The sequence below is a fragment of the Falco biarmicus genome, chromosome 10, assembly GCF_023638135.1.
Source record: "Falco biarmicus isolate bFalBia1 chromosome 10, bFalBia1.pri, whole genome shotgun sequence".
Lineage (NCBI taxonomy): Eukaryota > Metazoa > Chordata > Aves > Falconiformes > Falconidae > Falco > Falco biarmicus.
This window is the reverse complement of record NC_079297.1, coordinates 37,826,487-37,970,665: the sequence shown is the minus strand read 5'-3', so window position 1 is coordinate 37,970,665 and position 144,179 is coordinate 37,826,487. Positions and strand designations below refer to the sequence as shown.

Here is a 144,179-nt window from a genome sequence, read left to right as displayed (position 1 = left end):
CACCGGCGAAGGTGCCGGAGAAAGGATTTCTGTTGGTAGTTCTTACACTGCCCTGGAAGCCAGATGAAAGGAACCACAGAAGCTGTACTACATGATTTCTGGGCTGAGATGGGAACAGCTGACTTTTGGACTCGGACGGAGACAAACTGTTCCAAGGCACTACCTATGCACGACTCCACCGCGGAAGGTGCCAGAGAAAGGATTTCTGTTGGTAGTTCTCATACTGTCCTGGTAGCCAGATGAAAGACACCACAAAAGTAGGGCTACCTGCTTTCTGGGCTGAGATGGGGAACCGCTGAATTTTGGACTTCTGCCGGAGACAAACTGTTCCAAGGCACACCCCATGCACAATTCCAACGGGGAAGGTGCCAGGAAGGAATTCTGCTTGTAGTTCTCATACTGCCGCGGTAGCCAGATGAAAGGCACCACAAAAGTTGTGCTACCTGCTTTCTGGGCTGAGATGGGGAACCGCTGAATTTTGGACTCGGCTGGAGACAAACTGTTCCAAGGCACAACTCCATTCTGGAATGTGCCAGAAAGGAGTTCTGTTGGTAGTTCTCACGAAGCCCCCGTAGCCAGATGAAAGGCACCACAAAAGTTGTCCTACCTGCTTTCTGGACTGAGATGGGGAACCTCTGAATTTTGGACTCGGCTGGTGACAAACTGTTCCAAGGCACACCCCATGCACTTACTCCACCGGGGAAGGTGCCAGGAAAGGATTCTATCGATAGTTTTCCAATTCCCTTGATAGCCAGATGAAAGGCACCACAAAAGTTGTGCTACCTGCTTTCTGGACTGAGATGGGGAACCGCTGACTTTTGGACTCAGCTGGAGGCAAACTGTTCCAAGGCACTACCCATGCACAACTCCACCGGCGAAGGTGCCGGAGAAAGGATTTCTGATGGCAGTTCACATCCTGCCAGGATAGACAGATGAAAGGAACCACAGAAGTTGTTCTACCTGCTTTCTGGGCTGAGATGGGGAACAGCTGTATTTTGGACTTGGCTGGAGACAAACTGTTCCAAGGCACACCCCATGCACAACTCCACCGGAGAAGGTGCCAGAAAGGAGTTCTGTTGGTTGTTCTCACACTGCCCCAACAGCCAGATGAAAGGCAGCACAAAAATTGTGCTACATGCTTTCTGGGCTGAGATGGGAACAGCTGACTTTTGGACTCAGGCGGAGACAAACTGTTCCAAGGCACTACCTATGCACGACTCCACCGCGGAAGGTGCCAGAAAGGAGTTCTGTTAGTTGTTCTCATACTGTCCTGGTAGCCAGATGAAAGACACCACAAAAGTAGGGCTACCTGCTTTCTGGGCTGAGATGGGGAACCGCTGACTTTTGGACTCAGCTGGTGACAAAATGTTCCAAACACACCCCATGCACAACTCCACTGGCGAAGGTGCCAGGAAGGAGTTCTGATGGTAGTTCTCTAAGTACCCCCGGTAGCCAAATGAAAGACACCACAAAAGTAGTGTTATGAAGTAAGAAATTTATGTAGTAAGAAAGTTAACCAAAAAAAGGTTAGTTTTATGTTAGGATTAGTGTACGGTTTTGGTTTAGGTTTAAGGTGAGGGTTAGGGTTAGGTTTAGGGTTGCGTACATGCCATGCACAGGTGAGGTTTAGAGTTCTGGTTAGGATTAGGCCACTTAGGGTTAGGTTTAGGGTTATGGTTAAAGATAGGGTTAGGTGTTAGTTTTGGGGTTGGGTTACTGCTATGATTAGGGTTAGGGATAGGGTTATGGTTAAGGTTAGGCCTCTTCGGGTGAAGGCCTTTAGGCTTAGGCCTCTTAGGGTTAGTTCTCTTAGGATTAGGGTGAGGGTTTTGTTAAAGTTAGACCTTTAGCGTTAGGTCTCTTAGGGTTGGGGTTAGGATTAGGGTTAGGGTTAAGGTTATGGTTAGGTTTAGGGTTAGAGTTAGGGTTAATGTAAGGCCTCTTAGGGTTAGGCCTCTTAGAGTAAGGGTTAGGATTAGGTTTAGAGTTAGGGGTTAGGTTTACGGTTAGGGTTAGGGTCTCTTAGGGTTAGTGTTCCCGAATAACTAATCCACTACTATAACCAAAGATGAGGTAAGTCGTAACAAGGTAAGTGTACCGGAAGGTGTACTTAGTATACCAGGGCGTAGCTATAGGACTAAAGCACTCAGCTTACACCTGAAAGATTTCCGTCACCAACCAGATCGCCCTGAGCCTCCTCTAGCCCAACCACAACACCCAAAAAATTAATTAAAAATTCACCCCTCCATCACTAAACTAAAACATTTTTTACCTTAGTATAGGCGATAGAAAAGGCCCACTGGGGCAATAGAGCTTTGTATCGCAAGGGATAGGTGAAATAAAAGTGAAACCTCAAGCAATAAACAGCAAAGATGCACCCTTTTACCTTCTGCATCATGGTTTAGCAAGAACAACCAAGCAAAGCAAACTTAAGCTTGCCCCCCCGAAACCCATGAGAGCTACTTACAAGCAGCTGCCCCCGAGCGAACCCGTCTCTGTTGCAAAAGAGTGGGATGACTTGCCAGTAGAGGTGAAAAGCCAACCGAGCTGGGTGATAGCTGGTTACCTGTGAAGCGAATCTAAGTTCACCCTTAGCCTCTCCCCTAGGGACTCCCAACAGCCCAAACTGAAGTGAGCTAAGAGCCATTTAAAGGGGGTACAGCTCCTTTAAGAAAGAATACAGCCTTCACTAGTGGGTAACTCAAAAACTTTTTCAAAATTGTAGGCCTTCAAGCAGCCACCAACAAAGAATGCGTCAAAGCTCCATGTAAAAAAATCCAAAAACACGACTCCCTTCAAAACTAGCAGGTCAATCTATCAACAATAGAAGAGCTAATGCTAAAATAAGTAACTAGGTAATCTACTACCTCTCAAGCGCAAACTTAATACCAAATACCATTAACAGAAAAATTAATGTCCCAACTACAACAAGATCAAGCATTCTAGCACGCTGTTAACCCAACCCAGGTGCGCCCACTAGAAAGATTAAAATCTGTAAAAGGAACTCAGCAAACACAAGGCCCGACTGTTTACCAAAAACATAGCCTCCAGCCTGACAAGTATTGGAGGTGATGCCTGCCCAGCGACACTACATTCAACGGCCGCGGTATCCTAACCGTGCAAAGGTAGCGCAATCAATTGTCCCATAAATCGAGACCTGTATGAATGGCTAAACAAGGTCTTAACTGTCTCTTACAGATAATCAGCGAAATTGATCTTCCTGTGCAAAAGCAGGAATAAAACCATAAGACGAGAAGACCCCGTGGAACTTAAAAATCAATGGCCACCACGCACCAAACCTAAACCTATCAGGCACACTACGCCCACAACACTGGCCTATAATTTTTCGGTTGGGGCAACCTTGGAGTAAAACACACCCTCCAAAAATAAGACCACCTATCTTAACCAAGAACCACCCATCAACGTGCAAACAGCAACCAGACCCAATACAGTTGAACAATGGACCAAGCTATCCCAGGGATAACAGCACAATCTCTCCCAAGAGCCCCCATTGACGGAGAGGTTTACGACCTCGATGTTGGATCAGGACATCCCAATGGTGCAGCCGCTATTAAGGGTTCATTTGTTCAACGATTAACAGTCCTACGTGATCTGAGTTCAGACCGGAGTAATCCAGGTCGGTTTCTATCTATCACAAACCCTTCCCAGTACGAAAGGACCAGAAAGGTGGGGCCAATACTTCCAGGCATGCCCCCTCTCCCCAAGCAATGACCTCAACTAAATTGCTCAAGGGACTACCTACCTCAAACCCCTAAAAAAGGGCCGCTAGTGTAGCAAAGCCTGGCAAATGCAAAAGGCTTAAGCCCTTTAACTAGAGGTTCAAATCCTCTCCCTAGCTCCCCACAACTCAACCATGACCCAACCAACACCTCTAATACACCTTATCATGTTTTCAACCTATGCTCTTCCAGTCCTAATCACCGTAGCCTTCCTAACATTAGTAAAACGAAAAATCCTAAGCTATATACAAGCCCGAAAGGGCCAAAACATTGTCGGCCCCTTTGGACTTCTACAGCCCGTAGCAGACGGCGTAAAACTATTTACCAAAGAACCCATCCGACCATCAACCTCCTCCCCCCTGCTCTTCACCCTGACCCCAGTACTAGCCCTCCTTCTTGCAATCTCCATCTGAACTCCCCTCCCCCTGCCCTTCTCCCTCGCAGACTTGAATTTAGGCCTACTATTCCTTTTAGCCATATCAAGCTTAGCAGTATATTCAATCTTGTGATCAGGCTGAGCTTCAAACTCGAAATATGCCCTGATTGGCGCCCTCCAAGCAGTCGCACAGACCATCTCATATGAAGTGACACTGGCCATCATCCTCCTCTCCGTAATCATACTAAGCGGAAACTACACCCTAAACACCCTTGCTACCACCCAAGAGCCCTTATACCTAATCTTCTCCACCTGACCTCTCACGATAACATGATACATTTCTACCCTTGCCGAAACCAACCGCGCCCCATTCGATCTGACAGAGGGAGAATCCGAACTGGTTTCGGGCTTCAATGTAGAATACGCCGCAGGTCCATTCGCCTTATTCTTCCTAGCTGAGTAAGCAAACATTATACTAATAAACGCACTCACCACCATCCTATTCATCAACCCCAGCTCCTTAGGCCTCCCCTTAGAACTATTCCCAATAATCCACACCACAAAAACCCTCCTCCTCTCCTCTGGCTTCCTCTGAGTCCGCGCCTCGTACCCACGATTTCGTTATGACCAACTCATACACCTTCTCTGAAAAAACTTTCTACCACTAGCATTAGCCCTATGTCTCTGACACACTAGCATACCAATCTGCTACGCAGGTCTCCCCCCCCGCTTAAAAACACACCCACATAAGGAAATGTGCCTGAATGTCTAAGGGTCACTATGATAAAGTGAACACAGAGGTCTATCAACCCTCTCATTTCCTTGCAAAACCTTAGGAAGACAGCAATTGAACCTGCACAGAAGAGATCAAAGCGCTCCATACTCCCCTTATATTACTTCCTAGTAGGGTCAGCTAAACAAAAGCTATCGGGCCCATACCCCGAAAATGATGGTTTAACCCCTTCCTCTACTAAATGAGCCCCCTCACAAAACTAACATTCTCCTTAAGCCTTCTACTAGGAACAACCATCACAATTTCAAGCAACCACTGAATACTACCCTGGACTGGACTAGAAATCAACACCCTTGCCATTATCCCCTTCATTTCAAAATCACACCACCCTCGAGCTATCGAAGCTGCAATCAAATACTTTCTCGTCCAAGCAACCGCCTCCGCATTAATCCTCTTCTCAAGCACAATCAATGCACAATTCACCGGACAATGAGACATTACCCGACCAACCCACCCAACAGCCTCCCTACTACTAACTACAGCAATCGCAATAAAACTAGGCCTAGTACCCTTTCACTTCTGATTTCCAGAGGTCATACAAGGCTCACCTATAACCACTGCCCTACTCCTCTCTACATTAATAAAACTCCCCCCATCACTATTCTTTTCTTAACTGCCCCCTCACTGAACCCACTCCTACTGACAACCGTGGCCATTGCATCCGCAGCCATCGGAGGGCGAACAGGACTTAACCAAACACAAATCCGAAAAGTCCTAGCTTTCTCATCAATCGCCCACCTAGGCTGAATAACCATCATCCTCATATACAACCCCAAGCTAACATTAATAACCTTCTACCTATACTCCATAATAACCGCCTCCATTTTCTTAGCCCTCAACACAACCAACTCCTCAAAACTATCCACAATAATAACCTCCTGAACAAAAATACCATCACTAAACGCATCCTTGATGCTAGCACTACTATCCCTAGCCAGCCTACCCCCACTCACTGGCTTTTTACCAAAATGACTCATTATCCAGGAACTAACTAAGCAAGAGATATCAACCGCAGCCATAATTATTTCAATACTCTCCCTACTAGGTTTATTTTTCTACCTACGCCTTGCATATTGCTCCACAATCACACTCCCACCAAACACTACAAACTTCGTAAAACAATGATACAATAACAAATCCACAGGCACACCAATTGCTACCTTAATTTCCCTGTTAGTCCTCCTTCTCCCCCTTTCTCCCGCGATCTTGACCATTACCTAAGAAACTTAGGATACCCTGCCTACCAAACCGAAGGCCTTCAAAGCCTTAAATAAGAGTTAAATCCTCTTAGTTTCTGCCCACACCACTAAGGCCCGCAGGACACTAAACCTGCACCATCTAAATGCAACTCAGATACTGTAATTAAGCTAGGGCCTCCACGATAAGCCTAGACAGATGGGCCTCGATCCCATAAACTTCTAATTAACAGCTAGACGCTCAAACCAACAAGCTTCTGTCTACCGGACTCCGGCACACTCTCAGTGTACATCAATGAGTTTGCAACTCAACATGAACTTCACCACAGAGTCGATAAGAAGAGGAATTAAACCTCTGTAAAAAGGACTACAGCCTAACACCTAAACACTCAGCCATCTTACCCATGACCTTCATCAACCGATTACTATTTTCAACAAACCACAAAGACATTGGTACCCTATACCTACTCTTCAGAGCATGGGCAGGCATAGCCGGTACGGTACCGCCCTCAGCCTCCTTATTCGAGCAGAACTTGGCCAACCAGGAACTCTCCTAGGAGACGACCAAATCATCATCACCACCCATGCCTTCGTAATAATCTTCTTCATAGTTATACCCATTATAATTGGAGGGTTTGGAAACTGACTAGTGCCCCTTATGATTGGAGCCCCAGACGTAGCATTCCCCCGCATAAACAACATAAGTTTCTGACTACTTCCTCCGTCCTTCCTACTGCTCCTAGCATCCTCCACAGTAGAAGCTGGAGTCGGAACAGGATGAACCGTATACTCGCCCCTAGCAGGCAACCTAGCCCATGCTGGTGCCTCAGTAGACCTAGCCATCTTCTCCCTACACCTCGCAGGTGTGTCTTCCATCTTAGGGGCCATCAACTTTATCACAACAGCCATTAACATAACCCCCCCTGCCTTATCGCAATATCAAACTCCCCTATTCGTATGATCCGTACTCATCACCGCCGTACTCCTATTGCTCTCACTTCCAGTCCTGGCCGCCGGCATCACCATACCACTGACCGACCGAAACCTAAACACTACATTCTTTGACCTCGATGGAGAAGGAGACCCCATTCTCTACTAGCACCTGTTCTGATTCTTTGGCCACCCAGAAGTTTACGTCTTAATCCTTCCCAGCTTTGGAATCATCTCACACGTTGTAACGTATTACGCAGGCAAAAAAGAACCATTCGGCTACATAGGAATAGTCTGAGCTATACTATCGATTGGATTCCTCGGCTTTATAGTATGAGCCCACCACATATTCACTGTAGGAATAGACGTAGACATCCGAGCATACTTCACCTCTGCCACTATAATCATCGCCATCCCAACTGGCATTCAGGTATTCAGCTGACTGGCCACACTACACGGAGGCACCATCAAATGAGATCCACCGATACTGTGAGCCTTGAGCTTCATCTTCCTCTTCACAATTGGAGGACTAACAGGTATTGTACTAGCAAACTCCTCATTAGACATTGCCTTACACGACACATACTATGTAGTCTCCCACTTTCATTACGTCCTCTCAACAGGAGCTGTATTTGCCATCCTAGCCGGATTTACCCACTGATTCCCACTATTTACCAGATACACCCTCCACCCCACATGATCTAAAACCCACTTCGGAATTATATTCACAGGCATAAACCTAACATTCTTCCCCCAACATTTCCTAGGTCTAGCTGGCATACCACGACGTTACTCAGACTACCCCGACGCCTACACCCTATGAAACACCCTATCCTCTATTGGCTCCCTAATTTCAATAACAGCCACAATCTTACTAATATTCATCATCTGAGAGGCATTTGCAGCAAAACGAAAAGTCCTCCAAACAGAATTAACCGCTACCAACATCGAGTGAATCTACGGCTGCCCACCCCCCTATCACACCTTTGAAGAACCAACCTTCGTCCAAACCCAAGAAAGGAAGGAATCGAACCCTCACACGCTGGTTTCAAGCCAACTGCATCAAACCACTTATGCTTCTTTCTTATGGAGTGTTAGTAAACCCATTACACAGCTTTGTCAAAGCTAAATCACAGGTGAAACCCCTGAACACCCCTACCATGGCCAACCAATCCCAACTCGGATTCCAAGATGCCTCCTCACCGATCATAGAAGAACTCATAGAATTCCACGACCACGCCCTAATAGTTGCACTCGCAATCTGCAGCCTAGTTCTCTGTTTGCTGACAATTACACTAGCAGAAAAACTATCCTCCAACACCGTAGATGCACAAGAAGTAGAACTCATCTGAACAATCCTACCCGCCATCGTCCTCATCCTACTCGCCCTACCATCTCTACAAATTCTATACATAATAGACGAAATTGACGAGCCCGATTTAACTCTGAAAGCCATCGGACACCAATGTTATTGAGCCTATGAATACACAGACTTCAAAGACCTAATATTCGACTCCTACATAATCCCAACCACAGAACTCCCTCCAGGGCACTTCCGACTACTAGAAGTAGACCATCGCATTGTAATCCCAATGGAATCCCCCATCCGTATCATCATCACCGCCAACGACGTACTCCACTCATGGGCTGTCCCATCCCTGGGGGTAAAGACTGACACAATCCCAGGACGACTTAACCAAACATCCTTCATCACAACCCGACCGGGCATCTTCTACGGCCAATGCTCAGAGATCTGTGGAGCCAACCATAGCTACATACCAATCGTGGTAAAATCAACCCCCCTAGCCCATTTCGAATGCTGATCCGCACTCCTATCATCCTAATCATTGAGAAGCTATGTACCAGCACTAGCCTTTTAAGCTAGAGAAAGAGGACAACCCACCCCTCCTTAATGACATGCCCCAACTAAACCCAAATCCATGATTCCTAACCATGCTTGCCACCTGAACGATCTTCTCGCTAATCATCCAACCTAAACTCCTACCATTCACCCCCACCAACCACCCGCCAAACGAAACCAACGTCCCTGACAAATCCACCCCCTGAACCTGACCATGAACCTAAGCTTCTTTGACCAATTCTCAAGCCCCTATTTAATAGGCATACCCTTAGCCCTCCTCTCTATTCTCTTTCCCACCCTATTATTCCCCTCCCCCAACACCTGATGAATCAACAACCCCCTCACCACCCTTCAATCATGACTAATTCACCTAATCACAAAACAACTAATAATACCCCTAGACAAAAAGGGCCACAAATGAGCGCTAATCCTCACATCCCTAATAATACTACTCCTTACAATCAACCTCCTAGGCCTACTACCATACACATTCACCCCCACTACCCAACATAAACATAGCACTAGCCTCCCCACTCTGACTCGCCACCTTCCTCACAGGATTACGAAACCAACCCACAGTCTCCCTAGGACACCTACTGCCCGAAGGCACCCCCACCCCGCTTATTCCCGCCTTAATTATAATTGAAACTACAAGCCTACTTACCCGCCCACTAGCACTTGGAGTCCGACTTACAGCAAAGCTAACAGCAGGACACCTGCTTATCCAACTCATTTCCACAGCCACCGCCACCCTTCTTCCCATCATACCTGCACTCTCCGCTCTAACCATACTAGTCCTTCTACTACTCACCATTCTAGAAGCAGCAGTAGCTCAACACAATTCCTTCCTGGCACCTTCCAGAGTGGAGTTGTGCATGGGTTGTGAATTGGAACATTTTGTCTCCGGACGAGTTCAAAAATCAGCGGTTCCCCATCTCAGCCCAGAAAACAGGTAGAACAACTTTTGTTGTGCCTTTCATCTGGCTGTTGGGGCAGTGTGAGAACTACCAACAGAACTCCTTTCTGGCACCTTCCCCGGTGGAGTTGTGCATGGGGTGTGCCTTAAAATAGTTTGTCTATAGCCGAGTACAAATGTTTAGCTGTTCCCAACCTCAGCCCAAAAAGCAGGTAGAACAACTTTTGTGGTGCCTTCCATCTGGCTGTTGGGGCAGTGTGAGAACTAACAACAGAACTCCTTCCTGGCACCTGCCCCGGTGGAGTTGTGCATGGGGTGTGCCTTGGAACAGTTGGTTGCTGGCGCAGTACGAAAGTCAGCGGTTCCCCATATCAGCCCAGAAAGCAGGTAGCCCAACCTTTGTGGTGCCTTTCATCTGGTAACCGGGGCAGTGTGAGAACTACCAACAGAATTCCATCCTGTCACCTTCCCCAGTGGAGTTGTGCATGGGGTGTGCCTTGGAACAGTTTGTCTCCGGCCGCGTACAAAAGATTAAAAATTCCACCTCATTTTTCCTAGTCCCTATTTCACCAGAACCCCTTGCTGGTTCTTTAGCTTAGGGCAATCTCGCTTCCAGTGTCCACTTTCCCTACAATATGCACAGTGATCCGATCCCATAGGAGAGGGATTCACTTTTCACTTCAGCCTGACATTCCTTCTGTCTCTGCCTCGTCTCCTCTACCAGTTTAGCACGACCCAGCTCTTCTTCTCTTACCTTCTGTACACGTTCCCTGTTCCTTCTATCAACTTTTTTATATCACACTTACCTAGTAACTCGAACCTTTACCTAGTCCTATCAGATCATCCTGACAAATCTTTCATAACCAACTTTCAAACATCTAAATTTCCCATCAAAGACTCACCTTTATTCTCCTCAGACCCACTGCCTGCCCTAAAGGGGCCGTTAAGGGTCCTGTTGTGCTGCAAATGCTGCAGCAATTGGGGTGACATTGTCAGGTCCTTCTGCTCAATCCTCAGCAACAGCAACCCCCTCCTCCTCACCAGCAGAAGGATTGGAGCAGGAGATGCTCTTCCTGCTCTGCAGGTTACACAAGCCTGCCTCTGCAGCAGCACTTCTGTTTCAACTCTTTCTTACCCTGAATGCAAATCTGCTACTTGTTGCTCTAAGTCTGTGTTCTTACATATCACGCCTTCGCAGGCAAACAGCAAACACCCTGCCATGCGTCCCAGCATGATTCAGTCGCACCTTCGAGGGGGTACGGGGGTTTGTACAAACTCACCCCAATACTTCAACACTTTCTCAGGGTCTTTGATTCTTCACCCTCCCACCCCCCCCTCCGCCTCAGGTTTTACATACAAGTTTTTATCTTACATCGTGTTTCATTCTGGTTGCTCCACAGAAGGAACCACAACCTGAGATTTTTAACACAAAAATTTCAACAAGAACATCTTTCTAGTTTAGGTCTCAGGTTTTTTTCTATCCTTTTCAGGAGCCATAATCAAAGATCAGGTGATGTAATCCCGCACACTTTCTAGTGCTAGTACCATAGGATCCCGAGGGGGTACTAATCCACAGTCCTTTTGCCACTCAGGTTTGTCCCGGAGGACGAAGAACATGTCTGCATACGATACTTAGTCCCATTTTCCTTCTCTTCTCAGACACAACATTAATTGCAGGAGAGTGTTATAATCTAACATTCCTCCCTCCTGAGGCCATTTCGCATCACTCCCCAATTTATACAAAGGCCACCGCTGATTACAATATTTAACCAATTTCCTTCTATTTTCGGTACCACCCTGTCCTACGATATCGCTCCAATGTTTTAATATACAACCCAAGGGGGATTTTTCACAGGGCTTACTCCTTCCATTTCCTATTTCGCAATTTTAATTACTTTGTTTTTCTCCGGCCGCCTTGACGTGCGGAATTAGACTCTATAACTCGAAAGTTATAAAGTAGGTATGTTTATTGCGCGCAGATGCACAGGGATCGCTCCTCCACAAGCGTGCAGACCCGAAGTGAAGAACCATCTCACATTTATACAATAAAAGAAATGAATAATCAATTAACGCCTATACATGTTCGTTACCTAAACCCGCTTACTCTCGCTTCGTATGTTAATTAGCTTATCAGTCCGTTGCCTGCAATGTGGTGGTCTTGCAGGTTTGTAGGTGATTCATGTTCTTGTGACCATCCGATCTTCTCCAGCAAGGAGACTTAGCACTCCCTTCCTCTAGATAACATTGAAATGTCTCTCATCCTTTTCTCCTTTTTATAAATAGCCCCTTTGTTAGAGGAAGAAGGGTAGGTGTCTCCTCAGAGCTGTGTGCCTATGTGACCATACACCACACCCATGACCAGTCACCATACCCACATTCCTTGAGCAGACATATACAATCACGATCGATGTCCATTGTCCCCATTTCACACTATTTCTCCATATCAAGACAATAAAGGAGTTAGAAGAGGAGCCAGTGTGTCCCATTCAGTATTCTCTGTGTATCTGCATGCACCGCTTCCCCTGTTTGGTTTCTGATCTAGAGGGGAAGGACAGGGAGGGTGTAAGGACATTGCAACTCTCGAGAGAGAAGATAGGCTTTTGTGCTGGCTTCAGCCAGTTCTGAGCTCTTTGGGGCTTAAATCTCCCCAGAATGGGTGTGATGTTGAGTCCCTCTACTCCAGGGCAAATGGAGAGGAGGAGGGGCGCCTGGAGGGAGGACCACGGGCGCAGGGGACACCCTGAGCATCAGAAGTTGTTGGAACCACTGATGACTAGAGCTGTGACCAGGGGGGACCTCTCAGATTTCTCTGCATGGGGTACCCCAGTTGCTGGGACATACATTAAGCAGAGATTGTGCCGTGTGGTCGGAGGGTGACTTGGTTTGCAAAGGGGGAGCTCAGGCCAGGCCCCTGCAAGGCAGGTAGAACTGCAGATCCTCCCTGTGCTTCGTGTTCACCTTGCCTATGACAACCTGCCGCAGAAAAGCTGAGCACAGCCCTTTGCTGACACCCAGCAGCTTTTGCTCCCTCTGAAATTTTTTGGTTGATCGTCATTTCATGGAGAGCTCTATTGTCCCCCCAGCCAGGGATACTGCAGCAATAGCAAACCAGGGCTTCTAGTTACTCCCGGACGCCTGCCTTCCTCCCCCTCTGCATCTCCCCAGCTCTCACAGAGGAGGGGTTGCCAGTGGTACCTTCTTCAGGCAGGGCACATCTGCAGCTTCCCATTGAATACCCTCCTTCCCTTTGAAAGCCCTGCCTCTTTCTGGCGGGTGGGGTTTGCTCATTTCCGTGAGCGCTTTTACAGGTGGTGGTGATATGGAGAAATAGTGTGAAATGGGGGCAATGGACATCGATTGTGATTGTATGTGTCTGCTCAAGGAATATGGGTATGGTGACTAGTCATGGGTGCGGTGTCTGGTCACATAGGCACACAGCTCTGAGGAGACAACTACAGTTTTGAGGAGACGCCTGCCCCTCTTCCTCTAACAAAGGGGCTATTTAAAAGAGAATGAGAAAAGATGAGAGACATTCAAATGCTATCTAGAGGGAGGGAGTGCTAAGTCTCCTTGCTGGATAAGATTGGGTGGTCACAAGGACATGAATCACCTGAAGAAGATCGGATGGTCACAAGAACATGAATCACCTACAAACCTGCAAGACCACCACATTGCAGGCAAAGGACTGATAAGCTAATTAACATACGAAGAGGGGTTTAGGTAACGAATATGTATAGGCGTTAATTGAATATTCATTTGTTTCATTGTATAAATGTGAGATGGTTCGTCACTTCGGGTATGCACGCTTGTGGAGGAGCGATCCCCCGTGCATCTGCGCGCAATAAACATACCTACTTTATAACTTTCGAGTTATAGAGTCTAATTCCGCACGTCAGTTTGGCGAGCCAGGCAGGAGGATTTCTGCTCGGCTGAGGGACCAGCTGCGGAGCGGACGCTCCTAGGCGCGCCCCGGGAGATTTCCTTGGAGGAGCCTCCTCTTCTCAGCTGTTCACCCGGGAGCAGAAGAGAAACCCCTGGATCCACGGATAAAACGGTATGTTTAGTAACGGGGCGGCTGGTGAGACGCACGGAGACGTCCGGCGCGCAGCGTAGTCCCCAGGAGGAAAGGTACCTTGGGAGGGGGTTTGCTGACCAAGGGGTGGCCGCTAGCGATCTTAAGGGCAGACCGAGCAAACCCGAGGTTACTGCCATTCCTAAAAGCCCGGAGGCCTCGTGACGGAAAGCGGGGGGCGGGACGGAATAAGGCGGAATCTCACAGGAACAAGAGGGACCTCACAGCAAAAGTAAAAGGGAAACTTTTGAGTAGGAAAAAAAGGAAGCTAAAAACTTCCTTTAGGTTGTCTTAAGAATTGGGGAATTCCTGGAATGTAACAACTGAAATAGCGCTCTGTGTCTTGTTTGTTCTATGTGTTGTCTTGTTATATGTTCAAAACTCGGAGTTATGAAATGTATGTTGAAAAATATTAATATTCTGGTAATTCGTGGCAAATAGCTGAAAACTTAACACTCTGCTTAAGACCAGGAAAAATTGGTTTTTGTTTGTTGTTTGTTTTTTGGCAATTGTTCATTGAAATGCATACTTTGTGAACTGTTAGTGTTCCTAAAAGTTGTACATAAGTGCACGGTACCGTATAACATACTGCTTGTGTGACTGCGGGCTGCCCGGAGAGTGTGAATGGTGTGATTGAGATGCGCATTTTGATTTTCCGTGTATAGCTTAATTATTTTGACTAAGTGTGAGTGCAAGAGTGCTTGAGACAGGCGTTTGAGTGCAAAACGAGTAAGAAGCTCTATCTGCGTTTCCAACCTTGGGTGGCTAAGGCGGCCAGAGAAAAACAAAGTAATTAAAATTGCAAAATGGGAAATGGAATGAGTAAGCCCTGTGAAAAATCCCCCTTGGGTTGTATATTAAAACATTGGAGCGATATCGTAGGACAGGGTGGTACCGAAAATAGAAGGAAATTGGTTAAATATTGTAATCAGCGGTGGCCTTTGTATAAATTGGGGAGTGATGCGAAATGGCCTCAGGAGGGAGGAATGTTAGATTATAACACTCTCCTGCAATTAATGTTGTGTCTGAGAAGAGAAGGAAAATGGGACTAAGTATCGTATGCAGACATGTTCTTCGTCCTCCGGGACAAACCTGAGTGGCAAAAGGACTGTGGATTAGTACCCCCTCGGGATCCTATGGTACTAGCACTAGAAAGTGTGCGGGATTACATCACCTGATCTTTGATTATGGCTCCTGAAAAGGATAGAAAAAAACCTGAGACCTAAACTAGAAAGATGTTCTTGTTGAAATTTTTGTGTTAAAAATCTCAGGTTGTGGTTCCTTCTGTGGAGCAACCAGAATGAAACACGATGTAAGATATAAAAACTTGTACTGATGTATGTAAAACCTGAGGCGTGTGTGTGTGTGTGTGTAGAATCAAAGATCTTGTGAAAGCGTTGGGGTGAGTTTGTACAAACCCCCGTACCCCCTCGAAGGTGCGACTGCATCATGCTGGGACGCATGGCAGGGTGTTTGCTGTTTGCCTGCAAAGGCTGATATGTAAGAACACAGACTTAAAGCAACAAGTAGCAGATTTGCATTCAGGGTAAGAAAGAGTTGAAACAGAAGTGCTGCTGCAGAGGCAGGCTTGTGTAACCTGCAGAGCAGGAAGAGCATCTCCTGCTCCAATCCTTCTGCTGGTGAGGAGGAGGGGGTTGCTGTTGCTGAGGATTGAGCAGAAGGACCTGACAATGTCACCCCCAATTGCTGCAGCATTTGCAGTACAACAGGACCGGTAACGGCCCCTTTTAGGGCAGGGAATGGGTATGAGGTGGAATTTTAGTGAATACAAAACCAACTTACTTGGTGTTGAACTTCAGTGAACAGAATTTGTTACAGTTGTGGGAGCTGCTGGCCACCAGGAAAACATCCTGAAATCTTTAAAGTACAAACTAAAAAAACAAATAAGAATGCCAAATTCACTAAAATCTTTGTTGGGATGAGATTTATTAGAACATCTAGACATTTAAAGAAGGGGAAATGAAATTAAAAGTTATCAAGTAATTGAAATATTGAGCTTATCTTTAATTCAGCAGAAAAGAGGAAAACAGGACCTCCCTGAAGTAAGAGAAATTTTTAACCAGCTGTATCTGAAAATAAATTCCAGGAAAGGTGAAAAATGCTTTACCTGTTACAGTAAAATGATAAGGGGGAGGCTTGCTCAGTTCAGATATAACAATATACCTTGGTCAGCAAGGCTGTGGGGATATTGGCAGAAAAAGTGAAATAAAATACACTCTGTAGTAGATCTACTAATGTAAATCTGTCTTTTGCCATGACAGTGACTTGTTATGGGATGTGCAGATGAAACTCTGCATTGACAACGAAGTACAAGGAATGAGGTTGGTCAGGTGCCTCCTACCACAATCAAGGGCAAGACTGGGCTGGCCTCTGTGTTTGCCACCAAGAAGGATCTTGAGCTCTGCTGTTGGCTGCAAGCCAGTAGGCGTTGAGCGGTGGGAACATGTGCCATGCCAGACCTTGATGTGAGGCATGGCCCACTCTGAGGCACTGATTTGGAAACTGGAAACTGCCTGCCCGACCACGAGGCCAGACAAGTAACAGAGGAGGTAGGAAAGGAGGAATTATCCTTAATACCAGATGATAAAATCCAAACTGTAAGTACAGATCAGGAGCCAAACTATTCTAAAGAAAACTTAAAGGTAATTCAGGACATGAATGATAAAATAAAAATAAGTGGATTTATTTAAGGGATGGTTGTATAGTGGTACCATCCAATTTAATATGGACCACAGCCTTATTAATAAGACGCATTGGGGAGCTGATACTTTATATAAAAGTCTAAATCAGAAATTGATAGGGCGAAACTTGTATACTGTAATAAAACAGGTGACTCAGCAATGTGAAATGTGTTTACGCAATAATCCCAATACAGCAAATAAAATAAAACTAGGGAACATTAGTAGAGGAAATGTTCCAGGGCAACATTGGCAGATCGATTTCTCGGAACTTCCTAGAAAAGGGGGGTATCGATATTTATTGGTACTAACAGATACATTTTCAGGTTGGCCAGAAGCCTTCCCGTGCAGAACTGCTAAAGCCCGGGAAGTGACCAAAATACTACTCCAAGAGATAATACCTAGGTTTGGAGTCCCAGCGGTAACGTCCTCGGATAGAGGACCACATTTTGTGTCCAGAATAGTGCAACAGATCAGCCACCATCTAGGAATAGATTGGCAATTACATACCCCATACTGACCACAATCGAGTGGCCAGGTGGAAAAGATGAATCATCTAATCAAACAACAGATTGTCAAGTTAGGTCAAGAAACAAATCTAACTTGGCCCCAGTCTTTGCCATTAGCTCTTACACGAATTCGAACTAGACCAAGAGCAAAAGAGGGGCTTAGCCCATTTGAAATTTTATATGGACGACCCTATGGGGTACAAAAGGGGACGTCTTCACAGATTGGTGAAGAAACAATGACTTCCTATATGGTGGCACTAAACAAACAATTAATAAGAATTGAGAAGCATGTGATGGGAACATGCAGTAGGGGTCTGGTTGGACCTGTTCACGATATACGACCAGGGGACTATGTATACGTTAAGTGTTTTGCAGATAAAACCCTGGAACCACAGTGGACTGGACCTTTTCAAGTCCTACTCACCACCTACACTGCAATCAAGGTTGAGGGACAGAATTCTTGGATTCACCATACCCGGATTAAGAAAGCCCCTGCAACTTTGTGGAAAGTAACCCCAGATAAAAAAGAACTGAAACTCAAATTTACTCGGATAAATGGGAACAATGTGGGTGGTAAGTAAGTGAACCTGAGCGGCTGTAGATCCACCATATGGGAAGGGCACCACAACAAACAATATAGAACAAAAGAGTCTGGGACTGAGCCAGTGGCCAGTCTTGCCCAACTTGTTATCAGTAAGCCCCAACTCAAACAAAGATATTTTTGATCAAAACAGATTGTATATGTATATATGAGGAACGTTTAGATTCTTGTGGGTTTTTGTACCCTCTCTCTTGCCTACAACCAAGAGCCTGATAACTGGCCTTGGAATCATGCCCAGAAAAAACACACTGGAATAATGGGAAAGGTGGACTCAAAGACAAAACTAGCTATGGTGTTTTTTTCTGAAAATGAGGTGTACCAAAGGAATCAATGGGATCGGGAGGATGTACACAAAGTCGACCGATTATGGGGAAAATTAGGAGATAGGATAAAAGTAGGGTGTCAAACATATAATGAAAAGGATAACACCAAGATTTCGGGAGACACCCTGATTAATGTCAGAAAGGTAGATAAGGAATTTACCCTTCTAAATACAACCATGTGCTTTAATTCACGGGGATGTACAATTTTACCTTAACCGAGCCCACCTTTATAATATGCCTAGGAAAGGAATCCCCAAGAACAGCTCTGACTTATAAGATCAAAATAACAATCATGCTAACCGCTGTTCCTACCACCACCACAGTTACAACAACCCCATTAACGCTTGATCTTAAATTAACTAAACCAGATCCAAAAATTTATACAATTGGACCATATGTAATCAGAAATACAGGTCAGCAACAAATGTTGTTTAACCCAGAATGGTCTCTTAAAAGAATAGAGTTACAAATACAAGTCAATGTTTCTGATGTTAAGCCATCCTGTTCCCCCTTCTTACAAACCTCTTATGAGGGATGGACAACTTGGTTAAGAAAAAGGGGAAATATTTACCGAAACAGAATAGTGAGAGATGTAACTGGAATGTTGGGAACAGGACTCGGAGTATTAAATTCCATAGACTCAGAGTAATAATGAATAAACTAGCCGCCACCACAGCCGATCTATCAAAACTACAACAACCACTAAAATCTTCATTATTAGCATTAGGGGCGCACCAATGATTGATATCGAAGGTACTCCCCAGGTGGGAACAAATAAACATGGAAGATCATCAACTCATCACTAAGGCATTAGGTGGTTTACAGGACGACGTCGCCCTGGCTCTAAGTTGTATCCAAGCCCAAATGTGGATGCAATCAATAGCTGCATCCATAATAAGAGAAGGAGAGGAAGGCATATTTCCTACGGAAATTCGAAAGACGGTTTGGGACAATGCTACGGAGGTAGAAAGAAAACTCCAGTCATGGTGGAATATGGTGAACTTTACCTACGACCCCAACACACACACCATCACAGCTTTTGTGTTAACCATACATAATGCAGTAATAATTACCATACACCCCATTGTAGCCCTTGGAATTAACCATAATGGGGTGCTCCTATACCCTTTTGAACATAGAACATGGGCCAGAAAGACAGGCGACAAGTGGCAAACAGTAGATTTAGAATCTTGTATTATGCGAGAGCAGCAGGGCTTCCTCTGTGAAAGCAATACTATAATGGCTCAGGATACTTGTTTAGATACAGATCAGAAAATATGTCATTTCGAGGCCCGACCAAATGCAAACTTGAAAACAGTAATTATATATGCAGGGAAGGGATGTGCGTGTTTGAGAACTAAGTGTAACACAATAACCATAGATGGGGAGGTAAAGGAGACCGCACAGTATTCAAATTATTGTATTTGTAATTTTACTACTATCACAGGATGCGATTTTAGTTACTCAGCCCCAGTAGTGTCTCATCAATTCTTAAAATCCAACTTTACCCTATCACAGATAATAATTCCTACCCCCATAGGACTAAATATAAGCAGTATAAAAGGACTATTAAAACATGCAGATTTACAACGTATACTGGAAGAAACCAAAGAAAAGGGACATGAAACTCTTCTTATGATCCATCATGATGTAGAGGGGATCAAGAAAGTTTTAAAAAAGGTAGAACAGGATGGAAACCATAATTGGTGGGATACTCTCTTTGGCTGGTCACCTTCTGCAACAGGAATTCTTAACACTATGGTACACCCCATTGTGATCTTATTGATCAGTTTAGGAATTTCCTTAATATTAACCATTATGTTATATTTGTGGGTTTGGAGAATGTTTAAAAGGGTAACACTTATGTATGATGCTTTATATCATTCGAGAAGACTGCTTAAGTAAAAGAATTTACTTAATTTAATAGAAAAGGAGGGATTGATATGGAGAAATAGTGTGAAATGGGGACAATGGACATTGATTGTGATTGTATGTGTCTGCTCAAGGAATGTGGGTATGGTGACTAGTCATGGGTGCGGTGTCTGGTCACATAGGCACACAGCTCTGAGGAGACAACTACAGTTTTGAGGAGACGCCTGCCCCTCTTCCTCTAACACAGGGGAGACGGGGAGACGCCTGCCCTTCTTTCTCTAACAAAGGGGCTATTTAAAAGAGAATGAGAAAAGATGAGAGACATTCAAATGCTATCTAGAGGGAGGGAGTGCTAAGTCTCCTTGCTGGAGAAGATTGGATGGTCACAAGAACATGAATCACCTACAAACCTGCAAGACCACCACATTGCAGGCAAAGGACTGATAAGCTAATTAACATACGAAGAGGGGTTTAGGTAACGAATATGTATAGGCGTTAATTGAATATTCATTTGTTTCATTGTATAAATGTGAGATGGTTCGTCACTTCGGGTATGCACGCTTGTGGAGGAGCGATCCCCCGTGCATCTGCGCACAATAAACATACCTACTTTATAACTTTCGAGTTATAGAGTCTAATTCCGCACGTCAGTGGTGACATGGGAAGGAAAGGGACATACAGTGCTGGAGATGAAGAGCTGCTCGGCTTCTGTTTACACAGGGTTTGTACAGCTGAGGTGGGTACAAATCACGGGTGGCTTTGCTGGAGAACTTTGCTAGGGATCTAACTGACTGCCTGTTTGGGAGTCCCAGAGCAGCACGTTCGGTAACAGGAGATCGCTGCGCTGCCTGCCCTTGCCGTTGCTGTTGCGCATGCGGCAGTAAACACCTCCTCTGCACAAAACTGAGTCCGGGTAGAGTCCATGGAGACAGTTTTCGTAAGAATCCCAGATGCTGCAGAAAAGCAGTCTGAGGTCTTAGCTGAGCTGTACTGCTTCAGAAGGGAGATTAGCCATAGATAAGTACGTGCTTTCTTTCTCAGAGAGGGGGAGGATGGTGTGGGATAGTCCTTTGCTCAATGGTCCTGTGGGCATGTGCACTGGAGAGGAGCCATCAGAGGCCACCTCTTCTTGAGCAAGCCACCACTGTGGGAGGCACTGAGATGCTCAGCAGAGGCAGTTTAGGAGCGACAGGGGTGGCTGGTGATCTGTCCCGCTGCTTGGAGGTAATCCCCTCCATACAACCCTGAGATGCAACGTACCCAGCTAGAAGGAATCCCAGAAGAGATGGACAAAAAGATGAACACGTGCAGGTATTGCTCCCCAGCAACATGTGAAAAAATTCATCAGCCGTACATATCCTGGCATGTATCCGTTCATATGGAAGGTGAATATTTATGGTTTTTAGTGTAAGTCAAAAGTTGTTGGACAGTCTGTTTTGCCTTGGAACGAAACCATACAATTAAATTTCGTGAAGCAACCTGTGTTTCAAATCCGTGGACAAGGTGAAATGCCATCTGCATGAGAGCGTTTCTCATCAGCGCAGATCTTTGCTGTCTCTAAAGCAGTGCAGGCTGGGGCTGTGGGTGCTACTGGAGATATGCAGCCCGCCTGCACTGCAGGAAGGTCATTCTGGTCTGACTGTCAGATGGAGCTGTATGTTGTACAGTATTGTACGTGTTGTGCCAAGCTTTCTGCAGGTAAAGAAAGCAGCAGTCATGTTATTTGACAACAGCAATCACAGGTGATGCTGTGAAGAGATTCAGGGAAAATCTGTGGCACGTGATTTTGACTGCAACCAAGCTGTAGTTCTGACTTGTCTTGGTCACTTTAATTAGTAATGTGTCATTAATTTAAAAATAACCAGTGCAGTTAAAGAGCCTGGGTGTTGGTCAGAAATGCCTGGTTTCTCATGTGTAAATTCACCAAGTCAGACGCACTGATGCAAGTGCCTGGATGAATCGGTAAAACAGGGCTGGGCTAGCCAGGGCTGGCACGGGCAGCGTGGGCAGCATGTAGTGGTTTAGGCAATAGCTCTAATTCAGAGTTATGGTGGAGGTGCTGAACATGCTTGGGTTTGAAAGCACACAGTCTTCGTTAGCTTCAACGGAAACTGCAGGATTCTGCTGTGCAAATCAATGAAACTGTGAGATACAATCCACTGTTCAGGAAAGTCAGAACATGTTTGTAAGGAAGTCTCTGTTGGGAGGTAAAACCGCTGCTGAAGCAATAGCAGCGATGGAGCGTGTGTAAAAGAGCCTGGGGAGACCCGCAGCCTTCTGGAGCCAGGCAGAATATTTAGGTTTGCATAACGCCGTCCAGCTTTACCCCCAGCACTGCTGTGAAGTGTCGCACCTCATCTGAAACCAGCAGGCAGGGAAATAGGGAAGTGATTCTCCCTTCCCCGCCCTGAGGAGGAATGTGGCCTCTAGAGATGCTGAGGGACTTGGTGCTTTATGCAGTAAGATTTGCACATGTATTTTGCCAGAGATACTGAGGCTAGAAAAACGTGGCAAGCAATCATTCTATGTTCAAGACACCCATCATTATAAATTATACATATAAGCACTTTTCAGCTGCAACGCTAGGACTCCTGGAATAAAAAGGGTTTCAACACCAGCTGTTTCCCTTTGAACTGGTGGAAATTAAGTGTCAGGATTACCTGCTCCTCTGCTGTCAGACAAATGGCGTGTGAAGTGAGTTGGGAGGAGGTATGAAGATGCACAAAAACCTAGGTGAGCTGAAGACGACCAGATGTCAAGTTTACAATCTGCATTATCTGTGCTCCTGGGAGCTTGGGAGCCCAAGCCTGTGTGCCGCCTCCTCCCGGGTATGCTTCCTAGAGAGAGGATCCTTAGCCCGAGTGGGGCGGCTGTGGTTTGTCTGTGAACCTCTGGGCAAGGGTCAGGAGGGAGAGGAGAGCCTGATGGGGAAGAGCCCGTTTGTCATGTCAGAAGCAGATGGTCCCTGTGTGAGGCCACGTGACACCAGCCCCCTGGTTCCCGTGAGAGTTGCCCCCCTGAACGCAAAGTGCCAGGGCCGGGAAGGCTGGGCTGGGGCTCGGGCTGGGGCTGTGTGGGCGTTTGTGTCAGTCCGTGAGTGACCTCTCCCTGCCCCTCGCCTTCCCAGCCCGGCCTGAAACGGGTTTTGCTCGTCTGTTGCGCGCTGTAAGAACCGCTGGGTGCTGGGGGAGCGGGGAAGCAATGGCAGCTGCTCTCATGTAACCCACCCGCTGTCACCCTGGGATGTGCCATGTTGTGTCAGCGTCACTCCAGTCTGTGAGCAGCAGCTGAAATACCGACAGAGAAGGGAGAAGAAACCCAGGGTGCAACTCTTCTGGAGAGCAGCCGATAGCACTTGCGCTCTGTTTGTCTTGTTCCATGTCAGTAATACATTTATATAACTTTTCGTAGTGATTTTTTTTTCTTTTCTACAAGATCTCTTCTACAGGATCCGTATCGCAATGTCTGGAAGTAAAATTCAGTTTTCCAGCAACATCAGTGGGTCTTCTGCTCAGGCATCTATTGTCAGGGCAGCAGTTTGACTGAAATACTCTGTCTAGATCCATGTCTAGAGACACATTTGTGTCGGGCAAGGAATAAAGCTGGGGTCTTCAAGATTTCAAGCCTGTGACTTTGTTGTTTGTGATTTTCTGTGCACAACACACAGGGAAACTGAAATTGCTGGAGGAATACTGTGTGGCGCACAGTGTGTCAGAGATACAGAGGTGTATATCTACGTATGAGAGAGGTTGTGCATGTTTAAGAAATAGGAATGGCCTATTTGTGACCATATATAGCGATTTTCAGCAAATTTCCCGTATACATTAAAAAGTATAATGCCCTGGAAGAAAGGAATTCACACAGATGCATCTTAAATCTGTATTATGATAATTTTCTCTCTAGGAGTGCACTAATTTGAGGGGATGTTTTATTTTGTGTTAAGATTTTTGTCACAAGTAGGATGATTCAAGATGCACTCTAGGTGTAAATAAGTAGTATTAAGTCATGCTGGTTATAAAAATGTGTGGTTTTTCACTGCATGTGAGAACTCAGGATCTACCTTTCATATGTCATCATCAGCTGAAAAAGAAGACATGAAGGATGCCATTGAATATTGTGGGGTGTGGGTATGTAAACCCAAGTATTTTGGATTACAGCCTGATTCAGTAAGTTGTACTATACACTAAGGTAAAGAAAACTTACCAGTCAGTGAATAATGCTGAAGGGAGAGTCCTGTAGGTGAAGGCTGTATCCCAGTCTGAAGTAAAGTTGGATACAGTCGTCTTATGGTGGGGTAAAATCCTTGTCACTATGTTGGATGCTTGCTGTTACACTGATTTGTTTTCAGTTCGTTTGCTTAAATTTTGAGCGGTGTTTTTCCTCTTGTGCACTGCTGAGAAACAGTGCGGCCAAATGCGGGTTTTTTTGCCTGTGCAAAACGCACGTTCAAGTGAAGAGGGAGATTTGTCTGTAATAGGCTGATCTGTTTGATGAAACATGCCGGTCTTCCTCTTTGTAAGACAACGATCAAAGAGAACACCTTGAAATGTGGTGACCTTTCTGATGCTGCCCCAGCCTCTGCAAAATACGCTCTTGTTTGGCCACGTGAAGTGTTTGAAAAGGGTTTCTCAGAGGGTATCCTAGAGGGGAATAAGGCAGGTGTCCTGCTTGTGGCGGGCGTGTGGGGCAGGGCTGCACAGCGGGGTCTGGTGTCCTCTGGAACACCCGAAGGGACAGCGTAGCAAATGATTTCCACCCCACAGCCGGGCATCATGAGAGAGGGACGTGCCTAATTCTTAGCAGGCAAAGCGCAGGACTTAAGCCTGTTGCAAGGTGGTAGTAGTTGGCCAGTGAGCTTGGGAAGGGGGAGGGTGAGACAGGTGGTGGCTGGCTGAGGTGCTCCTTCCCTCTTGTGAGCGGAGGGGTCTTTGCCGCGGGAGAACAGGGCCTGGCTGACGAGAGGAGCGCGAGGAGCGTGACGGTCTCAGCCCGCTGGGACACCAAGGCTGCAGGCCCTGTTCAGAAGGCACCACAAGCCGAGGAGGTGTGTGGGGAGGGAGCGTGTGGGCAGGACTGTGACACGGGGCAGAAGCAGTCGGAGCTGTTGAGAAAGAGCGTGGGGACAGGGGCTTGAGGGGGCTGGGTAGGGTTAAGGCATGGTGCGGTTTTCCTGCAAGCTTGGGTTCCTGATTCCTGGGGTGAGGGCAGGAGCAGGCAGGTTTCCCTAATAAATCCTTTCCTTTGCACCTTGAAATGGAATTTATTATTTCTGAAGCTTGGGTGAAGAAATAATCCTCCCTTAGCCAGTTCTCTGTGTGGTGAACGGTAAAAAGCTTGTCATGTTCATTCCCCTTGGGTTAGCTTAGACGGCCGGGGACTGTAAAATGCCAGACAGTAGAGCGCGATGGAGGGAGGAGGGTGGGTGAGAAAAGTGTTGGCAGTTTTAATGAAAAATGGTATTAAAGCAATAAAACGTGAAAAATAAACATGCTCTGTGACAAATGCCGGCAGTTACAGAAAGCAAGCAGGCTAAAAGGTAAAAGCAGCGCTAATGCCTAGGCAAATCTAACCCAAGAAACTGTTGTTTCCGAGTCCTTCTCTTGTTAAGAAGATGGTGATGCAGTGAACCTTTAATTTAGTATCCTTGATTTTTATTATAAAAATGGCTTTCAAAATGCCTTATTTCTATTATAGGATGAGTTTGCAACATAAGTTGCATAGATTAACTGTAATGTTTTTTCTTGATAATCTTTCTGTCTGTACCTGTTTACTTAAGGATAAATATATTTTAGAAACTACCAACTTGATAGAAAAAATCAGCACATGAAAATCACACTGATAAGGCAGAAATTTTACATCAGAAAATGAGGAATTGCACAGTGCTGACAAGCAGTTCTACGTTTAAAACCTTAGGAAGAAAAATATGCAAGAATGTGGGTTGAAAATGAGAAAAGGGAATTGAAAGCAAGTTTTAAAAACGTTACAGCAGAACTAAAGCAGCTGTTTGGTGAAATTAATGAAACTGGGAAAACTACTTCCCATGTGGAAGAAATGTCAGAAGATGGCTTCAGCAATGAATTGAAGAGTTTTCATGTTGTTTCATCTCATGCAACAGAATCAAGTAACAACTTAGAAAGTAAAGGTGAATTTGGAGGTATTAAACTTATGCTAGGTGGAAAAGTACCCAAAATGGAAACTATAATCCGAGTCTTGGTGTCCTTGCTGATCAAGATAACTGAAATGCAAACACGGAAGATACCTGGAGTACGGATGAAGAAGATTGCACAAATAATATCAATGATACAAAGGTGCCTCTAGCAAATGGAGAGAGAGAACAAAAAAGCCTCCTATGGAAATGGAAGAGAATGAAAATGGAAGTAGTAGAAATGCAGTGGGAGGTTGTGAATACTTCCTGAGATACAGTTTAAAAACCAAGTCTTTTGGATGACGTTTCTAGTATTATTCTTAAAAGAAGACCAGTTTCTACACATGATGAAAATGCACTTTTTGTAACAGAGAGGGAACTTGGAAAAGACTCTGGATTTAGTGATGATTTTCCCAGGGACTGCTTTATTGACAACAAAATAGGAGAAACAGAAATGGAAAGTCTTTTTGCAAATGCTCAGCAATCATGTGCCATGCTGAAAAGGAATCTTGATGAAGAATTAAAACAATATATGGGAAGATTTAAGGGTAAGGTAGGAATGCTGCAAATAGTATTCCTGGCTTTGGAGAAAGAGAAGGTACAGCTGCCAAAAGAGGTGGTTCACCTGCTACTCTTTAATCTCACTCCGGATCAATGGTCCTGTTCACTTTAGCTATTTGTCATGAAGGGAAGATGCTTCCTACACATTAGGTTTTGTTCTAATGGAAATAGGTGACTGGTGAATAAAGAGGGCAGTGGAGAGTTGTCTTTTTCCCCATTTTTGGAAAACGGAATGCATTATTGTTCCAGTTTAACAGCAGGTGGCACTCGGTTCCAGTGCAAGTAGTTATCACTTCATTGCCATAAACAGAAATCCATATAAATATGTCGGTTCTGATTCTGAATCAAAGAATGAAAATAGCTTCTGAACAGGGTCTTGACTATTAATTCATGTGCTGTGATATCTGCATGGTGTGTCTTCATTGTCTTTCGTGAAAATTCCTCTTTCCTGTGAAACCATTTGTGTTTGTGGGTTTGGGATCTTTTTTTTCTTTCCTCCCCTTGTTCAGGGAGCAGTAGCCCAGCACAGTTCCACTTGATTTTTTTCTGGTGGTGTTACAACTAACACTGCAGTCCTCCTAACTCTGTCCATCTGTAATGCTTTCACTTTTTTGTTGTTCGTGTTTTAAGATACACTATTGTTTTCTTTCTAAGGGCTGTATTTTTGTTATGTCTTTCATAATGAGTGAATTTGAAGAACTCTCAATGACAAATAATACAATTTGTAGTGTAATTTTGTGAAAATGCTTCTCTGTGGATTAAAAAAAAGATATAATTTTATATTATTTGAGGGGTAAACCCTGAATTAATCCATCTTGGATGTGGTGTTTCTGTCTTCTAGAAATACTAAGAAATACATGAAGCTTAACTTTGTTTTTATAGGTTGAGAAGAAAAAAGCAAACAAAGATGTTCAAGAGCACAGGCGTTGGCAAAACAGGAATGTCTGGATAAATTAAATACACCACCAGGCAACCTCACTAATTGGCAAATGAAGCAAAAGATTACTCTAAGGAAGAATGACTGTTTGAAAATGGAGAATAAAAACACGATAGAAGAAAAAGACAAAAAGAGTTTTTCATCTGGGGAGAGCTCAAAATTGATTAAAATGCCAACGAAAGGGTAAGCTAAGGAAATATTCTCTTAATTCTTATTTGTAGTGCTATGTAAGTGTCTTAGGTTTTCTAATACTGTAGTAGTTGAAGTAGTTTCCCCAGTGGTGAAAGCCATAGTGAGTAGTCCACTGCTTCTCAAAAAGTGAAGAAAGTTTCTTTTTAGAAAACACGAAGCTCACGATGGAGGTTCAATTTTATTGCCTGCTCTAAAAAAAGAAAAGGGGAAAAAAAAAGAAAACAAAACCCACCCAAATTCCTGTGATTTACATGTCAATACTGAGGCAAAATGCATCTTCAAAACCAGAAAGATGCATAAGGAATGTTGAAAATAAAACTTACTGATAAAAATTGCCCTGAGAGCTGGAAGCAAGTTTGGATTTTTGTTGTATTTTGGGTTTTTTGGCAAATCTGATGCATATGAAGATTCTTGTTCTTTTGTGTGACCACACTACATGATGCGCTTTGTGTTGACAAACACTTCTTTTTTGTTTAGAGTGCTTTGAACATGCTGGCCAAGTCAACAATAAGGTCACGTGCACAAATTCTGATTAATTGCATGGGTGTGTGCACAGGCATAGAAGTATTACATGTGTTTAAAAAGGACGAGGAGAGACTTACAGAAAAGCAAAATTACTCTTTCACTGCAGGTATCTCAGGTTTTTTTGCCCTGCTCCCCGCTCCAACTTTTCTCTCGTAGCTGCGTACCCTCCTGACTTCTTGCCCACCCTGAACTTACTTGTGTGGGTTGTGGCAAAGTCAGAAAGAGCAAGTTGTTGACCCTGTTCAGCCTTAGCTAAAAATCTGGTGTGTTATCAACACTGTTTTGGGCAGAAATCTAACGCACAGCCCTGTGTGGGCTGCTGTGAAGAAAATAAACTGCATCCCAGCCAGACACAGGACACCAGAGAATCCAAAATTACAGTTCTTTGACCTGTAGGAGAAGGATTCTCAGTACTGAAGAGAGATAAACCCCTGGTATTAAACAGGGAATGCACATAACCGTATAGCTACATGTCTGTAGCTGTAAGATTTCTGTCACTTTGTGTGCAGCTGAGAGAATAGTTATTTCAACTATTTGCTTAATATCTTGTGGAAAAAATAGCCTTCCAATAGACATAATGGTAGACAATAACTGTTTCAGTCTTCAACTACACCTAACAAAGTTGTTGTACTAGATTTTAGTTTAATTCATTTCTGCAATGAAGTTTTCAAAGCAACTGTAGTGTTATTCATAATCAATGTAAGCATTTCAGTACTGAAATATATTTCTGTTTTCTAGACCTGCAGCAACAACCGGGAGTGAAAAGAACAAGGTACTGTAAAACTGGTTTCTTGATAAGCGGTTTCTATCAGCTTTTAATCACTTAGATGGGAACTGTGTTTATGTCGTTGTGATAAATAACTTAGTCCCAAAATAGGATTACAATCAAAGTTTGCAATTTATTAAGCAAATAGAGGCAAGCAAACAGCCCTGGGTGCGCTGGGAGTCTCTGCTCCACCAAGACACGCGCTGTACAAAATTTATTTTTGGTTTATATTTTCTAAACTAATACATATTCATAGCTATTTCTAAGGAAGGGTCGGTTTATGTAAATGGATCCTTGGAATAGGCGTGTACTTCGTGGCACATGCTCTTTCTGTCTCCAAGGGTCTTCTTAACCCCTGTCTGGCGGTCGGTGGATGAAGTCAGCAGTCTTCCTCGGCTCACCCTTAGGATGACCCTAGATTTTACGCATGCGCCCTGTAAACTTCTCTTACTTAACACTCTGCTGTTAGCAGCTCAGCCTGCGTATCAGGGTGTGTAACCAGATGTCCTTTTTAAGATACAGAAATTAGGTATGTAGCCAGATGTTCTTTGCAAGATACAGGAACTATAGACATTGATCACTCTGTTTTTCTTAAGCGTGTGGTTATATAAGGGTATGTAAGACAGAAGGTTACATTTCATCCTGCGGACCTAGCATTGTTCTATATCGACACGAATCAAATGAACACATTTCACCATCCCCTATCTTCTTTTTTATGGTATTGATTCATGTTTTCGTTTCCAGTCGAGTCAACACTTGTCGAATTGGTATCAATTTTGGATCTTTTTTTGTTTTTATTATCATCAGGGAATGGGTTTTGTCTTTCCCTGGTTCTGGGTGAACAGGTACCGCAGATATTTGTATCCCTTGTATAACCGAGTGTATTAATCTGGTAAAACAAGGTGTTAAACATGGAATGATTAGCAATCCTCCACATAACCCCAATACAATTATCCCAATTTTAGTAAGCCAACCACCGCCTATAAATTTTCCCCCTAATCCTTCTAGATTGATCACATTCCAAGTTTGAACTGGGACATGTGCAATTTTCTTTATTTCTTTTATCAGCTGATTTACGGCTTTTCCTTCATCATCAATCTCTAAGCAACAATTACTAAAGTTAAATTTTCCGCAGACAACTCCTTCTTGTGCTAACAAATAATCCAGAGCTAAGTGATTTTGATACAAAGCGGTTCTCATCTTGGTATTTTGTTTTGCAATTAATCCAAGTACATCTCCGTTTTTATTTACAACTATATCTACTACAGCTTGTAGCCTAATTACTCTATTAAGCATATATATTGGGGTCCTATAACCCCAGGATCCATCTTCTGTCCACCTAGTTGGATCATAATAGGCAATGATTCTTTCAGGAGGCCATTCATTATATTTCCAATTTCCATTTGTAAGCTTCATTTATGGCGCCTTTTCCTTAGCTCATCAGCTTCAGCATATACTGGGACCCCTAATCGCTCTCCCCGATCTATGGGTAACAGGAAAAAACTGGGTCTTATAGTTCCTAATACACAGGGTCCTGTCCAATTCTTTGGTAAATATGCATAGGCTAGTTTGCCACAAATCCAGTAACGTCCTTCAGGAGTTGGCCAACCGTTTGGTGTGTTTGTTCCATTGGTCCAGTTCTTAAATTGATGATTCATTTCCCGTGGGTATCCCCATTTATCCCAGCTATTCTGAGTTTCATTCCATAGGTAACCTCCTTCACACTCCAGGTTACCTACTTGTCTTCCTTTGGTTTTTTAGATTTTGCCAACAACTTCTTCCAATTATACTCGTTTGGAGTACCCATTGTTGTTTTCTATTACCCTTTTTCATTGTTTCCCATGCTTGGGGATTGCTTATGTTGCTCTCCATAGCCTCCCATGGCCATCGTTCACCTTGATTTGTTCCACCACAAACATAACAATTAGTTGTATTCAATGACTTAGCAATGTTTTCAGCAAGATTTATAAATAGATTTTTAGCAACTGTGGGAATTTCATATTTTACTCCTGTTTCTATTTCATGATAAAATGAGTTGAATAACAGTCTATGTTGCACTGACTCTTTTATCCTTTCTTTGATTTTAATATTAATAACTACACCCGGGTCTTCTCCAGGTCCATATATCTTAAGTCCAATTTTGGTTACTTTCTTCTGTTTCCAAATCTCTAAATTTATAAGGTTAAATTTACTAGATTGCAGGTACGGGTTGTACAGTTACTGTCTGTTTGTACCCTTGTGACTGAAGCTTGTAAACTTCCACGTGGATTATCATACCCCCAGCCTGCAGTATCCCAACATACACAGGACCATCCCCTTCTTCGGCATAGGTGTGCCGATTGATACCTCGCGGTTTGACTAGGTACATAATCAGGGTTTATTTGACATTGATGTCCACCGGGGCAGATGTATTTTGGTTGATTACTATAGTACCATCTCCACTCCAAACTCCCACAATTAGTGTCTGGATCATCATCTATAATACCACATGCATCAAAGATTACTGATACTGACGTGTTCAAATTGGTTATAACCCGACTTGTTCCAATTAATCTACCTACTTCCGAATTTCTCTTAATTTCCACCCAATATTGAGAAGGGAGTTCTTTTGGATCATAGCATACGGTCCTGTTACCTTTTCTGCACAGAGCATACTGGGTTTGGTTATGAAATCAGTTTCCTATTTTCTGGTCTTTACAGTCATAGACCATATGATACACCAAGGTTTGGGAACTTACCCGTCCCCTTCTAGTAGTTACTATATATGGATTGCAGTTCGTCGTAGCCTGGGTTAAGGAACTCACCCCAAGTAGGACTAGAAGAGGTCCGGTAAGGGCCATAGTGATCGATGGTCACAGCCCGAAGGGGTTGCAGCCCTTGGCAGACCTTCCAAGACGCAGCACCAGTTCCCTATCCGGTGTTGCCCTCTTCTTTAATCTTAAGGGATCGTCTCTTTTAAACAGCCAGATAAGATAATTTGTATGCTGTGTCCCAAAAATTTTGGCATATGTTGTGGATAGCTTATTATTGTCTCTTATTTCCTAAAAACACTTCTTGATTAAATCAACAACAATAAAACCTTACCCAGGGTAGGTTATGGAAGGGGGTGGTGGCTTTGTATCGAATACACCGAAACTCTAAGCTGTTATTTAGATAGTGTTCCTGTCCTCCTCCTGGGGAAGTAATATACTTAAAACATTTGGAACACTTAGCCCTTAAAAATAAACAACACTGTTTACACGACGGACAGGCACTAGTACCGGCTCCTCTCCAGGGGCTTGAGAGGGTACGACTTTTTGTCAATCCTCCTCTACATTAATACATTACTGGCTCTTAACTGTTCCCGGTTACTGCTTAATTCTACAGGAGTAATTACAACGAAATTCCCACAGCAACTTAGCTTATGCTCTTTGATGAAGGCTTCGTCAAGTTCTTCTGATGGTTAGTTTAGTTCTTCCTGGTTCAGATGTTATTTTCCAGTCCTCTACCAGACCTTTTACTCGCGAAACATGTGGCCATCCTTTCTCAGCAGTTCTTACAGCTGTTTCTGTAGTTAATAAAACAAGAAAAGGTCCTTCCCAGTGAATAGTGAATGCCGTACCACTTATCTAAAGGATGACGCACCGATGTTTAGTTAAAATCGGGAAATGTCCAAGGACCCTTATTGCCACATGACGGATGCACAGAGTGCTAAGTCCTTGGGTTGATTACCTTTAGAAGGGACATTTTGTCTTAGATTCCTGTTGTACATGCGATGTGGCGAAGATGGAGACTTTAAACATGGCCGCTAAGGAACAGAGTCTGCGCAGAGACAACTCCTCAAGGACATTGCGCAGGCACGAGATATGTAAATGGATTCTCAGAATTGTAATGAATATATAAACAATTTCTTGGGAAACTAATGAATAGGTCTGAGTAGCTTGCTTGTATAAAGGGGGGACTGAAAAGCCCACTCGGTGTGCATGACTTTGGTGGAGCGATCCCCCACGCACCCAGCGCTGCCGAATAAAGATAACCTCCGCCCGCCTGCATATTGCTGACTGATTCTTCAAATCACCAGAGGGGAGATAGGTTTTCTTCTTCCCATGTTTTTATCAACACCTCATCTCCCGCTTTCAACTGATGCATTGCAAAACCTAGAGGTGGTGTTTGAGCCATCATCCCAATTTCCCTCAGCTCTTTTAATCTCTTTCCGATGGTAATGATATATTTTTAGATACTATGATCCTCAACTACGCTGTTCCCTAGAGGCATCCCTTGAGAATAAGGCATGCCATATAACATTTCACATGGCGATAATCCAGTCTGACTGTGTGGTTTAGTTCTTACGTTTACAAGTGCCAATGGTAAACATTTCGTCCAGGGCATTTGTGTCTCGATCGTTAACTTAGCTAATTGTTGTTTTATTGTTTGATTCATTCTTTCTACTTTCCCCGAGCTTTGTGGGTGCCACGGAATGATTGACATAATAATTTTATTATCTGGGGAGTAAAGTGTGTGCCCTGATCAGAATCAACGTACTGGATTATCCCGTATCTAGGTATCAAATGCTCTAATAAAATTTTTACCACTGTTTGTGCCGTAGCTCGTGTTACAGGATAAGCTTCTACGCATTGTGTTAAATGATCTACTATTACCAACAAATATTTTATCCTTTTTATACTTTTTACCTCTGAGACTTTTTACCCGTGAGACGTTTTTTACCCGTGAGACTTTTTTTACCTGTGAGACTTTTTACCCATGAGACTTTTTTTAACTGTGAGACTTTTTTACCCATGACACTTCTTACACGTGAGACTTTTTTTACCCATGAGAATTTTTACCCTTGAGGCTTTTTACACATGAGAATTTTTACCCGTGAGACTTTTTTTATGTGTGAGACTTTTTTTACCCATGAGACTTTTTACCCGTGAGATTTGGTTTACCCGTCAGACATTTTACCCGTGACACTACTTACCTCTGAGACCTTTTTTACCTGTGAGACTTTTTTTACCTGAGACTTCTTACGCGTGAGAATTTTTCTACCAATGAGACTTTTTCTACCCGTGAGACTTTTTACCCATGAGACTTCTTTTACCCGTCAGACTTTTTTTACCCTTGAGACTTTTTTTATCCATGAGACTTTTTTTACCCGTCACACTTTTTACCCGTGAGACATTTTTAACCCATGAGAATTTTTACCTTTGAGGCTTTTTACACATGAGAATTTTTACCTGTGAGACTTTTTTTACCCGTGAGACTTTTTACCCGTGAGATTTCTTTTACCCGTCTTTTTTTTTACCCGTGACACTACTTACCTCTGAGATTTTTTTTACCTGTGAGACTTTTTTTACCTGAGACTTTTTACGCCTGAGAATTTTTCTACCCCTGAGACTTTTTTTACCCGTGAGACTTTTTTTACCGTGATAATTTTTACCCGTGAGACTTTGTACCTGTGAGATTTCTTTTACAAGTCACATTTTTTACCCGTGAGACATTTTTAACCCATGAGAATTTTTACCCTTGAGGCTTTTTACACATGAGAATTTTTACCCGTGAGACTATTTTTACCTGTGAGACTTTTTACCCATGAGACTTTTAACCATGAGATTTCTTTCACCCGTCAGATATTTTACCCGTGACACTACTTACCTCTGAGTCTTTTTTTACCTGACACTTCTTACGCGTGAGAATTTTTCTGCCCATGAGACTTTTTTTACCCGTGGGACTTTTTACCCATGAGACATTATTCCCCATGAGAATTTTTTCCCCTTGAGACTTTTTTTACCTGTGAGACTTTTTTTACTGGTGATACTACTGTCCCGTGGAACTTTTTTGACCCCTGAGACTTTTCTTACCGTGAGACTTTTTTTACCCGGGAGACTTTTTTTACCTGTGTGACTTTTTACCCATGAGAATTTTTCCACCTCTGAGAGTTTTTTTACCCTTAAGACTTTTCTAACCATGAGACTTTTTTTACACGTGAGAATTTTTAAACGTGAGATTTATTTTACCTGTGAGACATTTTTTACCTGTGAGACTTTTTTACCCATTAGAGTTTTTACCCATGAGTTTTCTTTACCCGTCAGACTTTTTTTACTCATCAGGCTTTTTTTCCCGTGAGACATTTTTTACCTATGGGACTTTCTACCTCTGAGACTTTTTACCCGTGAGATGTTTTTTACCCTTGAGACTTTTTTTACCTGTGAGACTTTTTACCCATGAGACTTTTTTACCCGTGACACTTCTTACACGTGAGACCTTTTTTACCCATGAGACTTTTTTTACCTGTGAGACTTTTTACCCATGACTTTTTTTACCCGTGAGACTTTTTTGACCTGTGAGACTTTTTACCCATGAGAATTTTTCTACCCCTGAGACTTTTTAAACGCGAGACGTTTTTTGCCCATCAGACTTTTTTTACCCGTCAGACATTTCTTACCCATGAGACGTTTTTGACCCATGAGACTTTTTTTACCCGTGAGACTTTTTTTACCGTGATAATTTTTACCCGTGAGACTTTGTACCTGTGAGATTTCTTTTACCAGTCACACTTTTTACCCATGAGACATTTTTAACCCATGAGAATTTTTACCTTTGAGGCTTTTTAAACATGAGACTTTTTAACCATGAGACTTTTTTTACCTGTGAGACTTTTTACCTCTGAGACATTTCTAACCATGAAACTTTTTTCCCATGAGACTTTTTTTACCCGTGAGACTTTTTTAGCCGTGAGACTTTTTTCCTGTGAGACGTTTTTTACCCATGAGACTTTTTTTACCCATGAGACTTATTACCCATAGGACCTTTTTTATTCATCAGATTTTTTTACTCACCAGGCTTTTTGTCTTGTCAGACTTTCTTTACCCATGAGAATTTTTACCCTTGAGGTTTTTACCCATGAGAATTTTTACCCGTGGGACTTTTTTTACGTGTGAGACTTTTTTCACCCGTGAGATTTTTCACCCTTGAGACTTTTTTTACCTGTGAGACTTTTTACCCGTGAGATTTCTTTTACCCGTCTTTTTTTTTACCTGTGACACTACTTACCTCTGAGACTTTTTTTACCTGTGAGACTTTTTTTACCTGAGACTTCTTACGCGTGAGAATTTTTCTACCCGTGAGACTTTTTTTACCCATGAAACCTTTTTCACTCGTGTGACATTTTAGCCATGAGACTTATTACCCATAAGACCTTTTTTATCCATCAGATTTTTTTACTCATCAGGCTTTTTTCCCGTGAGACATTTTTTACCTATGGGACTTTTCACCTCTGAGACTTTTTACCCGTGAGATGTTTTTTACCCATGAGACTTTCTACCCATGAGACTTTTTTTACGTGTGAGACTTTTGACCCTTGAGAATTTTTACCCATGAGACTTTTTTTACCCATGAGGCTTTTTTACCCATTAGAGTTTTTTCCCATGAGACTTCTTTACCTGTCAGACTTTTTTGACGCGTGAGACTTTTTACCCATGAGACTTATTACCCATAAGACCATTTTTATCCATCAGATTTTTTTACTCATCAGGCTTTTTTTTCTGTGAGACTTTTTTTACCCGTCACACTTTTTTTACCAGTCAGACTTTTTTTACCCGTCAGATATTTTACCCGTCAGACATTTTACCCGTCAGACTTTTTACCCGTGAGACTTTTTTTACCTGTGAGACTTTTTTCACCCGTGAGACTTTCTACCCGTGAGATTTCTTTTCCCCGTCTTTTTTTTTACCCGTGACACTACTTACCTCTGAGACTTTTTTTACCTGTGAGACTTTTTTTACCTGACACATCTTACGCGTGAGAATTTTTCTACCCCTGAGACTTTTTTTACCCGTGAGACTTTTTACCCATGAGACATTTTTCCCCATGAGACTTTTTACTCTTGAGACTTTTTAACCCATGAGGCTTTTTTTACTTGTGATACTATTGTCCCGTGAACTTTTTTGTACCCTGATACTTTTCTTACCGTGAGACTTTTTTTTACCCGAGAGGCTTTTTTTACCTCTGTGACTTTTTTACCCATGAGACTTCTTTACCCGTCAGACTTTTTTTACCCGTGAGACTTTTTACCCATGAGAATTTTTCCTGAGACTTTTTTTACCCGTCAGATTTTTTTTACATGTGCGACATTTTTACCGTGACAATTTTTACCCTTGAGACTTTTTACCCATGAGACTTTTTTTACCCATGAAACCTTTTTCACTCGTGTGATATTTTAGCCATGAGACTTATTACCCATAAGACCTTTTTTATCCATCAGATTTTTTTACTCATCAGGCTTTTTTTCCCGTGGGACATTTTTTACCTATGGGACTTTTCACCTCTGAGACTTTTTACCCGTGAGATGTTTTTTACCCGTGAGACTTTTTTTACCTGTGAGACTTTTTGCCCGTGACTTTTTTTACCCGTGAGACTTTTTTTACGCATGAGACTTTTTTTACCTCTGAGACTTTTCTACCCGTGAGACTTTTTTACCTGTTAGATTTTTTACCCATCAGACTTTTTTTACCTGTGAGACTTTTTACCCATGAGACGTTTTTGACCCATGAGACTTTTTTTACCTGTGAGACTTTTTACCCATGAGACGTTTTTGACCCATGAGACTTTTTTTACCTGTGAGACTTTTTACCCTTGCTAATCTTTCTACCCTTGAGATTTGTTTTACCTGTGAGAATTTTCTACCCATGAGACTTTTTTTGCCCATGAGACTTTTTAAACGTGAGACTTTTTTTACCCATGTGACCTTTTTACCCATGAGACTTTTTTCACCCGTGAGACTTTTCTACCCGTGAGACTTTTTTACCTGTTAGATTTTTTACCCATCAGACTTTTTTTACCTGTGAGACTTTTTACCCATGAGACGTTTTTGACCCATGAGACTTTTTTTACCTGTGAGACTTTTTGCCCTTGCGAATCTTTCTACCCGTGAGAGTTGTTTTACCCGTGAGAATTTTCTACCCATGAGACCTTTTTTACCCATGAGACTTTTCAAACGTGAGACTTTTTTTACCTGTGTGACCTTTTTACCCATGAGACTTTTCTACCCGTGAGACTTTTTTTCCCCATGACACTTTTTCCCCATCAGACTTTTTTTACCCCTCAGACTTTTTTTACACGTGAGACATTTTTACCCTTACAATTTTTACCCTTGACACTTTTTACCCCTAAGACTTTTTTTACCCATGAGACTTATTATCCATAATACTTTTTTTATCCATTTGATTTTTTTACTCGTCAGGCGTTTTTTCCCATGAGACTTTTTTTACCCGTGAGACTTTTTTAGCCGTGAGACTTTTTACATGTGAGACGTTTTTTACCCGTGTAACCTTTTTTACCCATGAGACTTATTACCCATAGGACCTTTTTTATCCGTCAGATTTTTTTACTCACCAGGCTTTTTGTCTTGTCAGACTTTCTTTACCCATGAGAATTTTTACCCTTGAGGCTTTTTACCCATGAGAATTTTATACCTGTGGGACTTTTTTTACGTGTGAGACTTTTTTACCTGTGAGACTTTTTTTACCCATGAGATTTTTCACCCTTGAGACTTTTTTTACCTGTGAGACTTTTTACCCATGCGACTTCTTTTACCCGTGAGATTTTTTTTTCCCCTTGAGATATTTTACCCATGAGAGTTTTTACCCTTGAGACTTTTTTTACCCATGAAACCTTTTTCACTCCTGTGACATTTTAGCCATGAGACTTATTACCCATAAGACCTTTTTTATCCATCAGATTTTTTTACTCGCCAGGCTTTTTTTCCCATGAGACTTTTTACCCGTCAGACTTTTTACCCGTGAGACTTTTATTACCTGTGAGACTTTTTTTACCCGTGAGACTTTTTACCCATGATACTTTTTTTACCCGTCAGACTTTTTTTACATGTGAGACTTTTTACCCATGAGAATTTTTCGTCCCGTGAGAGTTTTTTTACGCGTGAGACTTTTCACACCATGAGACTTTTTTTTACCCACGGGACTTTTTAAACTTGAGATGTTTTTTACCAGTGAGACTTTTTTTACCCGTGAGATTTTTTTTTACCAGTGAGACTTTTTACCCGTTATATTTTTTACCCATAAGATTTTTTTTAGCCATCAGACTTTTTTTACCCATGAGACTTTTTACCCATGAGACTTTTTTTACCTGTGCGATTTTTTTTATCGATCAGACCTTTTTTACAGGAGACATTTTTACCTTGACAATTTTTACCCTTGAGACTTTTTACCCGTGAGACTTTTTTTACCCATCAAACCTTTTTTACCCATGAGACTTTTTTTACCCATGAGACATTTTACCCGTAAGACCTTTTTTACCTGTGAGATTTTTTACTCGTGATCCTTTTTTTTTACCATGAGAATTTTTACTTGTGAGAATTTTTACCGTGAGACTTATTTTACCCGTGAGACTTTTTTTACCTGTGAGATATTTTACCCATAAGAGTTTTTACCCTTGTGACTTTTTTTACTCGTCAGATTTTTTTTCCTCATCAGGCTTTATTTCCTGAGACTTTTTTTACCCGTGAGACATTTTTTGCTGTGAGAATTTTTACCCGTGAGACTTTTTTTACCTGTGAGACTTTTTACACCTAGAATGTTTTTTGCCCATTATAATTTTTTTACCCAGGAGTCTTTTTTTTACAGCTGAACCTTTTTTTACCGTGACTATTTTTACCCTTGAGGCTTTTTACCCGTTAGAATTTTTACTTGTGAGACTTTTTTTACCCATCAGACTTTTTTACCCATGAGTCTTTTCTTAACCGTTAGATGTTTTTACCAGTGACACTTTTTCTACCCGTGAGACATTTTTTACAGCTAAATTTTTTTTACTGTTAGAATTTTTACCCGTGAGATTTGTTTTACCCGTTGGAATTTTCTTAGCCGTGAAACTTTTCCCGTGAGACTTATTTTACCCGTGAGACTTTTTAACCGTGAGACATTTTTTACAGTGGAGACTATTTAAACGTGAGACCTTTTTTTACCCCTGAGACTTTTTTTACCTGTGAAACATTTTACATGTGAGACTTTTTTTACCTGTGAGACTTTTTTTACCTGTGAGGTGTTTTACCCCTTTTTTTACCCGTCAGACTTTTTTACCCATGAGTCTTTTCTTAACCGTTAGATGTTTTTACTGGTGACACTTTTTCTACCCGTGAGACATTTTTTACAGCTAAAATTTTTTTACCGTGAGAATTTTTACCCATGAGACTTGTTTTACCCGTGAGACTTTTTACCCGTGAGACTTTTTTTAGCCGTAAGACTTTTAACTCGTGAGACTTTTTTTACAGTGGAGACTATTTAAACGTGAGACCTTTTTTTACCCCTGAGACTTTTTTTACCTGTGAAACATTTTACATGTGACCCTTTTTTTACCTGTGAGACTTTTTTTACCCGTGAGAATTTTTACTCCTATTTTTACCAATGAGACTTTTCTACTCGTGAGACTTTTTTTACGTATGAGACTTTTTTACCTGTGAGACTTTTTACTCGTGAGACATTTTTTTACAGCTGAGACTTCTGTTACACGTGAGAATTTTTACACATGAGAGTTTTTACACGAGACATTTTTTCATGACTACCAGGGCAGTGTGAGAACTACCAACAGAAATTCTTCATGGCACCTTCTCCAGTGGAGCTGTGCCTGGGGTGTGCCGTGTACCATTTTGGCTCCAGCCGAGTGAAAACATCAGTGGTTCCACATCTTACCCCAGAAAGCAGTTAGCACAACTTCTGTGGTGTACTTTAAATGGCTACCAGGGCAATATGAGAACTACCAACAGAAATCCTTCATGGCACCTTCTCTGGTCGAGCTGTGCATGGCATGTACCTAATCCTAACCCTAACCCTAATCCTAACCTTAACCCTAACCCTAACCTAACCCTAACCTTAACGCTAAGAGAGCCTTATCCTATAGATTTATCCCTAAGACTCAACCTTTAGACTTAACAATAAGACTTAACCTAAAGACTTAACCCTTAGTTTTAAGCCTAAAACATAACCCTAAGAATTAACCCTAAGACTTAAACATTAGACTTAACCCTAAGAGTCATCCTTACGACTTAACTCTAAGACTCAACCCTAAGACTTAACAATAAGTCTTAACCCTAAGACTTATCCTTAAGACTTAACCCTAAGACTTAAGTCTAAAACATATCCTTAAGACTTAACCGTATGATTTAATCCTAAGACTCTACCTTAAGACTTAACCCTAAGACTTAACCCTAAGACTCAACCTTAGTAATTAACCTTAAGACTTTACCTAAAGACTTAACCCTAAAACTTAACCATAAGACTTAACACTTAACCTTAACACTTAACCCTAAGACTTTACCGTAAGAATTATCCCTAAATTTAACCCTCAGACTTAACCCTAAGACTCAACCTTTAAGAATTAACCTTCAGACTTAACCATAAGACTCAACCTTAAGACTTAAGCTTAAGATTAAACCTAAAAACTTGACCTTAAGACTTAACATTGAGACTTAATCATTAGTCTTAACCTAAAGACCTATCCCAAAGACTTAACCCTAAGATTTAACCCTAAGCCATATCCCTAAGACTCAACCTTTAGACTTAACCTTAAGACTTAACCTTAAAGACTTAACCCTAAGTTTATCCCTAAGACTTAACAGTAAGACTCAACCTTAAGACTTAACCCTAAGACTGAACCTTAACACCTAACCTTAGGGCTTAACCTAAAGACTTAACCAGAAGACTTAACCCTAAGACTTAACTCTAAGACTGAACCTTAACACTTAACCTTAGAACTTAACCTAAAGACTTAACCCTAACATTTAACACTAAGCCTCAATCTTAAAACCTACCCTTAAGACTTAAACTAAGAACTTAACCGTAAGACTTAAAACTGAGACTTAACCCTAAGTCTTAACCTAAAGACCTAACCTTAATACTTAACCCTAATACTCAACTCTGAGACTTAACCTTAAGACTTAACTCTAAGACATAACCCTAAGACTTAAACTTAAGACTCAACCTTAAGACTTAACCCTGTCTTATCCCTAAGACTTAACCCTAACACTTAACCCTAAGACTCAACCGCAAGACTTAACCCTAAGACTCAACTCTAATACTTAACCCTAATACTCAACCTAAAGACTTAACCTTAAACTTAACTCTAAGACTTAACCCTAAGTTTCAAACTTACAAATTAACCTTAAGACTTAACCTAAAGACTTAATCCTAACACTTTACCCTAAGACTCAACCTTAAGATTTAACCCTAAAACTTAACCTTAAGACTTAACCTTAACAATTAACCTCAAGATTTAACTCTAAGCCTTAACCCTAAGACTTAACTCTAAGACTCAACCCTACAACTCAACCCTACGACTCAACCCTAAGCCTTAACCTTAAGACTTAAGTCTAAGACTTAACCCTAAGACTCAACCTAAAGACTTAACCTTAATACTTAACTCTAAGACTTTAACCTTAAGGCTCGAACTTAAGACATAACCTAAATAATTAACCCTAACACTTAACCTTGAGACTTTACCGTAAGTCATAACCTAAAGACCTAAACCTAAGACTTAACCCTAAAACTCAACCTTAAGACTTAACTCTAATATTTAACCCTAAGACTTAACTCTAAGACTGAAACTTAAGACTTAACCTAAAGACTTAATCCTAAATCTTAACTGTAAAATTAATCCTAAAACTTAACCTTTAAAACTTAACCTTGAGACTTAACCCTAAGTCTTAACCTAAAGACCTATCCCTAAGACTTAACCCTAAAGACTCAACCTTAAGACTTAATCCTAAGACTCTACCTTAAGACTTAACCCTAAGACTCAACCTTAAGACTTAATCTAAAGACTTAACCGTAAAATTAATCCTAAAACTTAACCTTAAGACTTAACTCTAAGTCTTAACCTAAAGACCTATCCCCAAGACTTAACCTTAAGACTTAAGCGAAAAGACTCTACCTTAAGACTTAACCCTAAGACTCAACCTTAAGACTTAACTTTAAAGACTTAACCCTGAGACTTAACCGTAAGATTCAACCTTAAAACTTAACTTTGACTTAACCCTAAGACTTAACCTTAAGACTTATCCCTAAATTTAACCCTAAGACTTAAAAGTCAACCTTAAGACTTAACTCTAAGGCTCAACCTTTAAGACTTAACCTTAAGACTTAACACTAAGACTTAACTCTAAGACTTAACCCAAAGCTTAATGCTAAGACTTAGCCCTGAGACTTAACCCGAGACTTAACCCAAGACTTAACCTTAAGACTCTAACCTTAAGACTTAACCCTAAGACTTATCGCTAAGTCTTAACCTTAGGACTTAACCTAAAGGCTTAACCCTAAGACTCAACCTTGAGACTCAACCTTAAGGCTTAACCTTGAGACTTAGCCCTGCGACTTAACCCTAAGACTTAACCCTAAGACTTATCCTTGAGACTTAACCTAGCAAGAGGGCAGAAGTGGCACTGGAATTCAGGAGGGGACATGGCCAGGCTAGCCAGCCTGAACTGGCCAAAGGGATGTTCCATGGCATGGGACATCACGCTGAGTATATATAAGCTGGGGGAAGAAGAAGGAAGTGGGGACATTCAGCATTACAGCGTTTGCCTTCCCAAGTCCCTGTTACGCGTGATGAAGCCCTGCTGTCCTGGGGATGGCTTAGCACCTGCCTGCCTATGGGAAGCAGTGAACGAATTCCTTGTTTTGCTTTACCTATTAACCTGCCTTTATCTCAACCCAGGAGTTTTCTCACTTTGCTCTTCCATTCCTCTCCCCCATCCCACTGTGGGGGGAGAAAGCAAGCGAGCAGCTGTGTGAGGCTTAGTCACTGGCAGAGGTTAAACCACAACACAATCTTATCTCCCATTTCCAGCACAGGGCTCCACACACATCTCTCTAAGATGTCTCCAAAACCACAACGGTTGAAAACCCATCCAAGAAGAGACCAGAGGATGAATGACTTCTCTTGGCTGGCCATGGAAGGAGCCCCAGTGGAAGTGCCACTGCTACACACGGATGGCAACCTTTCTGAGCATCCTCCCAGAATATCCTTCAGGCTCGTTAGGCATATACAGTCCACAGAAGAACTGCAAAAGTAAAGATTTTTTAACCCGGAAATATTTTTTGCACATTTGCAGCCACTGTATCAAGCAGTCCAGAGTCCAACGGTTGACCTTACTTTTGGGCATGTTGTTTTTTACTCCCCTTTATTTATTTGCATGTAATAGCAAGTTACATAGAATCAGGAAATGGTGTCAGCCCAAAGTTCAAATTAATTTCCCTATTAAAGGTCTTGCACAACCATTTTTACAGCAGGTCTTTAATGAAATCTTTAGTCCAGTTAGAAGGCTGAGATTACAGGTAACTTCAGCAGGTCATGAATACTTTCTAGAAAACAAGTTTTCTTTTTCACATTTCTTTACCAAAGTTGACAACAGTGATTATGCTTGTTTCAGAGAAACTACAAGATGCTTTATCCTCAAAAGGATACAAATCATATGAAAAGTTATTTTTCGCCACTTGGCACATAATTTCTCAACCTTCTTTATCACAAGCAAGCCACTTGCATCCTAAGTACTAGAAATGCAATGATCTATCTAATGTATCAGCCAATATTAAACATCTACCAACTTTATCACACATCTCCATCCAAGATTTCATAAGAAATAAACATTTTATTGCTCTTCTCAAGGTTTCCAGACAGATTAAGTCTCTCTGTGGACAACAAACTTCAAAGAAACACTGTGCAACAGCTTTAAAAGGCTGTATTTAGAGGGAGTACTCCCATCCAGACAAGTATCCAACTTCCAAAAATCTGATCTCTGTAGGATACCTCAAACCGCATGTAAGAACTGAGACATTAATATATGTTACATTTTTAAATCCTAACACTTTATACCTCAATCCACAAATTCCAAGTCACATGTTCAGCAGACCAGCATGAGAAAGGATAACAGATTTTAGATTAGATTTATCCTATTTCTATTAGTCAGGGAGCTCCAGTCCTATGGCTCTTGTGCAGAACTCTGTGGGCCAAATTAATCCCATGCTGTCATATCAATGTTTCTAAAGATTTTTGTAGTGCCCTGACTTTAATGGTTGTTTTGTACCAGCACTTTCAGCAGGATCAGACCTTCAAGGCATTAGATGCCTGAAGTCTTAAATGGTTAAAAAGTTAGCTGTTTGGGCGCAGAAGTCAGTATAGCCACTGCCCCATCAAGATCATTATCAGCAATTAAAACTGAAGCAGATATTCTCAAGATTCTTCATCTATAAACTTCCTATTTCTTTCTCATCTAAAATGAAGAGATAGGAGCAGAGTACCAAACTGTAGTGTGTTGGTTTGTGGGTTTTTTAATTATTTAACAACCTATACTGCTTGCACACCTCTCCCACTGGTCCAGTTATTGCCGTGTGATTTGATTGCTGTGCACACCAAGAGCCATGTATTTGTAACATGCAGTTCCCTGGGGCGTGCAGCCATACCCACCAGCTATCACAGAAGTCAAACAATGGAGCCAGTTTCAGCCTTGCTCCTGGCCCACCTTCTCCACTAAGGTTTTTGCCTCTCAGCTTCCTTTCAGTGCTACTAGATCTGAGCAAATGCTGCAGTTTTCCTTAAAACTACACTTTTGGGAATCGCAGGACTTTGTTAGCAAAAGCCAAACCAAACCAAACCACCTCACCCCACTAGTTCCTGGCTTATAAAAAAAGAAGCTGGACAACAGGAATTAAGGTTTTGGAAGGCAGAAAGGCAATGAGAAGTACACCAGATGGTAAATTCATGATTTTTAAGCTAGTCACATAACTCTGAGCACCTGTCTAGTTTGGGGGAGGTTGGGGAGATTTATGTATGTATTTGTGCAACTGACAGCCTTTTACCTGGCAGTATCAGAGAGGCATAGAAAAAGCCTCCTGTTAATTAACCTGCAAACAATTTACGAGACCTGCTCTTTAGATCATGCTGTTGCTCAGCCTTCAAGTCAGACGTAGGCTCTGTGTGGGGGTGAGCCTCTAGGCTGCCACATAGCACACCCTCCTCCTCCTCCTCCCTGCACAGAGCGGGCAGCTCCCAGCGAGCCAGCCAGCCCTGCAGTGACAGGGCTCCAGCAGCACTCGCAGCCACGGGCTGGCAAGACAGGTTCCTGCCTAGCGCAGACTTGAACCAAAACCGCTCGTTGCAGTGCTCAGCTTTCTCCCCTCACACACACACTACTGACTGCCGCTCTGGTGGGGCAGGGGGATGAAGCAAACATCCCTTACTGCAGTTAAAGGGCTCTGTGGAGCATCTCAGCCTTCTTGCCCTTCACTGCATTGCACAGGGGAGGGCCAAGCACAGCAAAACTATCGTAACATACAGCGCCAGCCAGTGTCTGACAGCAACAAGCAACCAGGCCATAGCAGCACACTATATTGGGGTATTGGCACATTCCAGGCATGCATCACAACACATGCTTGCCAGCGAGCACTGTGAGGTGGGAACAAGGCACCTGGGATCCCCAAGGGGCTTGCAGGCACCTGCAAGGTCTGGCTCTGCAACAGCACAGTGCTTGCTACACCTTGCTTCTTCCACAGCTCTCTCCTGCCAAGGAACAGTTTCTAATGGTTCATTTCCTGCCTGTCTTCATTCTTGCAGGAGCAGGAGTCTGTGGCCACACAATTAGCTCTGCTCTGTGCTGGGGAACATGTAATATCAAGTCACAGCTTCGGGACTTACTAGCGCAGGTCTGCCTTTACCAATGCTTATGCTTTTGGAAGAATGCCTTAGCATTCACCTGGCTTTGAGCAACAAAAGTGTTTCTGATCCATGCTGTTAACAAAGAGGGGTGCTAAAAATCTCTTCTAATACATGTGTCTCAAAGGAACAATGCACCACAATCCAAGCAAAGAATGAATTTCAGGCAAGACTGAATTAGGCAATGCTTGTGTGGCTTGGCACTCCCCAGCAGTAATGAAATGCAAGCATAGGCTGACATTCAATTGATCCTGAGCCAGGATGAGAGCATTAGAGAAGCAGGGTTACACATAATCTCCCTGAAGCTTCATGATTTGGTCTAGAAAGCTTTGCTTTTGAGCTTTTGGATAAATTCATTCCCAAAACACAGAATGCAGATGCAGACCTACAGATCTACATCCTTCTCAATTATTTGCCACGCTCCCAAAATCACCCAAGTCGTTGCACTTAATTCTCCTGTCAAGACTTACCATATTCTCCTAAGCTTGCCCAGACGCAGACCTCAAAACAAGCAATTTTTCACATTTCAGAAATGGTTTCAGCTGCAAGCTTTGGGTTTAGGCACTGATCACAAAAGAGCTTTGGACCTCAGTCTCCCAGTCTGATATTGCCCATTATAACTGAACAGAAGCGCATTTCCAAGGCCTGCACCCATATGAAGAACACTCCAAATCTTACCACTCTCAGACTTAAAGGAAACGGATTCACCAGCATACAAGTCAGTGATGCTGTCTGTGCATGTGCTGGCTCCCTGCTTCTCATAGCTGCATTTGACTTTGGTGGGTCTATCTGTGCCATTTTTACGTGGCTTGCAGTCACATGTCCAAGAGGATGAGTGCAGCATGAATTAAAGGCTGTCTAACTGCACAAAAGCATGCAGCACATACAACTGTGTACGAGCACATGTATGTACATGTGGGCAACCCCTGCACTTCAGGCAAGTGTCAGGCAGAGTGTGCTCCCCCCGGCGTTACTCCCTCCTAGGGACCCTTAGCTGAAACAGGCTGTTGAGTGGGTGTCTGGGGAGGGAGCTGTTGGCCACAGAGACCACCAGTACCTCCAGGCTGAGCACAGACAGGCAAGCTCCCTTCACTGTCCTTTGGCACATGGCCTGAAATGCGAGATCATGCACTTCAGCAAGCGTGACAGGCCATAGAAACATCCCACAGCCCAAAGGCATCCTGCTGTCATCTTGGGAATCCTGCTAAAGTGAAGCTTTCATTTCTGGAGCATCCTGTCGTGGTTTAACCCCGGCTGGCAACCAAGCACCACGCAGCTGCTTGCTCACTCCCCCTCACCCAGAGGGATGGGGAGGAGAATCAGAAGGTAAAACTCAAGGGTTGAGATAAGAACAATTGAATAGGTAAAGCAAAAGCCACGCACGCAAGCAAAGCAAAGCAGGAATTCATTCACCAATTCCCACGGGCAGGCAGGTGTTCGGCCATCCCCAGGGCAGCAGGGCTCCATCATGTGTAACGGTTACTTGGGAAGACAAACGTCATAATGCCAAATGTCCCCCCCTTCCTTCTTCTTCCCCCAGTTTATATACTCAGCAAGACATCATATGGTATGGAATACTTCTTTGGCTAGTTTGGGTCACCTGTCCTGGCTATGTCTCCTCCCAGTTTCCCGTGACCCTTCAACCCTTCAGCACTGGCAGGGCCCAAGAAACTGAAAAGTCCTTGATTTATTATAAACATCACCCAGCAACAACTAAAAACATCAGTGTGCTATCAACATTGCTCTCACACCAAACCCAAAACACAGCAATGCACCAGCTACTAAGAAGAAAATTAATTCCATCACAGTCAAAACCAGGACACATCCTCAACCCGCTCTTGCTTTCAGCATGCCCTTCTCCTCTTCCCCCTCTTACCTTTCTAGCAACACTGCATTCTGCTTGCTCCCTGAGAGAAACAGAGCAAACATAACCTGATTAACCAAGGGGATTTGGGCAGGAAGGGGCGGGGAGGAGATTAATATGCAGAGAAACACAGAGCCTTTCCCTCTCACATTAGCTCTTGCCTATTCAATAATTAAAGTGTTCTGTTGTGACCTCTGACTTTGGGATTTGCTATAAAAGCTTCTTGTAAACTCTGTCTCAACACACAGGTATCAAAAGAAAGAGAACATTTGGTCTGACAAGCTGAAATTTCTTTCCAACTCCAGGGTCAGTCAGAAGTTTAACATCACTTGCGTACAAGCCTATGGCTCCATTGTAAAACATAAGGGTCCCTCCTGCTGATGTTCATCTACTGGCAGTTGGAATCCAGCATTTATTTGGCTAGACTGTCTTTGAAGCATGGTTTAGAAGTTAACGCAGGCTTTCTCCATTTCATGTACGGAAAAATTGCCAAGGCTGACAGAATTTTGTACAGGCTCGTATGAATATGGAACAGGTTCTGGCTGCCCTCCAAGTTCATTTTGTATTCTGTTTTCTTTCCGTCTGTTCTTGCTTGCTTACCATAAGACATATAGATGTTTCAGGTCAGAAATGCAAAGCTATCCACATGCAGAAAAGATGCCTTCCCTGACCTTCCATGGAGCTATTTTTGGCTGCTCCTATTTACAGAGGTCATGCACTGAACTAACTGGCTCTCAGTAACCTTTGCCTAAGAGATGTGAAATGTTACAGAGATTTTTTTAATTATTATTACTATTTTAATTCTCTCCATAACTGAACACCCTATTGACTCCAAATCTCCAGATGTTGTTGTTGCAAAGGAGCGTATTTTTAAAGGGGATGCAAGACTGAGATTATTACCCAAGGAATTTATGTTTAGCCATAATGTTGAACACACATAGTAAGGACACAGCCTTAATCCAGAACTTTACAAAATGTATTGAGTACCCTCAGCCTTCAACTGCCTTCACTTCTCAAGACCAAATGTGGAGATTGAAACTTCTAGAGCTAGGTAGTATTTCTAAGTGAAACAAGATTTCTTGTCCTTATTGTGCCACTCTGGGGGAACAAACAGTTGATGAGATTAAAAATGAAGGAACACTAGGTTAGCAGCCAAACACACACACAGAATGATTACTCCATAAAGAAAGCAACAGACCTAGCTCCTATCTGAACACGTAAATACAACACATCACATCCTGGCATTCAGACACCTGGGCTCTGTCCATTCTGTGTCTCACAAATTTTAATACTGACATTCTTCCACCAAACTGGCACTGCCCTGTCTGCAAGCATTCCAGTCCAGAGTCCAAGAGTGATAGGTGAGCCCCACTGCCCCAGCAGCCAGTCCAAAGGCTTGTCACGTGGCAAGGAGTTAACACAAACCACAGGGACTGCGCATCCCTGTTTGCCACTCCAAAAACCATCCACCCGCACACAAGTGAGCAAAAGATAAAGCATGCTGGTATCTTTTCCCTTCTGACATCACAGCATTAAATAGCAAAGTCTTCCACAAATGCACAATGAATCCTACATAGACTATAGAACGTATAAAGCAGAAATTATGTACAACTAGAAAAGGATATGGAGAATATATTGGGAGTGAAGCATCCAGGAGACCCAGCATCCAGAAATCCAGCTCTTGTGCAGACATGCACACACACACACACACAGAGAATCCATAAGACTATCTCCCAGCACCTCACATTTTCATCCTATTGGCATCTTTCAAAAGGGTGCCTGCACTGAGATACTGCCTCTTAAGGCCAGAACCATATAGGGTCTAGGGGTACAACTGAATCAGGATACAATTACGAGAAAGACAACACAAGATTGAAGATAGCAAGTGAGAAATGGCATGCTTTGCATTTACCACCCAGAACAGAGGTGTGCTGTTCCTTTAATTACAAGGCCCAAGTTGGAGAATAAAGAGATTCTGCAAGTATCACGATTCCCTCCATAGGAGCTAAAAGTTAGGTGTTTGTTCTCAGTGGTAGCATCCGCCTCCTTAAACAAGACTCACCATAGTTTGTAAGACAACAAAGCCCTGCCTGCAAATGCTTGCTAACATTTGTGCAATTTCATCCAAATACAGGAGCAGAGGGTCCACAAACCAGAAACTCCACACTTAGCATAGCACCATGAAAATGCTTCATTGGCAGTCCGTAGGCAAGCAGCAACCATTCATTTTCTGTTTAAAATTTGAGTGTAACTAAGAAAAGTGAATTGATAGAGCTAAGGGTCAGTGCAATGTTTGTGTAATGTTCTTGAAAAACACAGCACACCAAGAAAAGCATCATATTTGGCAATCACTCTGCCTTACTCTGCTTCCAATTTCACTTCCCTGTCTTGTTCTGCCTCTTTAGTGAGCTCTTTGCTGAGGAGAACTGTGGTATGTGTATGTATCATGCCTGCGCTGTGAAGCTGTGCTCCCAATACAGATGTTCAACTTGGTACCTGCTTGAAGTATGTTGATGATTTCACTTACAGCTGCATAACAAAGCCGAGTCAAAAGCTCACACTTGTGTTGGCACCCAGGCTCTAAATGGAGACTGCAAAACCAGAATGTGATTATCTCTTGAGCTCTGGCTTTCCCACTCCACTCCAGGCAGTGAACTGGCTTGGTTTTTATTCACCAGGAACCACAAAGAGCTGCAGAAACTAACCCATACGTCGCAAGCCAGAAAATCTCAGAGGCTGTAAAAGTTACACTTTATAGTGCTGATGTCGTCAGTGAAAGCTTGGAAGAGAAGTATCCTGCATGCTGAGGTGGATCCTTCATGAAAACACAGACTAAACTATTTCCAATGTCTAGGACTTCCTTGACTCTGTAACTTCATGCTGCCCAAGTGAGACCTTCCTTTTGCAGAGCTTCAGCTGTGATGCTCTCATCTCTTAAATGGATGAAAGAGATAAAGGCATGAATTCACATCTTTCTTGTGGTTCTGTAGAGCAGGCAGGACGTGAAGTTCCTCCACCAAGTCTGTGCATCTGTAATGTTGAGATGTACTCTCAGCTTTCTACAGTGGTGGTATGGCCCAGCAACTTCTCAACCACAAGATGCTGAGCTTCCAGCAACACAACCTGGAATTCTGATTCACAAAAACAGAAGTTTGGCCACAGTGATTTTTGGATGGGAAAGAATACATAACGTGCTACTGTTTTGCACATGCAGAGGGTCAACCGGATATGTAAGGTCTGAAATGCTGGAAAATTATCTCCCTCCACAGGGGAGGCAAGACTCTGTTGTTAAATGTACTGTGTCCCAACTAAATCAGTAAAAACGTCTTTGCAGGACTCTAGCTCTTTAACCTGAGCTAACCAACTTGTTGGCATGTGATGTGCTGAGGAAGGATCCTGGAGAAAACCAAAACTGACAGCTGCAGAATTAATATGAATATTAAAATAAGAGCAAGGGGGTCTCTGCTCCAGATGGAGTGCAGGGACATGCCTCTGACCTTTTGCTGCTGAACCTGCCTGCCCTCTTGCATTGGCAAGTGGCAAAAGCAGCAGCCCACACCCCTCCTCTCATATCACTCCAGCTCCTTAGAGGAATTTATAGAAAGTCTCCACCTACTGCAACCTGCCAGGCACTCAAAAACACGTTAGGTAACAGTAACAGTTCTGCCCATGCCAGTTCAGAGGGCAGCAGCAAGGCTGCATTACCTATTGCACGCCTCCTGAAAGTCAACAGAAGGAAGGTGCTGAACTGGCTGAGATATTTTTGTGACTTTGTTAGGCGAAGACTGAACAGTGGCCCCTGCCCACGGGTGTGCTTTTCCATCTCTCTCTGACCATGTGATTTATCCAAGCATCCCATTTCCTGCAGTTCCTAAGTAAGTAAGTATTCAGGCTTGCATCAAGGGAATGGGTTTGGCTTACAGAATCCTGCAGTGACTCATGTTTCCATGAGTAAATTAATTTCCTTAGAGAAGCAAGACAAAATCATACATTCTGCTTAGTCCAGCTACCTAGAGTGATGACTGGGGAAGCTTCTGCAAGAAATACAGTTTTCTTTAGCTTTGCATTGACAAAATCACTGCAAGAAATAGTTTTTTATAGCTTTATACTGAATGCATAATCTCTTGCTGTTGTACTTGCAAACATAACCAACCTTTTAAGGGGGAAAGAAAAATCAGTGTAACTTGGAAGTTCTGCATACTGAAACATGTCAGCTAGAAAACAGTTTGCAATCAAAAACATACCTCTGACAAAAAGGCATTGTGGAAGCCTGGGATCTTCAGAACTTGAACACTATTTAACTGGTCTCTATATATACATTCCCCTGGTGTGCATTTTAAAATAGGTTGTAGAAACACACACTTATAAATACCTGGACATGAGAATTGCATAAGCTAGCCCCTCCCCTTCCCCACAATGACAGTGCAAAGAAAAAGAGGGTGTAAGGCAGCAAAAGCACAGGATCTTTATAATCCCAGCGTCCTTACCATAACATGCATGCATGGAAGCAGCCAAGGAGAGGGACCTAGAAGTGTATGGACCATGGCTAGTCAGTTATGTGCAAAGATACCTGCTGATGCAAGCCGAGGCAAAACTCATCTTTTAGCTTTTAGTTTTCTTAGGAGATCAATTCAAACTGTTTGATGTGGCTATACTGTCCAGATTTGAAGAACACAAAATATGGATTTTTGTAGAGTATGAACAAAATTCCTGCATCTTACCCTGTTAAGTATTTTGAAATTGGAATAATTCTGGCTCTGGCAACTTTTCTGACGTCGTCAATTTAGCAGAGCATTACCAGGTGCCAAGTTCCATTTTGGGGTCCAAGCCTGTCTAGTTTAGGTAAAGAACCTCCATAATCTTCATTTTGCTTTATGAAGCTGAAGCATTTCAAAATTAACTAATCCCTACAGTACAATCATCAGAAAGACCCTTCCCATTTTACAAAAAGAAATGAAGCCATTAAAGCTGTTTAGGAAGTTGTTCAGGCCTCAGTATAAATCAAAGAGAAAGAGAGGACTGGAACATAATGTGGCTATGTCTAGTGCCAGGTCCTTCTCTCACACACTGACATCATATGAAAGCAAAGCCCTTGACAACATCACAGCAAAAGCAGGATGGATCATGCTGAGAATAACACAATTTTTAGGGGCAAGTCATACTTCACATCTCAGGTAGCATTGACCTTTCCAGGGTTGGTCAGCATCAACACTGGCTTTGGGTTATAGCTAACCTCCTGGCTGAGCTGTAGCTCATACAACAGATATGTGCCGGTCATGGTTTGGTGTCATTACTCACCTCAGCAGCAGCATCAGATTTAACTTAATCTGTCATAAGTCAGGACCTGAGCAAATGACAAGTGTAGAAGTTAAGCATCACCGTGTAAAACCTGTGGCATATTAGCAAAATGGAGAGAAATCTACTAGTAATTTGTGTTCCATTGAAAATAGCGAGATGCACACATTGAGCTCACCTTGTGTAACTGTCTTGGGACTTAATTTTTGGAATAAAGGTTTCATCAGTATTTCATAGTTTAAAGACAAGCACATTGTTCAAAAAGAACGTGGCAATGTTTCTTTCTGTTGTCAACCAAAGCCTGATCAAATGCCTCCTGAGGCCAGTGGAAAGGCTCCACTTGTAACTCCTAGAATAAAAATATAAATGTTTCCACATTCAACAACTTTCAGACAACAGACAGCTAAGGACAACCTGACGCTTTATGTTATAAACAACAATTTGTCTTGGTTCTGTTTTCAGTAACAGGGAACACAACCACAAGCAAGGGAAGATTTTATTGAAACTTACACCCTAAAAACAATGTTCAATTTTACTCTGCCTGAGCCACAGGATAAGAGCAACCTTGTAATACCAACATTCTTCTCCAAGGAGCCTTTGTCTCACTGTGGCAGTAGTAAAATACCATTTGCTCGACATTAGCTACATATTTTTAAAATGCTCATTGATCTATCCAGCCAGTCTTGTCTTAGAAGCCTCTTATCTCACATTTAAACTCTTCAGAAGTAAACATTTTTATAAGCAGAAAATATTTTTTCTTCATTTTCGATCCTGTCAAATGTTCATTTTCTGTCCTGCCAGATGTCTGGAACCCAAACTCTGGTTTAGTCCATTTATATAAAGCCACTGTAAATACAGATTCCTGGGATGCAGAACTCCCTAATCCATTTTTGAGACTTCTGATAAAACAAGATGCTCAGCAAACCCAGCATAACACAGAACAACAGAACTATTGTTATATGGTTTCCTTTTATTCTGCATTCATGCAGCATTGTCTACTCAACACCTACCCACACTTTCCCTTCCTTAGCTACCAGTCTCCTCTGCACATCTCACAAGCATCATTCATTACTCAAGCAGCAGCAAGGAACAAAGCACACCTAGTTTTGCAACTGATATGTCATTATATTTAGTTTCCTCTGATAAAAGTGTTAGCCTGTATGATAAGAACCAAATAGTTTTATTTTTCTAGCTTATTTCACACAGATCTCCACATTTCAAGTATTTTTTAGATGTTTTCTCACCTGTGTTTTTTGTTTCTTTTGTTTTGCCAATGGACTGCAAAAGAAATGATGAGGCTTTAGGCTACTGTTCCTGTCAGATCATCACAGCGAAAGGGAATTGTCACTAGGATGGTCTGTGACAAGGCGCTAGCATGCCTTGAACAGCAGCAGAAAATTCCTTCAGTTGTAAAGCACAGTTTGTTAGATGAGTGCAAGCCTTAGGTGTGTTGAGATATACCCATCTTCACACCATCTGCTCTGCTCTAGCATGGCCGAAGGCCATGTTTTATACTTGCACGCACAGTGAGGTCGTGGGGAGATGAGGACCTCCATGCAATCTCCTTTGTAAATTGGCTAACTATAGTGACTAAGAGGTAAACTATATAAAGTGACTTTAGAAGAGGGAAAAGACATCCCAGACAAAAAAAAGAGATGGAAAGGTCGTTACGGGTTGAGGAAGACAAAGGCATTAATTAGTAAGGAAGGACTTCTGCCATCGCAAGATAAGCACCTCAGAAAGGAAGTCAAGCATGTCCTAGAAGCCCTGGACAGATACTGCCAAAAATCAGCTAGACTTAGAAACCCAAAAGGAAACTAAGACATCACAAAGCTACCGTAGCTACAAGAAATTAAAAAAAAAAGGGGGGGGTGGGGGATGGGGAGTGGTGAAAAAAGTATCACTGTAAGGCAAGAATGGGAAAATAAAGGTAACAGCTACTCACACAAGATCAAATTAACGCTTCTCTTATTTTCATTAAGGATGAACACATTAATCCATGGCATAAAGCCAGAAAGCCTAAGAAGAGGGGTAGAAGGGAGAAACGGGCACAAGATAATAAATGAACACAGCCAGCTGGTGAGCAAAACTCAGAGTCTGCTGTACTCCAGCTACAGGAACCAGACATTCTCCATCCCATAATCCCAATGCACAGTAAACCACAAATCCAGGTGCAGGGATTTTAAGTACATTTACTGACTTGGAGGCATTACCACAGGACCAGAGAACAGCAAGGATTCCAGAAGCGAGCCATGGTGGAAGCCGTTTGGGCCTGTGCTTCTCACATCTGTGCAGTTCTTCAGGAAAACTTGCAAAGAAAAGTTTAACTACAAACATGAAATTCAATGGAGAAAGAGATAAAAGGTAGCACGGGTTTACCGAAAGTAGTTTTGGTAAAGGACAACCTTGTAGCACAGTATAAAATTGAAACTTCGGGCATCTAGGAAACAATAAAAATGTGTAGGGGTTTGCTCTTTGTTAGTATCCTAGCAGGATATAAGCGAAAAGGGGAAGGACTTTAGGTTTACTAACCAAGCACAGGGTGAATAGAGCTGGCTGATGGTGTGGTGTGACTGTGAAAAGACAGGGCGACTCCAGTCACCACATATCCAGGAAGGACAGGAAAACATGAGTGTTCCTGTTCCAGGTGCCACCAAGAAGGCTGTCTGAGACACTCCACACAGCAGCCTCTCTAAAAGAAAAGCGTGGTAACCGCGAGCCCGTGGAAAGGCCATTCCAATGACCAGAGCACACCCCCCAGCCTGCTAGACTTAGCTTATGAAAAGGCTTAGCTTATGTAGTTAAAACAGCAAATGAATGGCAGTTGGGTACACACACAGACGGAAAGGGGAAGTAAACGCCAGAGGATAATGTCTGTATAAAAACCCCGAACATGTGCAGATTTAGATGGAAATCAGAAGCAGGTTTCTAGCCAGTCGACAACAGGCTCCACCCGGAGCTACGGCCATACACCGGAGCGGCTGGGGCCGGCGGCGGGGCTGGCCCGGCTCCGCGGAGCGGGCACCGAGCGGCGCGGCCGGCGAACGGGGACCAGAACGGCCTGAGCTCCGCTGCCCTTGTCCCCGAGGGCGCCGCCCGCCGGCTGCGCGCGCGCTGCGCGTCCTCCTCGCCCTCGGCACCGAACGCCTCACACCGCCGGCACCCGCCCGCGCAGTACCGCCATGAGGGGAACCTTCCCGCCGGCGCAGCGCGGAGCCGCAGCCCGGCCAGGCCGTCTCGGGCTTGAGGCGGGCCCGCCCGAGGGCCCCCAGGGGGGCTGCGGGGCGCCGGCGGGGCTGAGCCGCTCCTCGCCCGCCTCAGCTGCCCGCATAGGGCCGCCCGTTGCGGGCCGCGCGTCCCAAAGCCGCCGCCACCGGACCAAGCACTACTGACCCCCGCCCCTCACCCCCCGCCGCGCCGGTACAACGCGCGCGCGCCGCGCCCCCCCCCCCCCGCCTCCTCTCCGACCCGACGTGCCAACGGGCACGTCTCCACTGCCGCGGCCCGCCCGCCCCACGTCAGCCGCCCGGCCCCTACTTAAGACGGCGGCCGGCACCTCCCCGCCCTGCTGCCACAGCACGTAGCTGAGGATACTCGGTAGGTGCGATCGCCTCCGCGGGACGGGTGTGGGGGGGGATGGGGTGCGGGGGGCTGGCTGCTGCGGGGCGGGATAGGCGGCGGCCCCCCGACGTGGAGCTGCTCGGACTGCGGTTCGCTCGGCGCCGCCTGCTCGACCGAGTCCCTTTCGCCGGGGAGCGGCCGGCTACGGCCCCGGTGTGCGGCCCGGTGGGGGGGTGGCGGCGCCCCGCCCTGCTCGGCCGCCCGCCCCTCCCTCGAGCTGCTGCCCCCCGGGGACGGCAGTAGCCCGCGACCGCGGGGCTCTGCGGGGGGGCCCGGGGCTCGCTGGAGCAGCCCCGGCCCGCAGCTCTCGGGGCGGTAGCGCTCCCTCCCCGGCGCGTCTGGGGACTGGGTGCGGCCGAGGGTGCCAGGGCGAGGGCCGCTCGCCGAGCCCAGCGCCCGGGGCAGGGGGGCGGCCGCTGCAGCGCCCCCGGAGCGAGAGCGCAGAGGGCCCCGCCCGCCCCCGCCTGTGCAGCGACGTCTGCGCGCGCAGCGCCTGCGAGGCGGCCCCAGCCGCGGGCTCCCGGGCTGGGCGGGGCTGCGCCAGGGCCCGGACGGCGCCGCCGGCAGCGCCCCGCGGGTGTGGGCAGGGCTGCCGCCGCCGTGCCGCTCCGGCAGAGCCCGCGCTGCCGGGCTGCCGTGCAGCTGGCGACTGAAACTGTGGCGGGGAGAGAAATGGGAATGCCAGGCTCTAGACATCTTAATTCGAAACTGTGCAGTCTCACTTTAAAATTAACCCACGGAGTTGACTTCGAGGATAGCGCCGTGCTTAAGAAGGGCTTGCTGAAGCATTCCGTAACTTCAGCTCTGGAAAGGCTCTCAGGGCACAGAGTAGTAGTTTTCCAGGGCAGTAGAATGGAGATTGTTAGACCATGCTGTGCTTAGAAGTACTAAAATGGCTCCCTGTACTGAAATGTAATACTGACAGCCATTTAGAACAACGTACCAACGCTGGAGTGCCACCCAGCTATGTCTTCAGTGGTTCTCAGGCTGTATTTGAGGGAAAGCTATGGCGAGCTTAAGCAGTGTGTTGTTACCAATACTTCAGGTTTTTTCAGCCATTTTGTTGCATACAGGCACATACTGCCAGATTTTTTAGGCATGTGAACTTTAACATCCTCAAATAAAGTCTGTCTTGCTTGACACAAACATTATGGTGTCAGTAAAAGCTCCAAAGCTTGAAGGAATAATCTGCTGCTTTCCTTTCAGAAGTGCACCATGTCTCTCAAGGATCAGCTCATCCACAATGTCCACAAACAGGAGCAGAGTCATGCCCACAATAAGATCAGTGTGGTTGGTGTGGGTGCAGTTGGAATGGCCTGTGCTATCAGCATCCTGATGAAGGTGAGACTTGGGAGGAAGCAGCACAGTTGTGACTACCTGAGGCCTAAAGAAGGGACAAATAGTAATCCCCCTTATGAGACTGACTGGGCTAGCACACGAGATGAACTTCTGGTTGTACCTTCTGTTGTTTGGGCCTGAAGTGAAGCAGCAATCTTCAAGCTATTGACAAGAGAACAAAAAGCTGTAGTTCTTGTAAAAGAAGTTTACTCTGGTATTGACAGAACATGTTTTATATATCATCTTGACTTAACAGCTGCATTTACCTTTGAAGGACTTTCAGACTCCCTTCTAACTGGGAGTCCTCTAACACTCCTAAACATACAAAAAGATTAAGAACTGAGGGTTCATTTTGTCTGAAGCAGATTGTGCAGTGGAAAAGTTCTTTGCAGTGCGGACTAGAAAAAAACACTCCTGAGCACTCTGAATGACTTGTCCTCTGCATTGCATTGTTATATTGAAAATGCTGTGGTTAACAAAAAGCAAGCCTGGTGTTAACTAGAAAATAGGTTGTTTATGAACAGCTATTAAATTATTCTTTATCATTGCCCTGCTGAATTTTACAACTATTCCACACAGAATGTAGAACATGAAAAGTACAAATCATTCAAAGTGACATCCCAGGAAACTGATCCAAGTACTTTCGGGGAACAAGTGTTACAGATAAGCAAAATTGCTTAAGTAGATCACTGCTTTTAAAATAATTGTAATTTCACAGTTTACAAATAGGATACTTTGCTCAAAGGGGCAATAAACTCACTATTTAATCTTGGTCTCTTGTAGGACTTGGCTGATGAACTTGCCCTTGTTGATGTCGTGGAGGACAAGCTCAGAGGAGAGATGCTAGATCTCCAGCATGGGAGCCTTTTCCTTAGAACACCAAAAATCATCTCTGGCAAAGGCAAGTAGTCTGCTCTAATGTGCTCATTATTTCTGAATGGTGATAGCCAGTTTGGATCTCAATCTGGTCATATGAGTCTAGTGCTTAGCCTGGCATCATAATTATTAAGAGGAAAGCTTGCTTAATTTCTGTTCCTACAGAAATATTACTCAGCTGACATTGTTTCGTATACCTTGTTAAGCCCAGTCCAAGTAGGAACCCTCCAGTTCAGTCATAAGAACCCAAGTAGTTCACCAGTCCATTCAGAAAGATTAATTTCTGAAGTACTTTTATTTCACAGTCAGTCAGCCCCTGAATGCATTACTGTTTACTTCTTGGCTATACATGTCTGATAGCTTTAAGTTTAGTGGCAACCTGACCTGGGCAAATGCTAGCCATCTCATACCTTTAGTTAACTGCACTGGATGCTATCCTGGCAGCTACCCCTATACCCACCTGTGCCTGAAACGTGTGGAATATCACTGCCCATGTTTGGCATGTTAAGATTTTGACATGCCCTTAAGGTTGCCACTTGTGGCAACAAGGCACAGTCTTAAAAGAAAACTTAACTTTCTGTAGAAACAAAGACTAGGGTAACAACCACCAGGACAATTTTTGCACCCTCACCAATACTAAAAGGAACTGAGAACTTCTGAACTGTGTGTAGAAAGAGGTCATGTCTGACACAACCTTTTGTCTGCAGATTACAGTGTGACTGCACACTCCAAGCTGGTCATTGTCACTGCTGGTGCCCGTCAGCAAGAAGGAGAAAGCCGCCTGAACTTGGTCCAGCGCAACGTCAATATCTTCAAATTCATCATTCCTAATGTTGTTAAATACAGTCCTGATTGCAAGCTGCTTATTGTTTCAAACCCAGGTTTGTCTTGTGTTGCCTTAAAAGGGTTTGGCTTAGAGTAGTGTTTTCTTCAGTAATGTGGCATTAGTTTACTAGTATAACCAAGCACAGGCAAGAAGTGTTATCTTCCCTATCAGCACTCAGCAAGCTGGTCCTCTGAGAAATAAACAAAGTTCCCTTCAACATGGGTCTTCAGTTGCCTTTTAAGTGATCTTCCGCATAGCAGTACCCCTGACTGTGTCCTAAGTGCATGTGTAGCATAAACAGCCTCTCAATTCCACCTTTAGAACAGTCACTATGTTCTAAAGAGGTGTGGTGATAGGCATTGGTGTTCTATTCTACATAACTAGCATGCAAATAAAACCCTTACAGATGAACAGAAGATACCATCCTAGTTATCAAACCGCTCATGAGTGGCACTTGTTATCCTCCCTGTTCTACTTACAGTGGATATTTTGACCTACGTGGCGTGGAAGATCAGTGGCTTTCCTAAACACCGTGTTATTGGTAGTGGCTGCAATCTGGACTCTGCCCGTTTCCGCCACCTCATGGGAGAAAGACTGGGCATCCATCCTCTGAGCTGCCATGGATGGATTGTTGGAGAGCATGGAGATTCCAGTGGTAAGTGCCTGGCTGCTACACAGAACTTTTTCCTGAAACTTTGTTTGCAAGTATCTCCAAAAGCTACAGCAAAATGTTGCTCAAAAACCTTTGCACTGCAGCACCCAAGAATGCAAGTCCTGCTTTAAGGTTTTGCTGCACAGAGTAACCCTAGATGATCTACATTTGACCTGAGTTACTCTGCTTTGAAAAGGTCATTACTGTAACCTGAGGAGGCTAAAAATTTCTAGGCTAAGTTGTTCCCATAACTCTAAAAAAAAAAAACCCCACACACACCTCACAACTGAAAAAGCAAAAGGGTAACATTCTCTGCAAAGGACTCCCAAAGGACCTGCACTAGACCTACTGATAGTCACTCAGTCGTCTTCACTGGCATCTCTTAATTACTCCAAGAACTCCATATAGGAATTGAAGTGCAGAGGGCAAGTCTAGAGAACAGGAGAAAGAGCAGTTTTCTCTAACCTGTACTCTAGCAGCACTAGAGCTGCTTCCTGACAGCAGGAACTGCTGCAGTTACCTTCCAGCAGCACTGCTTCTTGACACTCAGGACTCATTTGGAATCAATTCTTTCTCTGAGAAAACTTTGCAAAGTACTTAAGTTTCCTTGTGAGATAATTAATCTATGTGCAAATCTCAGTACCTGTCTGGAGCGGAGTAAATGTTGCTGGCGTCTCCCTGAAGGCTCTTCATCCAGACTTGGGAACTGATGCAGACAAGGAGCACTGGAAGGAGGTCCATAAGCAGGTGGTGGACAGGTAAATACTGATTTTTTTTTTTTTCAATACAATAACAAATTATGAAGAGCTATAGTATCTCTGAACTGCAGTGTCTGTATCTGGTTTCATAAATACCATAGTAGCCCAAAACTAATTATCAAGATGCAGACATAACAGGACTTGAAATAATACTTTAAAGAGTAATGTAGATTTGGCAGAGTTAATTTTTCACCGTTAGTGAACTTTGAATTAGGGAAGTGCTTTAACTTCCAACTTCCCAGTATAACTACAGGCAGTAGCGTAAACTGCAAATACAATTCTTCACTGCTGAGTTCATTTCAGTCCTGTCAGCAAATCAGTCAAGCTTCTGATGTCTCCACAGTAAGGCACCTCCAAAAGCCCTTCTTACAAACTTCAAATATTTCAGTTGATGATACTTGTTTTTTAATGAGTGACTTTGTCTTTGTAGTGCCTATGAGGTCATCAAACTGAAGGGGTACACATCATGGGCTATTGGCCTTTCTGTGGCAGACCTAGCTGAAACTATTATGAAGAATTTAAGAAGAGTGCACCCGATCTCTACAATTGTTAAGGTGAGCAGCCCCTTTTTGCTAACTCAGTTGAGTTTTTCCTGACAGGATATTCTATAAAATACACAGACATACACAAATTCTAGCCTAACTATCCTTACCTACTTTTCAGGGCCTGCATGGAATAAAAGATGATGTCTTTCTAAGTGTTCCTTGTGTACTGGGCAATAGTGGCATCACTGATGTAGTGAAGATGATCCTTAAACCTGAGGAAGAAGACAAATTAAGGAAGAGTGCAGATACACTCTGGGGAATCCAGAAGGAATTACAGTTTTAAATCTGCCCAACCAGTTCACTCTGCAGTTTAATGGGTTTAGTGGTTTGTCTTAACATTGCACTTTCCAGGTTAAGTCTTTCAACATATGTATCTTAACTAGAACACACAAAAAGCTTGAATCTGAACAAGTGATGTTCTTCAAGACACCATTAGGAAACTACGGTAGGGTTTTCCCTGTTCAGACACGCCTGTTCTTTGCCAGAGCTAGATAACCTAGTCAGTCTTGTACAGTGCAGTAGTGTAACAGAAATCCAACACTCAAAGCAGCACTGCCTAGAAAACCCTTTGCCTTTTCCTTATCTTGTTTAATGTTGGTTCAGAACAATAAGTAACTATTACACAATGTCAAACCAAAGTATTATCTCGCAGTTAAAGGATTGTCAACTTTCTCTGCCACCTGATGTAAGTATTTCACTATGGGTAGGTCCAAATCTATTTTCCTAACACTGCTCTAAAATTTTTGTGTATTTTTTTTTTTTAGAGAACCTTATTTTTGTGTACTATATCAGCCTAGTTGTAAGTTTGTCTCCTAAGCATGTTTAAAAAATGTTAAGGTTTCTGCAGAAGACAGTGACTGTCCAACTGTAGTACCAGCTCCAACACCAAATAAACCATGAACTGTTGTTTGTGTCTCCCTTGTTTTAAGTTGTAGGGCTTTGTCTCCAAAATGCAGCTCCACTTGTACCTATCTAAATCAAACAACAGGTAGGAATGAAAAACAATAATGGAAGTATTTAAATACTTGGAACTTAAAACTTGATTCCCATCTTAATGCAAAGAAACAAGCTTTATCAACATGTTTGGAGAGTGGAGAGACAATGCAACAAAGGAAGATCTTCCTTACCTGTACACACAAATGCATGTCAGAAGAACCTCTACATCAAGTACTTGACATCCATAAAAAGTAAACTTGCTGCCAAGCACAAAAAAGCGTCTCCTCTGGAATAGCCATGCATAGAAACCAACAACAACATTATGCCTTGTATTGGGTCTGGCTGAGCCCCGTAGCAGCCCTCAACAGTGCTGTGCTTTTGTCTTAGTAGCTAGAAAGGCAGTGATAACACACCAGCCTTCAGCTGCTGCTGAGCAGTGCTCAGACAGCATCAAGACTGTCTCTCCAACCTTCTCCCCACCTCACCAGTAGGCTGGGCAAGATCCTGGGAGGGGATATGGTCAGTTTGGGTCAGCTGTCCTAGGCATACCACATGACATTTGCTCAGATATAAAAGCTAAGAGAAAGGAGAAGGGAGGGCATTTATTATTTATGACATTTGTCTTCCAGAGCAACCACTACCCACACTGAAGCTATGCTTCCTAGGAAGTGGCCAACCATTGCCTCCAGAGGGGAAGTAGAGAATAACATCTTTGGTTTTCCTTTGCTTTTCACACAAGTGCAACTGTTGCTATTGCTTTCATTAAACTGCCTTTACCTTGACCCGCAAGTTTGGGGTTTTTAAATCTTATTCCCTGTCTGCCGTACACACACCCCCCACACTCCCTTCTGCAGAGGAGGTATGTGATGGAGAAGCTTGGTGGGCACCCAACATCCGGCCAAGGTCAACACACCACACTCTTCAAAGGCCATAATAAGTTAAAGAATTAATCACCTCAATTGTCATTAATAATTTAAAACAATATACTTCATTGCAATGAAGATAGAAAGGCATTATTCTTAGCTTTTTGTAACACTAGGACACAGCATGTAACTTCAGAATGGAAACAGAGTGCCTGATTAAGTCCAGGGTAGATTTCTAATAGGGACTGCATATAGTATTTTTGAATAAGCTGAAAGTGCTTGTGAAGCAATTTCAGTAACAAAGGAAAAGCTGTAGCTACTGTACTGTACTGCTTTCTCTTATATCCACATGACCAAGATAGCACCTGGAATGAGAGCACAGAGCAACAGTGACTATGAATAGTCATGTTTTATGCAGATGATAGGAAGATGGTATGAAGTAATTTTCAAAGCTTTCAGAAGATCCACAGGACTTATAATTCTTACTGCACGAGGTCTCACCCAGCTTTTTAACATGAACTCCAGCTTCTTCAGATCCAATAGTGCAGGAGCGGGCTGGAAACTAGGACCATGCGTGGCAAACAGCTCAGGGGAATGTACTCGAGCTTGTCTAGACAACAATTAACATGATGAGACGTGTTTACAGAGCACAGGGGAGTGTGAGAAGGATGGCGCCAAGGATGGCGCCAAGGAAAGGCAACACCTTGCTGTTAATTGCTGGCAGTTAACCACCAATCAGGGATTGCCTAGGATGCAAGGCTTAGCTTCAAGAACCAATCTGTTTAAAACGCGCAGCTTCTGAAAGTGTATATAACCTCGTGCTTCTGTACAATAAATTGACATTTGCTTGCATCAAGCTGCGCCCCGTCTCTTCATTCACCGCAAATTGGTGACCCCGACGTGATGCATTTAAGGATCTGACGTGAAGGGCTCTCGAATCGCCTATCTGAGCGACATGCAGCGAATCCCACATAACTTCGAATGATCTGCTGAAAGGAAGCAGGAGCCGGCCTGAAATCCCTCCGGAGGTGAGAGGTGAGCTGTGGGAAATCTGTAACGGGGAATCAGGCTTCATCCCCAGAATGAGACGTATATGGACTCATGAAGGTCTTCTAGTCAGATCCGGGAGTCCGTGCCTCAGTCTCCTCAAATGGTGACCCCTATGGTGGTGTTCCGAAGCCTTGGAAGAATAAGGACGGAACTGGTCGGTAAAAAAAGACAGCTCGTGGAAGAGGGCTGCGTTCCGGAGGAGACGGCTTGGCCGAACGATCGTCTTGCTGTCTGGACCAGGCGGACAACCTAAACCCCGAGGATAACGCCTGTATGCATCGAGACAGGTGAGCAGCCAAGAAACTTTAGAGACTTTGAAAGAATGAAAGTGTGTACAGACAGCAGCCAATTGTATGATGCTGCCGCGGAGGGGAACTCCGTGTCGGGAATGCATTTAACATCTTGGTGGCAAATTCTGACTCCTCTTTGCCAAGTGTGGACTAATTCTACTAACGGTGCTAAACCAGAGGAGGCTGTAAATTCCACCGACAGCGCGACTCTTCTCAAGACACCGTCAGCGATGGCGATTCCGTCCACACCTCCTCTGCCCCCAAAGCTTCTGTCACTGATTGCAGCGACCCTCACAACACAGGACCAAGCACGGGAACAGGACAACTCGGACAATGATTTTATTGACCCTGAGAAACCTTTTGATCCAGGTCCTATAGATCTGGAAAAGGAGCTAGACCTTTCCCCCACCCCCTTGTCTCTCCTGATGCATTGATTGGATTTTTGGGGAGGGTGAAAGGGAGTCTGAGGGATTGGTGGCAGGAATGCAAGTGGGAAACACTTCAGTGATGGGTTTTGGGAGTCGCTAGGGCATGTTCAGTATTTTGTCAGACAAATCAACCTGCAGAGTGGCAGCCTGTGCAATACGAGGCTGTTAAAGGGTTAAGCAAAGCAGTGCGGGAAGGGAGGATTCATCATACATTTGCTATGTCCCTTCTTGAAGTGATGGCAGAGCCTTATACACTCACACTGCATGATTGGAAGTTACTGCTTTGTATGGTACTAACTGATACAGTATATGATGTGGTTATTTGATTTTTGTGAGCTATGTGTAGTGGCCTTGACTGAAAACCTTAATCGGGGAATTGCTGTTAACTATGAGCAGTTGGCTGGAGCAATTAACTGTGCCGATTCTGTGACTCAGGCAAGGTATCCCAGGGACAACTGTTTGCAAATGAATGAGACGGCTATTAAGGCAGTCAGGATGCGGGAGTCTTGCCACAGTCTTGCAGGGTCCTAGAGAGTCACTAACTGTAATACTAACTTGATTGATTGGCTTCAGAATATTTTGCAACAAGTCGAACATCAGGAAGCTCAAGAGTTGCTTTTAAAACAACTAGCTGTGATAATGCCAATGAAAATTGTAAACGGGCAACTTTCACAATCGCAACCCCAACGTGTCAAATGATTGTAACGCAGAACTCACAGCAGACTGTAATTCTCAGGCTGAGTTCTGGAATGCAGCATAACAGATTTTTGCTTCTCTAATCTCTTCTGTAAGAATAGTACACGCTCTTAACTTGCTTAGTAAATTAGGCTGCTAGCTTGCTAAACAAAGTAATACTACAAATACTATTATTTTTTTTTCTGGCTTATTAACAGATGTTGATTCTGTCCATCATATGTTGCTACAGAACCGAGTTGCTATTGATTTTTATTATTAGCACAGGGACACAAGTGTGAAGACTTTGATAGGATGTGTTACGTGAATCTGAGTGACCACTGTGAATTAATTTACAAAAGTATACAAAACTCAAAAGCCTTAAAACAAAGATCTGCAACAGAGCCAGGGGCGGGATGCCTTTGGTCTCTTCTCACGGCTGGGAAACTTTGGGCCATGACTCAAAAGTATTACAGGATTTATTATCATTATCTTTAACCACCTTAGTGATGTTTGCCTTATGTCTCCCATGCTTTTTTTTTTCTGTATTCAGTGTTTAGTTGATTGTAACATAAATCAGGTCATGGTCACCCAGCTACACACACCCTTTGCCTCGTCGCAATTAACAAGCAAAAAAGAGGAGGATAGAGAATGTCTGAAGAGAGAGATAGGAGAGGAAGCTGGAGAATATTTGACCTAACAAGAGATGAGAGAACAGCTGGGTATTGTGAAGGAGACTAGGAAAGATAAACATGGTTATCTAGTGTTTAATAGGTGTCTGCATACTTGTAGAGATACATAGCTATGTAACTACATGAACGATTTCTGCCCGGAGCCTGGTGGAGCATACAGCTGCGGTTTGTGTCCGGGCTCAGAGATGTAAATAGGGGCTTCTCTGTTATGGTAAAAGTGTTTCTCTTTGCATAAAAAGGAGAGGGAATGAAGGGAATGACCCCAGAGGTATGTTCAGAGAAGGCATGCGATGTTTCCAACTTTTTGACTGAACCAGTTCTTGTTTGGTGTGCCCTTCCACCTATGTATAATGTTAATCCAAAAGAAGCTGATATTGTTTACACTTTGAATGTCGATAATTGTCTTTCTGTAGATGCTAATGTAGTAGGAGGCTATGATGGGAACGTGTCGCAGCGGTTCTTCTCTTATCCAGAGTAACAGCAGGGAAAGCATTAAAGAGTTAAATCACCTTGTCTGGTAGGCAGTTAAGAATGTGAGTCAAAATTGCCACTGCCTTTGTTGTTGGTTCAGGGACATGGCTGTGAGGATTTGGATGGTATGTGCTGCGTGCATTTTAGGCGCCCCACTGCAGCAACATGTTATCAAAATCTGAGAAAATTTCAGCCTTTTTGGCATCCATTCACTCAATTGGCAGTATTGTTTGTTTGCTATTACCTTGGTTGCTGTCATGTTTGCAAGGGCCCTGCAGAACATGGCAAACCTGGTACTAGCTGTTCAAAAACCAAAAGGGGAAATTGTAAAATTGTACGGAACAGAGACAGTGGGTTATGTTGACACTGATAATATGTCTTAGTTGCTTTTTTTATTTGTTCTATTACTTATGCCTTGTTTTTACTCGTTCGGTTTCAAAGGTTCTTTTTGTGCAACAGGAAGGGGGAGATGCAGGAGCGGAGCGGGCTGGAAACTAGGACCATGCGTGGCAATCAGTTAGCTGAGGGGAGTGTGCTCGAGCTTGTCTAGACAACAATTAACATGATGGGGCATGGTTACAGAGCACAGGGGAGTGGGAGACGGATGGTGCCAAGGAAAGGTAACACCTTGCTGTTAATTGCTGGTAGTTAACCACCAGTCAGGGATTGCCTAGGATGCAAGGCTTAGCTTCAAGAACCAATCTGCTTAAAACGCGCAGCTTCTGAAAGTGTATATAAACTCGTGCTTCTGTACAATAAATTGACATTTGCTTGCATCAAGCTGCGTCCCGTCTCTTCATTCGCCGCACAATAGTAACATGAAAAGCCGTAAGACAAACCCTCAGTTTTTAGCCACACTGATTACTTCGCTGAGACCAAGAAACTTTGGTTTTTCAAGCTAGCTTTGCTGAGGTAGCCTACAAAATCAAATAGAGAAGGAGAGCAATATGCTGCTGAGAGGTGACAAGAGCAGCACCATGAATCTCTACAGCACTCCAAGCGTACAACATACTCTCTTTTCTGCAGAGAGTGCAGTGTTTAACTACCAGGCTTGTCACTACAAGCACTGTCCCTGCTAACTTCTTAAGGCACCATAAGGTATACCCCACTAAGACCATGATCTGATGGTAGAACAAGAAAGTCAATGTAACGGTTACCAAGCTCACTTCAAGAGAACAATCCTTGGATGTCAGCAGCTAGGTCAAACAGCAGTGTCTTGAAATTCTGAGTTTTCAGCTTTCACTGATCATTACAAAGGTCAGTTACAGTGAAACAGTTTCAGTTCAGGACACTGAATTGTCTTCCAAATCACAGAAGTGAAGTGAAAGTGGTTAAGCTGACACTGCATAAACCAGGCCCTGTTTGTAAAGAAATCGCATCACACACAGTTCTGTAGAGGAAGAAAACAAGTTTTATTCTGCGTAAGTCCACCAGCACAAAGACTACAGGAGATAGAAAGTGCATTAATAAAAGCTAGTCTTTACCAAAAAGAAAATATATTATCGATTCAAAATATCTTCCACTTGAATGATGTAATAACTTACTCTGGGCACCTACTGATTAAAAGAAGTATCAAGAGAATGGCTGCTTCATAAGGAAATCTAACTTCCCAGTCAAAGTCCGAGAGTTTAGTAGAGATCACTGAGTCCAGCAGTCTTCCTTGCTTTCTGCATTAATGCCCTCAGCTGGAACTGCTTGCGAGACAGAAGACGTACATGCTGCAAAAAGAACAAGAACAGGTGGCTATTGGGAAAGTTTTGATATAATCTTAATTATATTACAATACGCATTTTCAAAGCACGACACATTCCATGACCCAAATAGGATGTTATTTTTTTGGAAACACTAAATACATTAGTATACTAAATGACATTCTCTTGGCTCGAGATTACTTGTAGATAGCTACCAAATGCAATCACTATAGTGCATTTTTTGTTATTTTAATTATTAACTCTACCACTTTTCTATTTGATAAGAATATGTGCAATGTACTTCAATGCGAAGTCAGACTGATGCCCTTCCCATGGGGCAGAGAACAGGTCTTTTAACAGCGAAGAAACAGAACTAGCAAGCTACACAAGAAGGAAATACTATGTCTCTATGTAGTGCACTGTACACTGGATATTTAAAAGCAAAGCTGAAGTGGTAACTCGGGGGGGATCCTCAACTGTTAGAAAAAGGTAGGACTGGTAACTCTCGTTACCCAGTGGCCCCAGTACAGACTATTAACACTTCTGCACTGCACACTAATCTTTCCAGATCCAATGGCAACATTAATTACTCTGACATACGCATTTTGTGTAGTTTTACTTCATGTTTAGAAGTATTCTTAATCCTTCAAAAGCAACAACTGGTTTTATTTCAAATGCCACCATCATGCACAAAAGTTCAAAATAAAGGAATGTTATTAAATCAGATGTTATGAAAACTTTCAGCATTAAGGACAGCAACCAAAGGGAACAAATTGTCCAGGTTTGGTTTGGTGTGGTTTTTTCACTACGATTCTAACAGTCCACTGGCTGCCTCAGCAGAGGTATCCACAGACTGCAAGTGAAAAGCAGCCTGAACACTCCAAGAACCCTTAGTTTCTCTAGAACTGGGAATGCAAGCCCAATGGAAAGCTTATGTCAACACATTCTTAACTAGAATGCTTTTAAAAATTGGTCATTTATCTTAATTCTGAAATTCCTCTTTTAAAACTTATGTTTTGACACAGAAGTATTCATGTTCTTGCAAGATCCTCCTCTGTGCAGGAATCACTAATGTTAACAAGCTGAACAAAAAATTTTAAAGTATTTAAACACATTTAAAATGCACATCTTGAAAACATCCCAAGAAACCTACCTTTAAAAAAACATCTAGATCTATCACTCCACGTCTCAATGCTTCCCCAAGATAGAAGATGGTGTCTTCAATTGCATTTTCCTCTGCATATAAGTTCAGGATCTGCTTGTAAAGTGGTGCTGTAGGAATAATAACTTCATCTATGTCATTATTTTCTGACTGACTTTCCATTTTCTCTAAAGCAGAACTGAGCTCATCATCCTTCTTCTTGAGAAGTTCAATGTTCTTGTCAACTTCAGCCTAAAAACAATTGCATGTTTATTTCTTAGGTCTTGAGAACTGAATTTCTTCTTGTGATACAACTGTCGAGATGAAAGATTTTTAGACACACCAGTTGATTCTTTACTTCTCTACTCATCTCTACGATGATTTTTCCAAAAGAAAGAGCTACCAAACTATAGATATTGGATTCTTTCATTTTAAGAAAATAAAGGCTATTTTAGATAATGTCAATTCATTACTAATTTATAACTACAGAGAAGGCATGCTAACAGTCTTTAAGTATTTTGAAGATGCCACATAAGGAAAAATAACCATTTAAAATAGCTAAAGATAATGCAAGCAAAGTAAAAAAAAAATTCTTTAGAAATGTGTCTTTTGGAGTAAGTTGCCATGCAAGTTTGCTGAGCATGGATCAAACAAACAATTAACTGCATTGACAGGAAACAAAATACGCTGGCTTTACCCACTAATGGTAACTCTAATTTCACTGCATCTGTATGAGGTGTACCTCCTTTTGTTACTTTCGAATTTGCCTGCTGATATTTTTGATGTCCCACAGCTAATGCACTGGAAGAGACTGTACACCACTGTGTTTTTCTTCATATCACTCAAAGCCATATAGACTATTACCACATTCCACACTCTGTCCCCAGTGTCTTTTTCCCAGACTGAAGTCCTAGCTTACTTAGTCATGTTTTATACGGAAGCTGTCTAGATATGCTGGATCATCAAATTGCATCAAATATCTGCAGTTCTATTATGCCCTTTCTTTCAAAGGTAAGGCTAGAACGACACACTACATTTAAAGTGGGCATATCACAGATTTATACGGTGACATAATGGTTTCCCCTGTTCTCTAGTCCTGGTAAATAATTTCTAATTATTTTTTTAAACCACACCTGAGCACTGAGCTGGTTTCAGAAACTGCTCATCAATCCCAAAATCTTACTCCCAAGCAGTAATACAAGGAGTAGATGAACTAAGCAGAAGATGTCAGGCCTTAATGAAAAACTGCAGGGATTTCTAAGCATACTGAGTAGGAGAGACTCTTGTCTGGGAAAAGTCTGCAGGTTATACAAGGAGACTGTGACTAAAATCAGTGTGTCTGCCGTAGGACACTGAAATGTTTTCCAGCTGTTTCACATTAATACCCAGAAATTGAGACACAATTATGAAATAATCTCACACCACTGACATCTTTTGCAGGAAGGATGGGGCAAAACAATACTGTTCCTCTACTACTGAACGATGACATTCCTAAGATATGTGCAGGACAATCCATCTTACAGTCACTGCTATTTCTGACTTGCTTCAGTCTGAACACATGCTCCTCAACTGGGAAAGAGAATATATATTCAAAAGGCAACACACTGGAAGCTTTTTCTATCATGCTTAATAATGAATTAATGACATGCTTCTGTTCACTACTAGGAACAGTCAGATACAGAGCAGTGTTTCATCCCAGCTTACCACTTCTTGATCCAGGCGAGTTACCATCTCTTCCAGTTTCTGGTGTCCTTTCTTCAGGTCCTCTTCTGTCCGTTTCAAGGCATTGAGTTCAGCCTGTGCACGATCCATTTCTTCTTTCATTCGCCACCTCAGTTTATCACTAACTGCTGAAATAAGGGAAGCTCGAATGGTATCCTCACTGATAGTTCCATCTCTGCTGGGTCCTGCACAAGAAAATTCACAAGTGTATCATTAACTCCATTCTGCACTGGCTTCAGTATAAAGCCAGTTTGAAAAAACAAGTGGCTAGCCAGCTCTATGTACTTTAGCAATGTAAGACAGTAAACTGTTTTCCATAATAATTTTCAGAAACAATGGGACCACAGTGAGATAAACCACACTAAGATGCGCACAAGTAAATTTAAGAATATGCATACATTCATTCACTTTACTATTCCTATATCCACAATCTTCCTTTAATCTAAAAGTGGGCTGGCCATTTCCCCAAAAGTCTATGAATGTTATTAGTCTGAGTCCCTTTAAAGAAGAATAAATTTCTGGTAAACTCTGTAGGATTTAATGAATATATGTATTTAACCACAATTTATCTGTAACAGTTGGCTTGAGCCAGTGAATTTTTCTGTAGGTACTCTATCTTGAGGCTTGCCAATCACTGGGTTTTTCTTTAAGATTAATAAAAATAGATGCCCACTAAGCTAACCAAAATAATTTCAATGAAAAAGCTCTTAACTGCTTTCCTTTATATTTATGAAGATCTAATAGCAGAGTCTGTTTAAAGTGACAGGTTACTGGACAGTATCAAGTGATTGAAAAGCTACAATATGAACTAGTCTTTCCAACTGGTTTCACAATTACTATCATTCAGCCATCCTAGGGCATGTATAGGAGAGAAGTAAAACAATCAGCATCAATACAGAACATTTGTTATGGAGGTAATCTTACTTTAACAAGCAACATTTATTAAAAGATTGTAAGACAGAAAGAGAGAAATCTTGCCAATCATATTAGCATATGGTTTCTAGATATAGTCTAGCAGACTTAAAATCAGATGGCAGTCTTAGGTACATGTTCAGTGTTATACTTTTTTTTTTAAACTTCTGCAGGATGTTATTGTCATTGGAACAGGATGTGAGGAGCATAGTTTATAAAATTAGGTAATGGCACCCATGAAGAACACTTAAAAATTCTCTCTGAATAAAATAGTTCTTTAATATTAGTAGAATAAAGAGTGTTAGTCAAGCATACAGGAATTCTGTAGAATTAGTTACACAATTTGATCCTAACAAAGTAAGCATAGCTATTTTACGTAAGACAAAGATAATGACACAATTTGATTGCAGATACACTAATTTGCCAGTTTCACTTGGTCCACTGTGCCCAGAAACTCAGGCTAGTGATTTTAGCACTAGTAAACCTAGTACTACTAACCTGCTAGTAGCTACTAGCCAATATTGTTCTAGTATTATATAACTAGCTTCTATAAATGATCAGTGTTACAGTTAAACAGCAACATAGGTTGCTATGTAACTGAGTTACAACAACCACCACCTTTTTTGGTTGTTTTGATTGCTAGATACAATTTGTAATTCCAATTTATTAAACACATTTAAATGCAGCAATATTAGAAAACAATAGAAGAAAATAAATCCTCTAATATATTTCATTAGCCCCTCTCCCTCTGAAGCACTAGAGGCTTTTACATTTAAACCTGATTATTACTATTGCTTTTACAAATCAGTCTTTCAATAGGATTACCTAATCTCAAGAGTCTGTCACGAACACCTTTTCAATTAGAAAGGTAAATCCTTTCTGTCTGTCACAGGAAGTGCTGTGTATCTGCAGACCAGGAAACCTGGATGGCTTTAGAGAATGTAAAGTGGCTATTGGTTGCAAAATTGTATCTGTATTTATCAGGTTGTATTTATCAACCATTCTTTTATGAGAAAAACTGGAGTGTCACAGTTTTCCCATGCTTATGCCTCACACCTCTTAGATCTGTGAAATTTCACCTGAATTGTAACAACTATTAATAAAGCAAGAATTATAGCAAGTTTTGGGCCTAAACTTTCCAACTTTTATGGATGAAGTGTAGAGTGATTTGAAGTTCTGTAACTGGAAAGAAAATTTGCAAAAAGAAATTCTACCAGTGTCCTTTCATCCAGAGACATAGTTATCAAAACCCTTAAGTTGCTATGGCATTACATACACCATACTTCCCAGTACCCTAGATCTCAAAAAAATTAAAGTGAAAAAGCATTCATCAAGGCTCCTGTGAATCTTACGTAGCTAAAGACAAAACCATTAGAATATCTTCTGTTCTTCCTGCCCAAACGCTAAGAGAAGTGTCTCAAGTCAGCAGAAATCCAGTCCACTTCTTCACTGTTCTTAATAAGCACAGGCCCTCATAAGAAGCAAATGCAGACAAGTCAAACTTAATTTTGCCATGTAAACACTGCAGTTCAAAGACTGGTATTTGTAGACTAAATTACACTGAGATAAACAGCGATAAACATATTTTTGCTATGCTAGTTATTAATAGTACTCAATAACTGAACTACTATTAGCTAGAAATAAGATTACAATAATTTTACCACAGTTACTCAGGAAAAGGGTAGGCTGTCTAGTGAAATTTCAGCACTAAAGTGTTCTTGGGGTAGGTTGGGTATCTTCCTGATAATCAGCAACAATCCAGAACAGGTTTTAAAACCTAAACTCTGCCTTAAGAAACAAGCATCTGAATGGAAAATTATTTTTTTGTTGGGGTAGCCTCATAACCTAAAAAACAAAACAAAACCAAAAAAACCACAACAAAACACAACACTATTTGGAGCGTCTGTTGGTATTTTTATACTAACAAATGCAAACTGTTGCTGACAGGACTGCACACCTCAGAATCTTTAAAACATCCAGAAGATTTTTTTGGATTGCTGCTGCTAACAGAACAAGACTGCATAAATTCATATCTCTTTCCTATGCCTTTTATTCCTGCCCACAAAACCTGCACCAAGCCAGATACATGGCAAAATAAAACTATGCAGATGACAGGAAAGGAACTATGGGAAGATGCACATCATGCTTACTAAACCACCAAATTCTTCCAAAATTAAGAAAATATCAGAATTTGGTAATTACTAATGTAAGCACTTTACATACAAACTGCACCAAAACATACATAATTTTAAATAAATGAGCTAACTACTAATGCAAAAGAGAGACTAAATTATTAATCAACTGGTGCAAAGAGAGTCTTATGAAAATATAAACATCCCAACATTTTATCTGAGTTACAGTTCTGGCTTAAGCAATTTGCCCTGTTTCCAGTCAACAAGGTAATTCTTAGTATTTGGTTAACTGTCTATTAGAATCAGCAACAGAAGCTGTCAAATGGCACCATACACACAAAGCCAGGAATTCACCATTGCTGCTTCTTACGAAAAGGAGAAAAGAACAGTACTTTCTACAGTGAGAAGTAAAACAAATCCAGTAAAACTATCTGGGACAAAGAATTTATTCACTTTTTAGGACTTGCTGTTTAAGGCAGAAAATTGTAAACATACATGTTCCAAATCAACACAAAAAGGTCCTGATTTCACTTCAAGAACAGCATTAGCATGATTTCAGTTACTGTTTACTTTACATAATGAATTATTCTTGAGTACAGTGTCAGAACCAGCTATCAGTTCTACTTTTTCTTTTGTCTGATATCCCTCACTCTGGGAGATTTTATACAAGGCTCCCTTTAACAGTAAAGTAGGACACGGGAAAAAAAATACAATCACAAGACACCTAAGACAATAAAAGTCCACACAGAAATGCCAACAAATAGGAAAGTGGTCTTTGAACATATGAAGGATCGTTTAAATACAGCTCAATTAGATTTTACGTATCTTCTTAAAGAGCATGAACCCTTTGTATTTTCTGTCACTTCCATAATTAGCCCAGCTTGGGGGAAACTTTATGGCACGCAGCCATTAAATCCACAGGGCACTGAAACCTCTAACCTTTACCAGGCAGAGTCTGGTTTCAGAAATGACCTTACAGAATCATCAGACCAGTAACTGCATGGTTACTAGGTAATTAATGGCAGATGATTGAACAGAAAGAAAAAGCCTGACTATTTGAGAAAACAGTTATTAGTGAAAACTTAAGCTACTCTGAGTTAGTATTTTCATTCAATTCAAACTATGCTCACCATAGGAAACACCCCACCACCATGCATACAAAAGTTATAGCACCTGATATGCTCCCAAATAAACTATCAAAATAAACCAGCCAAACAACATGTAGAGGAAATAAACATTTTCAGTTGAAAGAAAAACCATTACTGCACTGTAAAAAAAACAAACAGTACTGTAAGTAGTGAATGATTAGAGACATGTTTGCATTTCATTTGGCACAAGATAAACCATGTATAACAGGTGTATAACTTTTACCTAGCTGCATCAAATTAATCAGTTAAACTGCCACTACAAAATCTGGCTTTACAACATGGGACCAGATGATCTCACTCGGGACTTGAAAAGACTTCTATAATACTTGGCAGATATTCCACCACTGTTCATCTTCACTGGGCATGAAAATGAGGGAAAGAAGTGAAAGACCACCATATCTGTATTTTAAATTAACTCTCTACTACATAAAAGTAAAACTTGCATCTGAGAAAGATGCTGCAGAAAGCCAATGTTCCCTAGAATGGTTCTTACCACCTCCCTACAAGAGAGCCAGTAGAGACCACTAATTCTCAAACACCCAACTACAGCCTCCCAACTGTATACTGTTTGAGTACTGTGCTGAAGTGGGACAGCAGCTTTCCTGCAGTGGGCATGACAGACACGTGTCACCTCAGAGTGGAGATGGCCATGAAACAGCCGATGGCTTTCAGGGAAGACTCTTCTAATTCAGAAGGCTGAACAAACTTTGACACAAAGGATGCGATCAGGCACAAGTATGCAACATACAACTTACTGTTGTTTCCAAATTCTGTAACAGAACAACTCTCAGATATTTTAAGAGTAAAGCAGAAACATCTATCTTCCCTTGCCAAGCTGTGAACTTGCTCTGCCCCCATGTGTGTGAACGAAAATTTCAAAGTACACAGAGTTATGGAGAAAAGCGCGTGTATAAATAACTGGGAGTTTACAAATTAAATGAAGAACCTATGGACGCACTTTTAAATTATGGTGCAAGACACTACAAACAACTGATACTCGAACAAGGTGACAAAAGAGTCTACATCCTTTACCATATATCTGCTCCTAAAGGACTATCATCCAGTTGTGAAGTTACTGCACCAACTTCCTACTTAACTAGAAGACCTTTATTACTCGTTCCCAATCTGTTACACAAACACTAGAAGTGAGGTGCTGGGTGAAAACCAAGCTTAGTTATTTTGCTAGCAAAGGGCAAGGGAGCAGCAGACTGGGAAAAGATCCATGTTAATACCCTAGATCCTGCTGCTGAAGAAAGAAGGAAGTCACAAGTAGGGACCATTAAGAAGTAACAGTTTAGAGGCTGGAGAAGAAATTTAGTAAAAATGAAACTCATTCCAACACATTGGAAAACTCTGCTTCAGATAGCTATGACTTGGAATAAAAAAAACACACATAAGGTCTAAATAAAGCAAGTCCAGCAGATGATTAAGTAAGGACAAAACCATTTTTATAAACCACTGCAGTGGGTCTGTGTGGCAAGGTTTTGGAAGCCAGTAGGCTACAGGGGTGGCTTCTGTGAGAAGATGCCAGAAGCTGCCCCCATGTCCGATGGAGCCAATGCCAGCCAGCTCCAAGATGGACCCACTGCTGGCCAAGGCCAAGCCCATCAGCAATGGTGGTAGCGCCTCTAAGAGAACATCTTTAAGAAGGTGGGGAAAAAAAAATATCTGTGCAACAACTGCAGCAGGAGAGAGGAGTGAGAATATGTGAGAGCAACAGCCCTGAAGAGACCCAGGTCCGGGCAGGAGGGCAGGAGGTGCTCCAGGCACCCGAGCAGAGATTCCCCAGCAGCCCATGCTGAAGACCACGGTGAGGCAGGCTGTCCCATCAGCACATGGAGGTTCACAGTGGAGCAGATCTCCACCTGCAGCCCGTGGAGGACCCCACACCGGAGCAGGTGGGTACCCAAAGGAGGCTGTGACCCATGGGCAGCCCACGCTGGAGCAGATTTGCTGGCAGGGCTTGTGACCCCACAGGGGACCCACGCTGGAGCAGTCCGTTCCTGAAGGACTGCATCCCATGGGAGAGACCCACAATGGAGCAGTTCACGAAGAACTGCAGCCTGTGGGAAGGACTCACATTGGAGAAGCTCATGCAGAATTGTCTCCCATGGGAGGGACCCCACACTGGAGCACTGAAAGAGTGTGAGGAGGAAGGAGCAACAGAGATAACGTGATAAACTGACTGTAACCCCCGTTCCCCATTCCCCTGCACCACTTTGTGGAAGCAGGGAGAGAAATGAGGAGTGAAGTTGAGTCTGGGAAGAACTGAGGGGTGGGGAGAAGGTGTTTTTAAGTTCTGATTTTTAGTTCTCATTATCCTACTCTGATTTGAATGGTAATAAATTAAACTAATTTCCCCAAGTCAAGCCTGTTTTCCCCCTGATGGTAATTGCTGAGTGATCTCCTGGTTCCTATCTCTGCCCACAAGCCTTTTTTGTTTTATTTTGTCTCCCCTGTCCAGCTGAGGAGGTGAGTGACAGAGCAGCTTTAGTGGGCACACTGTGTTCAGACAGGGTCAAACCACTGCAACCATGACCACAAACAGAACAACACAGACAATCACAAGTCACCTACAGTTAAAGAGTGAGAAAAAAACCCAACTTAAGGTAGTTACAGTCTTCAAAACATTCATAGAACACACACAATGCATTGCACAAAACCATGAATCTATCAAGTTCCCAACGGAATAAAATACAAGGTAAAGGACATAAAACGTATTTTATTCTTCCCTCGAATAACTTTTACATTGAAAAGCAATACTTTGGAAGGTCAGATTAATAACAGTACGTTCCTTTTTCCATTTTCTTTCTTTATGTATCAGTCATAGAGGGAAGCTTCACTTCAGAGAAATTCTTTCAAAGCTACTCACCAACAGTAGTCACGGGAGGCTGAGAAGTGTAGTACTGAACACTAGTGGTTGCTGGAAATGGAACACCACCCGGGTAAGAATAGTTTGGGTAGCTGCTTCGACAAAGAAAGATATGCTAATGTTATGTAACTATGTGTAAAATATCATCTGTGTATATTATCTTTATGTCACAGTGTTCAACATCTGTTTACGTAATAAAATGTTCTAATTGCAGGCCAAGTCATACTTTTTCTCTTTTCCTGTTCACATTAACATCCTTCACAATTTATATTTCTGGTATGATTTAAGAAGGTATCACTTTATCTGAAACCTTATCTAGTTATTGCCTGGTCAAACATTTGGATAATTCTAAATTCTCTTTAATCTCTTAATCTTGCCATGCCATTTCTAACTTGCCATACAAAACCCCAAAAGTATCCAAAATAAATTATTCCAGCTACAAACTCACAAACAGCAATTTCAATTTAATGATTTTTAATATGAGAATAGTTATCAAGATGACTTCTGAACTGCTTTATGTAAACGTAAAAATGTGCAAAATATGGTTGCAAGATGAAACTCCTACAGAAATTCCCAGCCTTGCTTTGAAGGAGGAAGGAAAACAAAACTATTCATTTGTTCACCGAAACAATCGCGAGATGACATACACCATGACAATCTACAATACTTTCCTATAATATGTTTATTATCAACTGAAACAAGGACTCAAATTAGTCAGCACTAGACTGACAAATACCTGCATACAGGAGAATATTAACCATGGCTACAAGTAAACAAAATGGTCCAAGAACATATGTAAAATATAAAAAACCATATTCCGTGCCTCTCCAAATAACTACAAATTCAGTAGTTTTAAAAACATTTCTGTTCATTCATAAACGATACTATTTCAAAAAAAGTTCTTCTATTATTCATTAAGGGCACTTTAAATAAACATATTTAGGAGGAAAAAACTAGCCGTAAGAACTTAGCAAAATCCCCATTTTTCACTTCTTAAAACATACTAGCCCACATTCTTAATGCTTACAGGGTTTTAAGTTTATATTATAGCAACTCCTCACATGCTCCGAACACAAAACCAGGACATCAGGATATTAATAATAAAAATAATTAATTATGATGGATTATCATGATAGATTATAATAGCAGCGATCAGCATCTTACTATTTGCTAAGAAAGAACTGCAAGTTTTCTGGAAAAGCTTTATTCCAAACTATTATTTATCATACTTAAAGAAAAAGTCTTGGTTTATATTATTAAAAAGCTTTTAAAATAATTTTGTGCCCTTGAAATTCTCTTAAGAGTGCTCTGAATTAAGTCTGCATTTATATTGGAGTCAAGGTTTGTATTAATCCGGCAATTGCATTTTGGTCAATGCCCTGAGTTGCCAATTTGCCAAACAATACTAACAACCCTGATAAACAAAACAGCTTGTAGGCATACATTTCTTTCTGTATCATGTAAACATATCAACCTTATGAAAACTAATCCAATATATGAATGAAGCAAGACAGCACCTGGGAGTTAGGTAATAATTTTCAAAATACATATATCACTCAAGTATATTGTATTTGAAGCAAGCCACAAAGAAAGCTAAACCTCTCTCAAACTTCCTTTTGGCTACTGACAAGAATTCAGTCCTCGCTTTTCAAAAAAGAGCTGCTAACACAATTATACAACAAATATACCATAAGATAATACAACTAAGACTAGATACTATTTAGTGAAAACTGTCAGGTAAATGATGATAGTTTAAAGGGGTTCTAACCTTGGGTTTGGAGTGCTTCCTGCTGGAAAGGTAGATATTCCACCTGGAATGCCCGGCACATAGGAAGCTAAATAAAATAATGATGTTATATATTTTTTACTTTTCAGTAGCTTTATATATATATATATATATATATGTATATATAAAGATTACATATACATTAAGCTGTAGTAAGATGCTTCTCAAAATTATTATCAAACAACGAATACAGTATAACATAACAAAACAATAAGAGTAAGAGAAGTCATTCCTTGGCCAAAACCCCTCAGAAATGCATACCCTGCAACCCCTCACTTCCCCTTCCACACCATCATATCTCACAACGCTCCCAGATATGTCCCATGCTGCTCTGGTGCAGCTTGGCAAGAGGAATACATACAGATATTTGTTGTGAGCTATCCCTGTGCCAACTGATCAAGGCAGCTGCTACCCCTCAAAACACGTAAGGACTAAACTGCAGCAGACCTTCCTTCCATGTATTGACCAATTAGGATTTCCTTTCTGTATCCAAAGGCAAACAAAATGCAGGCAAATTTTGCATTTCTGAAGACTGCACCTCTACCTATCAACTGTGGTTAAAATATTTTCAGGAGTGTTTTATTTGGAGGAAGAGCATGAGAACTATAATTGAAGTCAATCACACATCCTTAGAACTAGCTAGGGCACCTTTCATTGCACTTTTTTTTTTCCCTTAATCATTACTTTAACCTAACCACTGCATGAATAAAAATGGTTATTGATTTAAAAATACACAAGTAGTTGTATTTAGGGAAAGAGAGAAAAGAAAGGCATGTTGTTAAAGATGACACACTTGGAGAACTGTCTTCTTAGATAGATATATAAACAATCTGAAGAAAGAAAATAACCTTTCCAACATAACCATTGTTCTCCGCTCACTAAATAACAAGTGTATCATTTAAGTACCTTCAGAGTAGCTAGACTTCACAGTTGATTAGCTGTTTAACAATCCAACCATGTTCTTATCCAGTAATTTCTGCTACTTAGAAGTTACACTTTAAAAAATTATTATCAACACATATAAATGCCTAAGTCTTTAACAGCCTTAGCAACGTATCTATATATTTATTTTGCATGTTTACTCCCCATTTCTAGTAATTTTAGGATTACAAATAGATTAAAAAAAAAAAAACCCTGAGCTATTTTCATCTTTGAATGCTTTTAAACAATTCTATTTTTTAAAAAAAGGGCTTAATTTCTTTCTTAAACAGTTTATCTAGCACTTAAAACCCCAAAACCTAAATGTCTGTAAAATAAGGAAAAAACAATTACAGTAGCAAAACTAAGTAGCTATTAACATTGTGAAAATCCTGAAACATTTCCAGTAAAATTATGTCAGCTAGGCTAGCACTGAATGACTACAAGAGTAACTAAGTTTGTTTCAATTGACAGGCCTTCCTTAAAGCACAATACAGGTCACAGTCTCTAATAAAACTGTACTAGTCCTGACACCTGCTGTTCTTGGAAAATCCAAACAGCAGAATCACCTAGTGCTCTTACAGGTAGGGTAGCACTTGACAAGCTAAGAAGTCCCAAACACTTTTATCCAACTACCCCTAGTGGTCCCATTTATGTTTGCCATGCCTTCTCTCGCATGTTAAGAACTTAAGACCTTGTCAAAAAATGGTTTCCACTGGAAACTGTAGTTAACTTGTACTTCAGCTTTTCAGATGGAACCCTATGATCTGACAGAAGTCACATTTCAACAGAAAACAGACACAGCCTTAAAAATACAGCAAAAATATATAACCACAAATACAGATACTCTATCATTAAATGAATGTGGAACTGTTATAATATCATTAAACTATCTGCACCTAATCTTCTGCTCCTCCCCTCCCACCCCAGTCTTTGCCTTGAGCAGGTCTACTCTACTGGGGGTTTTTTCCCACCCAATGCAGAATTTCTAGGATTTTCTGTTTCCTACTTCCCTTTTTACCTCAAGCACCTATCCCCAGTCTTTAAAATAAGATGCCTCCAAGCCTCCAGAACAGGGGTCCTCAAACTACAGCCCATGGGTCGGATATGGCCCCCCAGGGTCCTCAATCTGGCCCCCGGTATTTACAAACACACACACACCCCGCCGGGGGTTGCGGGGGGAAACCAAGCAGCCGCGGATGACTCCCTGCCCCTTCATCCGCGCTGGCCCCCTGTTAAAAAAGTTTGAGGACGCCTGCTCCAGAAGTTTAAATAAACGAAAGATTTTAAGTGTCTTGAGAATTTTTGCAAGAAAATAAGAATGGATACCAAGTCAGAGTACCAAATCAACAGAGGAGAATGAAAAACCACAAGGCAGTTTGTTGAGTTTTTTTATATTCAGCTAGTAATTATTAAAAAATTTAAAAGTCCAAAACAAACAGGAGCATGGACATAGGAAACAGAAGCAGTTATGCTTTTATTTATGGAATCAATGGTAGCAGGAAACTTAACAGATGGACTTGTATTATCAGAATAAAAAAAATTAAGATACAGTTATCTGAATAATCTCTTTCTAATAATACCTCTGAATGCTGACAGGTTACTGGTTGTTTCAAGGGGCTTGGGGGCATGTTTGTGCATGTTTTGTTGTGTGTTTTTTTTTTTTAAAATACAAACTTAATTATTCCCTTCCTTCTAAAAGCTGGAAAACGACATGCATTCTTCCAACATATTTCAAAAAGGTCAAGTACAGTACAAGTGAATTCATTAGCCAGCAATACATAAAGTCATTCTAAAAGGGAATACATAATTTGTTGACAAACTATGCAAAGCAACATTCACTTCGGAATATTAACGTGTTTGTAGAAATTAGTAGTCATGATTACTCACCAGTTGGTGGGCCTGTTGCCTGGTATGGTGGGTAGCTTGATGAAGCAGTAGGTCGAGAAAAGACTGGAGGTTCCTCACCAAACACAACAATCATGACCTGAATCAGTTCTAGCAAGTCTGACTGGGGCTGTGAGGGTAAGCAAATCACAAATAGTTGATTTTTCTAACAGACAGTTTAACTGACTATATTAACAAAATTATACCATTACATCATCTCTCAAAAGCCATCCTTTTATTTGTGGGTTTTAGACAGATGATAGATAATACACACACAGAGACATGTACGTTGTGTTTGGGCAAATATAACTACCTTTCTGGATTCCTTTACAGATACCAAACCCGGCCACCAGCTGGTATTCAAAATGGTATAGCACAACACACCTGCAGTAGCATCTACACTTAGAATAAACCGCGCAATACATGGGTCCATATCAACTGCAGGGCAATAAACAACTGAAGATGACTGTGCCATGATGGATTATAATATTTCTTAAAAAACTTAGATCCACGCTCCTACATGAAAAAAGTACAGATAAATAAGTTTTCAGACATTTCCATTTCATACAGCACATAGCTTTTGCTGAGGTTGCATCTTGTACCATTCTTCTGACCTTGTCAGCACAGTTTATCTTCTTTACAAAATCCATGTTTTGGTGACAATTCTCTAAGGCCTGCACTGCTCAATGCCTTTATTTATTGATAAAGCAAATACATCCATATACTTGAAGCTCCAGCAATGTCTGCATAAAGAAGTCCAATTGCTCATACAAGTCCATTTCAGTCAGAGATTAATTTCAGCCCAGAGATGTTTTAACAGAATTTATAATTTCCATTCCATAAATATTCTCATCTCACAGATCTTCACATCAGTGTGCTGCCAGGGAAGGACACCTATGCTGCGCTGCTTAATTAGACAAGCTATAACTAAAGATGCGATTAACCAGGCAACAGAATGCAAAATCCTGAACTTTAAGACATTACAAATAATAAGCAGTCGTTTTCATTTTTTAAAATGGTTTAACATCTCAAAGAGGGCCACTCTATTTGGGCTTTTTTTTTAATTTTTGTATTATTTGTTAAAAATTATAAAACTATCTGAAGAATTCAGAACTGAGCAATTTCAAGTTCCCTGTACTTACATATTTCCACTCATGCAGGTAAGGGAGGTATATCTTTCCATTTGCATCAACATGTTTCCCCGTTTTTATTGTCATAGAGCTGGTGGGTTTAACAAAACAAATTGGGGGGTTGAAAGGGTAGGTGTCCAGCAGCCACAAGCAAATTGGGATATTATAAGTGTTACCTAGAAAAGATATTTTGAAAGATTTAAGAACTTATTCGAACACTTCAACTGTCCTCTTGTATCCAAGATTTATAAAAAAACTCCTAAATCCAGTTAATTCAACCGCATAGAGTCAGAAGACAAAATCTACTAATAACATTCCACAAAGAGCTCACACTATGGCCATGAACTCAACATTTTTCAGAACAATTTGATTTACAATTATAATTTACCACTAATACATTATCTCATTTGTTCTACAATGCAACATTACTAGACCCTAATCTGAATTATCATTAGCTGCAGCAATAAATGGTTTGCGACCCTCACTCAATCGAGAAGCTTGAGAAACATGCAGTACTGAAAGATAAGAGAAGTTACAGAGCTGTACAAGACTGAAGAAGCAATGCTCAACATCAAAATTTTATTCTGCAGGAAAGATAGGGAACAATTTCTTTAAAACATTATACTTTGGACAAATAAAGGATTCCAAGAAAACAGTGATTGCTGCAGTAGTTAAGTTGAACCTGAACAAATCTAAATAGCTTTTCATGTAATTTGGGAAAACAATGGTAGTGATGATGATGATAAAAACCACATACCTCTGTAAGGCACAGGAATGGTTCCACTGAGGCTCATCAACTCCCTTGATGAACCGTCATTAAAAACTGCAAGGGAACATACAGTATTTTCAAAACAAACTTATTTGCTACGTTAATCTCTGTTCAGGTTATACCCCATCTATTTATCAGCATAGGTCTTCAGAAGTTACAGATCTATAAACTCAGCTTGAAAGGCTCTGCTCTTGCATAGATTGTTTGCTAGTCCATGCAATCCAATTAACTACAGTCGGGTAACTTCTGATGAATAATTTCTGCTAAATGAATACCTAATAATTGTTAAACTACATTCACTATAAATAAAAATTCAGAGACCACGCAAAACATGTTGGAACCATACAAACTGCAAATCATACAAATTGCTGCAAAGATAATCTGAACTCAAATTTAATTTAAAAAGCAACTGTCATTTTAGGATTAGAATTACTTATACTTTCTCCAAACAAACAGGTCAGCAAGAATACTGAAAATTACTGGGCCACAGCCATTTATTACATAATCTGTGAAGGTAATTTAACCAAACAATAATACACTGAAGAGGAAGAAAAGCATAGCACTTGATTTGCTGTCAAACCTTAGTCCTAGTTCACAAGCTGCACAGGAACCCTGACCTCAGTTTACTGAGTTGCTGTATTTAAGTTTTCCCATATTTTCGATCCAATACAGTAGGAAGATAAAAGCTTTATTACCAGAATTTTGTTTATTCAGCTGAAACTAATTTTACCTGAAAGTTTCTAGTCATACTTCAAATGTAACTTATTATGTACAATTCTTTTGGTGCTAGTGTTCTGCAACTGCAGGTAGAACATGTTGGGACTTAATCAGGGGTATATATTTCATTATTAATATAAACTTGAAAACTATCTCAACAGCAATGTAACCATCTTCTTGTTGCTCATTTCATGGCTTCAAATAGCATCAATTATCTGTACATGGTTCTATGCTCAGCCTTAGCCAGGCAGCTTAGAATTAGGTAACACAAACGGGCTTCTTGCTACAGCTTCAAATCCATCTGGAATTCTGGTCACTATCATTATGCAAACTTGTGTATGGCTTTCCAACCGCAGTCCTTTTACAACTGTTTTTGATTGTCCAGTCACTGCATGAGTTTTTATTTCCATGACAGCTGCTGGCTTGCAGCTATTCAAGTTAAAACTAATTTATCTTTAGCTACCCATGTCCCTTCTTAATACTTCTCAATCCAGATTTAGAATTTAGAAAGCAGGAGACCATAAAATCTCTGATGACATACTAGTAGTATAAATTAGCTCACAGAGGAAACCCGCAGGTGACAGTTAAAATAAACTGATTAGAAGGAGGATGACCTCAGCAGCTATGCTGGCTCACTGTATCTTGTGAAACCATGCCCTCAGCCTCTGGAGCTGACTCCAGACACCACCTTTATTCAATGCACCCAAATTTACTCAGAGCCTTTAAAATAGCTAACAAAGAGTGATTGTCATCATTAATTTACATTGCAAAACCCTACATACCAATCCTCTATACAGATGACTGTTTTCTTCGTACTATTAAGAACTGCCACAATGACATGTAACGAAGTATTTGTTCATTGATTTACAGTTCTTTCTAAACAGAACTCTAAAAGTATCTTCACATGACAGCAAAGTCGAATTTGTAAAATACCAACAATCTCAGAACAACAACTGATATGACATCACTGAGCAACTGACTAAAAGTTAAGCTGTGAAAAATGCAATGCTTCTTGGCATGTTAGACAGACTCAGTAATATAGAAAGGTTATTTTAGAAAATAACTGTTTTTCTAAGGAAGTATTGATGTCAAAGATCAAGAAGAGAAACTGAAATTATGTTTTCTAATTTTAATCTCCTTTTTCCCCACAAAAACTACCCAATATATCTAAACAAATCAATAAGAAAAATTTTCTCATGCACACACTAACCATATGAATCCATGACAGGTTTGAGGTCCTTGTACTGAGTAATAACACTGGTTGTCTCCTGTACAGTTAGGTCTCTATATTTATACTGGAAAACAAAAGAGAAAGAATGACTTTAGAAACTAAATTTTCATTACAATTTAATTTTCTTTTGTTTTATCCAATGGATTGCATTTATGAGAGTTTCCATCGCTATACGGACATTCTTCTCCACTCTTACTTTAGAATTATTTATTTCTCCATATTACTTAACCGAACACTGCCTATATAACTTACCAGATGTTAACAGGGTGTTAAGATGCTTTTAATCTTAAACAAAGGGTCCATACATCAAGTGATTTGGGGAAAGCTATTGCATTTTCATTCATGTTCCACCACTACCAAAAGTATCTGAGAGATATATGTGGATCTTAAAAACAACTCCCATCTCTGTACAAATACAGTGATGTTTTGAACATTTCTGACACACAGCTATTTAAGATCTGAACTTCACAGATACCTTTCACAGCGCTTTTCAAAGCATAACAGTATTTGTCATTTATTTTATCAGCTAGAAAGCAGACATTTCAAGGCATGATATTATCAGTAATAATACTGGTTTCACCCCCTTCCTTTTATCAGGAGGCAGGGAGAAACTCACAGCACAGAAGATCTGTAAACCACAGATACACTACTACAGAATTTAAGTCTCAGAACGACAATCCACAGACAACAAAGGAGATGCTTCTGGGCAACAGAGAGCTGGTTCACCACTTGGCATAGCTCTTTAACCTTGTGGCCATTCCTCCTGGTAACTACTATTAAAAAGAAAAGCTAACGATGTAGCCTCTTGGCAATAATATATTAATTGTAATTTTTTTTTTTAGAGTTACAATCTTCAGATGTCTTCAGGAACATAAACAGACAGCATCCTTTCATTCAACCATGGCAGGAAGCCAAAGGGCCCAGCACAATGAAATGTCCGATACCCAAAGCATGCAGGTGCTAGCAACATGAAAAAAATTAATTCAGACATTATCTAAGAGCAAAGTGTGGTGCCACAGCTAGGGTCACCTTTGCTCTGACAAACACTCATGAGTCGTGAAGCTTAGAAACTAACTCTGCTTCCTGTTATCTACAGAGACTGACAAGGATGTTACTCCTGGGCATGATAATTCTTATTTAATGAGCAGAGATGAACATACCATGTCATTTCCTTTAATACTACCTTAGTCTGCAAAAAGCACCTGTGCTTTGTGGGATGCTGTAACTTACTTTCCTGAAATGACCAAAGGCAAAACAGCCATAAGGTCAGCCTGTGGGAAATCAAGCAACCCCTCCCATAGGGATGCTTGGCACCAGCACAGAAGTCAATCAGACAGAGGGTCAGGGGGTCAGGACAGCCCCTGGGTGCTATTTGGACAGGAAGGCTCCAGCAAAGAACACAGCCTCCTCTGGCAAGTGGGTGCAGGATCAGAAGCACACAGGAGGAGCTTGACAGAGGAGACACAACTTGCTAGCAACTGAGTACATTCCTCCCTCCTTCCCTAATGCCTAGCACAGTCGACAAATAGGTTAACAGGCATTGCTAGAACATGGAAACAGCAGGCTGTGAAATTTCAGGTAGGCCAGACAGAGACTGGCAGTACATATCCACATCACTGCACATGTTGCTACAGTATGAATGAATGCATGTCACCAGACAAAGAGGGGGTCTTTTTAGAGGAACGTGCCTTATGATGCAGGATATAGGCTCAAGAAGACTGCATAATCACTATTAAAAAAAGAATTGGCTTCCACTAACAGAAGCTACCAACAAGCACAAGGGTTCAGAGTCAGGATTTAACTCCACTTTTGGCATAACTTTAGTCAAGGAATAGATAAAAAGGCACCTGCCTACTCAGCAGGTGTACCGGGAATCTGGTACACAGTAGGTGATAGGGTTGATAACACCGAGGTCTGCTTACCTGGGGTGATTTTAGAAATTAGGCCAAACACCTGAAAATTAAAAAATATTTTCATATGTCTCTTAAAACTAAGACTATTGTTTTTCCAATACTCAGTTTTTACACTGAGTAATGAATAATTAGAGAAAAGCTTGTAAAATACCAGCAGTTGCCACAAGCAAATTTAAGGGCTACGTGAGCTAGTAATTTCAATACTTAGATCCAGATAACTATAGAAGATCAAAGTTTTGTATATTAAAAAGACATATGAAGTTTTTCCCAATGAGAATGACAATTTCTATAGAATTTTTTATTACTTAAAGCACAACGTATACTCTTTAGTGCTTATTTCTCTTTTCCACTCTAAGGAGTACTAGAATATAACAAGGCAATCTTTTTCTGTGTTCGTACAGAAAGTAGCTGTGCATTTCCAAGAAATACCAGAATCTCTTTGAAAAATGTAAGATTCTAGTGATTTCTACAAAGGTAACTAGAACTGAATAATTTGAATTCTTCATTTCTAAACTTAATTTTTTCCCCTCCTCTGTTCTCAGATGGCAAATGCATCCTCCTTGTTTCATGTATCAGGAAACAGATCATAGAGATGAAACTTTCCTACATAAAAACAGCAGGCAAATACCTGAAGTCAAGCGCTTATGTTCACCTAAACTAGGACTTAAGTCTTTTGTTATCTCACACACTGAACTATTCAATATGGTAAATATCACTAAACTTCCCTCTACAGAACAGAAAGCGTAACTATTTAAAAAAAATAAATTAGTGGAATAGAACTTCATTTTTCATCAGCAATTAATTACACTGCACTTTGAACTTACCTACAGAAAGTCAGATGGCAGTATAAAATGGGCAAGTGTTGGGGAAAGACGCCACAGGTCTACCTTAAATTCTGTTTCTTCTTGTAGCACATCAATTTTAATTTAGGGAAGACAGGTGTACACAAATATATAATCTCATTTACTGACATGGAGTTAGTATTCAGCACTCATTTTCAAGCTGATAAAGATGTGCTTATGAGTCCATGCAGGTGAAAGACCCCTTAATAAGGTTTTTCCAGTTTTGATCAGATCCTCACCTGTTGTATTTAATTTTAAAATTCTGCAAATATGACGATTAAATGTCATTTTAAAAATTACACCAACAACAACAACTCCCCAGAATTATTCAGCCTGAGAGGGTTTCATTTCAAGCTGCTGGACAAAGCCCAGTTGTCACCTGAAAAGTGGCACAACTAGACATGGCTCTAGATGATTCAGTGATTAACGATTTACCTTCCAATAGATTTTCGTTTCCTTAAACAAAGGTAATAAACCCCCACCCTTATCCTAGTCAATGAAGTTGAACTCGCATTCCACTTTCATTTAACCAGTGAATGTGAACGACGCTGTTACAACCCCAACACCACACATCGCAGCTCCAATCCGCTTCGCTGCACGGCAGCTTCAGCTCGGCAAATGGTTCCTGTTCAGCTGCCACCGGCACCATCCCAACCCAGAACTAAAGCTTCATAGAACTACAAATAACGGCATCTGTCAGGCTGCGGCCCCCCGCGCCCCTCCCAGGCTCCAGGCGGCCGGACATGCTCCCACCGCTGCCGGCCCGGGACAAAGCCGCAAGCTGGCGCCTGCCCGTGCGGAGAGAAGCGGGGATGGGGAGCCGGCCCCTGCCGAGGGCCCGCGCCGAGGCCGAAGGAGACGCGGGGCCCGCGCCCTGTCCCGGGCGCACACCAGGCGCCCAGGGGCCCACGCGCCGCTCCCCCCGCCCAGCCCCGGCCGAGGACGGGCCGACCGACGGGCCGCGGTAGGCGGAGGGCGGAGACGGCTCGCAGCCGCCGGGCTGGGCCGGTAGGGAGTGGAAGGGGCTCTCCGCGCCCCGGCTGCGCCGTTACCTTGGCAAGCATTTTCTTGAGCTGGCTCTCGGAGACTGCCATGGCGGCCGGCCCCTCCTGCGCCCAGCTGCCGCTCCCGGTGCCGCCGCCGCCACACACCGGCCCGGCCCAGGCCGCCGCTCCCCACCCCTACATAAAAACAGGAAGCGGCCGCACGCGCCCACTTCCGGCAGCGACGGCCGCTTCCGCCCGGCGGTGACACCGCTTCCGGGAGGTGAGCTGCGTGTGTCACGTGCCGCAGGACGAGGGGGGCGGCGGGGGCTGCCGGGGCGCGGTGCGGGGGGCAGGGCTGTCGCCGGGGGCCCGCTTGGTCCCGGCCGCCCTCCCCTGCCCGTAGGCGTCCCTCGGAGCCGCCGCGCTGCAGCAGCGCGCTGTGTATCAAAAATACTGCAGAGACCGTCCCAGAAATCCTTTGCAGTGCCGTGTATTGTTCGGTATTTCTGGGAAATGGTGTTCCGGGAGAACGTGCAGTGCCTCTCCCCACCACACCGATCGATCTGCGACCCCGTCTGATTCCTTTTCAAGGGATACAACACAAACGCGAGGGTGGCAAGCCGAGATGAGAAGCATCACTCTAAAATTTAAACAAGTCCCTGGAAGAGTTGCAACTTTTGATGCTTAAAATTACTAATAAACAACCCCAAATAAACAAAACACCTCAACTGTTCACGGGAGAATAAATGCTCAATAGATTAAACACCTTGAAGAACAATGTAAAGCCGTAATTATATGCTGTAAGGGGGGGGGGGGGGAACAAACCCCAAAGTCGAACCATTGTGTTGGTTTTTTTTTTTTAATACAGCAGCAAAGTAGGTCACCTGCAGCCATTGCTAATTTTGCCCTATTACTGATCACCACAAAGAAGGAAATATGAGCACTCCATGAAAAAAAAAAATTAAATTGCTGAATTTTCTTTCTATTTTTATCTTAATTCTAAGATAAACTCAGAATTCCTTGTGAGTCTGCCTCTGTGAGATATATCCAGAAGTCACAAAGGAACAGATCTTTTGCTCTGACAGAGACTCAGCTTTTGCTTAGAAAGCTTTATCAATATTTACCCAATCACTCCTCAAAACACAAACATGGAATGTAATTTCTAAGCTGCAGCTGCACACAGCAGGAGTAGAGCCCCCATCTCCGTCTCCAATGTGATGCCAAGGTATAATCAGGATGAATATAATCTTCTACCTGTACAATGAATCAAGAGATTACAACCCTAAAACCTTCATCTTAAGAACAGCTGCTTTCTGATTTACCTAAAAACCCACACCCTGCTTTTTCATCACGTGCTAGGCCTCCTCTTGAGGGCTGCAGGTTCTGTTGCCTTCTGAACTAGCTGTATCAGGCTGAAGTAAAGCTTACCGACATCAGCTGGCTTTGGATCAAGGCCTGAACTTGCAGATATTTCTGCATTACTTAACTGTTACATTTTGTTCTTTATTTGAAACCCACCTCCTGCTCCTCCCTTTCAGGAAGGGCACCTGTTCAATACTGCACAGGGTAAGACGTGTGTACTGAGAACTGCAGATGCTTTAGCACTCTGAACATCCTTATGAATAAGAGCAAACAAGTCATGACCAGAAAGTCTCAGACATCATTAAACATACAACAGAAATTAATCTCCAGTACTCAGGTTTGAAGGATATGGCTAATACCGTGCTTTTCACTTTTTTCCCCCCTTAGTAATAAGCAGGAGTTCACTGATGTAAGAGCAGCTACGGCAGGCACAAAAGATCAAGCTATCAAAACTCCAACCCCCAGTGCCCTGAAGAGCTGGAGTGTGACCACACTCTAGACAAGCCCCTGATGTAACACTTAAAAACCAGGAGGAAGAGTTCTAGCAGGCTCTGCACACTGGAGTTTCTACAGAGCTGGGTAAGATGCTCTCCTAGACTGTGTCCTAAGCAGGTGCAAAAAGCTAAGAATAACCCAAGAATCAGGCTATAAGTGGCAACAAAAAGCCAGAGGCAAAAGTCATCTGAATTTACATAAAACATTCTTGCACATTACCCTCCTCATTTTGGCCATTGGAAGTGCATCTCTCAAATAAGAAAGTACTGTGTAGTGCAGTATTAAGTAATTTAGACCAAAACCAAGAAAGCACTTTTTGAAAGGAAAGTAAAACAACTTCTTGTTTTATATAGAAATCCAGATATACCAAGCAACCCTTTCTGCCCAGCAAATCTCCAACTTGTGAGCAGACACTGGGGCTTCCCTTGTGGGTGCTTACAGTTTCAGTTGCTGCTGAAGGTCATGAATTAATCCCGCACTGCTTTGCAGTTTCTCTTGCACTAGTGGATCTTCTTCTAGTTTGACCATTTCAATCACTCCACTGGTTCCAAGAATACACGGTAGACTTAAGAATACTTCACTGTTTATATTGCAACATCCCTGAAAACACACAAAGGATGCTGTCAGTTACTTACTTCTGGCTCTGTCTGAAGCATGGAATTACACAAAATAACTTGATTATTTTAATTAACCAAGGATACTCCATCATATAGCATGTTTTGTATAGGTCAAATTCCAGTTATTTTAGATCCCGTGCAATGGGTTACTGTATAGAAACTGTACACTATTACTGTACAGGTAAAAAAAAAAAAAGTCTTGTGCCATGCCACTCAGAGGAGTTTCCCAATATAGATATATCAGACCTTTATAATGCAGGCAAAGTTTATACTACAAAGCACCGTAACACTGTTTAACCTGTTTCTTATGTAGAACAAGCAGGGACACTCAATAGTACACCATCATTAGTTCTTTTAGGACTGAACAAAAGAAATTTAAAAAATGCAGGCAAAGAGAACTATCTGGGGAATATTTTTCAAGTATTGATCCCACATTCATTCTGTGAGGGACTTGATTAAACATGTCACTATAATTCAAGTTTACACTGTAAATTTTTTTTATTTTTAGGATCTGTATGGGAAATTTTACATTCTCTAGTTACTCTGAAACTTAAGACTTGTCACACCTCTATATCTGCATTTAGTTCACAATCAATTAAAAACTTTATGTGAGAATATAACGATCAAATTAGGTATGTGTTTGTACTTGGTAGAATAAGCAGCCTCCTCAAATTCCCTGTACTGGGACATGCAAATCACCCTTCTGAAGCCTGTAAACATAAGCGACAAGTAAATGTACCTTCATGAGCTTTTTTCCTCATACAAAATGACTTAATGTTTTAATGAGGCCTCTTAGGATAAACTAAATGAAGTTCAGTCTACAATTTTAAGTTAAATGTAGCTTCATAATCTTTTCCTCAATGTAAAATATCAAGGACTAAGAAAGCTACTGTTTCAAAGCTGGTCAAATAAAATACTGGCAGAAAATGCATTTTATACTTTCATGAAAGATACCAAACTCTTTTGGCCCTTGGGGAAAAGAAAAAAAAAAAATCTACATTAAATACTGAGCACTTGGAAACTGCAACATGCGCATTTCCCTTCATTTGCAAACTCCAGCTCTTCTGGGGGAGCTGGTCAGTAACCTTGAACATATTTTCCCTCTGGACTCTTGTACTTTTGTGAGAATAATCCACTTTTAATATTGGTTTCAGATTAAGACAGTAATTGATTTTTGCTTATTTCTGGACCAGAATTGAAAGCTGTTATTGGAAGAAAGTAATGGAAGTAGTGCTACTTCAGAACAGTTGCTTTAAGTGAGATGTCTGTGCTGCTAAAATTAATTGTCATATCCAGTATGAATAATATAATTCCAGTGCCAACCAAAAGATAATATAAAACATTTACCTTTGCCAGAGTGGATACTGAATGAACCTTTCTTTTATCTTTCAGTATACTGTCCGTCAAATCAGCCACTGAGAGCCCAACAGACCAAGACCTCTGGCCTTTTCCCTTCAGAACTTCCATAGCTCTGTATAAACCAGAAAAAGGAGAAAAATGTTAAGGTTTAGAGTTTAATTATTCACGTTTTAGTTTATATGTAAAACCCAGAAAACAAATTAAGTGTATCGTATCAGGTAAACTGTGCTAGAAAAACATTCTGTTTCAGAAAACAACAGAAGGGAATTAAGAATTGCTGTAAAGAATTTATTTCTGTACATTTTACCCACACCAATAACAATTCTATTTTCTGTCAAGAGGTGTAACTGATATGTGGCTAATGAAATGAGGTAAACGGATCCAAACTTGTACTGTGCTTTGAAGTAAACTGCTTCTACACAAGCTCTGCAAAGTGTGCCAGAAGACTTGTCTTTTTTTTTTTTTTTTTTAAACCACACAATCAAACTGAGAACTCTAATATTCTAGTGTATATTCTGCAAAGCTTTTCTTGCCCTTATATCATCACAGGCACAACATTATTAAGAATTTCAGAGAAACAGTCAGAATATAAACATATATAAAAGTGAATGACTCCCAGACCTATAAACTCTATGTGTGAACATTTTAGAGCAAACTTCCTCTTCATAAAGAGCTGAGGGAAGAAACTCTGCAAACATCAAGTGCTCAAACATGAAGAAAAAAAAAAATTAAGATTATAATGCTGTTACCTGCTAGCCACCTTTTCTCTTGAGTTACGAGCAGCCACTGCTTCCATTTGATTTGCAACTAAATTACAACTGGTCCACAATGGTACTAAATAGAAACAATCAATGTTTAAATGCACATCTAAACAGCGACTAAAACAGGTATCAGGTAAGGCAAAGAGAAGAAAAAAATTTTAATAATAAAAAACTCTCAAGCTTCCCAAACTTTCCTTCCCCCACAACCACCTAACATAATTGACGACCTTCAAAGTTTCCCTGCACTGCTGAAATAAACTCTGCACCTGGCCAGAGAGACTTGCTGAAAAATGAAGTAATATGTAGGAACTCTTACATTACCAGTAATCTACCACATGTTATACCACATTTCTCTCCTCCTTCAATATCTTTAACCTATATTGTTATACTAAATAAAAAGCACTTGAGGTTGTACTTTATACATATATATATATATATATATTTATTTTTACTGTGACAAATGTTGATTTCTTTTGCTACTACTCCAGGTCTACAGTCCTGGACACACAGCAAATTTTCATAATAACAGTTCTAAATAATACAATCTACCACCCTACTTATGACTACCTTATCTTCATTACTTTTCTCAATTATTCTTTCATAACTGAATTACTTAAGCACTACAAGGTCGTTACATACTCAGTTGTAATGAAGTATTGCTTTACCTTTGTCTTCCCCTTGTTCACCAATAATCCAAGCATCTTTTGCCAGCACCTGAGCTTTCAAAAGATTTGCCAGTATATACTGAAACCTCTCAGTATCTAGGTTGGCACCTACTCCAATAACTCTGCTTTTCGGAAACGCGCTCAGCTTCCATGACACATATGTCATTACTTCAACTGTGTGTGAAAGAGAAGTATGTGAACTCAAAATTCAATACAACTGCAAACCACGAATCACAACTACACAACACTCAGGACCAAGTGGTTTACTGTAGAAAAGGTATAAGCATGTAAGAACCTACCAGTAGTTTATCTCAACCTAAAACACCAAGTCAGGTGGGGACCAGGTGAAGAACATTCATAGCTCAAGTAAAGTTTTAAGAAAAGTCAAGTGAAACTTTAGAATGCGTCATCATGCTTCCCTCTACCAAAAATCTCACGTGCTTCTAAATTTAATTCAGCCAGTATTTAATTTCTTTCAATTTGGCAAGCACTCTCTTCTCCATCTCGACAGCTCTGAATGATAGGAAGGGTAAAAGGTGCTTGAGAAATAGGGAAAGGCTGTCTTCAGTGTGTCTACAAGACAGAGAGGCTCAACCTTACTTCTTTCCCCTCTAAGTAGTGTTTTTACTTTGTCTTAGTTCACAGTATCACTGACCCAACAGATTTAAACTTTCCACCAAAACGCAGCTACAATATTTAATATGAACACTATTGTCCCTGTTCTGCTTCCTCCCAGCTTCTTGTGCACCTCATGGTTGGCACAGCACAGAAAACTGGGAAGCTCTTGATATAGAGTAAGCACCACATAGCAACCCAAACATCACTGTGTTGTCAACATTATTCTCGTACTAAATCCAAAAGCACAGCACTGTACCTGCTACTACAAAGAAAATTAACTCTATCCCAGCCAAAACCAGGACAATATCCACCCCCTATTCTATACCACTTACATCACGTCTAGGTCTCACACTTCCAATACATCCCAGTTAACCACCATCACCTTTCCTGTATTTTGATACATACACACAGATATGATTCCCATAGTCTGTGGGCCATCCCTGTAAAAGTCTGTTGAGTTCATTTAGTCCATGACTTTGGGCTCCATCTGTCATAACAATCTTCCAGGGCAGGAAAGATGGTGTTGGATTGTTGTATGCTGAAGCCAGTTCTGATTCCACCACTGCTGCATTTGTCCTGTTTCACTGAAGTTCATTCTTCATTAATCTGGGTGATTTTTACTGTAATACCCTTGATACGGCATATAGCCACCACAGTAGTAGCGACATGCAATTAACATCATACAGCGTAACTCACTGGCTATTCTCACCCAGAATCAAATCCCCCTGAGATACACATCAGACTTCCCCACACGCCCACACTACCCACCATGTGCACCCAGGTCCTTGAGCAAAAGCAGTCTCACAGATGGGTTCACCTTTGCCTGAAGCAGGAATAACCCAAACTGTCTTCCCCAGCGTATTTTTATGTGCACTGCAGGGACTTTATCCCCTTCCACAGCATGTATGTTGGGCACGGCCAGCCCAGCTGGCACATCCTCTAGCGCTGAATAACCAGGTGGCTTTTGCTAAATGTGCATCCCAATGTTTGAAGGTCCCACCACCCACCGCTCTCAGTGTAGTCTTTAACAGTCCGTCATATCATTCAGCTTCCCCAGAGGCTGGTGCGTGATAGGGGATGCGATACACCCACTCAGTGCCATGGTCGTTGGCCCAAGTGTCTATGAGGTTGATTTCAGAAATAAGTCCCATTATCTGACTCGGTTGTTCCTGGGGTACCATGTCACTGTAAGACTTGTTTTTCCAAGGACAGTGTTCCAGGCAGTAGCATGGGGCACAGGATATATTCCCAGCCATGGCGATTGTTTCCACCGTTGTAAGCACATGGCGCTTGCCTTGGCGGGTTTGTGGGAGGGCGATAAAACCAACCTGCCAGCCCTCCCCATGTTTGTATTTCCCCAGTACCAGAGGGGCTTTAACCGCTTGGCTTGCCTGACTGCAGCACGTTTCACATTCACGAATAACCTGTGTGATAGTGTCCACGGTCAAGTCCACCCCTCAGTCACAAGCCCATCTATACATTGCATCTCTTCCTTGATGGCCTGAGGTGTCACGGGCCTATCGCCCTATAAATAACTCGCCCCATGTTGCCAGTCCAGATCCACCTGAGCCACTTCAGTCTTGCAGCCTGATCCACCTGATGGTTGTTTAGATGTTCTTCAGTGGCCCAGCTCTTGGGTACGTGAGCATCTACATGACGCACCTTCACAACCAGGTTCTCCACATGGGGAGCAGCATCTTGCCACAATGCGGCAGCCCAGATGGGTTTACCTCTGTGCTGCTAACTACTCTGTTTCCATTGCTGTAGCCACCCCCACAGGGCATTTGCCACCATCCCTGAGTCAGGATAGAGATACAGTATTGGCCGTTTTTCTCGTTCAGCAACATCTAAAGCCATCTGGATAGCTCTCACCTCTGCAGACTGATTCCGTTCACTTTGGCCTTCAGCAGTTTCTGTGACTTGTCGTGTGGGACTTCACACAGCTGCCTTCCACCATGCTTCCCTACAATACGGCAGGGCCCACCAGTGGACAGGGCGTATGGCTTCTCCTGTTCTGGTAGCGCATTATATGGTGGGGCCTCTTCAGCACGGTTCGCCTCCTCCTCTGGTGACATCCCGAAATCTTTGCCTTCTGGCCAGCTCATGATCGCTTCCAACACTCCTGGACGACTGGGGTTTCCTATTGGAGCTCACTGTTACCGGCGTCACCCACCCGCTCACGTAGCATCAGCTGCATGATGTGTAGAGGGGACCCTCCCTTTGCACATCCAGCCCAGCACCGGCAGCTGGGGTGCCATGAGGAGCTGCGCTTCAGTGCCCATCACTTCCGAAACAGCTCAACCCCCGCCATAAGCTGCCAATATCTCCTTTTCAACCGGAGTATAGCAGGCCCCAGATCCTCCGTATCCCTGGCTCCAAAACCCTTGGGGTCGACCTCGAGTCTCCCCTGGTGCTTTCTACCAGAGGCTCCAGGTAGGGCCGCTCTCCCTGGCTGTGGTGTAGGGCGCACTCTTTACGTCTTGCCCTGCCCAGACTGGCCCAAGGGCTACTGCACAAACTATCTCCTGTCTGACTTGTTCAAAGGCTTGTCGCTGCTCAGGGCCCCCTTTGAAATCATTCTTCTTCCAGGTCACTCGATAGACAGGGCTCGCAATCAGACTGTACTTTGGAACGTGCATTCTCCAAAGCCCAACAACACCCGAGAGAGCTTGTGTTTGTTTCTTGCTGGCTGGTGGAGACACAGCTGTCATCTAGTTGACCACTTCCACTGGGATCTGATGGCGCCAGTCTTGCCATTTTATTCCTAAAAAACCGGATTCTCCCGTGCAGGTCCCTTGACCTTACTTTGTTTTATGGCAAAACCAGCTTTCAGAAGGATGTGGAGTGTTTTCTCCCCTTTCTCACAAACTACTTCTGCTGTATTCCAGCGCAGCCTGGATCAGTCCATGGCAGATGGCAGGGCTGTGTCCCCACCCCTGGGGCAGTTGATTCCAGGTGTCCTGGATGCCCCCTCCAAGTGAAAAGGAGCCGCGGCCTGCACCCTGCTGCCAAAGGGATGGAGCAAATCACATCAGCGACACCAGCTGCGGCATACCCCGTGGCTGCCTTTGACTCCAGTTCGTACTGAAATTCCAGCATGTCCAGCACAGCGGCACTCAGCGGCACGACTTCATTCAGGCCACGGTAGTCCACTGTTAGTCTCCACTCTCCATTAGACTTTCACACTGACCATATGAGGCTATTAATGGGTGAGGGTCCTGCTGATCACTTCTTGGCTCTCTAGTCAACAAATCAGCTTATGGATTGGAATTCAGGGAGTCTCAGTTGGTGTGATGTTGCCACCAGTGCACCATTATGGTAGCGATCACCACCTGTTACTCTTCGGCCCGCAGCAACCCCACAACAGAAGGGTCCTCTGAGAGACCCGGTGAGGCAGACAGCCGTTTCATTTCCTCCAGCTCCAAGGCAGCCATACCAAAAGCCCACCGGTACCCTTTTGGGTGCTTGAAATACCCTCTCCTGAGATAATCTGCGCCAAGGATGGATGGATGGAGCCTCTAGGCCAGTCACAATGGGGTGCTTTTGCCAGACATTCCCAGTTAGGCTCACTTCATCCCCCAGTACAGCTAGCTGTTGGGTTCCCCCTGGCACTCCAGAAATACAGATGGGTTCTGCCCCCTCGCAGCCTGATGGCATTGGGGTGCCCTGTGCACTGTATCCATCAGAGCCTTACGCTCCGGTGGGTCTGACATACTGAATCCACAGCATCCAGTAAACCCAGTTGCTCCTCTCCTCCACCTGGCTGGAGGCAGGGCTGCTCTAGGCCTGGTTACAGGATTCCCCACTTACTTCTTGTAAAAACAGATAAGCACTTCTTTCTATAGGATCAGGAGTAAGATCAGCCCTTCCACTCTGCCTGGGGAACTGCCCACTGGAGCAGCAATCTTCCTGGAAGAACACTTGTTTGTGATCGTTCTTCCCTGCAGTTCATCTACCCGCGCCTCTAGGGTAGAGGCAGATTTTCCATCCCACTTCCTCATGTCCTCTCTGTGGTGCCACAGGTAAAGCCACAAGGTACACCATCATGTACACCCTCTATATCCTCTCTTGAGCAAAAGAACACTTACTGTTAACAGCTGAGACACTAGCCTGTACAGGTGGGGAGTAGGACCTATCCTCTTTGTTGCTGGAACCCCTGGAACAGTTTTTCCCAATTTTCAGACAGTTCTTCCACAGTTGAGATGCAAGTCCATAGAGAGGAAGAGTTTCTTGTGTTGCTGGAGTCTGCGAGCCCCCTCATCCACTGCTGGTGCCTCTTCGGGTCACTACTGCCAATGAGCTGGCATCCGACAATGGTGTGTTCTGTACAAATTTCCACCACATGGGTCATATGCATTGGACTTTGGATCCATAGTGGACTGTGCATTTTTTGGGTCATAATAAATGATTTCTAGCACTGCTCATTCCCTCAGGTACTGGGTACCTTTCTCCACAGTGCTCCACTTGCCTGGGTGACATGTAACATCTTCCTTGAAGGGACACCTTTCTTTCATGCTTGACAGGAGTCTCCTCTGGAGGCTGAGGGCTTTGTCCCTTTTCCAATCATCTCATCAGTGCCTCCTTCCCTAGAAAGTGAACCCAGCTGCCTGGCTTTCCTACCCTCTTAATTCCAGGCTACCAGCCCTGTTAATCCAGCATCAGAGCACCCAAGATGACAGCTGAAATCTTTTCACACATCCTGCAGCTCACTCAGGAATAGGGATTGAGAACCTCTTGTTCTGCCTCTTCTTGTGATGTCCCTACTTTGTCCTCCTTTACTAGACGAGCTGTCTTTTGTGTCCATTTCTTCTTGTGTATAGGTGCGATTGACGCCAGCACGAGTTGGTCCTCTGGTCCAGCTGCATCACCCATCACCAGGGTCTGAATGGCTGTAGTGCCTGTCACTGGGGTGCGAGTAGCAATTAGTTGCCTAACTCTGAATAAAACCTGAACCATATTCATGGCTCCTAGCAACAGAATCATGCTGGTTTCAACATCCCAAGGATATTCAAAATTTTCAGCATTCTCAAACGCTATCATAATTAGCCTGGAGGAGAAGGGGGAGATGTGGAAAGAAGTCTGCTCCACAGATTGGCTCTCCAAGGAGAAACTGTAAAAGGTGTAATTATTAATGGTTTCCAATAGATGGCTCCTGAAGTACAGAGTGATGGTAATGCTGAGTACATATACCAGATTAGTTTCACAACCAGCAATTCTATCATATCATAAGCCAGTCTTACAAAGTAGAATGAAATGATAGCCTTAGCCCAGCCCCCAGAGATGACAAACACCACAACAGGGAACACATTATAGCAAATAAGGCATTTAATAACTCTAAGAACAACTGCAACAAACTCTGAGAGCAAATAAATCAACACTGTGACCAGCAACTATTAAAATAATATAATGAATGCTTATAACAGATCAGTTTTAATACACTCCAGTCAAATCTGTCATTATCTCAACGCTTTGGGACTCACATCGGGTGCCAAAAAGGACTGTCATGGTTTAACGCTAGCCAACCACTAAGTACCGCACAGCTGCTCGCTCACCTCCCCTCTCCCCCTGCCCCAGTAGGATGAGGAGAAGAATCAGGAAAAAGGTAAAGCCTGTGGGTTAAGAACAGTTTAGTAACTGAAATAAAATAAAATAGTAACAGTAACAAAAAGGGAAACAACAAAAAAAAAAAAAAGAGAGAAATAAAACCCAAGGAAAACAGTTGCTTACCCTGTCCCTGAGCAATGCCCAGCCAGTCTCTGCGCAGCAATCAGCCCCCCTAGCCAAGTTCCCCCAGTTTATATACTGAGCATGGTGTTCTATGGTATGGAATATCCCTCTGGCTAGTTCAGGTCAGCTGCCCTGGTTAGGTTCCTACCCGGCTTCTTATGCATCTTCTCAGAGCATGGGAAAATGAAGTCCTTGATTTGGGCTAAGCACTACTTAGCAATAACTAAAACTTCAGTGGTGTTATCAACATTATTCTCATCCTAAATCCAAGACACAGCACTATACCAGCTTTTAGGAGGAAAATCAAATCTATCCCAGCTGAAACCAGGACACCTCTACTATGTACATTAGTAGTCTGTGAGTCTGTTCATACGGCACACAGCACACTTGCATATATCTTCACTGCACAGGAGAAATGTACACATAAAACTCACAACTGACAAGACAACAGCCAATGGATGTTAATCTTGTAGATACAGCCAGGTTGAAAATAAGTACAGAAACATACAGAAATACATACCTTTTATATAAAACAAAAGTATACTTTTTTCTTTTGTCTTGGTAACAGTAAAGAAAAAACTCTCAAAGACAGTGTCCTGCTCAAAGCTGGAAAGGAAAACATCTTTCAGAGTAGCAAGAGTTTATGACTAAGTGGGTATATTCAGCAGCAATGTATTTTTAAAACAGGCCTAAGAGAAAGCCAGCTGAGGGACAGAACATTAGGCAAAGTACCAGCATACCTGGATGAGAAGCAACAAGGAGAACAGTGTTCTGACTGTAGTGCGATATTGCTGGGATAATTCCTCTGAACAAATCCACGTTGCTTTGTATTACATCAAGGTAAGTCTGAGCATTACCCAGAGAATTAACTGTAAGTACCACAACTTTTGAATCAGCTGAAGCAGAAAAATCTAAAAACATAAAGAAAATACATTTTTAAAATGTACACCATTCTATTGAGTTTTGGATGCAAAACAAAGAGCCATCCAAAAGGCTGAATTGCAGCATCCAGCTTAGGGATTCTTTACCTCCTGTCTCCCTCTGTATCCCCCATGTGGAATTTGGGGCACTTCTACAGCACATGTAAAAGACGGCTCTCCCATAGAACTACTTTCCCATTTCATAGCTGGCAAACACAGAAGGCAGACTGTAATTTGTCCAAGGTTAACAGAGCAAAGACCAGAAAACATCTAGACGGGGTTGACAGATAAGCATTTCCAAGTTTCCTTGGCAAGACAGAAATTTTAAAGAGGAGGAAAGACTTTTACTCCTTTATCCAAGGCTTCTTTTTGATCTCAATCTCAGATTTTGTCCTCAATCAAGGACGTGTAGACAACCATAAAGATTGTTCCAAAAGTCTATTTATTAAGTATGTATGTATTAAGTTAAGGATAATTTATTTATTAGCCCAAGAAAACAGACAACCACATTTGCTGCAGAAATTAGTATGTCAAAGCTGCCTTTGAGCAAGTAAATCTGAATATTTGAGTACCATAAAGATGATCAGCTTGGACACAGAAACAAGGTAATCTGACTGTCACACAATTCTGCGATGAGCTGAAGCCAAAGCAGAGGCCTAGTGCACTGACAAACTGGAAGCATACTATGTAGGATATAATTAATACCAACTTGCCCCAAATCTAGATATAACCATACTAAAATAACTGATGACAGCGTGTAAGCATTTTGTACTATTGTAACACTACTAGTAGCATAACAAGCAACAATATACAAGGTTTTTATACCACAGCTAAATGTAAATATATAGTAGGTAACTACTAAGGCACAAACAGAGATTTGTGGTACAGTTGCACAACCTGGGTTCAGGAAAAAACGTGTGCTGGCAATAAAACCTGCAAGATAAGATCAAAGGATATACAGCAGGCAATGTCAGGTGCAGAATAAGCAGATAATATTCTGGACCAGAACAAGTCTCTGTTTGCCTCCCACTTCACCTTGCAGAGGGCAAAATATTTTTTTGTTTTATGTTCAAACCGTGACACAGAAGCAAGGAAGAATGGCAAAGCTGCTCAATTCAGTTCAAGCTTCCCCTTTGGAAGGGCTTTCAAGCCACATCATCACAACCTCTGCGACTAAGATCAAAGACAGTAGCCGTCTTATGGCCTCACTCTGTTGAAGTGTACATTCACAGCTAATTGAGGACAACACTGTTAAAACCTAATTCTTTGAATATGCAGTGATAATGATTAATGAGCATCAATCCAGTAAAGAGGCACTTTGAAACCTACCTTTGTTTACCAGCCTTTTTAACACTGCTCTCACAGCTATCTCCAACTCCTTAACACACATATTTTTCCCCACCCCTACCCTCTCTCTAGCTATGGCACGGAAGTGCTAGCTTGGCTTCTCTGTATTTCTGCACAAGCCCAATTTCAGCCTTAGCCTCTTACCCTGGAAGTACAGACTCACACACCTCTACCTCTATATACAGAATGAAAAAAGCCTGAAATAAAAGTGATGCAAGCTTTTCTGAATGTTCCTTTCACAACTTTACCCTGAAAAGACAAAGAAAAGCAAGAAGCTATGAAAAGATTAACATCTTTTTAAAAAGATGGCCTATATGCCAGAGCCTCTGTATCTCTCCAGGTGCCCTGTTCTCATTAAAATGAGCACAAGCACACACAGTGCAGTACTCACTCCCATTCCAGAAACAACATCTAATACCTTTGCTGATCTCCACATTTGGCAGAGCAAAGATCTCCAAGTCCATGGTCCCTCCTTTTGCTGCACCTTCAGAAAGATCCAGAAGAACCACCCTGTCTGCAGCACCCTGTATGAATAAAAATAATGCACATCAACAATAAAACAAACCAAAACTTGTTCTTGTATGAGTGTGGGATAAAAACCAGTATTCCTCCAATTCCAGTGTTTGTTGTACTGCGTACCAAACAAAAATACTGGCCAAAATTACTGTCAAATCACAAGAAAAAGAATTTATCTTAGTGAGTTTAATGGGAAAATAAGGCATTATGAGACAAATAAAAAAAACCCTCACAAAATCTCTGGGCAGTTATAAACATTGCTGTTTCTGTTGTCCCCAAGTACACAGCCGTAATGAAGTTCAGATCATCAGACTATCCTTTTCCAGGGGACTAGGAGATCCCACTGTAAGAGGCTACCACTCAGGCAAGAATCCTTTAACCAAGGATTTTCAAAATAAGTGAACTCAATATTCAATCCTTTGTATTTATAAAGCTGACTGAGAAAACTAGGGCAGAAACTAACACTCCTCCGTGTGTCTGTAAGTTAACTGAAGAAGCAAGTGACACAGCTGTTAAAACTGCTGAGGTATTTCTACCCATCAGACACTAAGAACTAGATTGGAAGCCTCTCTACTAATCAGGCCTGTCTCCATTTATAGTAAGTATGTACCTTTGCTGCAACTGCTAGCACACACGCAATGCCAAGATCTCCAGCTCCAACAACAGTAATTTTGTTAAAACATCCTTCACTTTTGCCTCCACCAAATTCACTCTTTGATTTCATGTCAGTCACTCCTACAATTAAAAGAAAACCACAAACATAAGCGCTGGTCCACATTCTATCGATACAAGCACCGCTGCTGCATAAAGGATCACGGTTGTGCCAGACTTAAACCAGATTGCATAAACTTCTTCAAAACAACAGTCAAGCCTTGCCACAGAAGACTCATCACAAATTGCAAAGTGTAAAACAAGAAAAACAAATATTCCTCTCTGGATACTAAGCTGGAAATATGAGCATAACAATAGCAAGAAGCTAGACACTAAGACCGTACAAACAATACTCCCTTTGCTACTGTTACAGGTGTAACTATATACCATGGTCATAACTTTTTTTAAAAGACTTCATATTTTGAAAAGATGTGCAAGATGGAATTCAATTAAAATACAGTGACCTGAGGTTGTTTAGTCAGTGTTACTGGTAAGACAACTATTCTCATTCTGAGTATAATGCAGAGATTTGTAGCATCACTGCGTAGAATTGTGTATTGTGCGCGCCACACAGGTGTATGCTCACAAGAATGCATGTGTATACAATTACCAGAAGAAAGAGCAGAAAAGGTTTAAAGGGAAAGGTGTGCACAGTTGCCACAGATCACAGTGTGTGATTCCACTAAAGAAGAAAAGAGCAACCTGAAGAAAATGTGTCAGGATGAAAAAAACAACAGGACCGGAGCTGTAAAATAAGGAAAACATGAGAACTGTGAAATGTAGGAATTTTTCCCAAGACTTACAATGGGTGAGATAAAGCAATGAGGCAAAAATGCCAAATAGCATCTACTCCCAAAGGGTATAAAAGACAAGTCCGAAATCAGCTTGTCACCACCGAACAAGAACCTCCCAAGAGACATGACACAGGCTCAACAGCCAGCACTCCTTATCCTCAGCACTGCACACCAGCAACTGTAGTCAGGTGGATCTCAAGGCTTGCAACTGTGGATGTGAGAGCCAATGAGACCTGAGAGAATGACTGACTGTGACTGGGTAAAATCAACGCATTTATAATAAAATCACATTTCCCTCATATAAGATTTTACACTGAGTTTTGCTGCTGCAGTAATTTCCAAAAAATGAGTAGTACCAAGTCTACAGCATTTTCCAGTAGGCTTAAATACAAACATCCCAAATTAGCTGCTTACTCAAACAAAGAGAATTTGAGCTCTCTTGTTCAAAAAGAGGCACTTTTGAACAAAGAAATACAAAGAAAATACCAAACGCTGTGGACATGCAAACACAAAAAATTCAGATAACAAAACTGCGTAGGCATCTTTGTGATATCAAGTAATAATTAATAAAACTTATATAAGAACATAACATACAAATCCATGAAAACATCCACACCTTCAGTAACCTTTGCAATGTAGGACAGAAGTTCTGCCTGCCTGGCTGCATCGGAAGATGAAAGCGAATACAAAGGCAGCTCTTCCTCAAATTTTGTAACCATTTCCTTGATCAATCCAATGACAGTTGACTTAGGCTGAAATACAGCAATACAGAAGACAAAACAGTTGACTAGCTATTTCATATAGTGGTATCAGCTGTAAATTGCAACAGTTCATAAAGAACCGTAGCTATATAAAATTTAATGGAACTAACTATTGACACACTTAACACTTCCATAAACACTTAAGGGAAAGAAAAACATCATTTTTTGAGAAGATACTTTCCAAAGAGCAGTATGGATAAAAAGGAATTTAACAAAAAGGAATTATAAAATTCAAATTATCAGTGCAACTATTTTTTTAAGACATCTATGAACACAGGAAAGCCTCTGGTATAGCCACATCCAATGTTATAAATGGGATAAATCATAGCTAAAGGAAAGATAATTCAGTCTTCTCAGATGAAATTAACTGTCCAGAGTTTCAGCAGTTCAGTTGTCCTCTGGGCAAAACACACAGAGAAGTCAGCAGAAGTTCCCATGGGAACTTCTGTATTGATAATGTAAAATATATCCCATCTGTTTCAGAAAGCTAGTGTTCATGAAATCATTTTTACTGGCCTGGCAGCCATATTTAGGGAAGTTACTTAACACAGTGCATAAAATCATATAGCAGCAGCACTGGCTTTTGAATCTTTATGCTAACACTTCAGAGTTCTGCTGAGACAGACATACCCAAAAGACAGAAGCTTCCATTGAACTCTCTTGAGGGATACTCAGTTGGTCTAGTAGCATTATTATGATTATTCATAGCAACAAAGGAAAAAGTATCATGAGGCTAACATTGCTCTGTAAGAAAGTCAGCCCCTTTTTTCTTCAGCTTAAAATAATTTTCCTTACAATCACTTGTAACTTCCTTTACAATTGCTTCAGACTGTCTGAAAGCTGTAATTTCAAGACACATAACATTCTGGTTGTCTTCGCATAGTCACTACATATTTAACAAAAAAAAAATGCAGAAAATTAAGAGCTCTGAACCCTACCAATTCTTCTCCACTGATCTCTGTACAATACCGTGCATTATTCCCAAATACTTCCCTCCCCTGTCCGCCACTCCACCTCTTACATGGCTCCAGTTTTGCAGGTAAGGCAAATAAATCCTGCCGTGAGCATCAACATGCTTTCCCACTAAAATGCCCATGTTCACAGTTGGCTTTAAGAAGCAAATAGGAGGAGCAAAGGGATGAGAATCCAGAATCCACAGATGAATAGGTATGTTATAGGAATTACCTGTTCAACACAAAATGAAAGCCATTACCAGGTTCTGCATTGGAAAGAGGCACTAAAAAAAAGGCAGGTGTGCATGTGATTCACACTTCATAATCACATAGGAAAAAAAAAAAAAAAGCCCAACAGATCATTTTCCAGATTCACATCAGAAAGTACTTATGTTACTTAGGCTAGTTAATAAAAACAGATTTGCCTGGATCAACTTGAAGTGCTACTGATCATGTCTTCTATGATTTCTTCATACAAACCTTTGTTGTTCTGTTTCCCAGGGTGGGTACTCCATCAGCCAATGCATCCTCTTTTCCAGGCAAAGAAATCTCTTACAGCTACCCATTTCATTCCTACTTTAGGACTCAACATCTATTAAGGGCTTTTTACCTCAGACTTCAAAGGCTTTAAGTCAAAAATAAAAAATTACCTACTAGTTATTTCTGGACGCTGCCTTTACAAGCACAGAGCTTGTAGAGTTCATGCAAGCTCTGTTAGAAGCGAAAAGCTTGCCTACATAGTCTCAAACTACATGATCTTTTTAAATACTTAATTGACTTATCTAATGAATACCACCTTATTTCAGCATGTGTGTGCGCATGAAGGCACTTGTTTATGCAGTAGAAGTGGCTTCTGCCAATTCATTCAAAATTCTTTATGGCCACCTTTAAAGAAGCTGCACAGTACATTGTTAAGAGGCAGCACCCAGCACGCTTTACAATTAGATTCATCACCGGTAAGAAAATCTTATTTCATTTACTTTACCATATCTCACTGGAACAGTCCCAGTAAAATTCAGGAGGTCCTTCTGGGATCCATCCTTGAAGGCTGAAATTAAAAACATGATTTTATAAAAATAATAAATCCTTTTGAATCTGGCACGGCAATCCCATCCACAGCTACCAATATACAACACTAATTCTTTAGAAATCAAATACACTGCTCCTGAAACAACCAAGGCTAGAATGTTACAAAGGTCCCCACCTCCCCTCTGAGACAATTCCATAATGGAGTCTTAATGAAAACTGCTCTGGTACAACTAAGCACATGGTTAGTTGGGCAAACCCGTGTCCTGGGTAATTCTGGTGTCATAGGAACTTTCAGTCAGGCTAAGGGAATCCAGAAGTTACACTTGATAAGCTAAAGCCATCAAAATGTTTTCAATATGATCACAGGATATGGGAAAAATGCTATTACATACAAAAAATTTTAAACAATATCCATCTTCTGTAACTACTGACAAGTTAAGATGAAGTTTAGTGAATGAGTGGCTTAGGTTTTTATATGTATCTGTTCTTGGAAGAGCTTTCAAAAATAGTCACATGACATGAGAAACTTACTGCAAGCCAAAATAAAGATAGGAACACAACTGAAAGATGTTCACACTATTTAGATTCTATTACACACTGCCTGAATTTATCGCAAGTAAGAATCCCCAAAATCAGTTCAAAGTAACTGCATCACTTCTTACTGTATGTGTTCATGGAGAACGTGAAGTTTGGATAGCTCTTGTTAACATTCTTTAGCTCTTCTATGGTCAGGTCTCTGAACTTATACTGGGAAAGGGGGAGAAAAGAAAATCAGAAAAAAAATGTTTCACTTTAAAGGTTTCTTCTTTCATTACCAGAGATAGGGTAAACTAACCCAGAGAAGGCAGAAACATAAGGCAGCAAAGGTAATAATTACTTGCAGTATTATAAACAGTTACAGTATGAAATAAATTCTCAAAAATTTTTATTTTTATAAAAAAAAGGCTTTAAAGGTATCACAGGTCTGCTGTTGCTACGTTAACACTCAAACTCTAAACATCACTCCTTATATAGCGTTTCTCCTCCTTTACAGCTGTGAGCAGAAGCTTAGTAAAATCCAGTCTCCTCTGTACAAAATAATCAAAAACATAAAAATATAAACCTCTTTAAAAAGTCATCTCATTACCGAGTTACTACTAAAAACTCAGATCCACCTGCACACATTTCAGATGAGTTTCATAAGATGTTGATTTCCACAAACATATTTAATGTGTAAGTAATTACCCTCTGGGAAATTTCTTCCATGTTTAAGCTGTCCTTGAGAGCTGAGCAAATCCAAACAAAATAACGCCTCCCTCCTTCCCGCCTGCGGAAAACCTACTGGCAGGCTAACAGAGGGACTGACACTTGGAACGGGACCGTCAGCACGGACGGACCGGGCCGCGCCCGGCCAGCCGCACGCGATCTGCACCCCCGCACCCGACAGCCGTAACGAGCATCCTCCGCGTCCGGGGCTACCGCACCGCTCCTCGGCCCAGCGGGGACAGCGGCGGCTGCGGGGGCGGCGCGGGCACGTTCCGCGTGGGGCGGGACACGCAGACAGCAGGAAAAGAGCGCCCTTCGGCCGGAGCGGGGCTCGCAGCGGCCTGCCAAGGCAGGCAGTGAGAAGAAAATTAAAAAACCCAAAGGTGCCCGAACGAGGCAGACGTACACAACGCGGCGCGCGCTCCGGCGCAGCGGGCTGTGCCCCGGGGGGACCCAGCTGCCCGGCTCCCCGCCGCCCCTGCTGCGCGCTTCGTCCCTGCCGGCTGGCCCAGCGGCGGCCGGGACGAATGCCCCCCCTCCCCACGCACACCGCCCCCGTGCGGGAACGGACCCGCCCCAGGGCTGCGACACCGCCCCGTGCGAACGCGCCGCGCGGCCCCGCACACCGGCCAGCGGCTTCCGCGCGCGGGGACGGCCGGACTAAGGCCGGCGCGCGCTGCCGGGAAGCCGGGCGGTCGCCGCTCAGCCCTCCCCCCGCACCGCTTTTCGACACGCGGCAGCCTTCGCCAGCCGAGCACTGCGTCTCTCACGGCCGCCGGCCCGGGCCACTCGCGGCGAGCCGCCCCGCTCCCGCCGCCCCGTCCGAGCAGCCGGTGCCGCCCGCAGCCGCCGCGGCCGGGCCCCGCGCACCTTGCCCAGCTGCTTCCTCAGCGTTTCCTCCGAGAACGCCATGGCGGCGAGGCGAGGCGGGGCCGCGTGGGGGCTGCTGGGAGTCCGCCCCGCCGCCTCAGCTACGGGGTAGCGCGCCGGGGGCTCGGGGGGTTCTGCCGCTGGGCGAGCGGTGTCGCACCTGACCCGCGGCTTCCCGGGGTTACGTGGCGCAACTGAAAATGCAGAACGAACTGCCTTGCACTGCTCGACCTCTCGCTCCCGGGGCCGCCCCGCCGGGCAGGTGGGCGGTGCCGGCCGAGGGCCGGCTCGACGGAGGCGGTGGGCTCAGCTGGGCCGGTCCCCGTGCCCTGCCGGGGGCCCGCCAGCCCGGAGCCGAACAGCCCGAGCGCCGCGGCGCGCCTCTGCGAGGAGCGCGGCCTGGGGAAGCGCTCGTGCAGCCCTGCCGGAGCGGGCGCGAGCCGCTCGGCGGCCCGGAGCGCGCGCTGCCGCTGCGGTGCCGCAAGGAGCGAGCGGGTCCGGCACCACCCGTGCCCGCTTCCTCCGTGTACGTAGGAGTGACGTCACAGCCCCGGCGCTCGGTTCGCGCGGGGTCCGTCCGCCGAGAGCCGCTGCAGCAGCGCCGGTACGCGCCGCGCGCCGCCTCACTCCCCGCCGCGGCCGCGGGTGCTGCCGCTCGGCGTGAGGGGGCGGTGACGGCACCGGCCGCGCGCCTGGGGGGCGGAGTCAGGCCGCGGGCCGGGCCGGCGGGCGGGGCGATCGCGGCAGCAGGGTTTGGGCCGGCGCGGAGGCCCCGGCAGGGACAGGCCGCCGTGGTTCCGTGGGCCTGTAGCTGCCTGCGCACCCTGAGGCTCCACTGTCTGGCCCTTTGAGCTTTCTCAGTGGATCGCCAGCTGATTATTTGTAAACATGACTTTTTAAGGCGTGATGTTCTCAATGTCAGAGGCTGGTGTGTACCGTAGAGCTGATACTTCAGTTTCCAGCTGTCGACATTCAGTGTAACCAAGTTTCAGGTCAGAGGTGTTAACAGATGACTCAGCTTAAAGAAGAGAGGCTGACTTTCTGGTTTGCTGCGCTAGGATGTTAGAACCATTATGTATTGCTCTTTCTTGCACTTGAGAATCCTATCTAGGTGGATTTGCAATTGCAACAACCTCTCGTGCCCAGGGTTGTGAAAGCCCACCCAGAAGCAGAAACCATAGCTTGGCATTTAGGAGGACGGTGTCCGGTGGCTGCAGTAGCAGTCAGAATAGCCAGACCGGCTTTTCCCTTCAGCAGGTACCAGCTGGGGCCCTGTGAATGCCAGGGCAAGAGGGAAAGGGTTATGGGAACTTCTTGAACCATGAGAGGTAGGGTAGGGCATCACACTTACCACAGACCGGTCCTGTGAATAGGAGATACCTTGAGGACCACCTTTGCTCCTTCCTGGTGGTCTCACTTTGCATGGTCCTACCCTTCCTCGAGGCCTGTATTTGTGCAGAAGCTGCTCATCTCCAGCAGTGTTTGCAGGGCAAGGACTTGTGGAACGGCAGCAGTGACCCAGCACATCACCTCCAAGCCCCCAGCCCCACTCTGCACTGTACATGCAAGGCTGGCAGTGTCCCAGATGCCGTGTCCCTAACCCCACCGGCCCAGAGAAACACCTGCCCTGAGGAGGAAGTTTGTCTCTGGGACTGTCACCAGCATAACCTTGAACATTGCATTTTCTGGCATGGTGGGGCTGTGGTAGAGACCCTTTTTAAACAGGGGGAAGTATTCTGGGCAACCTGGGTGTTGTGGTGGAAGGAACAAGAACTTAAAGCTTTACTGGGACCGCAAGAGCTCTGACCTGGAACACATGCAATGGCAGCTGCCTTCACCCCGGCCTCCTACAGACTCTGCATGCTGTTTTGGAGAGTGGAAACATAGTGAACCCTGTGATGGGCTGTCACAGATTAAGCTGCGTGAACATTTATCTAAACCATTTTAAGAGACTATATGAAAATAATTTTGTTTCACAAAGGTCCTAGCACAGACTAATTTTTGAGAATACAGCATTCCTTTTCAATTTTTAATCTCAAGCATTTATATTTTTAATTTCTCCCTGTTTTGCAGTAAAAACAACTTGGAAAATCTGATGGGTATTTATGGTTATTAGTAGGTTACGTGTTTGGATACACTTTTAAAAATCTCTATGTGCATGCATAAGCAAAATAATGATAGAAACCAGAACAGAAATGACATACCCTTGGGTAGTGACACACCACTACTGTCTCAAGAATAGGAGTGGTAATACCCTTTCTGTGCAAGACTTAGAGGTCACCCTCGACTAAGCCTGCACCTGAACTACAGATCCAAATTTCTTAGTGCTCACTGTTCAAACTCTCTTTTAAATTCAGAGCTGTCTGTGCCCTCTTACTCAATCTGCTCTAAACATCATTTGCAATGAATAATGCCATATTAAGTTAACAGTTTCTAATGCCAATTAATCTTTAGGTAACTAAATACTTTGGCTAGCCAGCTAATGATGTGCCCATACACAAGACAGCCTCGCTACCCCACGTACCACGCTGTAGCAGTCCTCTAGTAGTTCCTCTCCATTGCCTGACCTCTACCTTCCATTACTAAAGTTCCCTTCTGTATTTCAGTTGCTGAAGCTGGCTCTCAACTTCCCTAGCCCAGCACCTCCCAGACATCAAGCAAGGATGACAAAATTTTCTGCTGGTTATTTACTTCATCTGTGTAGGTTTACACACTTGCTTCAATCAGCCAAAGTAATATGAGGGAGACCAGAAGCACTCAGGGCAACACTGGGTCTGAACACAGCCAGATGGAGAGATACCAATAGCTCTGTGAGCAACAAGGGTGTTCTTTTAACGCAGCCTTGAAGATAAACACACCTTGCCTTACACCATCCACGGATGGTTGCAAGACAGCAATGAGATGTCCTTTACCAGACACCCTAAATTTTAATCCGCTGCAAAAAGGTGCAGGTATTTTAATTCTGTTTGGTGGCCCAAGTTCTAGCATCTCTTTCATTTGGTGTCAACTCTAATTTTATATGATTTCTAGAGGTAAAAATATGAACCTTAGCTTTCAGGATCAGGTCATATATTATCCAAATACAGCCTCTGCTCTAGAAGAACTTTCACATGGCTATAACTTTCCACATGCATAATCTGGTAAAGCCAGTGCAACAGGTAACACTGTGCTCTTCCAAATGAGGCCATAGCATTTTGCATATATTCTTACTAAACAAGCTACAGAAAATTCCCCAAACTAGCATTTATTGAGCAATGCATGCAACTCATTTTATTACAACTCCTTTCCCCATAGAAGCTCACCGTATGTATTCAAAAACAGCAGTATGGGTCCCCCTACTGACTAAGATGGTTTCTTTGAGACTTGGTAGAAAAATTAAGATGATTACATAAAAAAAGGCTGCAGTCTCTCAGAAGTTAAGGGAGAGGGCAGAATAAAGAGACAGTCTCATGGAACATGGAGCCGGTTCGACAACATGTGGCTTTTGAATTTTATTCAGCTCCACACAAGAGGAAAATGGCACCATCTAAGTACTAGTCTCATTCTTCTGCTTACCTGTGGGCATCCTGTATCTCCAGGTACACTAGCTTACAGCAAAGCCAAGGGAAAGGGTTCTCAACAACCTCAAACTACAACTCAGGAAGCATTTAAAAGAATTGTCTCCAGTAGAGTAAACCATGCAATACTATAAGTCATCCAAATTAAGTCAAGAGTAATGGAATAGAAATGACAAGCTGAACTTACAAATACTAAATGCTACGGGAAAAATCTGCACTTCTGAAATACACTTGAGTGATTGTCCCAGATACTGAAGTTTGGGGAATAAATGAAGACCAGCTGCAACACAGGTGGCAGGAGCAAGTTTCCTCACAAAACCCAAACTGCCTTCAGCTCTGGAAATACCACAAGAGCATCATTTATCCCAGTGTTCACCTTTGTTCTGAACCATCAGTAACTCACCTGTGAGTGTGAAGTACACTGTGACCGTTTCATACATCATATCAGTTTAAAAGCACCATCTAACAGAGGCTAGATTTAAAACAGTAGTTTTGAGGTACATCAGGCCTCGTTGCCAACTGCACATAGCAGCAAACAGTCTTCCACAAAATCATTAAATTTTTTCCTGCAAGTTTCAGCATCTCTCACTGCTCAAACAGGGCTCCCCATAGCCCTGGGCCACATCACATACTAAATGCTGTCATCACCACGTTCCCTTTGCACACACAGCTAGCAAACAGAAACCAAGTTCATAAAGGGTTTGCTGGTTCACTCATTTTGGCTAGGGGAAGAGGGCTGTTAACAGCAGCACATCACTCTGCATGAACTCTGAAGATTCGCTTTACATGACCAGGCTGCCTGTCTATGCATCATTTACAGTCAAATCTGACAACAGTCTCAAAAACAGACTCCCTACATTCTGTAGAAATCAAAAATCAGATAAAGGGGATTGACTCATAGTCAGTTAGTGCCCTTCCTACACAAAAATAATGATAAGCAAAGTCCTTTATCAGTTGCAGAGCAGGAGGTCAATTGACGGGTATAGAAATCTGAACACGTACACTACTCCTTTGAACAAATTTTTTGACACACTGGATGTCTTGAGGGTATTCACACAGCACAAGAGCTGGAAGGAGCTGGCAGGGAGGAGAATTACTGTGACAGGGCTTTGAGGACAGACCCGTAACAAACATCATATAGCCTTAGATGTATCGTTCAAGGAAGCTAGTTACCTCTCACGAAGTCCACAAAAGCGGTTAAATACACTGAGAAGTACCTGCAAGGCACTCCAAAACATCCTTCTACACTCAGTGAGTGCATAAGTATGGTCACAGTTATTCTGAGTGCGCTATATAACCTGAGATGCTACACTCAAGTGTTTTTCAGGTCCGAATCAAGGCCATTCCTTTAACCAGGACAAAACCTCCAGAGCTCTTGATTCTGTTTGAATTGTCAATGGCTATCACCACACACACACACACACGCACGCCCACCCCCCACCCCACACACACACCAGGAGAGGACATCAGATACTTGCCTTTCCTCAGCTAAGGAATGTTGAGAAACTGGGCAGAAGCTGCATCCAGCAACAACAAAAATTACTAATTTGCCAATGCAGGAAAAGGATGTAGATAAAAACCAAGGCTCCCATGAAGAACTGAACGGAGAAAATCCCCAAAGCAAATTCAGCACCAGATGGTTTGGGAAAACAAAAATCATTCATCAGCTGTGAACAGAGAAGTTAAGACTAAACAGGTTTCATTACTTCAGGAAACTCTAGTCTTTAATTTCATACCACCAAGTATGTTAAGCATGATACGTCAAAGGCTTTTTGGATCCCTAGGCTCATGGAACAACACAAATGTTTCTGTATGCATTTCCAGTAATAAGAAAAGGCTATCTATGGGATGACTAAACTACAGTTCTGCCTTGTGGGCTGAAGCATTACTTCAACTAAATTACAAATAAAAACTGCCCTCAAACAAGGGAAACCTGTAATATTTTTTTTCCCCAAACCTGAGTAAAACCACTTAATTGCTTCCCAAGAAATACAGCTTTACTGGCTGGATTAAGATAATAACTCAACGTAGAACCACCCTCCACCTGAACAGATTATATTTGCTTTGAAATAATGACTGATAGTGACAGATTACAGCTATTAAGATACATTAAAAAAAATCTCAAGGGAATTCCATACTTGCTAAGTCCAAACAAGGCATTCACAGGACCCTGAGTAAATGCTAACTTGCAATATGATCTTAAGTGCGTTTTTTTTAAGCACGAGGGCATGCAAGCATTGCTGTTTCAAAGGAAAGCCAGGTGGGCTCACTTTGGTCTGTAGCTATATATCTCTTTGGAAGTGGGTCACAGCACTACCTTATGAGAACAGTTCACTGGTATTTACCTCCACATGCCACAGCAGTTACCTGCTCTGTGGGAGAAAGAGCAGGTTCAGATTCCATACATGGGAATAAACAAATCCAAGAAAGACGCTGCTTATGAAACTGCAAGATGAAACACCACACTCCAAATGGAAGATCTTGAAGGCAACTGGCACATGTGTATGCTACCATTCTAAAATATGTGTACCTACAAACACCTATTACATCACAAGCCCAAACTACAGGAAAAACTGTTGATTTTCAGATGTTTTCTGATTGCTTGGGTGAATCCATTAGTTTTTCATGTATTCTTGCTAGCTGCATTGAGAACAAGAGAACAGTTCTTGGAAAAGATTCAGCCTAGTGCTGCTGTATGTGACATTTCAGCAGAAACCAGCAGAAAAGAAATCTGAAAAACCTTCCATAAAGTAAACCAATGAGAAATAGCAGTAAAACGTTTAATGCCTATAATTTATTGTATACATACTCTGCAACTTGGTGTGTGCAAAAGTATACACTTTCTAGACAGCACTGAAAAACAGTTAAGCTACGTACGAGGCTTCAACCTGGTTTGTCACATTGTGTAAAAAGACATTTTGCATAAATGATATCCCCAAAGGAAAAAAAAATGGGCTACAACTAGAATCACCCTTATTTATACACTAACACTTTAATATTGCATCACACCCACTCACCAAAATAAATAGTACATTCATCACAATTTAAACACCAGTCTCTCCATATATTTATTTTCTTTATGACATGTTTTGGTCTCCAGAAATATGCATCAGCTACTAGGTTATGTTACAAAATGCAAAAGAAATAGAAAATTAGTTCTCCTGGACAATATTTTGGGCTTTACACAAAAATAAATCCAGATTTCCATAGAGATCTCATATAATTCTTGAAAAAAATTTATTTTAAAGCACAGCACAGAGCTGCACACTAAGGCTTCCTGTGATATGCAAAACCCTGGCCTCCAAAAGACATTGCTGCAAAGTGAAATACAGCTCAAGTGTAAATACAAGACATTTTGAAAAAGTAGTCATCAATAGAAAGTGCCCTTCATTTGATTTAACATTAGCAGTAAAGAAGTAGCTACTGAATTGTGATCAAAGCCAGACCTGGAAGGGTTTTATGAGAAGTATGTAATTTCACCCTATCAAGTTTAAGGATATAGAATCTGAGATAGCAGAAACCAACCAACATTTTATACTCCTACATTCATTATTTTTTGACACAATTTAGTAAAAAAGGCACATTTTCAAACAGTGAATTAAAAAAAAAGATGTAGAACCTAAACCAGAGTTTCATTAAATACAATTAAATCATTAGCTTAACATCAGATCGTCGTAAACCAATATAAACATTCTTCCAGTTTTTATTAATGTCAAATTCAGATGCACTTTGGACAAGTACTGAAGTAGTCTCATTAGATTAATACTGTTAATCCAGCAAACAGTAAACGTTTTTGGATACAAGGTCAGAAATCAAACAAAAATTTAGTTCCTTCCTAGCCGCTTTACAAATATGCAGCAAATGCAAACACACTAAAATCCAAACATCTGTACAAAATTTGAAAACCATTAGCATTCCATGCCAATTATGAGAAAGTACTTCTCAACTGTAAAATTGCAAGTGTGTCCTTGAATAATTTTTCATATGAAATAGACAAAAATCAAGCCATGATCACTGTGTGACGAAACAGTTACACAGTGTCTTAGGGAGGCTAGCAGAGTACATTCCAGTCACCATCTAAAAGACAAATGACAAAGTGCTTTACAGATTAAGAAATGTAACTGATCTTGTAAGCAGAAAGCAGTGAAATAATCAAGTTTTATTTAACCTATATTGATCTGAAATGCAGATTTAACTCCCAACGGAACCAATTTTGAATTAATATATCTTTTGCTTCATAAGAGGCCTTTTTTCCCCACCAGGCAGGAAGTTACTCACAGCTGATACAGCTATCTGGGTTTATAAGACCTAGAGCCTTTCTCCAGCTAAAAAGTAGTAAAAAAAACCCAGTAACTTCATCATGGTCCCGGTGTTCATCATCTTGAATGGCTAATCTAGGAACTACAACAGAAAATTAGATGGTCCCAATGAAGCAAAGTGAATACAACACACTTTTAGACAAGCAGTGAGGTTACACTACCTTGCATGGTCTCAAGTGCATACATTGAGAAACAGTTTTGTTGGTTAATACAGACAGTTAAAAATACAGAGGAGCAACGAGGGATCTTCATCTGGGCTCCCTGTCAGCCAATACTGAATTGATTTATAGAAGCTATGCCAATAGCTTACTCATGTCAGTGTTTTACTGAGGCAGTGAAATGCTACACCATCGACAGAAAACATCTTAAAAAGGCAAATCTGTTTTTTCTTACATTAAGAGTCAGATGTTTAAAATTCAGCAGTTTCCAAGATTGTTCCTTACAGGTTGCTACCTGAACTGCTTCCTAGAGACAGTGCTGTTAAGAGTAGCCCCCGTAGGAAAGGTTCCTTTGTGGTTTTCTACAAGGCAATTTTTCTTTTTTATTCCTTCACTTCCCCTTCCTCCCCTCACCCCATCCCGCACCCCACCCCCCAACACCCAAAGCCCTTTTTGTACTTTTCCAAGTACTTCTAGCATTAAAACATAACAGTCTCAGCAGCTGAAGCCTGTGGTACTATCAACGGAATCCTGGGGCAAAGCCCAGCAGTAGATACTGGTGAGACTTGAAGGGCAACCTGGGGAGATTACAGTAGGTGCAACACCAGATACAAGCTTTAGACTCTTAGTACCACTCCTGTAGACTTACGTGAACCCTGTGCTGATTGTAAACAAATTCAGTTACTGAAGCAAACAGTCTTTATATGCATAGACAGAAATAATGTGCAAATATGGGCATTAAGGTAAGTAACTGAACAAACTCTCTTGCTATACATAACAATTTAGATTTTTGGTTTGATGAAATCACAAGTATTTGCTAGTTAACATGAAGCTGTTAATATCAAAGAGTTGCAAATACATTCTAACAAAAGTTAATTCTGATGTGCTTTCTAAACAGTAGACCTAATTAGATAAATGACTGCTTCACATTTTAAATCATTTAACACATCGGATGTTTAATGCAAGAAACAACATGTGCACTGTACACAATTTGTAAAAGCAGCAGAAGCTGTTAAACAAATGTGAAGATTTACAGGGCAGGAAAAGAATTCCCAAGCATAAGCTTGAGCCCAAAAGCACAAGTCACATACAAACACTAGAAACTCCTGTCTTCAGGGTTTGTATTTATCATACTGAATTAGACTGGCATTGGAATTCCAGACATGCCAAAAGCCAACATAATCTTTTGGCTGTATCTGTAACTGTACCATTTCCAAATTAGATGACTTTTCTGTTTAGAAATAGAGGTTCAAATTATTTTTACGGGTCCTCGAATCAGAAAATAACGCACACTTTATTGCTTTGAACATCTGTGGCAACAGCTGAATTTATACCCAAGCTGCTTCTGTACAGAAGATGACATTTCAATACTTTGAGGCTCAAGTTGGGAGACAGAGCAGAACCTAAAGCGATTTCATTAAGTCTCAAGAAATATCAGGGAACAAGAATGCTATTCCTTTCTTTCAAGTGAATGCAAAATCAGTTTACTGGTATATAGGCCCACACAGTTCTGAGCCAGTGCATAGCTAGTCAATATTTCTGCTGGCATCTTGAACTAGTTTAATCAATGGAAACATCTATCAATTTTATTCACTTAATATGCATTAGTGCATTAATTTCTTCATTAAAAAACCAACCCTGGCAAGTATTAAAAATAAATATCTTATTTAGGTCAAACAAAAGCCTTGTTTTTCAGTACTTTAATCCCTTTAAATATTCTTTTGTCCTCTAACAAGCAAATGGAAACTAAAGTAGAATCAGAGATGTATGGAGGCAGAGGGTAGCAGAAACATGAACAAAGTCAACACCATGAGTCAGTTAACGTGTCCTCAGCTTCTTAGACTGTCTCTTGCGTTTTAATTCTTCTTCTTCCCGTCTCAATTCTTCTAAGTCCTCCTGAACACCGAGTCTCAAGCTGCCAAATAAAATTAAATCCTTTACACACTGCTACTCAAGAAAATGAAGTTTGACTTCTACTCCTCCCCCAAGAAAAGCAATCCTCAAGTTATTACAGCTGACTTAAGCAAAAAATTTAGATCAGTTCAACAACCATAAGTTTTTTTTAATTATAGCAAGAATACAGCTTTAAGGAAAAACAAATCAAGATCTTACCATTAGATTAGAATAAAATATTTTGAGGGAAAAATTATTTAAAACTTGTTAAAAAAAAGTTGTTAACCTTTAACCCGCAAACCTTACCCACCCACCCCGCCCCTCCCCTCAATTTTAATAGGAAAGGTCATTTTGTTCCCTGAAAAGAAGCTGCTGAAACACATCCATCAATTCTTGCCGAAGTGCCACTTACAAGTCATAACAGGACTGACTCTATTAGCTCCTGAGAGCCACCTAAACCTTGTACATTGGCAAGGGACAGAAAGGGTATGTCAAACAGTAGCAAAGCAAAAGTTTGTTGCAACTTCCTGGCTTCAGGCACCTGCTCAGGGAGCTGCAAACACAATGGGCTCCAGCCCTGGCCATCTAGCTACCATGGCTCTGATAAACAGGCCCACAGAAGAGACTGCCAAGACAGCATGTTCTAGCTATGTCCATGCATAGTTTCTTCAGCTTCCTAGAAGCTGGTATGCTGAAAGCAATACTTAAAACAGTATCTGCAATCACCAATCTCTTCTTCAGTAAGGCCTGGATCATCTTGCTGATTTGCTACTAGGAACAGGTATGGCAAAGTTACTATTTTGTGATCAGCTACTGCCTCACTGGACGCCCTACCAAGCACACCTGTACATCTACAGATCATTATGAAGCACCCAAAAGCAGAGTAGCATGCGCCTAAACTCAAAAGGTTCAGCCGTATGACAATGAAGATTCAATGGAACTGCTCCAGTACAGCCTCTAAAATGGATCTTATGCCTAAAGAAGCAAAGTCATCCTGAATTCAGGAAGCTGCAGTCATCCAAATTAACAGAAACAAACACATCAAGGATCTATGTGATAAAGCTGATTTGAAGCATCATTTTTCATTTCAACTTAGAACTTAACAGCTATAATTTTAGTGGGTTTGCCTAGCTAGAAAAAAGTTCCTCATTTCAAGGGTACAATGCTTTCAACCAAACTCTCAAAGAAAAGTAGCTTAGCACTGAGAATAAACTCAATGTTGCTCAAGTTTCTTATCTCCTTTTCCTTTATGCTGCATGTGAAGTTAAAAGTTAGCCAGGCATTCAGCTCTGCAAAGAACTATAGGTCTTCAAGAAAGAATTTTGTCAATAGCAATATCCCTGTAAAACTCTAGTTGTTTCCTCTAACTCCATTTAGCAGGCTACAGCTTTGCATGAGCTGCAGCTATTCCCTAGGAGCAAGGCAAAATAAGGGCACTGACTATAACTTCAAGAAGATGCATTTCCAATACTCAAGGCACTTTCTGAATAACACTACAAAAAACTTCAGTAGAAAAAGAAAATTTGGTAACTCAGTATATTTCAGTATTTTCCATTACCTATAAATAACTCTTATAACTCACAAAGCTTGTTCCACCAGCCATTAAAAACCAAAAAGAAAATCAGTTTATGAACATCAGGTTTTATAAGGAGACATAAGAATTGTGCAGGTCTAGAGGCCAAAATCCATATGGAAGTATAATCTTCATATTTTAAGTCATTAATTACAGAAGTTTGTCGAAGTACTTTTTATACATACATAGAAATATACACACATGTATATACATAAAAACAAATAAATCTCCTTTCAGTTCTCAACTAGCAGAATATTCTAAGGTTTGGGACAAATAGAAGGGTTTAGCATTTCAACTGAAATTTGATTTTTAAAAAAATATTTTGGGGCATAAGTTGGTTTTGGTTTGGGGCTTTTTTGTTTGGTTTTGGTTTTTAATGGGGTTTTTGGATGGGTTTTGTGCAAGTTTTTTGTTGGGTTTTGTTTGTTTTGTTTTGTTTGGGTGTTGGTTTTTTACCAGCAAAGTTTGTGATGCATATGAGAATGAACATACACAATTCATTTACTGGATTTATTTACTCTTCCCACCACTGGCTGAGTTTCATTTTTACCTAAGCTTTCTTCTAAAAAAAAGGTAAGGCTTATTTACTTCTGCTACAAAAAGCAGCAAATATCCACTCTTAACATAGCCTCATGCCCTGGGCAATAAACAATCTTCCCACATTCTGTCTCAGTTTAAACCCATGCATACCTCCTAGCTTCTTCTTTCTGTTGCTCTCTCCAGCTGCTCTCCATATAACGTAAGGCATAATCACTTTCATCTTTGTATCTGGAAATCAAATATTAGCTTTCAGCACACTAAAAACTCATGATAATGTACAGTTGAGTCATGAATTCATATCCCTTAGAAAGAATAATTACCTTGTCATACACAGATGTTAATGTTTTGAAAGAATCCAAGTTACAAGCCTTTAAAATGCTTGCTTTCTTACACCGTTTTATCAGACAAGCAAAAAGTATTTAAACAAGCCAAAAAAGAGCCTTCATTTTCCAGCAGTTCCTAGCCATACCAAGGTAGATCCTCTTACAGAACAGCTAACACTATTGCATTTAGCAGTTTATATTCAGGCAGCTACATCTGATGAATTCTGAAATATTGCAGGCTGCTACAGAAAGCATTTTAACATCCAATAATAGGAAAGAGTTGCTATGAATTATACAGGTGAGACAATATAGAAGCTGTGTTATTTTTCAATTGTTTTGTATTGCACCAAATTTTACTGCTCCCCAGAAAAGCATGGCAAGCAGTGTGAAAATTCAAGGTCCCTTCTGCACAGAAGCAGCTCTAATCCCTGTTAATTTCTGCAATGCAAAACTATTTTTGGCTACCAGCACTTCCCCTATTTCTACAACATTTTTATTTGTTGAACTATATTAGTTTCTGCTGTTCTATTGCTTGTTCTGTAGTATGTTAAAATTGACATTTTTCTTACCTTTTCCGGTCATAGCCAAATATTTCCCGAATATGTTTTGATATTTCTTCTTGGGGCTCCCCTTCATCTTCAATGAAGTCATCCATTTCAGAGTCATACTCATCATCATCATCATCTTCTATTTGTCTCTTGTAATTAATAGGTGGTCTTCCAAGACCTAAATGACAGGAGAGTAAAAAACACATATTAATTAATAACATCAGTATAACATTCCTTTAACAGTACTTCTCCTTGCCATACCTTGGACACAGCCATTTTTACAGATCTGAGCTTAAAGGTGGAAAATTCTGCCTCAAGCTAGTAATTTTCAAACTCGGTGAAAGGAAAGACTTCCTCTAAGCTGTGCTCCAGAAGACTGCGTGTCAGTACCACCAGTGGCTTCCTGAGGAAGCTACCAGACAGAAGTCAGGCTTCGGGGTTGTTCAGGATTTTCCAGGCACTTATTTGCTACAGTCCATGCTGCTTGTTCCTGTTCAGAAATAATTTTTTTAGAACTGCTCACCTACTGATACTGTGAATTTGCCAAGACACTTAAATATCAGTCACAGGTTTGCTTTTTTTCCATGTATCACTTTAAGCATCTGTTATTTAAGACACTATGAAATTTTAAAGACTAAGCATAATTGAGTGATGCAGGAAGTGAATCCTTCAATTCCTTTCCTTCTAACTACATCTATATATCAACAGCCATCACAGGTTGCTTAATTTTCTTTCATATACTACTTCAAACCCCAGGCCTATATTTCAAGGCATATGAACATAGGTAAAAATAAGAAGTTGCAAAGCAGGAAAAAAAAAGCATTCTACTGTCAAATGCACTCTTTAAAAGGCAAATATTATTTTGTCCAAGTCCTTCCTAATTGCATCTGTAACTGGCAAAGACCCTCAGCAACCTCAACTCAGACATATACAAAAAATATAAAACAAGTAACTACATGAAAAAAAAGTATTTGTTCTAGACCTTTATACCTTGTGGATGAAATGCAGGTCTATGCCCTTGAAAAGATCTCATTCCATTTATTTGTCCATTGCTAGGTCTTGTGACTAGGTTTTTAGAAGAAATAGTTTCCGATACAACAGTACACTTTGGTTTCACAGTTGTACCCAAGCCACTGCCTGGTCGCCCAGGTCCTGTGCTTGGGTTGATGCCCGGCCTTCCTGGTCCTGTCCCCAAGCTGCTGCCTGGCCGCTTAGCTCCTGTGCTTGGACAGATTCCTGGCCTTCCCGGTCCTGTTCCCAAGCCGCTGCCTGGTCGCCCAGATCCAGTGCTTGGGTCGACTCCTGGCCTTCCTGGTCCTGTACCCACGCTGCTGCCTGGTCGCCCAGGTCGGGCATTTGTGCTGATGCCTGGCCTTCCTGGTCCAGTGCTCAAGCTGCTGCCTAGTCGCCCCAGTCCTGTGCTCGAGCTGCCAGCCAGCCTTCCAGGTCCCATGCCTGAGCCACTGCCCAGTCGCTCAGGTCCCAGGCTTGAGCTGCTGCCTGGCCTTCCAGGTCCCACACCAGCATTGCTGCTTGGTCGCCCGGGTCCTGCACCTGAACGACCACCTGGATGTCCAGGTCCTCCTTTTCCTAAGCTGCTGCCCGATCGTTTTGCATTGGAGTTGATTCCATGCTGAAGGGCTGAAGCACTTCCTGATTTTGCATGGGCAGACTTTTTCAGACTGGATTCTTTAGCAGATGGTATCCTCTGAGCCCCATTGGCTGCTGGTTTTGAGGGTGGCACCTGAGAGCTTGAGCCAGACTTTCCAGTACCATTGACAGGTAATTTACTATGATTGCCACCAGTAGAGCTTTTTAAGGAACCATTTTGTGAGGCTTTTTCCATTTGATCAATTCTGGAGGAAGATGATGACCGCAAGTGTTTTTCAGCCAGTGCTGGTGCTTTAGATTTCCTATCAGTACCACTCGTAGACAACAGACTGCCTTTCAGTGCAGAATGTTTATCCATTGAGCTTCTGTTAAGTTTTGCATTTACAGATTCTTTGTGAGAAGTAACTTTTTTTGAAGAGCTCGATAACCCTGTACTCTTAATCTCCTTCTCACTTTTCTTATGCATGTCTACTCTCTTGTTTTTCCGTCCCAAATACTCCCTCTCTCTCAATTCTTCCGCTGTTCTGGGTCTCTCTTCTACCTTTTTCACTACTTTTATTTCCACTGGTTCATACTGTTTTTTTTCAGCAAGCCTTAAGAGCTCAGCGAAGTTCAGAGGTGCTGGTGCACTTTTGGGAGGTGCTTTGGGTTTCACTGCAAGTTTGGATGGTTTCTCTTCATGTTCTTCTTGCTCGTGCTCAGATTCAGTCTGACTGTATTCAAGTTGCTCTGTGTCATCTTCCGTTGCATACTCAGCCTCTGGGGCCTGAGTGATGTTCTCACAAGACCTCTTTTTTTTAAACTTCTCTTCAATGGGAATGCCATTATAGCCATAAAAATTATCTTTTGTTCGTGAGGCCATAGCTCTTGCCTTTCTGTCATGTTTCAGTTCAATACGCTTAGCCAAGAGTTCTTCCTTCTTTCTTCTTTCTTCCAGTGCTGTAAAAGAATACCAGGAGAAAGTTATGCAAAAGCCCTACTTTTTATTTCAGCTTCTTCCAAACTGATAAACCATTTAGGACAGTAATTTAAGGATATCTGGCTAACAGCTATTCAAAAAGAGACTGGCAAGTTATCAGAGGTCTGCCAACAGGGCAAGCTAACCAGCCTGGATCAGCTACTCTGACAAACAGGCAAGCAACTAAGTCAAATGCTGCTATTGCAAACCCACCAAAGTGATTCAGCTGAAGCAGCTCTCCAGAATGCTATGCAAACTAAGGAGAATTACTGTGTAAGGAGGTACAAGACTTCAGGAATCTCTGGGTAATGGAAGGAGTTCTAAGACTGAGCAGAAGAATTTTGAGACTGTACAGAATTTACTATCAGATGTTTAAGGGAAGAAGAGGAAAGGGACAGAGTCAAAGAGTATTGGGGAGATAACAATCAGAAAACAGGCTGAGAGTGTGTGTAGAGGGGTGTAAGGGAAAGAAAAGAAGCAGCCAGCCACTGATAAGCAAGCTGCTGGTCACTGCATTTGTCTGATAGGGTACAGGGCTCTATCTCCACAATTTGTCATATATTCTTAATTAACTGGTTTTAGCTGTTTTCTGCGTAAGTATGCTCTTATCTTGAGTCTGTGTGATCTACTGATAAAATTCAGGCTGAACTAGCTGGTGAGGAGGATGAGAGGTCTGAACACCAGACACTAAAAGAGACCAAGGGAGTGGGAGCCAAATACTAGGAAGACTTCACAAAAAGCATCAATTCTTAGAAAATGGATTGGACTAATCATGCTTTGGGTGCCTGTGAGATACCAGCCACTGCCTATGTTATTCTATTGTCATGGGCCATGGCTACACAGAGTGTGTAGGCACGCCTATGTGGAATTCATGCTCAGTCTTGCTTCTGGCAACAGTGATTAGAAGCACGCTTGTGACAGGCCCAGGAAAGGAGGAATACCCTGGGCCACCCAGTCCATCAGATTTGGTTAGCTTTAAAAAAACATTAACAGCAGAAGCAATGCAGGTTTAGTTTATTCTACAGACTATTTAAAGGAAATATTAAACTGTGGAAAAACTGTGGCTCACACAACACCTCTGCCATACAAATTTAAAATTCAGCCTGTATTAGTACACTAGATTATAACACAACAGGAACTCTTACCTTCCCCCCACCCCCAAAGCTTTTCAAAGTTAAGTTACCAAAGGCCTAGATGGTTTCCTGAAGTATCTCTTTACCTTAACCACAAAGCACCTCTTTACCTTAACCAATTCTCAATCTCCAGCAGTATATGTTAGTGTAGCTGATTAACATTTAACTCCTTAGGAAAGCACACAAACACCCCTAGTCCTTTGTTAGTCCTGGCTTTCCCTCAGCATCAGTTATGTGCTTAAGAGCCAGAAACAGATGCGTAGCTGTATTTGCAAGAGCTTTGAATAAGGTGACAAAGTCTCAAAAAGTCAATGAAAGCTTCCCATAGGAAATATTTTGGACTGTTACCTTTTTTTCTTTTTTCTTCTTCTTGCCGTTTAAGAAATGCTTGCACTGCTGCAGACTCTACACCCTTGACTTTTGGAACCTTTTTAGGAGGACCAACAGCCAAACTGTACCTTTTCTGTAAAGAACAAATAAATATGTCAGAAAAGCTATGAAATATAAAAATATTTAGAGTTTAAAATTGAAGGGCTGCGTAATGGTCATGTACTTGACTTTGAGCATAGAAATGGTACAGAGTAAACAAGCAATGAATTCCCACTGAAGCTAATAGTTGTAATGGATACACGTGACTCCTAGCCATACTTTGGTTCAGGCTAAGGAGCAACATCCTTGGGGTGAACTTGTGAGCTAGAAAGCCTGTGGCTTACATACAAGGGAGTAAAGGTCTTGAAAAATATTTTGAAAGGTGGTTTTGAAATCCAGAAGTGCAAGATAACCAAAGCACAGAACAAGATGCCAGATGTCTTCATTTCAGCTCTGTCTTGTCTATATTACTGACTAGCAGCCAACTACTTCACCCTATAAATACGATATCAGGATGGGCCCAATCTGAGCTGTCCCCGAATGGCAACTGGATTGCACGCCAAGTCCCTGGAGCAGGGACACCTCTCAAGGTTAGAAATTCCTTACCTGAGACTAAGAGATCCTTTCTTACCCAGGGCAGAGAGATCCCTTACCTGTGACAGAGCCTCAATAAGTGACTGATAGCATGCTGAATTAATGTTCTGAAACATTACTAATCCACGTAGCTACTCAAAATTATTATAAACATTGTATAGATAATTCCATTAGGCAAACTGTTGACCAAGTCCAAGACGTGGCTGGATCCAGCCACACCTAGGCTCCAAAAGGTGTTTAGAAAGCAAACCTTGTGACTCAACAGGAGGGTCCTCCTCACTCTTTGCATCTCTGGTCTGTGTGAATCATTCCAACTCAATTTTCCTTCGTATGTTTTTTCCATGCAGTAATTAATAAGGTGAACCTTGCCATCAAACTGACTGAACCTTGTCAAACCACTGTTAAACTCTTAATTCCATTGAACTTATTGAGCTCTATCAAATTATTATTTTATCTCAATAAAATATATTGCTGCTTCTCTCTTTTAGCAAGGTGCATTCCACTCATCAGCAACAAGACTGCACTCAGTTTTCTGAAGGAATGAACAGGAAACCAGAAGACAAGGTAGGGAAACCAAGAGCAACGAGTGAAATGCACTAGACTGAGAAGGAATGCAACAGCTGCATCAGCAATGGAATAAAAAAAATTTCAGCTCACCCGTAGTCTTTGGCCAAGCAGGAAAGAAAAGCAGACTACAGACCAAGCTGCCAGAGTCTGTTCAGCTCCAGACTTCTGGTTTACAGGTCCATTAGGGCTTTCAGATTTTTTGTGGCCACTTGTTTCAGTTTCAGGTTAACTTATTCAGTGAAAATAAAGCAATCCACTAAAAAGATGGAATTACTCCAAAAGCTGGAACTGACTTCACCAGCGTAATTAGGAGGCCAACCTAAAACCAGGGATACAAATTGTGATACTAATTTTAGTTCCTGCTGCAGTGATCTTAAACAGAAGACTACTGTACAAGGAGCTAGTGATACGCGTACCAGTTTACCTGAATAGGTGCAGGCCTGCACTCTACTGTACTTACCACTTGAGACCGTTGAATGAACTCAGCAGACTAATGGTGACAGAATGTGCAGCCCTTGCTTGGCACCTGCCAATTACACCACTTGCATGTGGTGTAATTTGCCAGGAGAACAGATGGCACTGGGGGGACCTTATTGCAGCCTTTCAGTACTTAAAGGGGGCTTATTAGCAAGAAGAGGACAGAGGTTTTAGCAGGGCTTGTTGCAACAGGACAAGGGGTGAGTGATGGTTTTAAAGATTCAGGCTAGATATAAGGAAGAGATATTTTATGATGAGGGTGGTGAGACACTGGCACAGATTTCCCTGAGACATGGTAGATGCCCCATCCCTGGGAACATCAGAAGTCAGCTTGGACAGGGCTCTGAGCAACCTGATCTAGCTGAAGATGTCCCTGCTCGTTGCAGGGGGTTGGGCTAGATGATCTTTAAAGGTCCCTTCCAACCCAAACTTTTATGATTCTTTGTCTCATTATATCTTGAGGTGAAGCAGCACATTTTCATATAACATCCTTTTGCTCGGCAGAGGAAATGATAGAAAATCCTATAAAAGCTCTGAAGACTACACTGCTGGCGATCCTCACCACTGACAGAATTTGCAGAGCTTGCCATGCCTAGATGTCTGTCCAGTGCTGTACAGCTCAGGGTTCCAGCAGCTGAACAGATATAAAGTTATCTATGCTATCCCCTTTTTTCCTTCTCCTGTTACACCCAATAAATGTTATTTTAGAGCCCAAGTGCCTCTCTTACTAGGATTTATAATGAACACTTGCGCTAGTGTGCTACACCAGTTCAGGCATTGCCTTTCATAAATGTCCATTATCAGACTGGCCTTTAGAATGATGAAATGAAAAGAAAAAGACTTTTTTTCAAGCTTCTTCCCACAAACACTCAAAAGAAAAACAAAGCAATGAAAGAGACTTGCAAAGATAAATACAACAGAAGGCAGTTAAACCCAGAAGCAGATGGAAAGCAGAATACGCTTAGAAAAAACCCAGCTCTGAGGTTTGAGTTTTGAGTCTGTTTACCCCCACCCCCGATTTCAGTAGTAAGCCAACAGACAACCTAAACCAAGACTGTCCACATGGAAAGTTAGGATCCTCACCAAATGAAAGAGTGGTGGAATATGGTCCCAAAGAAAAACAGTACCACTAATACAAGTGCCACACAAGTCAGTAATCACATAAATATATTCTTCTCATCATATAGCCTTATGAAACAACTTTAAAAAATTAAATTAAAATATGTGATAAAGATACCAAATCCAAATGTTTTAGAAGCAATAACCAGGCAAGCTAGCAGCATAACTCCCTTTAGATTTCGTTATCACCCAATGGAAGCTTTCATTCTAATTTGATTCATTGAATCAGCAGCACATGAGCAGATCCTTGGATAACTTCTAATTACTAACATGCAAGCCCATACGTTGTCCTGTATATATGTGCCCTAAGAAGCAAGTGTCAAAGACTCATTTCTAAACTGCAGCCAAAACAGCTCCAAGATGGGCAGCTACAATGCCAGCTATTCATAGTCACCTTCAGTAATTTCTGAAATAACCAAAACAGAATTACAAGGATATACCATCCACATACACTGCAGTAGTAAACCCTGACATGTTACCTTATTGTATTAAAGGCCTTCTACAGTCATGCTCATTTATCAAGATTCACCACTGTCCAAGAGTCTACCACAATCTGAGAACCAATTTTGTAAATCCTTATCGCTTGGAAAAGCAACAACTCTGAACAATTTTTGGTACTTACAATTGAAATCATTACAACTGATCATCAATAGCTAGGACTGTTTAAAGGGTAAGAAGGTAACTGGCGCTGGGCCCCTCTTCTGAGAAGCAGAGAGCCTTCCCTCCCCAACTTGTCTTAATTACCCCGGAAGTATTCCTAGACCTAACTGTTCAGGAAACCCCCAACCACAATGCAGCACACCCTCTCAATTTTTGCTCAAATGTAACCAGTGACTCATGTGGCCCAAAGTGATCAGGCATGCTCCATCTAAAGCAGAACAGAGAGGGAAAGTAATCCACATGTTACCAGGGAAAACCCTTTCAGGAAAAGGTTGTTTCTAACATACTAATTTGCTTCAATTTGAGGTACTACGCAGTATGCTCATCTTAAGCGTAATAGCTATGTAAATTATCTTAAGTTGTTAAACATCTCATGTTTTGCCACTGGTAACCTAATATGGCAAAGCTTTATTTAATTATTCAATTTCTACACAATTTCTAGAAAACAGACAAAACAGGATTTTCGAAACAGAGGACGCTGTTGGATTCAGTCTTTAGGGTCCTTTTCAATCTGAATGATTCTAGGAATCTGAAAGAATTATTAGGCTTAAGAAGCACCTTTGAAAACTGCTAAACAGCAGGGATGAATGTGGGTTGATCTATCCTGTTGGGAAACTTTAGAAAGAATTAAATTGATGGGGAAGCAGTTTTCAGGCTTTGTTTTGCTGCACTATGACTAACAGTGCTATCCAGGAGCAGGTCTGTAAATCAGCTTGACAGACATGCTCTTTTCTCACTGCCACTGATACGGCAAACTGTGGCAAATTCAAGAACTTACAAGTCTTCCTGTCAGTAGCATTTCTTGATACTACCAACTGAAAACATAGCTAAATGATTCATACATGAATACCCATTTTCTGTACTGTGAATCACTACTATTGTGTTGGTAAAAGTTCTGTTCACTTTCATGTAGAAATGGCATAAAATAACCAGCTCAAGTGCAGTCTTTTTAAAAGCACTGAACCGTGCATGTGTTTCACAAGCACTGACAAAGAGTTTTACATACAGTGCAAATGAAAATGCAGCAGATTCCAGGTAAACCAGACAAAGCAAGCCAGGGCATATGTCATCATTATTCTGGCTTTTTATAGCTATTGCCAAGTTGGTTAATTCAGAGAAACAGAAATGTTTAGCCTTAGGAGAGCGCAGGTCAAGCTACTTCCAAAATTAGTGTTTACAACTTAAGTAGCGCAGTGTTATCTCTGGGCAGCACGTAGTAACAGCTCTAATGGAATACTGCTGAGATGCACAGTGGGATCTGCTTTACCCAAACAAAAAAGTAAAGGCTGTGGAAGTGCCTTTCTTCAACTGTGTACCCTCAAGAAACAACAAGTCTCTTCCTACCAGTGGGTAACATTTCTCCTGAGGTTTCTCATTTTTCACCTTACTATCTGCAACTCTTGCCATAGCTCCCTACCTAGTAACTGGCTCTTTCTGAATCTGACTAATGGCACTTTAATAGTATGGTGTAAAGTCTGTTTCAGTGCAAAAATCTCACTTGTTTTCCACTTACAGCCAGAATTAACTGTTTCAGTGGGCTTTCTAGCATTCAAAGTTACATGACTGACAAAGCAGCAGACTTTTTTTCTCTGAAAAGTATACCTCAAAACAAAAAGATTAATAAAAAAGACTAGTATTAATATGGTAAATAAAAAAAAACATTCCACCAGGCTGTATGTGCCTATACATTCACACATATGCATGCATACTGACTTGTGAGAGATATATATCAGACATAGTTTATATAAGACATCCATTCCTTAAATACAGAGTGCCAGTGTTTAGCAACCAGCCTTGGCCAGCACACAATCTCCAAGTCACAAGTTTAACTGTGTAATCTGCAACCAAGGCTTTGCTCTTAAATCAAAGACTTACTTCAAAGCATAGCATATGATCCTGACACAGTTGCAGCTGTTTTAAGTGCCAAATCTTAGACTATAGAAGAGATTTTATAAAATAATTGTAAACTTTATGGCATCCAAATGAAGTCCCAAAAGGCCTAGACCAAATACTAGACCCAGAGGCAAGCAACAGTAGTAGTATTGCCTTCAACAATGATCAGTATCTGCACAGGCAGCAATGCAATATAGGAGTGATCAATTTTGCCAAACCTGATTCTCAAGCAGAGCACCTGTACAGCTAATGATTTTTGCTATAGGCTTGCACACATAATGTAAAGATAATTCCACTTGTGGTATCCAGCATGGACAACTTGCAGAGGTTCTCACAGGGTGGGGTGGGTTTGTTTGCTTGTTTTTCCCTAGCAAGTTGTGACCCTTGTATGTTACAACACTTTTCCTGTTCTTCCTTACCATTCATCGAGATACACAGCCTTCTGTCCAGGTTTCAGCTGGGGATAGTGTTTTTTCTTAGTCGGTGCTGCAGTGCTGTGTTTTGGATATAGGATGAGAGCTGTTGCCGAGCAGTGCTTACTCTAAGTCAAGGACTTTTCAGTTTCCCATGCCCTGCCAATGAGCAGGCACACAAGCAGCTGGCAGGGAGCAGAGCAGCCAAATGGCTATTCCATACCACAGGACATCATGGGGGCTGTCGATTGCTGCTGGGGGACTGGCTGGGCATTGGCCAGTGGGGGTGAGCAACTGTGTTGTGCATCACTTCTCCTCCCTGCTCCCCTGCCCCTTGGGTTTTATTCCTCTTTTTCTCTCTCCTTTTCATTACAACTGTTATTATATTTTACTTTGATTATTGAATTGTTCTTACCTCAACCCACAAGTTTTAATTTTTTCCAGTTCTCCTCCTCATCCCACCAGGGGCAGGACAGGGTAATTTTGCAGCTGCACAGTACTTAAGTTGCCAGCTGAGGTTAAACCAGACCACCTTCACCAATGGGAAGTCCCTGTTTCCCCCAAAATATTCTTTGAGGTATAACTTTCCAATAACATCATTAAAGGTTCATTCATCCAGTTAAACCACACACATGCTGTTTGTGCCACTCCTCTTGCAACGCCCTAATACTGGTTCCTCAAAAGAAAGCTTTCCAAATTTTAAGTGGTCATTTGCATCAACTGCCCAGGAGCTGTGCTGGTAATTCCAAGGCCTCTGCTACAGTAGTATCACCATCCAATCTACAGACAACATGCTGGGGTTACCAGCAGCTCCCTCCACAGTTACACTTTCTTAGAATATGGGCACATAATGCTCTCTCAACTACTGTTATCAATGCCTAGTTATGACAAAGTAAATGGCAGTTACCAAGCGTGCTTAAATTTTATTCTCTTCAGGTGCTAACAACCCTTACCAAGAGAAAGGCTTTACTATAAGGTTTTTTTAACTGTCAGCTCCTACTGTTCCCAAAACCAATTTAACAGGGTCATACATCTGATTCCTAAAAATGCAAAAGAATTTTTCTTAAGATTTTGCAACTGCTGTCACAACGCCCAAGCTAAACCATTAGCTGAAAAAATGCAGAAGTTTCTTCTGTTAAATACTTCAGACAGTAACAAAATATATATATATATATTCTATGCTTTCCTTTCTGTAATTATATTGTTGTCCCTGTTTTGATCTGCTTATGGAAAAAGATATCAGGAATAGGAAAAGCTGAAAGTTGTACACATTTTAGTCAGCATTTGAAATCACCTGGAACTTAAGTACGAAGGTCAGTCAAGCTGAGAGTAAAAGCTCTCCTTGCTCCTTGCCAACTTTTTACACATTGTGTATCTCTCAGTTCTCCTCATGTGGATGTTGATACAATACAAAGCATTTCTAGACTCTGTTTTGAGGCAAGTTTTAACCACATAAGTGCATGCACACCAATCATGCAGGAGTCTGATTCTATGACAGCAAGCTGTACTTCACAGCCATTTTCCATCTTTCTCTTGCAGGGCTTCTCCTGCCTATGGGCAAGTATTCTACAGTTTGTAGATCACCATTTCACGGGCAGGCTCTAACACACAGGGTCCTCTGAACAAACCTGGAACTTTTGCTACTGTTTTACTTTGCAAACACTTCATGTCTGGTAGCTACCTGTGCTGTCAACTTTACTGGAAGCTATTTTGTAACAGTCATACTCACTATGTGTCAGTCTGACTTAACATGAGAATTTAGCAAGTGCTGAGGTGGATGACAAGCTGTTTCCGCTTTGGGTCACCTCTTTGGGGTTATATGCTATTCTGTATCAGAGTTTTTCTCAGTTCGGTACACCAAAGATGCATCCTCCCTTAAAAGAAATGAGATAATGTCTAATAAATTATTAATGACAATAGAAACAAGGTGAAACAAAAGCATGACTTGTTCCAGCTGTGCTCAGTGTATTTAAAAGGAAAGCCTGTAACACAGTTTCATACTTTTAAGAATATCTTCCAGACAAACATCTCACAAGTGCTTCACTACATCCATTAGGTCACATAAAACTTGTGGCTTAACAGAGCATACCGATATTAAATCTCATAACTGTTATGTCTAATGAAAGCAAGATCACACTGGAAATCTAATGAACTGCCAACGTGAAATCTTAACAATACAGACACACAATACTGAAGTCCCTATGGAACATTATGTGAGGAAAAACTGGGGCTCTTTGCAGCAACTGCTACAAAGATTATTAGCAACACATTAACAGTTTATACACTAGTTCATATATGTACTGTTTTATTTAGAAACAAAACCCGACACAACCAATAGGGCACCGAAAGGCTGATTTCAGCAATGTTCCTTTTGAATCTGGATTTCCATAGGGAGATGAACAAGCAGATCAATTTTTACAGGGACATGATGCAGTACCTGTTTTATGCAGGTCCCTCTTACGATACAAGACCATATTATTTCTTAAATTGAGTTGTTCTGTAATTTTTACTTCTGAGGTGTGTGTATATATACACACACCACTTGTGCATGTTACTATTTTTCATTACAATAGGCATGTAATATCAAGTTTAGTGCACCATAATGTTTAAAATAAACTTCTAAAAGGGAAAATCAGGGGATATGCTCATTAACACAGGAACTAACATTTCTGGAAACATGTTAACTTTACATACTAGTAAATTTTGTGATTAATCTGTATGGTAATTTTAGTATTTAGGATTAATTACAGTCTTCCCATATGAACCTACTGTATGTACGAGCTTTAATCTAGTGGAGTTACTTTGATGTCCACTGATCAGAAAACCTCCACAGGCCCTCTTTTGAAGCCTAACAGCTGCAGATAACCTCAAGCAGTGCCAAGAGCAGCTCTGCTTTTGCTCAGGCACTAAGGCAAACTTTGCAGTTAACAGGTGCGCCATAACTTGCAAGAACAGCAAATTCCTTCAGTTATGGATTGAATTGCACTCTCATTCCATGAGTTAATCAGGTAAGCAAATCCTAATGCCACCTTCTATAAAAGGAGTAACAAAACCCTCATCCACTGCACAAGTAGGATTCCCTCACTCCATCATCCCATCTGTAATAGAGAACATGGTGACATTTCATCAATGTTTCATCATGATTTAACAACTACCTGTGACAAAAAATAGTGGTACAGTACATTAAAGCTGCATGAGAAAACTAAGAACATAAAAAGATATTTAAGTGTTTAAAATAAGAGCTACAACAACCCAATGACAATTCAGTAGAACCACTTAAGAGTGATAAAACAGCCATTTACATTTCTTAAAGTATTTAAATATTTGATATTTTCTGATTTACATTACAAACCAGGTTTCTACATAGAGTCAGAGACAAACTAGAGCATACTAAATATAAAAGAACACATTTTATAAGGTTTTTTTAAACCATGATGGAATCTGATGATTTGCATGTATCTGCTGTATGGCTGGTCCGTATTATCAACTGATCGCAACATTAGTGACCATTGCCAAAGTGTTAACAGTGATGGAGAGAAACAGAGATACTCTCAATTCTACAGTGTCTCCATTTCAGCAGGGTCAGAACTGAAGAGCATGCTTTTTCTGTTTTTGCTGTACTTCATGCTAAAAACAACTGCCCACCCCTCCCGTTTACTCTGGTTCAAGCAAGCTAATCACAGGAACACAAAACCCGCTCTCCGTTAAAGAATAGGCAGGAAAAGCGTTTCCCTAGCTGGTGGCTACCAAAGAGGAAGCGTTTTTATCCAAATAAGCACACACGACTTATAGCTTGGGTCCTGCCAAAGGAATGAAACACGGTACAGTAACGTACCGGAAGGCCACGGGCCCTTCCCGCTGCCGGACCTCATCCTGCCAAGCAAGCAGGTTATTTCATACTGAATCAACATTAGCCCGAGAGCTTGAGTGAAAATACAAACGGCTGAAGCACAGGCTTCAGAATAACATTCGCAATAACGCGAATACCTTTCGCCAACATCCCCGCGCAGCTGTTGCCGGCTGCTCCTCAGCGGTGGATACGAAGGCACCGGGCAGCGCCGCACACATCCAAAACTTGCCGGCCTTTGTCCCCGACCCGCGCCGGGGACGTGGCATGCTCCTGCTCCCAGGGCAACAAAAGCACTTACCCGGCTTTAGCCACGGCCGCTGCCCCTCCCGCATCACCGGCTCCGCTCCCGGCACCTCGGCGCTACCGCGGCCAAGAGGCGCCAGCCCCGGCCGCCCCTGCCCGGCGCCGCACGGGGCGAGACCCGAGGGCAGCGGGAGCTCCGCCCCGCCCCCGCCTCCCAGCCCGGCAGCAGGCTTCTCCGGCCGGCGGGGCCCAGCCACGGCCCGGCTCCGGCAGCGTCGGCCAGACCTGCAGGCCGGCTGCCCCGGGCGGACATCCAAGCACGACCCCCGCCGCCCCATAACCGCGCCGCGGCCACCACGCCCCAGCCTCACGCCCCCGCCGCCCCCAAGCTCACCGGCACCGAGTTCAGTCCCTGCTGCTCCGAGGCCATCACGAGGATATTGTGGAAATCCATGGCTGGCCCAGGGAGGGGGATGAGGCAGCCACCCCGCCACTCCCCTCCGCGCCCGGCAGAGGAGAAGGAGGAGGTGGTGCCGGCCAGCCAGCCGGCCGCCCGCCGCCGTCACCGTCGCCCCCCGGCCCGGCCCGGCCCGGCCCGGCGCAGCGCAGCCCGCCTCTCGCCTCCGCTCAGCCCCGCTCACTTCCGGCCGCCGCCGCCTGCCCTTTATATAACCTCGCCGCGCGCTGGCGTCACACCGCCGCCGAGTCACTTCCGCTGTGACGCGCGCCCTGCTCCGGAAGACGCGCGGGGCGGCGGCGGGCTGGTGCCGCAGGCAGCTGGCGGGATCCCTGGGGCTGTCCCCGTGCGGCCGCTGTGAACCTCTGGCGCCCGGTGAAGCGAGCGTCAGCCCCGGCCCCGACATGGACGTGCGTCCACAAACGGGTGTAAACTGCCACTTTTTCCTTGGCTCCGCGTTGTCGTTTGTAGCAGCAGTTCGCCCTGTCTCGGCGCGGCGGGGCTTGCGGGGATTCGAGAGGGCCGCGCTGTGGGGGGCGAGGGCCCCGGACCCGGGCCGCCGGCGCGGCCAGCTCGGTCCTGGCCGCCGCGGCGGCCCAGCAGCCCTGTGAGAAAGCGGGAGTATGCGCTCGGCCTCCGCTGTGAGCTCCGTTGGCTCACCGGGTCTTGGGAACGGCCCATGGCCTCCAGCAATGCACGGCTGCAGCCGCAGGGCCTCCCGGGCCCGTGTGGTGCCTGAACCAGCTATGCTCTGTCCCAGCAAATATTTTCCCAAGTATCTGACAACCCGCAAAATGGTGCAAGAACACCAGCTGACTGAAGGCTCTAACATTGTGTTGGTTGTCAGCTCTTTGCCTATTAGAGTTACATGAGATCCAGCTGGCAAAAATTCCTCTGCTTTCCACACTGGTGCTCACAAAAACCTGGGCACCGAAAGGAAGGTTTTCTCGTCTTTGTTTCGTCTTTCTCTAACGTAATTTCTTAACATTGCTATTACTTGTCCACTCTCCACTTACAGTTCCTCCAGGTTCCTGCTGTTTCCTCTCTCCCTTTGCCTCTTTGCTGCCCTCACTTAATTTTATCCCAAATCCGGAATTCTTTTCAGGGTGTAGCTATAAGCCATGTTGCAACCTGGTGTAAAGATGCCTAGCGTGGCCCTAATCGAAGGGAGGAACAAGACCATTTATTTGAGTGAGGCACTGCACCACTTAACTCAAAGGGCTTTTGTAGTTCTTGAGCTACGGGAGACCTGAAGTTTTTTCTGCAGTGCTTGCTCTGGTATCTCTTTGTGGCATCTGCTTCTGCTCCTCCTGATCTTCTACTGCTTTCCCTTGGGCTACAGTCCTGATTTAACCCGTTGTTGTGTAAGAACGTAATCTTTCTTTCTCTTCCTCTTAATTCTCATCACCATAAGACATTGCACTGACTTTTTGCTCCTGACTCGGACCTGGATCAACTCAGAACTCAGAGGGTTTCTGCCCTGTTTATAATATTACTTTCTTTAAATGTTCAGCTTTAAGTATTTTTTATTTTTAAGACTTTTTCATCACTCTCTTCACAGGCAGTGAGTGGTTCACCAGTTTTCTCTCATTTTTAGCATTCTGTTACCTGCTGTGGTGCCATCAGGAAGGTTATGGCATTTTGTGGTAGTCTTATCTGCCACCCCATCACTGCTGTGGTGCTTCTTCAGTCAGAGTTTCCCTGCTGCATCCTGAATTTCTTGTATCTCCACTTCACTCTTCCTTGACAGGCTTTTTAGTATGACTCACATTCCTGTATAACAACAGCAGCATTGACAGAGTGATGATTGTTGCTCTTTGACTTTTATGTTTGCTTACTTTGGGTGTTAAGAGTTGGCAGGAATACTTGGCTAAATACAGTCTATTCTGCTGACTGCAGTCCTGAAGATGAGTGGAGAAAATCTCTCCCTGCACCTGAAAGAGGAGTTATGACCAGGCCAGGGGAAGGCATTGTGGTTGTTTGTTGCATGCCACTTTTTGGAAAGCTTTAACCACAGTTGTTACCTTTTCCTGTATATGACAATATCACATGTCCTTCAGCAGAGGGCATTTACATCTGTGTTAGGGCCAGTGAGAGAAATAATAGCATTGTGTAAGTTGTGCTGCAGACATTTTATAGGGCAGTAGCAAGCAATGCTGAGCTGCATCAAGATTCCCATGTAACACCCATGGCACTTAAAACCAGATGTGGCATATGTTATACAGTCAGTGTGATGCTTTGATGTGGTCCAGTCTCTTTTTCTGGCAGATATGCAACAATAAACAGGGACCTCCATGCCACATATGGCTACAGCTCTGTCCTCCTTGTGTCTTAAATTGCTTCCCAAATTGTGATCACTTTTCATCACCTTTGCATACACTTACAGGGTGATAAACTGATCCAGACTAGGCTTGCCAGGATTCCCAAGTACAGCTAGTCTGTCAGCAACAAAAGAAGAAACAACTTTTATGCTTTTAAGCCAAACTGGTATTTCTGTTAAATGAAAAGACCAAGAGAGAAAATGTTTCTTCCTTTTTTTGTAACTCTCTGATCTGTCTGATTCTGTGCATGACATCTAAAACCAAAACCCAAAATAACTCCTCTCAATTCTCCCAAGAACACAGAAGAATTTCTGCTTCTGTAAAAGTTCAGATCAATTTCTTTCTTTCTGCATATACCTTTTAAAGTGAGAACTTCACTAAGTTTTATTTTTATTAAAGATCTCCACATTAGGAAATTACTTGGGACTAGAACTGTTTGGAAAAGACTCAGAAAATATAAGACAATATTCCACCAGCAAGTGTCTTCATTGCAAATTTTTAATCAGCTGTGCTCAACAACAGTTTTTCAGTCCAGCCATGGACAAGGCATATGACTAATCCTATTAAGTGAAGTGTGTTTAAAGAATTAAGAGGCTTAATTACAGGCCATCTGCAGAGGTCAGATAATCAAAGGCTGCTTGGTTTTAGCATTTTCTGAATGAGTAATATTTGTGTGAGTTTTCCTTTCCCCTTTTCATCCAGCGTACTTTCTGCAGTAAGTTAAATAGCTGTTCCAATATGGCCTTTATTAAGTGAACTGAATTATCCTCATGTCTGACAGACAGGTCTCAATCATCAGGCACTTAGACATTTACAGAGATGGCGGTGTGTGTTCAGAAGAAGCCTAGGACCGGGAAAACACAGGTTTGAGCAAATCAAGTTTGCATAGTGTGGTGCCAGCCTACTGTATAGCTGCTTCTGATTTGAATTATTAAACACTAAGATTTTTTCCCAATGATACATTAAACAGAAATGGAAAGCAAGACTCTCGGGGTGATAATTAGCTGGTATTGACAATGTATAATGTAGACATCTAACTTAGATGTCTAGATTACGACCTTTGGCTCCAAACAGGAAAATCAGAAGAGCAGGGATGAGAATTGTCTCCTTCCTCACACCCAAAAAGCAGGATCAATTATATTTATGTAATTTCTAACAGACACTTGTCCAATCTGCGCTTCAAAAAATCGAAAAACAAGGCTGTTGTACCCCATGGCAATCTCTCTTGCTGTTTTTTTAATCTGCATCATGAGAAAGCCGTTTCTAACATCCAGCCCAGATCTCTGTTGCCCACTGAGTCTCTTCAGCAGGTGAGTTTACTGCCCTTTCCTTCAGAAATACAGTGCATGTATTTAGGGCCCTCCTACTGGGACTCCCCTTTCCCTAGGGTAAACCACTCCAATCCCTCCAGTGTTTCCTCATAAAACCTCTTAATTCTCTGTTCTGGCCAAAGCCGAATACAATACTCTAACTGAAGGTTTACTAGCCCCAAGCACATCAGAAGAATAGCTTCATTTGCCTGGCAAACGATATTCCTTTTTATATAGCCACCGGTGCTCTTTGCCTTTTTTGTAGTGGCGTGGCTGCCTCCCGTTTGTGTTGTGACCCGTGCTAACCACCAAGTCTGTTCACACAGTGATGCGATCAGACCAGCAATTCTACAGCCTGCATTTGTGATGTTGGTAATTCTGCACAGAGGGAAAGCACGTCACTCCCTTTCCGCCTGATACGGAAAATAATATAGCAAGAAACCTAAAACTCTGCCGCAGGCAGGAATTGCATAGATAATGGGAACCATCAGTATGCAAGCAGGAGCCCCGTTGTCCAAGGAGGGGGCTGTTAGCACTGATGCAGATGAGCTCAAGAAGGTACATAAGGAGCCTTCTGACAAAGACGTGCTAACTGTGAAAAACAAACTGCTGAAGAGATAAGACTCAAGGATACTAGAAATATGAGAAAAAGAAGGGTAAAGGTAATTGTAGTGGGAGATCGCGACCTCCTACTCAAATGGCCCCCCCGAAGGAGGCGGATCCCCCGCTCGCAGAGCATGCGTAGTGAATTAAAAAGGAGCTGTACCTTTAAATCGAAGCGGGGAAGAAACTAACCAATAAATAATTAGGAGGTGTAGCCTTTGGGCGGATCTAACCAACGGAACTGTATTAATGTGCACTGTGAGCTGAACTAGGTGTGCAAGTTAGGAGGAATGACTGCCCTTGTGCTCAACGCTGCAC

The 144,179-nt window shown here is 42.4% G+C and overlaps 4 protein-coding genes and 1 long non-coding RNA gene across 12 annotated transcripts; 1 reads left to right on the top strand and 4 right to left on the bottom strand.

The window, feature by feature from the left end:
* Positions 1 to 29,374: 29,374 nt before the first annotated feature.
* LOC130156262 (uncharacterized) lies at positions 29,375 to 49,397 on the bottom strand. The gene is made up of 3 exons (XR_008824360.1): positions 48,585 to 49,397; positions 31,819 to 32,561; positions 29,375 to 29,903 (listed from the first exon to the last, which is right to left on the bottom strand). It is a non-coding gene; the product is annotated as an uncharacterized LOC130156262 (long non-coding RNA).
* Positions 49,398 to 57,315: 7,918 nt separating this feature from the next.
* Positions 57,316 to 63,389, top strand: LOC130156261 (L-lactate dehydrogenase A chain). The gene is made up of 8 exons (XM_056354596.1): positions 57,316 to 57,464; positions 58,695 to 58,829; positions 59,610 to 59,727; positions 60,410 to 60,583; positions 61,010 to 61,183; positions 61,821 to 61,938; positions 62,369 to 62,492; positions 62,602 to 63,389. The coding sequence occupies exons 2-8, from the start codon at positions 58,704 to 58,706 to the stop codon at positions 62,764 to 62,766; spliced, it is 999 nt and encodes a 332-aa protein (XP_056210571.1). The 5' UTR covers positions 57,316 to 57,464; positions 58,695 to 58,703; the 3' UTR covers positions 62,767 to 63,389.
* A 5,884-nt stretch (positions 63,390 to 69,273) lies between these two features.
* On the bottom strand, positions 69,274 to 91,921 carry TSG101 (tumor susceptibility 101). Of its 2 annotated transcripts, none has more exons than XM_056354594.1 (10): positions 91,749 to 91,921; positions 87,921 to 88,005; positions 85,982 to 86,047; positions 85,237 to 85,400; positions 84,098 to 84,224; positions 81,272 to 81,338; positions 79,504 to 79,598; positions 72,422 to 72,624; positions 70,730 to 70,969; positions 69,274 to 69,603 (listed from the first exon to the last, which is right to left on the bottom strand). In XM_056354594.1, exons 1-10 carry the CDS (start codon positions 91,788 to 91,790, stop codon positions 69,514 to 69,516), a joined length of 1,179 nt encoding a protein of 392 aa, XP_056210569.1. In that variant the 5' UTR covers positions 91,791 to 91,921; the 3' UTR covers positions 69,274 to 69,513. The 2 variants fall into 2 exon arrangements, with proteins under 2 accessions (XP_056210569.1, XP_056210570.1); XM_056354595.1 differs by having other exon boundaries at positions 79,504 to 79,595.
* Positions 85,994 to 112,556, bottom strand: UEVLD (UEV and lactate/malate dehyrogenase domains). 5 transcript variants are annotated; one of them, XR_008824359.1, is made up of 14 exons: positions 112,533 to 112,556; positions 110,920 to 111,004; positions 110,214 to 110,276; positions 109,297 to 109,460; positions 108,131 to 108,266; positions 106,680 to 106,804; positions 105,972 to 106,077; positions 104,027 to 104,197; positions 96,942 to 97,115; positions 96,265 to 96,349; positions 95,504 to 95,627; positions 93,979 to 94,139; positions 87,921 to 88,005; positions 85,994 to 86,047 (listed from the first exon to the last, which is right to left on the bottom strand). XR_008824359.1 is itself a non-coding variant. In XM_056354592.1 (14 exons), the coding sequence occupies exons 1-14, from the start codon at positions 112,412 to 112,414 to the stop codon at positions 92,933 to 92,935; spliced, it is 1,497 nt and encodes a 498-aa protein (XP_056210567.1). In that variant the 5' UTR covers positions 112,415 to 112,430; the 3' UTR covers positions 92,772 to 92,932. The 5 variants fall into 5 exon arrangements, 2 of the variants coding, with proteins under 2 accessions (XP_056210567.1, XP_056210568.1); XR_008824357.1 differs by lacking the exon at positions 112,533 to 112,556 and adding an exon at positions 112,373 to 112,524; XR_008824358.1 differs by lacking the exon at positions 112,533 to 112,556 and adding an exon at positions 111,268 to 111,472.
* A 6,145-nt stretch (positions 112,557 to 118,701) lies between these two features.
* On the bottom strand, positions 118,702 to 139,800 carry SPTY2D1 (SPT2 chromatin protein domain containing 1). Of its 3 annotated transcripts, XM_056354073.1 has the most exons (7): positions 139,565 to 139,800; positions 139,065 to 139,197; positions 129,334 to 129,448; positions 126,274 to 127,833; positions 125,305 to 125,461; positions 124,563 to 124,640; positions 118,702 to 122,321 (listed from the first exon to the last, which is right to left on the bottom strand). In XM_056354073.1, exons 2-7 carry the CDS (start codon positions 139,191 to 139,193, stop codon positions 122,225 to 122,227), a joined length of 2,136 nt encoding a protein of 711 aa, XP_056210048.1. In that variant the 5' UTR covers positions 139,194 to 139,197; positions 139,565 to 139,800; the 3' UTR covers positions 118,702 to 122,224. The 3 variants fall into 3 exon arrangements, 2 of the variants coding, with proteins under 2 accessions (XP_056210048.1, XP_056210049.1); XM_056354074.1 differs by lacking the exon at positions 139,065 to 139,197; XR_008824290.1 differs by lacking the exons at positions 118,702 to 122,321; positions 124,563 to 124,640 and adding an exon at positions 125,545 to 125,773 and having other exon boundaries at positions 125,324 to 125,461.
* Positions 139,801 to 144,179: the final 4,379 nt, after the last annotated feature.

Coding starts and splice junctions, on each gene's coding strand:
- LOC130156261 (XM_056354596.1), top strand. CDS start 58,704: ATGTCTCTCAAGGATCAGCTCATCCACAATGTCCACAAACAGGAGCAG. Junction 58,830..59,609: donor CTATCAGCATCCTGATGAAG/GTGAGACTTGGG, acceptor GGTCTCTTGTAG/GACTTGGCTGATGAACTTGC. Junction 60,584..61,009: donor GCTTATTGTTTCAAACCCAG/GTTTGTCTTGTG, acceptor TTCTACTTACAG/TGGATATTTTGACCTACGTG.
- TSG101 (XM_056354594.1), bottom strand. CDS start 91,790: ATGGCAGTCTCCGAGAGCCAGCTCAAGAAAATGCTTGCCAAG. Junction 81,339..84,097: donor GGCAACAGGCCCACCAACTG/GTGAGTAATCAT, acceptor TATTTTATTTAG/CTTCCTATGTGCCGGGCATT. Junction 72,625..79,503: donor GCCTCCCGTGACTACTGTTG/GTGAGTAGCTTT, acceptor TTTCTTGTGCAG/GACCCAGCAGAGATGGAACT.
- UEVLD (XM_056354592.1), bottom strand. CDS start 112,414: ATGGCGTTCTCGGAGGAAACGCTGAGGAAGCAGCTGGGCAAG. Junction 109,461..110,213: donor GACTGTTCCAGTGAGATATG/GTAAAGTAAATG, acceptor TGTGTTGAACAG/GTAATTCCTATAACATACCT. Junction 108,267..109,296: donor ACCTGCAAAACTGGAGCCAT/GTAAGAGGTGGA, acceptor GCTGTATTTCAG/CCTAAGTCAACTGTCATTGG.
- SPTY2D1 (XM_056354073.1), bottom strand. CDS start 139,193: ATGCCACGTCCCCGGCGCGGGTCGGGGACAAAGGCCGGCAAGTTTTGG. Junction 124,641..125,304: donor TTTGGCTATGACCGGAAAAG/GTAAGAAAAATG, acceptor TTTGATTTCCAG/ATACAAAGATGAAAGTGATT. Junction 122,322..124,562: donor CAGAAAGAAGAAGCTAGGAG/GTATGCATGGGT, acceptor TTTATTTGGCAG/CTTGAGACTCGGTGTTCAGG.